General features: G+C 38.9%; 2 protein-coding genes across 3 annotated transcripts; one reads left to right on the plus strand and one right to left on the minus strand.

Annotated features, from left to right (window-relative positions):
- Positions 1-23,843: 23,843 nt before the first annotated feature.
- On the plus strand, positions 23,844-91,833 carry TLK1 (tousled like kinase 1). 2 transcript variants are annotated; one of them, XM_066322830.1, is made up of 21 exons: positions 23,844-23,959; positions 49,760-49,878; positions 53,371-53,442; positions 57,811-57,886; positions 60,433-60,479; positions 60,864-60,950; positions 62,036-62,125; positions 62,998-63,090; positions 64,298-64,408; positions 66,095-66,231; positions 67,516-67,704; positions 74,914-74,980; positions 78,543-78,640; positions 81,775-81,856; positions 82,105-82,196; positions 82,283-82,372; positions 82,981-83,150; positions 84,162-84,297; positions 86,669-86,780; positions 87,083-87,190; positions 90,077-91,833. In XM_066322830.1, the coding sequence occupies exons 2-21, from the start codon at positions 49,765-49,767 to the stop codon at positions 90,251-90,253; spliced, it is 2,148 nt and encodes a 715-aa protein (XP_066178927.1). In that variant the 5' UTR covers positions 23,844-23,959; positions 49,760-49,764; the 3' UTR covers positions 90,254-91,833. The 2 variants fall into 2 exon arrangements, with proteins under 2 accessions (XP_066178927.1, XP_066178926.1); XM_066322829.1 differs by lacking the exon at positions 23,844-23,959 and adding an exon at positions 24,305-24,697.
- A 19,077-nt stretch (positions 91,834-110,910) lies between these two features.
- GORASP2 (golgi reassembly stacking protein 2) lies at positions 110,911-126,362 on the minus strand. The gene is made up of 10 exons (XM_066322835.1): positions 126,230-126,362; positions 117,997-118,077; positions 117,079-117,282; positions 116,586-116,672; positions 116,025-116,155; positions 115,287-115,419; positions 115,039-115,162; positions 114,597-114,683; positions 112,613-112,708; positions 110,911-111,953 (listed from the first exon to the last, which is right to left on the minus strand). The coding sequence occupies exons 1-10, from the start codon at positions 126,290-126,292 to the stop codon at positions 111,634-111,636; spliced, it is 1,326 nt and encodes a 441-aa protein (XP_066178932.1). The 5' UTR covers positions 126,293-126,362; the 3' UTR covers positions 110,911-111,633.
- Positions 126,363-143,056: the final 16,694 nt, after the last annotated feature.

Consider the following 143,056-nt stretch of genomic DNA (forward strand, 5'->3'; position numbering starts at 1 on the left):
GGGGGAAAAGGTAGAAAGACAGAGAACATACTAATTGGCATGACAACATGTAGTCTTGTAGCAATCATACAGCGCTTAGAATTTTGTATGGAATGACAAACTCAGTGCAGTCCTCAAGAGAGAAGGAGAGAGAAAACAGTCTTGCCACACTTCCCTGTCACTCCTGAGTGTAAACTGGCACGTGGACAAGCCAAAAGCCAAAGAATGAAAGTAACTGGTTTGCTGTAAGAGTTAAAATTGATTAACTATACTTGGTTTAGACTGGTGTTTTGGAGGGTTTCACTGCAAAGCCAGCACTATTTTTTTTTCTTTCTATAGTGTCAGACACACTCTAGCCTCCATTTCCTTCTGATATAACAAGTGTTCTTTAAATGGAGGAGTGCATCTTTGAACTTGAATAAAAAGGTTCTTGTGCAGTGTAGGATTTAGCAGATGGGCTTAGAGAATCCAAACCTATCACTAGTCTTTTATTTTACACTAGGAAAGGCTTTGCCATTTTAAATGGCTCTGTTTGCTACATTCCCTACTAAGCATAGCAATCAGATGTTGTTCTGAGGAATCGGGCAGCTTAGCTTCCAATGACATTGATTACATGTCTCAACAGTGAGAGCATGAGAAAGAGTTGTGGGTGGAAAAGTGAAAAGGCAGTGTGAGGCATTTCAAGGAGGAGATTTGCACTCTAGCACTTGCATGTGGGTGACAATCCCTCAGAAAAACAATTTTTACTCTGAAGTGGAGCAGAGTTGAATCTTCTGTGCTTACTTCAGGTTTAATCTCCATCCCCACAAACTACCAGTGCAGCCTGTAGTTAAACATGCTTTTACTTAAAATGAAAAGAAAATAACATGAGTGAGAAGCTGCATCTTTAGCATGGAGCTGTGATTTCACAGAGAGAGACGCTGGCATGTTAATCCCTGGCATAAACGGGTGCAAGTCTCAATGACAATGCTAAGCCTGTTTACACATCGGCTGAGCTAAGCCCAAAGATGACACACAGTGTTGTTCAAAATCATTCATTTAATCCCTTTTGAATTTTTGTGATCTAACAACCAGAGATATTTGTGTTAAAAGATATGAAAAAGCTGTCATTGTCGCTGACCATGACTTTCTCTGACATCCAAATTACTGCAGTCATTATCTTATTTTAGATAAAAATGTCATCATTTTATTCAAGAGTGAATATTAGTGAATTGACTAAATCCTCAGTGATAGTTACCAACCTCTGAAACAAGATCTGCTTTTTAAATCAGAAACAGTCTGAGCTAGCTTATACAAAGAAAGAAAAACAAAGCCATCCTGGCAGTAAGTCTACATTTTATTCTACGAAAGTTTATGAGGAATCAATATAATCAACAAGAACCTTGGGTTTAGATTCTTATTCCTTTTCATGTACTTATTTTCATAGCAAAAAAAAAGCAGATGGAAAAGGAAGCTGCATGGTACACAGTCTACAAAACATGCAAGTATTATTATATCACTTAAGATATTTATCAAGCTACTAAATCACACTCTTATTCTTGCATCAATTGCCTGGAGGCAGAGTATCAGAAGCAGTAAATATTTATTTTACTTAGAAACAATGTTAGTAAAAGGCCTCAGGGTTTAATCTGAAAGAAAAAAAAAATCTTTGAATCTTTGACCCAAATTTCCAATGTTATTTATGTCAGTTTTAGTCCAGAAGACTCTTAAAGTCTATAGAGCTTCTTCAAGATATTGACTAGTTGCTCACAAGTGGAATGCAAATTAACGGTGCTTGCTTTGGTTTTGGTTGGAATAGAGTTAATTTTCTTCACAGTGGCTGGTATGGTGCTATGTTTTAGATTTGTGCTAAAAACAGTTTGGTTATATAGAGATGTTTTTGCTATTGCTGAGCTGCACTTGCACAGTATCAAGGCCTTTTCTCCTTCTTGTACTGTTTCACTAGTGAGAAGGCTGGGGCTGGGGTTGCACAAGGATATGGAAGGGGACAGAGCACAGCCTACATCAACTGGCCAAAGGGATGTCACAAACCAAGTAGTGTCATGCTCAGCCTATAAATCTGGGGAAAACAGGAGGGAGGGGGGGACATTTGGAATTACAGTGTTTGTCTTCCCAAGTCACCATTGCATGTGGTGGAGCCCTGGCTGTCCTGGAGATGGCAGAGCACCTGCTGGCCTGTGGGAGGTGGTGAATGAATTCATTCTTTAGTGTTGCTTGTGTGTACAGCTTTTGCTTTACCTATTGAACTGTCCTTATTTCAACCCCTGTCTTCTCTTGCTTTTACCCTCATGACTCTCGCCCACTCCACCAGACTGAAGTGAGCCAGCAGCTTGGTGGTGCTTGGTTGCTGGCTGGGGTTAATCCATGACAGAGCCTAAATCTACCTGTAAAGATAAAATTACAAATGTTGAAGTACAAAAATACGTAGTTTGCTACTCTTACTTTGTTTAAGGGCTGAAATTTCATTTGCTTACACATGTTTATATTTTTGTGTAGGATATTCAGAATTTTTTATCCTACAAAATTCTGTAGTGGGTAACAAGTTTTATGAAACTTAATAACCAACTAGATAAGCATGCTTGATTAAGATATGTGATTTGTAATAAAATCCTTAAGACATGTTCGTATTTGTTGTTTTTCTCTCAAATACTTGAGAAAGTTCCTGTGAGAAAGTATGCCTATTATCAAACTTCAGTTCAAACTTAACTTCGAAGTCCAAAATAACAAAGTTTGTGAAGATAGAGGAAAAAAAAAAAAAAAAAAAAAAGGAAAAAAATGGCTTTTTTAATGCATTGTCAGAAAGTGAAAATGCATATTTATGTTTTCCTATGTTTTTACTTTTCACAGACATTGTCTTATTTCATTACCAAAAGACATCGCACAATGGTATGTGAGTCTAAGGAAATATCAGTAAGCAATATAATCTAAACTTACGTTATGCTTTGGGCTTTCATTTTTTCCCAATTGTTCATTCTTCTTTTTCTAAATTAGTCAATCAGATTAAAAAAGAAAGCAAACATGACACTCTTTGGAAGTCACAGATAGCTGAAGGTAATGCAGGTAAATATTAGCTAAGTGTTTTTTCCAGTGGACTTTCCTTTCCTATATGAGATCAAGAATACAGCAGTCTTGTCTGGTGTGTTACCAGCAATTTTTTTTAGTAGAGGTATGCTATATATATTAATGTGATACTTTATATCATTTTTATATTCTTGTTTCCAGCTACACTACCCTCTGATTTATCTTAATAAAGCTTTTGGAGACTCTCAAGGGGAGTGTAAGTAAGTATTACTTGGATATTTTAAGTATACATTATGTAAGTATTACTGGTTGTATTCATAAAGTGAATAAATAAGAAGTTTAACATAAACATGCTATCAGTGTGTAACTACATGAACAATGACAATTTCAGGCCCTTTGGTTTTCATGCCCAGCTTGTTTGGTGAGATCAGCAATGAATGTGCAAACTTTCCCCAGGGTAGCCTAGAGCAACCTTTTCTATCTCTCCAAGAGTTTCAGTACTCTCTCTTTTAAAAAGGAAACAAAGCAAACCCACAAAACAGCTATTGCCAAAGATAAGCCTAACAGGCTTAGATTATATATATACATACATGTGCATATGTAAATGTGTATGTATAAAAATAAAATGAGAACATCAGGCTGAGAGGTAGAGAAATGGAAATTGGCTGGCATCCAAGTAAAGAAAGATCCAGGCATGAGAAAAAAGAAATTCTTTAAATAGGCATTTAACACAAGGTAAGAGAGAATAGTTGTTTGCTTAGAAGTTTTTCGTTAAACAAATGGTTGTATGGAATGAGTAGTAAAAGAAGAGTTAATAAAGATCTTTCTATTCTTAATCTGGAAAAGTAAACAAGCCATAACTTTCACGTTTGGATTTTTAAGCACTTTTATGCAAGGGGGCTGCTGGGGATCCACATTCTTCTGCAGTCAGTATGGATGCTGAGTCATCAGGAAAGCTGGCCATTTGGTTTTTGGTTTCTAAATATAGAGGTGAACATTTAAAGCCCTAATCTGCTAACAATGGACACTCATATGCAGCATTGGTGACATGAATGATTTCATTCTTAATAGGCTTGTATCAAAAGCAAAGCTGTGCTTGTATGACATGTACTCCTGGAAAACTATGGTTTCTGTGACACAAAAATTAATTAACATTTTAAAATTATTAAAAGAAGTAAACAAGAGCAACATGTTTAAGTGTTAGATAAGCATCAGAACCCTTTCATGGTAGCTCGTGTATCTTTGCTATATGCAGAGGAGGTGGAACAAGTTGACTTCAGGGGAGGAAACATAAGAGCAATCTAAATTAAGGAAGGTAGTTTAGATTAAGCCTTAGAAGGGGTGAATTTTGTCTCTTCAATTGGGTTTTAGCTATGATATTCACAGAATAAGGAGTGGGGAGTCTGCCTGGAAATTGTCAATTTGATAATAATATCACTGAATAATATTATCAGACATTTATATTAGCATCATCTTTGCAGCTGGCGTACTATACTCACATTCAGTACATAGATTGGTGGTTTGTTTTTTTTTTTATTTCTGACAAAGTTCTTCACATTTGGTTTATTTGGAAACTTTGCTAAAGTAGCACCTTTGACATTCAAAATGCTGTGACAGAATCAGAATTAAAACAAGCATTTTCACTTTCACTTTAGATAAATTTGTAGAATTCAGTATTATGCAGTAGGAGCTCATTCTTCATAAAACATGGTGTTACATTGGTGGGTCAGTGTTTTATTTTGACAGCATTCTGTGCCTTCTGCATAGATCCTAGCTGCAGAGATGCTTGCTGAGTGTTTTGCCACCTGAAAATGTGGGGCAGGGAGGGAGAAATCCTGCCTGGTCAGCAACAATGTCAGTTTGGCTAAGCACATACATTGCCAGTGGTGGTGCTGGCCTCTGGCAGGGCAGACCTCAGTCAGTGACACCCCTGCTCTCTCTGCTCTGCAAATCTGCTGCTGCAGAGCATGTGCAGCACAGGTGCCATCTCCCCATCCAGCCACCAAGGTCTTCCAGCAAAGTGAGTCCTGGAGCAGGCTGTGAGGTCCCATGGGTACTGTTCTGGCCAGGTATGGCCCAGGGGCGCTCCAGTGCCTGGCTCTGCTTTGAGTGAAGCACATGCTTCATTATTTGAATTGCTTACAGTCAAGTGGGCAAAACTCCTTGTAACTTTGAATTAAGGAAAGAATATCTAGTAAGTGGACAGCAGCAGAGGAAAGACTGTTTTGAGGAAAATATAGGTTTTTCATTTAAACTTTGTGTCAAACTTTCATCCTGAGTACGCACAGTATGTTTCAAGAGCTATTTTTTGTAGGTGAAATAGCTGGGAATGGAACTCTTTAACAGGATGTAAAAAACCTGTAGCCATGTTAAGTGACAAAGCTCTGGCCATTGCATCCAACATGCAGTGCTTTTGTACAGTGGCAGTTCATGTGCAGCTGATTCATCAGTCAAAAAAGCAGCCGTTACCTTACTATAGGATGTGAGCTTCAAAATGAGACCGTGCCCTCATTTTCTGTGAGAACTTAAAACAGGCAAAGTTTGAAGTTATAAAAGTTAGTTGGCCATGTGTGGGTTACAATGCCACAACAAATTAGGAACTCATTATATCTTGAAAATACTTGAATTTTGTCAGTTTCCTTCCAGCTGGTGTAAGACTAAGATGATTTTACAACAAAAGGGGGTTTCTTGACAATATTATAGTAGCATGATGAGAAGAATCTTTTTTTGATTGAACTAGGGCAGAGGACTCTTCTGACACTTGTACTAAAAGGTCTGGCCCTAGCCATAAACAACTTGTCTGTTGCTCACATGGAGTTTCTCAGCAGCATGTAGGTGGAGTCAAGGTCTCTGGGCTCCAGAAGATAAATGCCTAATAGGTGACCTACAAGTGTATTTCTGCTGTCAGTAGTAGATATAAAGAAAACAACAAAGTCCGGGTTTATTCCACTAGTAGAAAAATCAGTAAATGTACATTATCCAGAGCATTCCCTAATATTCTTTGGAGAAGACTGAATCTCTCTTTCAATTATGCATGGTATGCTGAGGGTATTCATTTGGGACTTTCTTACTAGTTTCTATTACAATTATCTTTATTTTGGGTGCTGTCTTCACACAAAACTGAAAACCATGATACATCTCTTTTTCTTAATTAAACTTTTTACTGTTATTTGTCTATTTTCTAGCTGCAGCATTCCAAATACTAGTTATTTCATGTGTTCTACCATTAATATATTATGGTCAGGCCTTGATACCATTGAAAAAATACAGAATACAGCTGAGATGAGACAGAGATATGGAATGAATTATTGATTGTCTAAAATATAGCTACAATTTCAGCTTGAACTCTTAACATTGTGTGACCAGTTATTATGTCTTGTTTGAACCTTTTGTGAAAAAATGCCCCATGGAAAATGCAAAATATTTACTGAGTTCACAAAACTGCTAGTGCTTCTTTTCCCAGTTTCACTCATCCCTGTTAATTCTGACAATGCTGCCACATGACTTACGGCGAAATTAAATTCCCATACAGAATGCAAGTCTGGGATGTAATGTATACTTGTGAATTTCTCTACTGAATGTGCCTTGCCACAAAGGGCCCACTGTAGCTTACTGGTCAGTGACCATTATTATGCAAAAATAAAGTCCCTCTTGTGAGGATACCTCTATTATGACACTTATAGTGTAATAGGGCATGTTTTCTTTCATGTGATTCCTAGAATGACCCTGTCTCAAATTTGTTACAACAAATACTGTTCTGACCCTCAGAAACCAAGTATAAGTTTTGCCACAGACTTCACTTAAGACAAGATCTCATCATAGAGAAATTTCATAGTCAGATCTAGAACTACTGTGCATACCTTTTCAGGGATCTGTTGACACTTTAATGAGTGTCATATCATGAGCTTTTGGGATACATTTTCAGGGCTATTCTTAATATTTTTTGTTTTATGCTTCCAGATAGGAAAATGTTGACTCTTTTGACAAAATGAAAAGGAAAGAAAAAATGCTGCAGTTTGAGTGTACCTGTACACTGGTGTGTTGTCAGACTTGCTTTTTAAATTAGTTTATAATTTTTTATAAGAAATGCTTTAATAAAATACTAATATGGAATGTTCTGTTCAGCAGTCACAGAAAAAAACAGTCCAGAGTCTTTATCTGCTCAATACAGAAAAGGCCCGAAACAGAAGCAGCAGAATGACTTAATATGAAGAATTTTGAAAAAGGAAACGAAGCTATTCTGCATTCTCATTTATTATACAGGGAGAGGGAACTGAAGAGTAACCTTTAAGGAACTCAAATTGTACCTGAATAATTTGCATTTAGAAAGGATGTTCCTTTCATGTTCAAATGGTTTATTGAATCCATGCTAGATTCCTGTAAATGCTACACAGGTTTTGCATCTCCAGTATTTTGCCTAAATGAAAGACTAACCTTTGGAATCTGGCTTGGCTATATTACATTATGCTTAGTCTAATAGAGGTGAAGAAAGTCATTGAACTGAATGGCACAAATTCTCTTGGTCCTCTGGAAGCAGCTTTAACAACGATCTCACTTGGATGTTCAAAGTGACAGGAATTAACATCATTTCTATACATAGGAACACCCTTCTACTTGAAACAGCCTTCACAAATTCATGTTTCTGTAATCTACAGGGGCAGAGTGTGGTGCTGAAGGAGAAAAAGCTGAATATATTTTTCATTCCTGTGAGAAATTAAAAAGAAGGCAAGTGCTTTGAGTGGTGAGCAAGTCTGCCTTCATTTTGATTCTAGTCTGCCATAAAGAAACTTCAAACAATGCTTATTTTGCTGAAAAAAGATATTTTGAAAATTATTGTCTTAAGGAGCTGTGGGGTAGTGAATGTGGACAGAGGTAATTTTATTCCTTTCGTGTACATGTACAGTGACAGTAAATTCTTCCTGCAGACAGCAGTTATAAGAAGTTTTGCCTTGGGGGTTACACAAAACACTGATTAGAAGTATAAGAGAAATCTTGCTTTGTGTGAGGGACTTCTTAATAATACACCTATTTCAGTCTCCTTCTGTTTCAGCCTTTGTGTGTAGATCTCTCAGGTATCTTGTACAGTCTTTGTGGACAAGATGGTATTTAACAAGGTGCTCAAGACTTGTAATATTTTGGAATTTGTTTGTGATTTTTATGCAAAAGCAAAACCATATTGAAATCAGACAGGGATCTAATTTGTGAGTTACACCCAGGAAGTGCTTTGTGGAAAAAGTTCCAAATCAGTAATAGGGAATAGATATTTCATATTCTATTTTGTATACTCAGCTTTAGACTTAGACACATCAGATTGTACGTAGAGTTTTTGAGTTTATTGCTAGCAGTAAGTACTTGTTTGTATTAAGGCAGGGTGATAGTTTGGTTCTCATCCTGAAAAGCAGAAAAAAGCTAATGTCTTTGTGGACTCTGCACTCACATTGTCTTTAGGGGGACTTAGCAGTAACAGTGCAATTGCTCTTTCAGCTGGAGTCTGGGATGTCCTGAGCTATTCTGAATATGCGTTAGCCTCAGTTATTGGCACCTTTGTCCCCAGACGGATTTTTTTCTTCTACTCTTCTGCAGCATTCCTTGTCAAAAGAGCTACTCTTATCCTTTACCACATGATGGTAGAAGGGCTAGAGTTGGGAATGATAGTACTGAAAAGTGAAAGCTTCTATAAAAGAGGAATCATAACTTTTTCCCAAAAAATCCCTATGTAATCTTTGCTTTCATTTTGTTGAATCCCATGAAGAAACTATTCAGTAAACAGTTCATTATTGCTAAACTTCAGGACTAGATAACAAGAGCCGTGGATAAGATAACCAACATAGTGAAGGTTGACTAAAGTCATATATGAACAAAGGCTTCTCAGACAACCTGGGTATTTTGTACATGTCCCATCAGCAAAAAAGACATGGCATGGCTGCAATCCTCGAGTTCAGTACAGCTGCTAAACTGTAATTGGTTATGAACCTGTGTAAGAAGTTGTCCCATCCTGGTGAATAATGATCTCATCTCACTCATTGTTAACTCATTGCTTGCTCATGGTTGGGTCAGTGAGGGGGAAATGGTAACATGCACAGCAGTAAGTTTGGCACTGAAGACTTGCAGCTAAGACAGGAGAATGTTGTGTATTCTCAGAGGTGGAGGATACAGCTCATCTGTACTCTGTTTTTTGCTCTACCTTTTCAAATAATAATAAATTGGTGTCAGTATTCTGCTCTATTTTCTCTAGGCACTCCAAGAACGAGATTTGAAGTACTTAAATGAGATCTACTAAAGATCAGAAACAAAACACAGGTCATCTAGACCAATGGATCTTTCTCCAGTAGGAGCAAAGATTCACCATGACAGTGTTTCCTTTGGAAACAGTTCAGCTCTGTCTCAGAAACTACAGATAAGGAACATAAGTATCCATAGCTGTGTGCACGTGTGTGTAAACCAAAATGAAAATTGACTTGCTTCTTCCCAAATCCACATAGAACCACAGAACTACACAGTTGTGTTGCTTTTTGCATGCCTGAGGTGTGGTCTAGAATCAGTACAGAAATACATTAAAAATAGAATGGAACAAAGAAACTAATGTGAAGAAATGTCTTGCTTGTTTGTTTGCCTCTAAATGTTGTTGTAAATAGATGAGTATGTGCAGTAGTTTATACATGAGAATCTAAAAACTCAATTTGAAACAAGTTTTACAGCGTGCTTCATAACTTCTTTGGATTTTTTAAAAACTTTTTAATAACTTGGCATATGAATTTATGAGTGTACTGTGGTACTGTCATCAAAAAGAAGATAAAAATAGTGACTAGAATAAGTGAAAAGGAGATAGAACTGGCACAAAATCTGTATGGAACAAAGAAGTTACCTTTATTATTCAAAGTACAACTCCCGTTGGGAACTTGCGTAGGTATCATACAAATCATGATGGAATAGGTCCTCTAATGAAGGACCATTATGATGGGAAGCAGGTAGTCTCCATTTGAAATAAAAAACTAGGCACAATTATACTGGTTGTTAGCGTGCAAGCAGCTAAAAGAGCCCTGTGTGTTATTAGGCACTTACCCTCACTACTTGAAGTGGAATTGTCTGATAGAAAAATTGGATGGGACTTTCTGGGGAAAATAATGCAAATTGTGTACAAAGTCATCTGTATGAGTCTTATGACTGACTGTACTGCTTTAAGGTTAAGTTTTCTTGGTAGCAAAAGAAGTATTTTGGCTCTTCCTGAGGTCTGTAAGCTTTATTAAGCACATGCATGACAAGTAATCAGATAGCAAACTAGGTATTCTTTGCCTCCCTAGACCCTTAAACGTTGACTGAATCCCTTCATCTGAGACAGACATTGCTTTCACTGCTGTTTCTATGACAGATGAATGTGAATAGTGAATCTGTCTTTGGAAGGCAAAAGATGAGATGCATTGTCTTTTACTGGTCAAGTCTGATAGACATCCTTTTTTATGTGTCAGTATTGACTCTTACAAAAGATTTTTCAAAAGTGAAAATAAGTTTTCCTCAGAGACAAAGATAAGAAATAGAGGATAAATAACTCCTACTGTGAAATTCTACCCCTATTTCTAATGCTAGGTTAATAGTTGGAATTTGTGATCCTAAAGACCTATGATTCTAATAAGGAATTTGCTCCTGACTTCAGGATGATCACAGTTTTACTCCTATGGTGCAGCTGAGCTTTCCTAGGAAAGCTAATGTATAAAATACAGCCTCTGCCAGCATATCATGAATGCAACATGATAGGAAGAGGATAACATTGAATGACATCCATAGCCAATAATAGCTGCTGTGAGCATCCTGTCAATCAGTGTATTAATGTTAGTCACCAGCTTGATTAATGACATAGAAACACTCACTCCTTCTCTGAATAGAGTCTGAGTGCCTCCTGCCAGAGCAATGGAGATCACCTTCTGCTGAGCTGATACATATATGCAGGAATAGAGCCATTATGGGTGCTTCAGTGCATTGTGTAATAGCCTCTTCCAAATGAAGGGGGCTCTGAGACATCATTCAGTTCATACCTGCCTGTGTTTGTTTGCACATGTAAAATCAGCTGACTTCCAGACCAAGGGGGGCCTTGTAGCTTTAAGCTCAACAGTGGCTGTAGTCTGTGTTGAGGATTTTTTTCTGTCACTATAAAAGAGAAAACAAGACTTGTACTAAAGATTCCAGAATTTCTTTGCAATGAAATTGCAATGAAAGTTCCCTAAGAAACTTGAAATTTCTTGATTGCAAATGGAAAAACACTTGAAGAAATGTGTGTACATGGTAGAGAGAAGTCAAGAAGAAGATTTCATTGAACTATTTCCAAAAACTAAAGTGAAAAAGATTTATTTATATCAAACCAGAAGGAAACAGAACAGTAGTGTGAGGGGACAGAGTCCTTTTACTGTCTGACAGTACTGGAAGTTTTACTCAAGACTGGGCAAGTTTCTGCATTGTGGTATTAGATGACAACATCCTGAGATACTCAGCTTGGCACAGTGAGACCACTTCATTGCCTCATTTCATGCTAGTGTGTTTCAGGCTGTGTGCTGAATATGTCCAGAACTTGGCTTTTTATTCTATGTGCAATAGATTAAATTTTCCTATTTTGACAGGGAATATCTTTAGCAGTATGCTCTGAAATGCCTTAGGGATTCAAGCTGTCCCTTAATCAATGCTGCAGACGATGCAGTTTTGATTTTTTTTTTTCTCTAAAATATGAACTATGACACTAGATTCATCCTGGAATACATCTGTCAGACCAGACTGAAAGCATTCAGTTAGAGCCACTTCATTACCAGCACAGGGCCAACAAATAGGGGACAATCTAAAAAAGGGGGATTGAAATATAGCATAGCTGAGAAGTATATCTCAAAATAAGGTCATAATGGAAGATATAAATTGCACAGCAATCCAGACAGCAACAGGACATCCTCAAAACATGCTACAGTATCTGCATACTGATACTGACTCTTACAAATATGCAACAAATATGGATTGTTTGTGAAATGAACAGCTATGGGTCAAGATGTAACATAGCAGAAAAAACAACTTTGCAAATATAAATATTTATTATTAATGGACAGTAACTGCTTCCTACTAAAATTGGCAAGAATTATGAACCCAACCCCCTAAGTACTTACCAGAGAATTAGAGGGCTAATGAGAGAGTGGAGCAAATAAACCTTGTCTGCCTTCTAGAAAAATCAGCAAAGCTACACCATAATGAAGAACACTCCAGTGTATTGAGAGCTAGTGGGCTGCAGATCCACCATTAAAAATCTCCAGTGCTTGATACTGAACCAAGGAAAGAAAAATACAGAATGAAAAATCCTGCATTGGCTGAAGGACATGCAGAGTTATTTCCCATCTGTATTTTTTGTGATTGTTAATATTGTGTGAAACACTGCTGAACTGCCATATAGCAAATTACAAGCAAGAGATGAATGTGTCTGGTTTGATCTTCAAGCTTCTTTGATAAGATGCAGGTAAGAGTTAATGTCATCTTTACATATTTTGACATGTTTAACATCTGCTATTCCTTTCTGGGTTTGTTTGCAGTTTCAGTCCTTAACTTATGACCTTTTCTTTTTTTTAATTTAGCCATTGATTACACCTCAGAACAGATTCATTTGAACTGCAAATTCCCTATTTCTTATCGTACTAATAAGGATTGTGCCTTCTGAAAGCTGTAGCAGAAGAAAAAGGGAGGAGGCCTAACAGGCTTGACAGTGTCTTTTGTCTGTGTTACAGCAAGGGGAGAAGAAAAGATGTATAGGAATTGTCTTATCATCACACACATATATACATGTACATAAGCATTTTTATTTGTTTACCTAATCTCTTGGATGCTTTTTCAACGCCTGTCTTAACCCTTTGTTGTTGAAGTAAGCAAGGAAAAACTGTATGACAGGCATTAAATTTTTTTCTTTCTCAAGAACAGCTAGTGTCCCTTGTGCTGAGGAGAAAATGGGACTATGTGGAAAGCTAAATTTCAATTAACACATCAAAGGGCAGTTTGTGGTGTTTTGCCTATAGCTAGGGTTTAACTGAGTTGCAGGACTCTGGGAATTTTGCGTTTTCCTATAAGCTCACTTACTGCATTCCTACCTATCCTACTTTTCTGCTCTTCCTCTGCTTCTCTGAAGGGGAGGAATGAAAGCAGTATAATCTGCAGCTGAATATGGTTCTTGCTGATGAATTAGATGAACAGCTGCTGGGAACAGTCTAGGAATACAATTTGGTGAAAAAAAGAGATGAGATACAATAGAATTCCCTTATGATGCTATTCATTCTATATGCAGTATTAGACCATATTGGTGGAGAAATGGGAAGGCCTAAAACTCAATTTCACTTCGAGCTGGTTTAAAAAGAAGCAATTCTACATACATTGCAGTCACAAAAACATATATTTATACACACACAGTTTTACTTTGTAGGTAGAAACTGCACAGCTGTATACATTTGATTTTCTTGCATGCATAAGAACTTAGTTTTACAGGCACAACTATTGTACTTTCTTCTCAATATTACCCGAACAGTTATGCTAATTCTTACATTATGTAATTCATCTTTTTTCTTTGTGCTTTAAACCAGGTTGGGAAGGGGGAGAAAACCCTACATTTTGGCATGCAGGACAATCAAAAATCCAATCTAGAAAATGGAAAGGTCATTGGTGTGTCAGTGTTCCTGTAATATCCTCCAGCTTACTTTTTTGCATTGTAAAAACCCAGCATGCAATTGTGTGTTAAGATTGGAAATTAAAGCTAATCTCCTCAGTTGCCTTATGAATGTTATACACCAAGTGAAGCAATAGCATTTTGCTTTCTTGTCTTGCTACTTTAGTGAATTCTTTCACAGTTCTTTGTCACCTAGCAGAGTCTGGGAAACACACAGAGAATTAAACACACCTGTTTACAGAAATGGGAGTGACATTGATCGTGCATCAATTACCATTTAGTGTAGTTCTGGTAATTCACATATTTTGGAAAGGTAGATGGTGATCTTGGTAATGTAGGACCTGCTAAAGCCTTTAGCCACACGTCCCATATTTGGAACCGATGTCTGTGGTTTACTGACTTGTTTCCTTTCATCCCACTGCAGGCCAGTAGCAGGAGTTGAATTCTTTTCTTGATTGGAGAGTTTAAAACAGCTGAAAACCTTCTTATGCTATTTACATTTTGTTAACTACAAGCTTGGTCTGAAAACAACCATTTTAGATTAAATAACTAATAATTTAATAAAATAATTCATTTTAGAGTCTTAGGCAAGTAATTTTAAATACATAATTTAAAATATTATTCTGGAACAGAATTTTTTCCATGATTAGAAAAATGGAAGAGGGCTTCTTGGTAGTTACGAAAAATGGAAAAAAAAGTATTTTTAAAAACTAACTCTTAGAAATAATCTAAAAGTTTAATAGTAGTCATGAAGATTTCAACATAACTGATGTTTTGGTTTCTTTATCAGGGATTGCATGAGTTCTTGGGATGGAAGTGTCACCAGATCAGCTGTAACTATAGCTTGACATTCTGTGTGTCTGTGTGTGTGCATAGCTTGATATTATCTGAGTATCGGTAACAGTGATACCTAAAGCTACTGTGGACAAACACAGGTTTCTGATGACAGCATCTTAAGTACAGGAGAAAAGCTCTTGTGCAGTTTATAACACCATCATATCCCTGAGGTGCTGACAGAGCTTCATTCACAGTTTTTCTCTGAGTTGTTTTCTGTATTTCACATATCACTTCCCTTTCTTGATGAAAAATCATTGATATTACTTCACTTTAAATAATGATATTAAGAATTAACATAATAATAACTTTTTGTACCCTGGTTATTTTAAAAGAATTCAAAATCTCAAATTCACTTCTTAATGGTTGCAAAAGGTATGTTTTGGACAATCAAATTGTATTTTAAGAAATAATGTAATTAATAAAGAATAGTTCTTTTTGACACTTATATGTTTACAAAACACTAAATCTAGTCTTCTTTACTTTTTTATTTTCTGAATTATTTTTTATTTTATGTGGAGGTTTGTTTTATTACACTAAGGCCTTGGCTCCTCAGTTGTATCCTCAGTTGTAACAGTTGTACTGCTTAATCTCTAGCAACAGAGTTAAATGAAACAGGTTCTCCAGTCATGAAATCATTAGTGGGAAGAAAAAAAAAAAAAAAGGTCCCGTCTATCCCTGTTGTGGCAGGAAATGGGTAACTAGGTCATCCCTGACAGATGTTTGTATAGGCTGCTGTTAAAAACCACAAATGAAGGGGATTCCACAACCTCGTAAATCTATTCCATCTAATCTTGACTTTAGGTTGAAAGGATGCTTTTGTTGTTGTTTCATTTTTTGTATCTAGACTACTCTTCTTTGAAGCAAATTAAGCAGTTACTTGTTATAATTCAGGTGTGTACAAAGGTCTGGTGACCATGACTTTCTATATGCAACCTTTTATGCATTTTCCACCCAGGCTTCTTTTTCTGAGGAGGCAAAGCCTCATTTCTTCAATCTTTCCTTGTAAGTCACATTCTCAAAACATCATTCTTGTTGATTTCATTTCAACTCCATCCAAATTGTTGAAATTGTTCTTGGAATGCATTGCCCAAAATTGCACAGAATGCTCCAGCTGAGACCTCAACGGCACTGAAGATTGCAAAATAATTAGGTCCTGCATCTCACATACTGCACACTTCCTAATACATCTTGGAACATGAAATGCCTTTCTGCGACATCATCATGTTGACTCATATTTAGTTAGAAATCCACTTGAACCTTCCTATCCTTCTTTGCAATCCTGTTGCCTTGTTAAAGCATCACAAGGTTATATTAATATACTCTGGTTTATTTTTGTCAATTCAGTCTGTCTAGTATGAGCTTATTGCAGTTGCAGTTTCCTACCTTGTCTAAATATTTTGGATTCCAATCTGCTTACATGTGTTTGTAGCCCCCTTCCAGACTCTTTGTAAATTTTACAAGTTTACTCCCTTTTCTATTTTCCAAACTGTTTAATGAAAAATTGAATAGAATAGGATGGATGAGAAGTCCCTGAAGGATGTTACTGCAGTGCCGTCCCACTCTGTCAGAAAACCACTGAATGCTTTTTGGGAGAAATCCTTAACTACTTGGGTGTCAACTCTTACTTGACTTAGTCTACACCAATTTTCGTATTGCAGGCAAAAGTAGAGAGGACCCAGCTAAAGGCTTTGTTAAGTACAGACACCACATTTACTGCCTCCTTCTTCAGTTGGCCTGCCGCACTTTCTAGGAAGGAAATTGGAGAGGTTTGACACAATAACGATACTAAGATTACATTTTAAAGCCTTACTACCTAATTGTTTTCTATCATAATGTTCTCTTCATGCCTACACACTAACTGCCTAATAACCTATGGTAGTATCTCTCAGAGATGAAGGGTTGTTTTTGAGAGGCCAATGGCATTTTGTTTCCTAAGGCAGTATTTTCATAATGTCTAGTCTTCTTGGACCTCTCTTGCACTTATTGGATTCTCAAAAAACCCAAACCAAAACAAAACCCCCCTCCAGAACACCCCACACCTGCTCCCATCCCAGAGATTATTTTATCCTTTAAGTGCTCCAGGGTAATTTTTAGCACATTTTCCTATGGAAACACAGTTTATATAATCCCACATATGACCAGTCAGGCCACACTAGCCTTCTGAACTTGTTGCATACTCTCCAACTGAACTGGACCAAGTAGTTGTGGTCTCAGAGATACCACATTTCTACAGATTTTGTGAAAATAACCAGGTAAATAGAGAGCCTTCCATGGCAACAAGGAATTCAGAGTAAATGAAACCCTGATATCAGGCATTGGAAAACTCACAGAAGAATGTTATGAATATTTCAGCCATAAATTTCAGTCATCATTTTTGCTCTGGGCTCATGCAATCAGGAGACACAAGGCTACCGGGAGGCCAGCTTTATCCACGGCTTTCTGAACTACGTGTTTAAGTCAGAAGGATTGGAAACTGGCATTTCTTAATATTGCTTAACACATTCCTTCCCTTTTCTGGTCTGTATGTTTTAGACTTCTGTTAAAATTAATTGCTTCCCATGTCTGACACTAAGATACTTTGTAGACACATTAGGCAAATAAGCATTAAATATTTCAGAATTCTTTGTGTCACATTATTTGCTGTCTTTTACTTAGATACTGGATTGGAACTTTTCTTTGTCTCCCTTAGTTTGTGTATATGTGTAACCTTCTATTGGCTTTTAGGTCCTTTCCTAGATAAACTCATATAGTCTCTTAGACTTTGTCCTTTGTTCCTTGTGTGAGTTTACTATTCTTTTAAACTCATTTTTAGTCATCGGTTCTTGTTTTCACTGTTATGTGTGATTCCTTCCTGTTTTTCAGTTAACCAAATAGCTCCTGATGAAGCCTTGCTACTCTCTCAGTGCTTACTTTACATCAGGGTAGTCTGCTGTTGTGCCTTTAATAAACTTCTTTCAGTAATTTTTGGCTCTCCTATGCTCTTATTTCCTTATGAATTTCTTCCAAAAGATCTACCCACCCATTCATTCCGTAAGCCAAGAAAAATCCACTTTTGGAATGCCATACTATTTCTGTCATTTTATGCTTTCTTTGGCATCATTAATTTTATTGTTTTGTGATCGGTTTCATATTTGTATCTTCCACCTTTGTCTCATTAGGAAGCATTAACTGATGAGCTAAATATGCAAAGGAGCCTTTCCTCTCATCTCTTCAACTGTCTGGAATCTCAGTACCCTGAAATAAAGTTTGTTCCAAATCTGCTGACTATGGGGCAGTTACCTTTTTTTCTGGAGGTGTGCTTGGATGGAACAAGGGATAGGACACTGAACTGAGTGGATGTCAGAACAGCTGGAGCAAAGCAGCTGCCCTATTCCCAGCACAGGAGGCATTGCAGAATGATGCAGCAGACCAGCTCATCTGGAGCTGGAAAGGAACAGAGGCAGAGAATTTGTAATTAGAATGCTGTTATATTAGTATCTAGTATTTAGTCATCTGTCAGGCTTATTGTTGGTGTTTTGTGGCCAAAATTTGAAGGCCTTATTCAACAATTACAAAAAAACCCACCCCAGACCACCAACCCTAAACTGGTAAGACTTTTGCTTGAAGAAAGCATAAAGACATGCCCCATTGCTATTGGAAACCACATACAGACATGGCTCTCTGCAAACACTGTCTGTCTCTAATGGCTTAAAATCAAAGGCAACAAAATAAGCTCCAGGCAAGACAGATACTTCAGGAAAGAAGATATAAGGCGTAAAGAGTAAGACAGAACTATGAAAGATGTGTGGAAAAGCATGAGCTTAAAAAAATATGTAGAGGAAGCCTGACAGATAAGAGAGGCCTGTTTACCTGAGAGCAGCATTGTGAAAGGAATAGTCTGAGTGTAGGAAAAATTGCAGGGAAGAGCAGACAAGTAGATTGCAAGGGACATGGGAAGAAAAGTAATATAATAAAATGAAAACAGACAGATGGGGAGAAAGAAAGTGGATGTAGCATCCATCAAGTTTTTAAAATTATTATTTCTTCACCAAGGAACATTTAAAACCAAATTATTTTTAATTAAAATGACATAAACAAGAAGATTGTAAAACTGGTTTTGATTCTGACTGGAATGTAGCTAATAATCAAAGTAGTTAGAGCTGGAGTCAAAAGGAACATTTATATGGCAAAATAATCCCCCAAATTCCATTTAATTTTTGTGTTTGATTTGACAGGGAGCTGTTTGCAGGCTTCTTGGAGACTTAGAACAAAAGTCATTGTAGCAGAGGTGGATCACTGGATCTGACTAATGGTTATGATATCAAAGGTATAATAAATGCAGTTTATGACAATTACATAAATGATAAAAATAGATCTGTGTTTACACAGTGTTTGTGTCTAGTTCTTAAATGTAGGCTTAATGTGATAACATTATTTTCATTTTAGCTTCTCTGCATCTTGATAAGCTGGTAGGGAAGATATTTTTGCTAATATATTATTTATGCATGTTTTTGTTACCTTGCAACTCAGAGCTGCCAGCAAGTGCCATATTAAAAAAAATTGTAAAGCGTGTAGTGCAGTATATGGCTTAGGGAAACAGCTCTAATTCAGTGAGCCAAAAAAATTTGATTTGATCGAGTTCAAAATAACTTCTTTTCTATAAAACTGTTATTGCACTAAAGCAGTTTTAGAAAACTTTAACTAAACTTTAAAATCAATGTTAGTACAATTGCAACATTCCTATTTGCTCATAAATAGAAGTGCTTTGTGAGAAACAGGTGCAGAAGCTGTTCCAATCTGAGATGGTGTTTTATCACAGCAATGCACTTGCTGTCACAGTCACATGGCATTTGACCTTGTAGTTGTGCCAAAACTGCATTCTGAATCTTCTGACCTACAGAACAGTGACTGGAAGATTCTAGTCATTATTCCAACCCAGACTGGCCAGATCCTAGTCTGATACAGGAAGGGTCCATACATGTGATCAGCTGTATTAGAGGAAGGAAGGACAGAGTGTTCAAGCTACAAACTTCCAGCATTCACCAAGACAGAAGATAGTATTTTTTTCTGTTATGTTTTTGCAGCATATTACATTACATCTAACCTAGAAATGTCATAAATACATAATTTCGATGATGAAATAATTTCGGCATTTCCTTCACGAACTGCTATACCAGCATGTCCACTTAGTTGCAAGAATATTTTTCTACTGTACTAGTTAAATCAGATTGGCTGCTGGTGTTGGCATAGTTATAGAATGTGTGTAAGTCTTTCTATATAGGGGGTAGGTGAGTGCATGTGTATACATATTTTTATGTATAAAATTCATAAATATTGGCAAATATACAGTGAGGCATACTTATGAGTAATAGCTTATGCTTTAAGAAAATACTACTATTATCCAGGGCTAGGTTGACAAGGAACTAAAAAAGAATTTGAAACCTCTGTTTCACTGGCATTACAAATAATTTAGGGGATAAATCAAAGGATACTAAGTCTTGGTTGCTCTACTGTCTTGTGCCAAGTCCAAGAAGATGGAAGAAAGCTATATATAAAATAGATGCCAAAAGCATCAAAAATAAAGACCCTAATGATCTCTGACTCCTAGCATTTTCCTGATTTGTAGCTGACAGAGACTGATTTAAGCTTGAAAGCATACAGTTTAGCATCTCATTTAGAGCGTGTATCTACTACTTTCCAAGGATATTGCCATTTCTTCTAACTCTTGACTTTCATTCGTAAAAAAACCAGCCTGCTAAATCAAGCTCATCTTCTACCTCTACTTCTTCCAAACATCTTGTGAATTGGAGGCCTTCCTTCTAATTACTGGCATAATTTAAAAATGGTCTTATTTTGAACCTCTATGTAAACATTTGTTATTCATATAATCAGTTATGTGGCGCGGTCAGCTGCTATGCCTTGGTATTGCAGTACCTGCTGCTTGCGTGAAACCTAAGCCAGCTTAATAGCAAACTGACTTTGTTAGGAAAAAGGGAAATAAGATGTATGCAGTTATTAAGGACATGTGGTATTGGATTTTATTAGATACAAATCTTTCATGAGGACACCAAAATGTATCTGGTGCCTATGAACAATGAAGATGAAGGTGTCAGAATAGGGAAGAAACTGCCATATCTCTGTAACTTGTCCCACAGTCATAGCATATTCTTCCTTAAGAACATGTGGGATAAACTCTGGATTTTATGTGTAATGTTTGAAATTATGTCTTTTTGTTCTCTAAAGGATATGTGTGGAAATTTTGTAATTGACATTTGACCACAGCGCACAGTAATCTTTATAGGTGCAATGTAGATGTCTCCAAACACTCACTCCTGCTGTAAACTTCCTTACTGTCACTATTCAGACCATTAATTATTTTCTTTAAGCACCTTTCTTTTCTATCTGCCAGTTAACTTCTCTTACTTCCTACAGATTGTGAATTTACTGTGATAAAAGTTTATTGCATAGATAATTCCAGTGACAAAATTGAAAGCTCATAAAATTTTAATGCTTTTCAGGATTTTGTTGCTTACCTTTTTTAATCTTTGGAATAAGGAAAATTCCTTATGCTTTTCTGTTTTTCAGCTGTCCTCAATTAGAGTTACTTCCATAAACTTTGCTAACTTTCATTGGATACATTATTATGAGACAAACAGGACACAGGATTTTCACTCCTCTGTTCTGAATTTTGAGGTCCTCTTCCTTAGGAATTAGCAAAACTAAATGAGTTTTCTGGGGCTTCACCTGGAAGCAAGTTTTCCCATGTAAGTAGGTATGTGGCATCTTATTCATTGATATCCAGAGCAGTCCCACAGAAAGTCGATTTCCCTGTATCTACTACTTCAAGTTATGCCTGATGTTGATGTATGCACATAGACCTTGATAACAGAGTATTCTGTTCCTAAAAACTAGAAGACAAAGATTTAACATTTATTATATTTTAAAAACCCAATAGTAGTACTTAGTACTATTTGAGGTGGATGTAGTATTTAACATTTTGAGCAGGTGATGCTGACTGCTCACCACTGTGAGAGAAAGGCCATCTCTCTGGCTACTGGATCATGAAGCTTTATTGCAAAATAAAGACGGAGCATTCAAGGAAAAGCATTATGTACATTTATGATGCTATTTGATAAGTGAAGTCTTTTGAAATCTGAAATTCCTGAAAGGTACTAATGAAGTTGTTCTCTCCTGCCATGATACTATTAAATTGGTAACACTGAAGCAATGTGGCTTTACAAATAAAAGGGGTACATTAAAATCAGTGTCAGCTCTAACTCAGTAAAAAAGTAGGTTTTCTGTGAACTAAAGAGGGGAATATACCCAGCTCCAGGTATTCTTGAAGTTATATATGTTGTCTTATCTGGAGATGATCTATGTAATTCACACTCTGCTTTTGATCTCTACATCAACAACTCATGAAACCAATACATCCAGCTCCACTATGTTACAGAACAGACTCAAGCCATATTTTGCAGCAGGTACTGTGCTCTGCTGGGAACTCCTGCAGTATGTGCCCACTTACTCTGGTCCCTCAATGAGGTGTTGTCTAACACATTATGAAATGGCAAAGATCTGATTATTTTTCGTAGTGTTAATGTTTGCAAATATAAAAGACATTTCAGCATTTTTATAAAATTTAAACTGCATGTCTGATAAAGGAAGTAATGAATGGGATCTTCTTCATGATGTCCTGTTCCCCTAGTCAAAGCAAGTAATGCTTTGTTTAAACAAGAAGTCTCAACTGTGTCAGTGCAATGATTTGTAGACAACAGTTTATAAGCAAAACTGGCAGAAAGAATTGCTTATGTATGGTTTTGTAAGGATAGCAGGGGGTTGTATGAAGTGGATGCAAAGGGCTATAAACACAGAGAATTTCTTTCACTTTTTCACTTACTGCTTTTTACTTTGCAGATTTTAAAAGCAGCATGCTGCAGCAGGTTATATTCACCAGGAAACAAGGTGCATGTTCACTTATGCTATCATATGGATTGTGGGATTATGAGTATGTTTTAGTTTTAACCTAGCAAGAATATTCTATACCAGCTGCTAAGTATTAATATTGCAGACTGAACTAGCACTGTTTTACTTCATTTCCAAGTACTGGAAATTTCCTGATATAATTTGCTTATGTAGAGTCTGAGAAGTCTTTAGGATCAAGTCCTTAAAAGCAAGACTTTGTTGAAATATCAGATCACTTCTCTCAGGAAAAAAAAAGAAAAGAAAAAAAAAGAAAAGAAAAAAAAAAGTATAGCTGTTACTAGATATATATCCTGGAACAGACTTGTTTAGCAAGTAAACATACTAATTTTTACTTAAAGTTTAATTAAAGTTAATACCAAATTGCAAGGAAACTTCTAGCTATGCTGTATACTTGTGGGAGGTGAAGATCTTAGATAATTTGACAGATGTCACTTTAAAAGGAAGAGACAAAATTAGTAATATGTGTGTTGTGCAGAGAGCTGCAATCCAACATTAGTAATCTATTCTTGTCATTCTCAAATAGAGGGGAAAGTAGGTTAGTAGATGGCCAGGATGTCTCCACACAGCAACCGCAAAGTAAGCGCCATGCCTGAATGACAAATATATTCTTCGTCTACACAAAATGCAATATCTCTACAACCCGTGATTTTTGTGTAAGTAATCAAAGTCACTGTTATCCCTGTTATATATAAATATGTATAAAATATATTTACCAGTTGCATTGATAAAAGGCTTTGTTTCAGAAGTGACTTTCCAAATATCTCACATTCTTAGTCGTGACTATGTTAATATTAAGGAAGGAAAAACTAAAAAAATCGGCTAAGTTTGCACTTTAGTCTCTAAACTCAAGGCTGAGAGGAACGTTTTGAAATTTGTCAGGTCGGCGTTGGCGCCCAGTTGGGAGCCCCAGCCCGGTGGCTGAAAGGAGTGAGGTGGTGGGCCTGGTACGTGATTCCTGCCCGCCTTCAAGTTCATCCGATGGGAGCTGCCGCTCCTCAGCGAAGCGGGTCGCGGCTGGCGGCCAAAGCCTTCTCCCTCGGGACATCAGCTTCTCCCGAGTACCCCCGAGTCTCTGCCGCCACTCCGTCCTGTCCGGGAAAAGAGGAACAGTGAGAAGCGGCAGGCGCCCGAGAGCCGCCGAGATGCCGCCTGAGCCCCGTTCCCCCGGCCGGCGCTGGGAAGAGTGCGCCCAGAGCTGCCGCTGGCGCTCCGGGAGCGGCGGGCTGGGCCGGCCCCGCGCGGCCGCACACGGGGAGGTGCCGGGCGGCGCGGCTCCGGCCCCGGCCCCGGCCGCCGCGCGTACCGTCTCCGCCGCCGCTCCCGCCCCCGCCGCCCCGCCCCGCCACCACCATGGCCGTGGCGGCGGGGCGCGGGGGCACGGGCGAGCCGTGCCGCCGAGGAAACCGAGACGGAGGGGAACGCCGCGGCCTCAGGGGAGCTAGCTCCGGCTGGGCCGGGGCGGCCGGAGGGCCGCCCGCGGCGCGGAAGGTGCGCGCTTGGGCACGGCAGGGGAGGTATCGCCGCGGGACGGGCGTGCGCGGGGAGGAGGCTCGGCCGGCGGGCGGCCGCGATCCGGCCCGGGGCAGGCGCCCAGAGGCGGGAGCAGGCGGCGCGCTCGGGCCGCGCGGCGCGGCGGGGCCGGGGGCAGGTGCGTGCGCGGCTGGCGCCGCTCCCGCCGGCCGCCCCTGGGCGGCTCCGGCTCGGCGGGGCTCGGCTGGGCGCCGGCGGAGCGCGGCGCTCGCTCGGCTCGCGATCGTGTTTGCGCATGACCCCTCCCCGCCTGCGCCCTCCCCTCCCCTCCCCGGCGGCAGCGGCGGCGGCGGCGGGGAAGGTTGGCCTCAGACACAGGCGGCTGCTCGGCGGCGGCGACGCAGTGCAGAGGTGCGGGCAGGTTGCGCTGGCCCCGCGCCCCGTCTCTCCCGCGCCCCGCCTGCCTCTGGAGCTCGCTCCCAGCCGGCGGCCTCCCCGCGCCGGTGTCGGGCCGGCCCCCCGGCCATGAGCGCGGCGTTGGGTGTCCCCCCGCCGCGCCGCCTTCCCCGCCGCCCCCGGCGGCTGCCGGGCTCCAGGAAAGTAGCTTGATGAGTGTCCAAAGTAGCAGTGGAAGTTTGGAGGGGCCGCCATCTTGGTCCCGGCTCTCCACGTCCCCACCGAGCCTGCAGGGCTGCTCCGCGGCGGCGGCGGCCTCCCAGCTGCACGGCGCGCCGCCCGGCAAGCCGCCCAAGGAAGGTAACCAGCGCGCCGCGGGGCTGCGCGGGGGGCCCGGCCCTTGGGGAGGGGCCCAGCCGCCGCCGCCGGAGGCCGGTCCCGGACCGCCGGGAAGCAGCGGCGGGAGAGGCCGGTGCCCCCGGCGGCGGCGCGGGGTCAGCGCTGGGCCCGGTGGCGGTGAGCGGAGCCTCGGGCGCCGGGCGAGCGGGGCCCCGCCGCCCCCGCCCGCTCGTCACCGCGGCGGTGCCTCGTTGTTCCCCCCCGCGCCGGGCCGCGGAGGGCGACCCGCCGTGCTCCCTCCGTGCCCGGGGCCGTCCGCCTGCCGCAGCCGCTCGCGTCTCCTCGGGCGGCCGCTCGCCGCGTCCTCCCCGAAATAGGCTCCCCTCCGCCAGCGGCTAAGTAGAAGTGCTGCGCCGGAGGATGCGGCCGCTGTTGCCGGAGGGAGTTGGGCACTTTTGGCATCATGGAGGTGGGAAGGAGAGGGGCCGACACCGGAGGCTCGTCCCCGTGGGGAAAGCGCCCTCGGGGGCGGCCGGTCTTGCGGCCAGAAGTGACAGGGCGCCTTGCGGCCGCCACGGAATGACTGCAACTTTCTCCTGTCCTCCATCACGCCTTCGATGATAATATTTTTCTCCTCCCTCCCCTGCTCCTCCCCTCTTGTGTTACACCGACAGCGACAGCAGGGTGTTGTGGGTGTTTGCAGGGAATATCTGTATGAAGGTTATGAGCAAACAAGTCCCTTCGCTGTTCCCTTTCGGGTATTGTCTGCTTTTCCTCCTTGTGTCGTGTTGCCACAAGATGTAGCAGTTATACAGCTAGTGAGTTGCTCGGCGCTTTTAGCTAAAATAACTACTTGCTGGACGCCAGTTAGTGGCGGAGGAGAACTTTTATGCACAGATACTTGCATACCGAGCAGTTGTATAATTTTAATTGATTTACCCCAGTTTAATGAATACCATTTCTTGTAGCATATGCAAAACGTCATCGCCCAAGCAGGAAACTTGCTAACTTAAAATAGAAATAGTTGCGAAGATGGGGAGTCTTTGTTTTTCAGGTCTTCCTGTAGATGCTTGCTTGCTTTTTGGGTTTTCTTGCGTTTTGTGGGGTTTTTTTTCGGTTGATAAGCAATGTAGGGGCTTGGTAACAGGGATTCGACATCCTGAAAACGTATAATGCAGTCTGGTTTCTCCATTTTCCACACCAGTAGTTGTCAGACTTGTATCACTCTGTGTCACTTTTGCACACGCTCCTGCAGGTAGATTGACATGAAATGCTCTAGAAAATACCTAGGAAGGAATTATGGTATATGTTAGAGATGCTGAGTAAAGTGGCAGGCATTTTGTGCTCATCTTCTCCGGGAGACCAAAGGCGTTAGAAAAACGACCACCACCAGCCAAAATCTTAGTTTTAAGTTTATTGAGAGTAGGTTTCTTCACTGTTGCAACTCTTGTTATGAATATGCATGCAGATAATATGTATATATGTAGGATATTTTTGGATGTATTTCAAATACCTGCCATACAAGCTTGAAATGATTATTGCAGTATAAATTATGTATATATTTATTTTATGGAGGTCTTTGAGTACCTCTGTAAGATAAGAATATATTTTGTGAAACTCATTTTTAATATGATGATTATGCTGTTTACATTTTTCTTTCTCACAGCTCATGCTGTTGGATTTTTCTGGGTACTGTAATTTGCATCCTCTTGTACAGATGATGGAGTTAAAAGTAATCAAAACCTTGGTGTTTTCTTGGTACTGTAATGTGTTGCATTTGCTTGGTGTTCCTGGGTTATGTTTAAATGGTCCTCACTAGGTAGCTCTCTTTGAAAATGAACATAAGCTGCCAGGCTTGGGTTTATGTTTTGCATTCATGCTTGTGGGATGTTATCAATGCATCTTACTTTATGTATATACGTTTTACAAAGAAGTATCTTGATGGAAATCAATAGGCCCTGAAATATAAATACATTAGTATGTTTATAGACATTGGCTTATATATGTGAAAGATTGATGCAAGATCAAACTAACAAGCATGGAATATTTGCAACGCGGTGTGTTTATAGGAGTCTGTGCAGTCATCGATTCTAAACTTGTGATACCTTGTGATGTTAATGGAGCTTGTGAGTTTTGGAGCAGTGCACAAGGCTGCCGGCCCATACTGGATCACAGCTGCATGGCTGCTGGTGCCAGTTTTGAGTGGGTAATATTTACCGATACAGCGCGTTTGGCACTTGTGCAGGGCTTTTTTCCCAGCCTGGCCTTCTTGTTTGTGGATTAAAATCCCTTTGGTTGGCTCCTGTGAGAGTTGTGTCCCTGTTGCCTTTGGAAATGCAGACCTTCACAGAGTGTTCCACATGTGCTGTGGTTGATCTCACCTCACCTGTGGAGGTCTGGTACCAGCTCACATCTCACATGGGCATTTGAAGATTCTGGTTTATTACAAACAGAAACCCTCAACACCTTGATTTAGCAAGTTCTAAAAGTATTTTCGGAATCTCTAGTAGGAAAAAGGCAAAAAAGAAAGGCTCTGGCATATACAACAGTTGCACAAACGCATTTTTTAGAAATTGGCAATACCTTGTCAGTATCAAAAGAAACTACCTGGAAAATATGGGTGAAATTAGAGGAAATAATATTTTTAATAGACTATAATCTTTTAAAATGCACTGCAACATTGCAGCAACATTTTCCATTGGATGTTTTCTTCTATATCTTGGTCTAGAGTAGCTTCATGGCTTTGCTGTATTGATTTGAATTTGTTTTGAGGTTTTGAAATGAAAAGACTGGGATGGATTTGAATATAGTTGCAGCTATACACTTCTACTGTATGAGAACTGTCTCGTTTCCATTTTAGTGTAGCTTGTAAATGTCTGTCGTTCTGTCAGTTGTAATATATACCCATAACTTACGTGTGGTATATGTGGTCACTTAAGAGCCCTGCAGTAGATGTTATCAGGAATTTAGGAGGACTGTTATGTGGTATTATTTTACATACAGTATGTGTGCTTGTGTGACTAAGTCTTGTGCCGTAGCTCACATAATTGCAGTCACACAGTTTCCTGTTGGAAGTTTCTTGATTTTCGTCTGTGTGTAACTAAAAGTATTAAAGCACATACCTGCAAAGTGCTGTTTTGTAAATGGAGAATGTTCAGGCCGATGCTGACAAGGCAGAGTCAGAAGACATTCCATAGATTGTCTTGGGCTGGAAGGGACTGTAAAGGTCTAGTTCCAGCCCCCCGCCATGGGCAAGGACACCTCCCACTAGACCAGGTTGCTCAAAGCCCCATTCAGCTTGGTCTTGAGCACTTCCAGGGAAGCAGCATGCACAACTCCACAACTGCTGGAGGGTCAACCTGTTCCAGAGTCTCACCACCTCCAAAGTAAATAATTTATTCCTAATATCTAATCTAAATCTACTCTGTATCAGTTTAAAGCTGTTGTCCCTTGTCCTGTCCCTTCATGCTCTTGTAAAAAGTCTGTCCTACTTACAAATAGCCTCCCTTTAGGCAGTGGAAGGTCTCCCCAGGGCCTTCTCTTCTCCAGACTGAACAACCCCAACTCTCTCAGCCTGTCTTCGTAGCAGAGATGCTCCAGTCCTCATGATCATCTTCATGGCCTTTGTCTGGGTTTTTCCAGCAGGTCCATGTCCTTCGTTGCTCTCCAGGTGGGGTCTCAGCAGAGTGGAGTAGAGGGAGTAGAACATGCCTTCACGTTCTAGGCATGCTGCTTTTGGTGCAGCCAGGACATGGTTGGCTCACTGGGCAGTGCTGCAGGATCTGGTAATTAAGCATAATGCTTTGTAGGTTATTTTTTGTGTGTGCTGTTGGCTTTCAGTACTCTGCTGAAAATGAAATAGAATGCCAAATAGAAGTTTGAATAGAACACAACAGGAATACAAATTTCAGTTTTCAAATTTGAGCCCAAATTAATATATGATGGTGAATAAACTTATACCATGAATTTGACAGTCTTTGAAGAAGTTATATTGTATGGGTAGCAAATTTAGCAAATTTTGTTGGTAACTTTTTTCTTAAAATGTGATAAATGTGTATTGTTTGTATTTATTGTTACCTAAAATGTGATGGTAGTTGTGCGTCTGAGCACAAAAGTAGTTTATTTCCTTCTTAACTTTCCAGTCTAGAAAATGCTTCTAGATGCCAGGCTGTGTTTATGCTACATACAATATATTAATCCATTAACATGAAAGCAACCTGAATCTTATTAAAACTTCCAGAGTCATTGTTTTCTGTTGTTTGCGTGTAGTGTGAAAACTCAGCTACTTTGTTTATTCTAAGAGGAAGTTCTCAGTAATTTTATTGTCTTTTATTATTCAACTGTAGATCAAAAATTTTATGGATTTGGCCAGTTTATATGGGAGCAGAGAAGAACGGGAACACTTTTTGTATTTAAAAACTATGGCATATTTTTACTCAGAATGAGCACAGCAATCATGAAAGGTTATTTAGGCTGGCTGTCACACGAGCAGGTGTTGTCTGAGATTAATGTTGTGCCAGTGATACACACAAATTCTAGCTTGTGTTATTATTGCTGGTTTTGTTGAGGATGTGATTCTCTCAGTAAGCTGATGCTTGTGCCAGATTCTTTGGAGATTTTGTAGCAGGTCCAAATGAGAAATGGGAAAGGCAACCTTTTTTAATACAGATCCTTGTTTGTATCTGGTTTTCTAAAAGGCACGTGCTGTGCAAATAGAGTAAATTAGTCAACTTGGCCAACTGTTTTGTTTTAATTCTGTTTTATTCTGCCTGGAATGGAAATTTCCATTAACTGGTTCTATTTTAAATGGAGAGGGAATTGATATAGGGTTACGATATTTTTATTTATTACCTCCATTCAAATAAAAAACTTGTTATTTCTCTCATTCTTTTTTCCCCCGCTATGTTTTTTTCTTGTTTGGTTTTGTTTCAGCAAGTAATTTTTTTCTTCACCAAGCTGAAGTAAACTTGCTTGTTAGTAGTAACTGCAGTTATTCTTGACATTTCTTTGGATTTTCTTAGAGCCTGATAATCCTCAAAGATTGCAAAATAGTGTAGTGACTGCTGGGAAACACTACCATATATAGTGCATCATGAGCAAAGTTCTATAGAATTTTGCTACCTTAAGAATTGAGATTATGGAAATATGACAGGCTTAAACAATCCTCTATGCTTTTTGTGTTATTGGTATAAGGTTGTGCTCTGAAGTAGTACTTGCTCACAATCCATTAACTCCCATACAAAAATTTTACTTCCATGCTGAGCTTTTTTACACAAGAAAACATGTTGAAGTTAGTAAATTGTTTTTATGCAATAGAGTAGTTCTGAACTGTAGCTAAAAAACATAAAAGCACACAAGTGGGAGGAAGAAAAGCTTTATGAAGTTCTTTCTGTTTGGCTTGGTGTGTTTCAGTTATAAAAGAGGAAAAGGGAAATTTGGGTTGCCAAATTGCTCTGAGTGGATATGAAGGTGGGTAGAGGAAGAAGAGTGGTCAGGATTTCTGTTGAAAATGCCGGTACTTCAGTTGTGATCGTTGGAGAGCAGTTGAACAGAAGCTGGCCACCATAATATAACCCAGTTTTTCAGATGTTGCAAGTAGAAAACTTCTAATAGTTGCTGAAAATAACGAGGAACAAGTACTGCACTTTCTGTTCAGTACATAAGGACAAGGTTCGCTAGGAGTAGGGAAGCGTTAGTGAGCATCAGAAGGTATTTTGGATCCTACATTTCCCATCATCTTCATTCTATTCTTATTGAGATGTTTTGTTTGGGATAGGAAGTAAGAGCCTACCTCCTTCCTAGGCACCTTCTCTCTGGAGGTCTTACTCCTTTTTTTCATTCCTGACCAGAGCACTGGGGTATACCAGCCGAAGAATCTTGGCACCTAGGCTTTCCCTAGGGAGGGTGTGGTAGGTGGGAGGAGCATGACTGCTTCTAAGCTTTAATCCACCTCAAATTTAGTCCTGGAAGAAGGAAGCAGGAGGTCTTAAGTGAAGCTGGACATGCTGAAGATGCTGGGGGAAGACTGGGACTGTGCGACCCTTTGGGATGGGTCCGTGCTGGAGGGATTGACTGAAGTCAGAGTGACTATATTATTAATTTTAATCATGATTTAAATCAGTGAGCAGGAAACCCTGATTAAATAATTGTTTTTAATTTTATTTTCCATTTGTACTTAATTATTTTTCCTAAAGAAAAGTTGATTCTAATTGGTCTAATTTGATCATACATCTTGCTAGGAAGGAGGGGACACATCTATATGCATTTATTTCAGGTGTTATGCAGCTTACATTCTTAATGTTTAAGAAACATAATTCCCCATGCTTTAGACAGCTTTTAGCTAACTTTGTTAGTTAAATAAAATGAATTCTAATTGTGCTACGTACATAATAAGAAACAAATATATCCAAATGTGCATTGTGTTTAAACCAGATAAAGGAGAATAGTCTGTAGTTTGTGAAATGAGTCAATTACTTCTGGTCACTGTGCCTTGCGAAATGTGGAGTTAATAGATCAACTCCAGTCACCAGTCCTTCGTGCTCTTTGTTTGGAAGAGAAAGCCAGGCTTTCCTGCTTTCCAGCTTGTCGGTTGCTCTTTAGCAGTTCTGAGTAACCCAACTACTGGAGTGGTTGAACAAATGAAAATGGCTGAAGCAGTTGCTGGTGAAAGTTGATCAAGTGCTTCAGAACTCCAATTCAGGCAGCTCACCCACAGCTTCCAGTGATGTGATGGTCTGTCTGCCAGCAGAGCATTACAGTTTATAATGTTTAAATGTATTTTTCTCTTTTATGAATTTAATAGATCATAAACTTTAAACCTCACCATAGATTCTTATTGCTCCAAGCTTTGATTAAACATTTGGTGTTGAAGTGTATTTTTAAAATACACAAATAAGAAAAATTGCCTGCCTTGTGCTCAATAGCTTTATGTGGAAAGGCTCTGAAGCTGACAATTGTCCTCCAAGGATTTAGAGGGACAGCTAGTGATTGTTGAGTGACTACACAACTGTGACAGGAATGTGGTCACTTTGGAGTGGGAAAGTTAATTTACTGGAGCTTTTATGTAAATCTGGATGTCATGGAGAAGCTGGTGTTCCCTAGGACCACCTCTGCTTGCTGAGAGGTGGCAGCAGGAGCATTTAGCAATGTATCCTTATATCTGCAGTTTTATGTGGGTGGAAACTTAAGGCTGCAGTGCTTTCTTTATAATGCCCTTATGAACAAAGCACTCTGAACTTCATGTTTTAAGAGATGGGGATGGTGGTAAGAAACTCGAGTGCCTTTTACAGGAAATGAAGACTGACCGATAGTTCTTTGGGGGATTGAGGAGTACTAGATTCCATTTCTATGGACTTCTAATAGACCTATACCTATAAGAGAAAAAGAACAACTTTTCTTGAGGAATAAAGGAAATCCTGATGCTTTTAGAAAAATTGGTTGTATGATGTCACACACCCCCAGCCTTTTAGCTGTTGAGTTTTGTAACTACCTTGAACTGAAAGCATGTAGATACTTAAAGCATTGTGTCTTGGATCTGTAACTTTAGGTGGATTGCATTTTTTAATAAGCAAACAAAATTCTGAACTATGTGCTGAAGGGCAAGAAATTGGAAAGTAATCTTACAAATAGATGTATGAGTTTCATATGTTCTGCAAGTCTGAAACAGTATAATTTAGATCCTGGTCTTGCCACCGTGGGACTGTGATGTGGTTGGGATCATGTGGATTGAACAGCAGAGGTGTTTCCCATTTCTGTTCTCCACCATGGAACTCTTTGGCCTCTTGGTTCTATGGAGACAAACTCAAATGATGCTACAAGCAAGATTTGTAATACTTCTTTTCACTCCTGTGGCTTAGACTAATCCAGCCTGTACACTGCATAGCTGTGTTTGGTAAATACTGGGGTTTTTCTAGTTAATGCTATGTTCTCATAGGTTCCACAGTTTTGACCTAAATTTTGCAACAGTACTTAAGCCAATTTTGGTGTGAGTCCTAATACCCTCTTGCTAACTACTTTGCCTCTCAAAGATGTTATAGCCTTTGTTATTTCTTAGATTATTCTCAGTAAAAGTGATGAGAAAAGCAGTGTCCTTTAAGAAGTTCATATTTTCATTATAAAGCTATTGAAAATAAAATCCACACATTATTAATAATAATCACCTTAACAACTGTAGAATATTTGAGAGTGGTGGTGGTGGTTTAGGGAGTGTGATTATCTTTGTAAAGTAAGGGTTTTTTTTATTTAAACTGTGATAGTAGTGATTGTAAAGAGTGATTTTATTGGTATTACTAGAGTTTTTCTTTGGTTTTTTTCAGGGGTTTTTCTTGGCAATTCAGTTATTTCTTGAGCTGGTGGCTGTTTGGGAGTGGTTGGTGTGTCTTTGATACATGTTTTAGAAACTTCTTGACTGTTAAATTAATGTAATGGTTTAGTTTCAGTCGTTTTAGTCACAGTATTAAAGTTTGGTAAGAGGCTCTCTTTCTCTTGTAAGGTCTCCACAAGCTTTAGCTCTGAATAAAGTGAAATAATTCTTCTTATAGTACTTGTGTTCTTAGTCTTATGAAGGGTCATTATGAGGAGTGGGATTTTACTGTTTAAAAGTTACAAGTAGGATTCAAATAGAAGTAATTCCTGAAGGTATAGGTTTACAAATTTTAAATGAGATTAAAAAAAAGCTTTCTCTGTGCATGTTATGGCCTCAGTATGTGGTTACTTTTTTGAAGTTCATTGCTTATTTAATTTACTTATACAATCAGATTACATATGGCCTCTTTGTAATTAAATTGTATTACTATATGATTGTGATACAAATAATGCTTAAGAGGAGTTACACCAGTATTCAAACTGAAAAGCAAATGTCATGTTGATCTTCCTTGTTAGGTGGTACTTTCTATTCTGCATCCATACATGATTTTTCTTCAGTTGCTTGCTTGATATGCACTACCATATCCAGAATATGCAAGTGGTTACTGTTGAGGAAGCAGCAGTTTTATATGTTCTGAATGTACACTTTTTTATGTATACACAAACCATTGTCTCAGTGAACTGTTTTATCATTTGTAATACTAATGTTGCTGTTAGGACCCTGCATTTCACAAAGCAATCTCATAAACAAGCTAAACTTACACAAAGATTTCAGTTGCCTTTTAGTAAAAATATTCTAAATTCCTGTTATTATTACGTACCTCTTAAAAACTTGTTTCATTTTTTCAAATATGTAATTTTGTTAAATCTGATGATGATTGCAGATGGTACAAAATTTGGCAGCTGGATTAATCATGCTAGTTTTGCCATATCACGAGTTTTACTTTTTGGTATTGTTTGCTTTTAACTAGAAGGGCAGAAATGTGTAAGGTTCACAACACCCTTGATTATGTATTAGTGTTTTCTCCTTATTTGTTATACTTGCAACATGCATCATACTTTGGGTATGAAATAGTGAAGCTCTGACAATGCAGTAATCTCCAATAGTGACAGGCTTTGGGGTTTTTTCCCCCATGTTGTGCGATTGCTGGTTGAACCCGATTTGTTCTCTTGGCTACATCACAACGTGCTGTTCTCTGAGCCTTTCACTTGTTTTTTCCTTCCAGAGAAGTGCAAACAACAGGCACCAGTCTCTGCCAGTGTCTGACACCACCTTCCTGCTGTTTCCCTTAAATGTTTCTCTTCAAGTTTGTTTGAACCAAAAACCAAAAGAAGGGGGCAGTTTTTACTGCTATTTTTTTTTGTGTGTTCTTCTTGTGGCTTTGAAATCTCATCTTTCTAAGGGAAGCAAGCAGTGAGGCAGCAGTACCAGTGACTGTCAGAAGTTGCAGAATTCAGGAGTGTGCCACTATCCCTGCTGTCCCTGAGTGGGATGTGTGCTCTCTCCTACCCCACCAAGTCACTCAGCCTGCCTTCTCCCACTGCCAGTTTCCCTTCCTGACTGGTGCTGGGCTGCAGGGATGATCTCCAGTGCCATCCTGGTTCTCTGCTTCTCCTGTGCTTCTCTAAGCAGTGGTCCTCCTGCTCAGTTTTCATTTGTGCATGCTGTTGACGTTGCTGGTGTTAGGGCAGCCTTCACATCAGGGAGTGGGTGGGTGCAGTAGGAGCAGGAACCTTCTGGATGTTTGACCTCCCATGCTCAGCTGGAAGTGCACTCAGTGGCACTTGGTGCCAGGATGTACCCAGGAGTCTCCTCCTGTGCCTGCAGCACATCACCATGCAGGAGCTGTCCTGCTGTAGTGCTGGCAGCAAGGGTGAGTGCTCTGTGCACTTAGGATTTCACAGGCACATGTGTCTGGAAGCACTGGAGAGGAGTGCTCGTTTATCTGAGGTATCAAAGGTCTTGCTGACCACCAGTTACCACTGGAAAAAAGGTGACATCCAGTTTTAAGGTTGTTGTGGGTAACAGTTCAAAGGACAGATTTTTGGGAAATAACAGATGTTGTTAGTGTTTTTTCAGTCTTTAATGAAATTGCTCATGCTTTTTTAGATTTAAGTTAAGACAGGTTGTTACAAATGCTTTTTTTTTTTTTTTTCATCCATTGGGTCATGAAATTTATTTGGTTTGTTGTATCAATGATCCGAAGATAGTGAGTGGAGGAGCTTATTTCTGAAAAATAAGCCATTTTTAGTGGAGTTTTCTCATTTGGTAAATAATCTTCTTAGCACATAGTACTCACAGAACAGTATTTTGTTGTGTGAAAACAGTAGATGAAAGCAGGGAATCGGTGTTCCAGTTAACTACCAAAATAGGTAGCTTGACTATTAGGGATGGAAAGGGTTTCATTAGAGACTAGACTGATTTTAAGAGTTAGACCCAAACCTGCCTGGTGTAGTCAGTTGTGTTGCTATTTACTACCTTGTATTTAGAAGATTTCCCGTGGTTAGACTTTATCACCTGTTGATATTTACTGTGGCAGTGCAGGGGCTGAAGGGGACGTGGCTGCCAGCTCTGGGGGCATGTGCTGTGTGTTGGCCCTGCTGGCGGTGGGAGCTCCCACTGGGCACAGGCAGAAGACAGTTTCCAGCTCAGCCTCTTCATTCTTCAGGGAACTGCTGTTGGTGAAACTTTCTCTTGACTGATGTGTTTTTATTCAGTTGCTTTGAATAGTGCTTAAGGTTTTGTCACTGAGGCAGCTCGCTAAAGCAGCACTCTGGGGTGGGGAGTGTGGGGCATGTGGTGGATACCCCCATGCACCTGGAGATTTGTCAGGGCCTTGGCCCTGGCTGACTGTAAGGCAGTGGTCTCATTTGGACTGTTTGTGTTTTCTTACTTATGGGGGTAAGCCTGGTCTGGTTCTGCCTCCTCTCAAGTTCCTCATATGTTTGGTGCTAGATGTATTCAGTTTTAAAGCATTTTCCAGTGGTTAGCTGGTGCTTAGTTACCCCAAAGTGGAGCAGTTGTGTTAAATGTGCACCAGATAGAAGACCTCCCAGTTTGTTACATGTTGGTATAAGGTGTGCTGCCTCCCAGTACTGTGGTCTGTTCTGTCTCTGCTAAGTTGGCTGCAGGAAGTAGGCTCCACAAAGCCCGCTTTAACCATCCAAGGGATTGCATGGTACTCCCCTGCCTCTGGTGTGAAGTATTTTAAGGAGAAATCCTGCTTTATCTCCTGTCAGATGGGGAGGAGAGGTTGAATCACTCTTTTTTTTTTTTTTTTTTTTTTTTTTTTCCCCTGAAATTATGCCTACAGTGGGCCACTGAAGGCAGTGTAACATCCTTATCCCTTAAGAATAAAAGAGCAGTAGTACTGTGAGTGTTCAGGTGCTTCTGCATGGTGGATGATGTTAATTACAGATAAGTATTTTTATTGGTGTCTTGAAGTATGTTATGAACATATACCTGAAAATATTATTTTGTTTCTCAATTTGTGGTATCAAAGACCTATAACTCTGCTCTTTCCTAATTTCTGCTTGCCCCTAGGGCTTTAACTGCTTTTACGTTTTGAAGTTTTATTCATGTGATTGCAGACTGTGTTCCACGAGGTTTGCTTAGCCAGCAAGATAGGCAGTTCTTAGGAAGGGACTGTGTTGAAAGGAATGAAAATCCCTTCTGTTTTTTTTCTTCTAAAACTTGAATGAAAGTGATAGTATAGCAGAAAAGAAAGCTGGTTTAAAATTAGACAGTGAGCTTTGGATAGGAGAAATGGCTGTAATGCAAATTTCTTTAATGATAATGCTGAGCAGAACTAAAACTGAATTTTTGACAGATGATTACATAGGATGTTCCTTTGTGTGTGAGCTGAGTGAGTTTTAAATTTTTAAAAATGTTCAGTACTCAAAGTTGCAACTGAATTCAGTGTGTACTGTTGGTATCAACAGGCTCTGTAGCTGTGCTGTAAGGAGTAAAAAGCTTAAAGTATTTTAAAATCCCCCCATAACCTTAAACTTGATTTTTACTGATCCGTGTGTCATTTCATGTAAGTCTTTTTTTTCCTCTATCTGTAGAATGGAGACAATGCTGAAAGGTCTCAGAAAAATGTAGGTGTAGTCATTAACATGTTAGCTCTGTATGTTTGTGATTTGTCTAGCCATGTTCTGAGAGTCTCCTCTATACAAGGGACTCCGAGGAAATTAGTTTCTTCCCGTGTTCAGTGAAACTTGTTTAAGATGTAAATTAAACAAAAAGAAAAAACACCCAAGGTTTGCTTCCAACCTGAAGAAACAGTAGCTAGTTGGCACCAAGGCAGGGTGCCTCCAAGGGAACCAGTGACCATCTCACAGGTAGCGTGGCCTGCTCAGCATAGGGGACAGGATCCCTGTTGCACAAGCTGTCTGATGTGGTGGTTTGTGGTCAGTCTTGTGATTCTGCAGTCTAAATATCTTAATATATGTTATTTTTGTTTCAGTCTTTTGTGTTTTATGTGCTCTTTTCTTTTTCTGTTCTGAAAAAGGAGGAAATGCATGGTTACTGGAGGTTAATAACCTTTTTCTTAAAATGCTGTAGTGCAAAGCCAAAATATTTAATGTATTTTATAATTACAATTAGTGGGAAATTTACTGTCCTAGTTTAATCTTAGAGATGCAATGAGCTTTTTTTCATGGTGGATGTTAAAATTGTATGGAGGCTGATGTTCTAGTTGATCACAATATAATAAGTGAAATAGATTAATATATTTGGAAAGACTTAGGATTTGCTTTTTTTAGTTTCTTACTTATCACATGTTCCTTGCCATGTAACAGCAAAAACAATATAGATTAAGAGTTAGGTACTGTGGTCAGCAGTTTCTCCTGTGTGCTCCAGGGAACAGAGCACTTGCCTCAAGGGTCAGGGGGCTCTCTGTACTTGTGAGATTTTGAGGATCATGAGGGTAGAAATGGCAGTAGGCGCTACAGAAATAAGGAGATTAGGAAGTTCAGGGAATTAACAACTGAAATACACTTCTCTTGACACAAATGCAGCTTTCAGATACTAAATGACTGGTATTGTAACTCAGAAATTTATTTTTTTTTTTATTAAATTGTTGAGGGGTTTTGGGCTGCCTCTCTACCTTATGGGTAACTTTAAAAAAAAATTGAGGAAAAGCTGCAACTTCTTGTGTTTCTTCCTTGATAGTTTACTTTTTTGTGGAGGGTGAGAACCAAAAGCTGTATGGGAAGAGACATTGCTTGCTTTGTTCCTGCTTGATAGGTGACCTCTGCTTTTAACTTCCTTTCCACTCCTTCTTCAGATAGCAGAAGCTACTGTTTATTTTTGATATGTGCAAAAGGTCTGTGCCATTTTAAGTCCTTGCCGAACAGCCATTTCGTGGACTCGAATGTTTAGAGCTCTCGGTTTGCTTCCTTGTAACTGAATACTGCAAATAAAATTTGCTGTGCTTTCTGATATTTCTCTAGGTAGATGCTTCTTCAGGACTGCTCCTGGCTTTTAGTCCTTTTCAGCATAGAAATAAAATGGAGGGATGGAATGTAGTGAGCCTTTTGTTCAGAGTGAGATGCATTTGAGAGTATCACAAAACTGGTGTTATCTTGTGACCTGTTAGTCTGCATCGCCAACAAGTGACCCATGAACTTGCAGTGTGCTTCTCCCTGCTTGCTTCCTCTTCCCCAAGGGGACAGGGAGCGTCTGGTTTTGCAGCAAATGAAGCTGAAATGGGCAAATTCTGCTGCTCTCTTTCTGTTTACATGCCTTTTACAGAGTTGCCTGGAAGCAAGAGTAATTGCTGCATATTTCTCTACATAGATGAAGAGGGAGATGTAGAGATAGGGAGGCAGCATGTCACCTGCATATGTGCAGCCCAGGCTGTTAGTTTTTATCTCTCTTGACATAATGTTGTGTTTGAGGCAGATGTTTGCTACGTAGACAGGCAGTCTTTCAGTGTTCTGCCACAGATGTTTTGCATAACTTTGGCCAAGACAATAGTACTTTCTGTAAAATACAAGTAGGTTTTTCTTACCTTATAGAGGGATTTGTAAGCATAAACTTGTCTGTGTGTTGTATATCTGTTTATTTTGGTGGGAGTAGTACAGCATAATACATCAGCATTGATACTGCTCTATAGGACACTAGCAAGGACTTGTTTTACTTTTGATTGAGAAGGACAACCCAAAGGGGTGCCATTGTACTTTCTTTTAATTTTTCTTCTAACTTCATAGCATACAGTCATAAAGCAATGTATTTAGTGGCAGTTTTTTCTTAACCAGAACATTGTTTTAACTCTGGAGAAAGAAAAGGTACTGCTTTTGACCTTACAACTGTGTAATAAATCTTCCCTTTCCAGGAAAAAGCTGCGTGGAACCTAGATAGGATTGTTTAAGACTTTTGGGAAGATTTTAGAAAGGTTAGGATCACATTTATACATGCACAGACTATAGTGGTCAGAGATGACAAGGAACATGAGGTGGATGTGTTAGCTGGCTATCCAGTTGCTGCCAAGACTGACAGTTGTCTGGAACAAAACTTTATTAACATCACTTTAAAGGACAGCTTTGTATCTCTGATTATTCCGTCACTGTAGCAGATGCTCAAATCAGACACTGTCATTAAAAATGAATTTTCCTGAAGATGCATTTGTTTCTATGTCTGTATATTCATTCTAAATGGACTAAATCCTTAGAGCAATACTTAGACAGTGAGAGTTAACTAGTCAATAAACCTGGTCTCTGGTATCACTGCCTTTAGCAATGAAGAGTGCAAAATGGTCAGTGAGGGCTGCCTTAACAAACCTGTTATTTCCTTCTGTTTCTTTGTAACATTTAGGCTCTGGCAGCTTCCTATTAGGTGATGGAAGTTGGTCTTGTTGAAAAACACTAAAATCCTTCTGCCAAATCAGAACTTGCTCTTGGTAGTTCAGAATGATATAGAGAGCAGTTGCCGTTGAGGAATCCAGACCTTTTAAAAAAGTAAGTAAATGTGACAATTGAGATGGGTGGCAACAACTTTTGAAGAGAAGGATACCATTCCTTCGAATGAACATGTTTGGGATAGCACCTCTGTAGTTTGTATATGTTCAGTGTTGACTTGTCAGGGTTGTTCTGCATGTGGTGTTGTAGCCAACAACTTGAAACACCTGGGTTTAGCAGTTTTTTAAATTATTTAAACTCCTAATTGTATGAGTTCAGAATAAGCCTTATAAATCAGGGCATTTCCAGAAGGGAAATATTATTCACTGTTGCTACTTTCCTGTGGTGTATTTTTTGTAGTGGCTTTTCTCTTTTATTGATATAGGAGGGCTTTCTGCATAGGGAAAGATATTGCAGACTGGAATTTTGACACAGAAAGTACACTCTGATCTTGGCTAATTCAATACTTTTTATAAGAGCCTAGAAGGGATTACTGGACATGGAGAGCAATTTTAGATGTGGGGAATTATTCTTCCAAGTGGGCCATTCTGCAGTGAGGCACAGCATGTGTTTCTGTTGCAGTCCCTATGGACTGATCTGTTGAATTCAGTGAAGGTGTGCAAAGAAGAGTGCATACAGTGATACCAGTCTTCAAAATGTAGCCTCCTAAGTGCCACTGAGGGGTGGCAATTCCAGATAAACAGCTTTCAATGTATTAGTAATACAGAAACATAGAATCATCAGGGTTGGAAGATACCTTCAAGATCATCCAGTCCAACCATTAACCTAGCACTATCATTGAAACCATTATAGATCACTCAGACACCTCTTAAACATCTCCAGAGCTGGTGAATCCATTACATCCCTGGGCAAGCTATTCCAGGGCCTGACTGCCCTATAGTGAAAAAAATAAAAGTAATGTTTAATCTGAATTTCCCCTGTGTCAGCTTAAGGCCATTTTTTTGGGTCTTCTCACTGAAGGCACCATAGAAGAGACCATCCCCCACCTCTCTACAGCCTTCCTTGAGGGAGTTGTAGAGAGCCATGAGGTCTCTCCTGAGCCTTCTGGAGACTAAACAACTCACTCAAGCCATTCCCCATAGCACAGGTTTGCCAGACCTTTCACGAGCCTTGTTGCCCTTCACTTAACACGATCCAGCACCTCAATGTCCTTTTGAAAGAGAGGGGCCCAGAACTGAGCACAGTATTCAAGGTGTGGCCTCACCAGTGGTGAGTACAAGGAGAAATACACTGCATGTTCTTTCAATTGTTGTTTGTCCTTTCATTCATCACATGAAGCATTATTCAACAGACTCAGGAAGGACCTTGTCGTGGTTCTGTTGCTCATAGCAGTATTTGCTATGCTAACGCTTCCTGTACATGATACACATGGAGTGATATTGAAAGTCTGGGAAATGGATAGATAGATACCATGTTGAATGTTCTGTGTTATATCTTCTCTTTATTAATTATTTCATACTTACCAGCTCCTATCACTAATACAAAAAAAACCTCACACTGCAAAAATAATGGCATAATAATTTCTGGGGCAAGATGAGAAAAGTTTGATTGGTGAAGAATTCCTTCAAGAAAAGCTGCCAGAAAGAAAAATCTGGCTAAAAACAGACCTGTTATATGGTTGTACATGCCAAATAAGACTAAATGTTGATTCGTTTTCTGAATAATGAAAAAAATTGAAATGAGACACAGCATGCCATTGTTTCAATGAGTATTGTGAAAAAAGTAGCTTTCAGACCATTCAGCATCGTTAATTTAGACTTCAGTCTTGAAAGCTCTCATGGACATACAGGTTTTACCCTTTTTTATGCTTGGATGTAATTTTTAAATGTGTTTAGTCAATTGTGGCTTTTTTTTCCTTTTCAGGTCTTTCTTTTACATTACTGTTTGTCTTTGTTAGGTACTGCTCTGCACCTCAAACAGGTTGCATTTACACCTGTGCAGTTGTTGTCTGTGGAATCAAAGGAAAGTTAATTTTTTGTATGCAGTGCATAGGGCAAATACTGTCACTCAGAAATTTCTGAGAATTCTTTATCGATTCAGGAGGCCCAAGCATTACTCTTGAGCCAGGTGTGTCTTTCAGGGAATTCAGTTGTACTTACAGGGGGGTAGGATTGGGAGAGGGACTAGTCAGAAATGAGGCATTGCCTAGGACAGGGTTGCATGCCTGGTTTAGCCCCAGTTACAATAGAACAGACCTCGGGGATCTGTTGTCCTCTCTGTTGTATGAATCACTTGCTCCCTGAACTCTGAATGAGCCATTCTGAGCTGCCATCCTTGTGGCATATACCCACTCACATGCTGTTGGTCTGTGGCCAAATTAAAGCATCGGTAGGCAACTTGTAAATTCATCTCTGCCTCTGCTGCCTACAGCCATCTGAGGAGACACATAATCCTCAAGAGATCCTTAGAATACAGCGCCTAGCTGAAGGCAGGGAGAATTAAACGTTCTGAAATTGTTACCCACAAATGTCTCCTAGCTGGTCTGGAGTTGGCCCAAGTGCTTGATTCATAAGTCTTTCTTCAAGGTGTTGGCAGGGGTTCCCTCAGGAACATATTTCTCCATAATTCTCTTCTCTTCTCCAGCTTGTTGGCCACAAGATCAAAATCCCAAAACTAGCAGCACAGACATGAAGTCTAAAGATCGTTAGAATTTTTTTTAATGATGAAGAATTGATTTCTGTTGTAGAATGATTTGCAGAAAATTACTGATCTATCCAGCAACCAAAGTTTTCTTAATTTTAGATGAAATTTCTGCACTGTTGGGAAAAGTGAAATAAACAGCATTCAAGAACTACAGTCATTTTAAAAAGATTTCCAAAACAAAATAGACTGCTGTATCTTGGAGAGAAGGGACATGGAGTTATTTTCCTGTTCTTTGGACACCAGAAGAATTAATTTTGATTAATGCAGCAATCTATCCAAAATGCATTTCCTTGACAACTTTTTAGTCCATGGGAAATTGGTTAGAAGTTACTGTATAAGAACTTACCCCCCTTTGGGGGTATTTTTTCTCCACATCAGAAAGACCTTTAATTCTCTGCTTAGTATTTTAATACATTTCCATACAGCAATTATAAAACTGCAATTAGCATATATAAATTTATAATATTTGTCAAAAACTGCTGTCTTTTTATGTTCATAGGGAAGATTCTTTTTCCTGTACTTTTAGATTTTCCACAGTTGTGCTTTTTTAGGCCAAAATTTGGCAGTTAGATTATTTTCCTCCCACAGGTTTTATGTAGACCAAAGCCTGATCTATCTGCTAATTATCTCTCTTTTACCTCTCAGTCTCCTTTAGATTAATAAGAAAAGCCTGTTAAGTTCACCTAGGCACCTTACTAGTGGTAGAGGGGTGTCTGCTGTGTAATGTGCTTCAGTGTTCTCAGGTGCTGAGAAATACTGCATTTTCACTGTGCTTTAAAATGACTCTTGATTAATTAAATGGATTCTGTTTTTTCTTTACCCTGGGCTTAGATATGTCTCTCTGTCATTAGGATTTTCTTACCTTTTGTGATCTTTTCAGAAGGCTAGTTTCACTTGAACATCAGGATATGTTTTTTATCCTTTCCTGTTTCATCTGCTGCCACGTTTAGCTTCAGATACAGCTAAGGTTTTCAACTTGAATGTAGTACCCTGAAGTTTTCATGGTACCTGTTGTTTGGAGGTTATAGTAGCTGCATAGTCTTCTGTAAAAGAAGTTAATCCTGTTCCTTGGGAAGTCAGTGATTTTAAGCGTTTCTAAACTCCAAGGTTAAACTTTGTCATGAGTAATCTGTAGCTGTTTGTTAAAAATTTTGGAAGAGCTGTAACCCTGGGGTGTTGGTAAGTAGTGTCCTCTAGTCTTTGGATTGTCTGGACATAAATACAGTTGTGGGATTTTATTTTATTTGCTTTGCTTTAAATCTCAAGAGATTGTCTCTTTCTCTGCCCTGCTGACTGCTGATTTCGATTGACAGCTGACTGCTGAGTGGGACCTTCTTGACTTCAGATGGTGGTGTACTTCAAAGCCTTCTGCAAAGAATGGGCTGTATCTTTGCTGTTACCTTGAAATTGACCTCTTCTCAAATTAAAACTGCTTGGCTTTATGCTGTTTTACTAGCATCTCAACTTGATTTCTTAGCTCATTTGTCATTTTCAAGGCTGTTTCCAGTTCTGTTCTCTGTGATTCCAAAAACACACAGTGGAAGAGAGACTATTCAAGACATGGTTTTGCAACACAGGTCAACATTGTGACTTTCTGGTTTTTGTTTTATTAATTTCTTGACCTCACTGCCCAGATGTTCTATTTTAAATTGAACAGGTGTCGTTTTCCAACGTAGAAACTAAGATTTCCATTCATTCCATACAGTTTGATGTTAGTTGGTTTGCCTTGCTTTTTCACTTGGTCAGACTCGTGTTTTAGTGCTCCCTCTATTCCTTGACTGACAACTTTTTCTGGGTCGCTTTATTCTTTGGTGCCTTTTATAAGGCACTGAAAGTATAATCTGGAAGAGACCAGGATCAGTGTTTACCTAACTAAACAATAGTTTATTACCAAATAGTTTGTTTTCTTGGAGTCAGAAATATTAACTTCATTAGCCTATTTCCCTGGAAGTGAAAAAGTCCTTTCTGGTTGGTTCTGCAATAAGGAAAGCCCAGACTTTCAGAAAGACAGGGAGGAAGAATGAAGTTGAGTGCATAGTTTGAGTGGTTTGGTTTAGCTTTTGGTCTGGGTTGGTTTTTTTACCCTAAATGAAACAAGAGAAGAGTTCAATTAAAAGGAAATACATGTGGATGCAGATACGTATCTTCATGTTGGTGAATAGAGAAAAGTGGCCTCATTTTTAAGAGTCTGCTTAAGGGTTTAAAAATCTGGGTTTTGTAATTTTCTGTAGTCTGTTCTGCATTTGATATTTTAAAGCTTTTCTTTTACCTGCTAGCTGGTAAATGTGTATTCTAGAATGACAAGAGCTATCATACTCAATTGTTATGAAGTTAAATTATTGGAGCATCAGCATAGTGAGATAAATACATATTTAGGATATTCCAAAATGAAATAAATAAATAGTTAAGGACTTCAAGGGTTGCACTGCAGTGCTGTTAAGCAGTGATTTCTATACTTGGAATTGTTACCATGCTTCAAGTCTGGTTTGATACCTTTAATGGAGTCTTGATGAAAAAGCACATTTTTAAGTGATAAGGGAGTGAGGGCAAAACCCCCCCCTGCTTTCCAGGCTGCTTTTTCTGCTGTTGGAAAGGTGTACACTGCCCTCCCTGCCTGCTTTTTTTGCCCCTCGCCCTTTTTAGCTGGATATTAGTTTGAGTTACTGTTCTAAAGGACGCTACTGCCATTGAGGAAGACTACATGGCACCACTATTATCAACATTAATGGGAAGTTTTCCTAAAAATATGCTGCACATAACTCTCATACTGTGTGCATTACCATAAAGTCCAAGTGCCTACTAGGAGCACGTCAGGAAATTCAATTTACGTTTGGGCTATTGTTAAACTGTCTTTTACTATTCAACACATAGGTCTCTGTGTTGAAGTATTTTGCTTTGGCATTAAAAGCTATATGCATATAAATGGATGAGGGAAACCAGACCAAACCAGTTGGGCTTTCACTTAAGTGAAAGGTGGTTTGTGCTGGCCTTGAATTCAGGAGAAGGGGGCCTCAATCGCTGGAGAGTTGTTCTAAGAAGAATCTGGCTTCTGCATAATGAACTTTATCTTCATTGCAGAAAGCTGACAATGGGTGAAGTTGTTCATCTTCCTTCGTTTCAAAGCGGTAATTGATGGACAGATAGTAAGAGTCAATTCAGTTTAATAAGAGAGTCAAAGATAAATAGTGAGTTGTGGAGCTTGATTCCATATTTAGTGGAAAAGAAAAATTGTCTGATCTGCCAGTCCTTTGTGTTTGGATCTGCAAAGCTGCTCTGTGTAGGCTACCAGTGTTCAAGATAGAAGTTGTAGTACAAGAGTATCACAAAAGATGCAGTTTTAGAAGGTGAAGAATAACTGCAGCTTCAACTCTCTGCTAAACTTTTTCTCCTAAAATACCTATGTTATTGAGGCTTGGGCAAGTACTTGGTTAAATAAGTGGGTCATTAGCAAGTGTTCGTGTATTTGAGGGTATAGAGCCTTGGGGTACAGGTGTAGTTGCACTTCACTGTTTTTTGGTCACTGTTTCTGAAGTTTTCTACCATGGAGAATTCTTTGAAACTTTAAATCTCTGTTTTGCTAAGGTAGAGTATGGTGTAATAGATTATACCAAATGCCATGAAAAAGCTTGCAGACTGCTTCTCTGACTTAGAGCTTTGACTTTTGACATACCACATTGCTTAAGAAATTCTCAGAGGAATTTGGAGTTCTTTTAAAAAAAAATCCTGCTAAAAATGTCCTTTTCAGGACAAGATATCTATATTTTATATTAGTGTTTAGAGAAGAGGCTCTCAATTGGTCTGATAAATTATTGTGGAGGATACCACCACTCCCCAAAAATACAAAGGCAAGAAAGTGTTGGTAATTAAAAAAACCAAAAAAACTATCTGAGGAAACATTCAGAATCTTTTGTGGTTACTAGGAATAAAGAAATGTAGTTTTCTAGGACTCTGCCATGAATTTCAGGTAACCTTTCATGTGTTCTTTGGAAGACAGTAGAAGTTTGAATGGCGGTGGGTGGTAGCAATGCCAGTCTTTCCTTTAGCATCATGGTAAATATGCTGTAAGTACTTGTGTAATGTGATTGGATGTCCCTTGAGTTAGTGAGTTGGCCTTGAGGTGCAGGAATGACATTAGTTCAAATAAGAAGTCTGGGTATATTTTCAGGACTGTAAGTTATGTCAGTCCTGTTGGTAGCAAGACGTTCTGTGAGCAGGAGAATTCATAAAGTCTAATGCTTTAAAAAAATCATATGTTCCTTACATTTAATATGTAATTTTTATAATTAAAAAAAAGTTGTCCCTCACATGAGATGCCTTAAAACTGCCAGTACCTTTAAAAGTGGATAACTTGTGCTGAGAACTGAAGGATTGTACAGAGCTGCTTGGTTTTGTTAAAGCAGCTGTGTGTTTGGTGTATTTAAATTACAACAGAAATGAGGAAGACAGTTCTTGGGATCCTTGCTGGGATGTCTCTCTATTGAAATAAGGTTTGGATCCAGCTTTTCTGTCTTGTCCTGTGAATCATGAAGATAGCAGAGTGTGTGTTGCTTTCTGGTTTTGAATATTTAACAATAACAAAACCCAAACCAAAATAAAACCCCCTTAACATAATAGCAAAAAACCATATCAGCAGAAGAGAAGTGTGAAGAGAATGCAGTGCATTCATGGGTGTGTGTAGGCTCCAAAATCTGAGCAGAAGAAGAAGGGGTTATATTTTGTCTGTGCTGTGGATTGCCCCTTTATGTGCTACATCACCACTCTGACCAGTGGGTTAACCCAGGGCTACTGATCTCTTTAGTGCATTAGTACCTAGACACAGTACAGGGGACCTGCAGCTCTTCAGATGAACCTTAGCTATCTACAGAGATTATTGCTTCCCACATTTCATAAAATAAACAGTGTAAGGTATGGTAGTGTCTATTTCTGTAATGTACACATGGTTTTGTAATTGCTGGAGTTACATCAGTAATTTTAAGTGATTGCTGAACTTTTGTGGGCAGTTAGTATCAAATAGACTAGTAAATTAAAATATCGCTAGACCTGCTTCATTAAATGGTTTACTTTGCTAAACTAAGATTTTTTTTTTTTTGGAGTGGCATACACTTAGAAACTTTTACTGTTATAAAGCCAAAATAATAATAATTTAAACTTTCCTGACAAATCTGTTGTGATTCATTTCTTACGCTTTTTCAGAGTAATACTTTCCCTTTAAGTATAGATTACATACATATATACTGGGAAAGATATGCTGAACATGTCCGCTTAAAAAAAAAGTCCTTACTGCACAGTCCATAAATGTAAGAAATATTTTTTATGCATATGAGAAGTGTTCAGTTTGTTATAGAAACCCTTGAAAGCAGTATACAAGCACAATTTAGGCAGCAAGAGTTTAAAGAGGATTCTTGATTGTTCTGCACTCAACATACATGTACATACACAAACAGTTTTTAACCCAGGTAGTTCACAATCTAAAGGATGTAGAAATTTGAGAAGTTTTTACTAGGCAAGTTCAGTGTTACAACTGCAGAGAAGCCAGCTGCAGTTTCAAACTGTGTAATTCCCCAGCATTGTTGGAAAAGAGTCCTCCAGCTTTATATATGGCTGTGTTTGGGTGTAGTAACAAAATGCGGTGTCTTCAACCTGCCACTCGTGGTTTCATTTTTCAAAAGAAGATTCTGCCACAAATACATTTCCTGAATGTTTCCTTACCAGCTGTTTATGTCTTGGTGTGATTTTCTTCCACCAGAGGAGATATGTTACTAATCTCCGTGGTAAAGGAGTGCTGACACCACTTTTACCATCATCTGCCTTCCTACAGGAACAAGGCCCACTTGAATTAGCCAAATAGCAGAACCAGTACTTTCCCTGCCAGAGAGGTTAGCTCTATGGCCAGGAGTGGCCAAAGTGTCAGATCTGTCTAGGGCTTGAATGCTGAAGGTTTTGAGATACCCAAGAGTCCTATAAGAAAGTGTCTTCTGACTTACTAATAGCAAGGGAAAAGCTACTTTGGTGCATTGGTTAGAATGTTTATCTGATTGGTAGAGGTTTATAGCAGCAGTTAAACTTTGAAAACTGATTTTCACAAAAACAGAATTTCAAGCTTTTTTTCATGGCACCATTTCATTTCTGCACTGCTGTGTTGTCCGGTGGGACTGAAAGGCATGAACTTGTTGTGTCTTAGTTGGAAAAAATTGAGGCTACTTTACTATCTGGTACTTGAAGGATGTGCTGTTACAATAGTCAATTAAGACTTCAACAGGAAATATCTTCTTTAAGATAAAGCAACTGAAATATTTCCAATTGAAGATAAATCTGATGTTCAAGCAGTTGAAAAGATAAAAACACAGAATGCAGTTGGTGTAAATATGGAATACTTATTTGTCTACATCATCTTTCAGACTCATTAAACAGCCGTAAGTGATTTAAATACAAATTAGGAAGCTGCACATCATGTTGCAGCCGACTCATGTAGGCTGAGCTCATCAGAAACTCCTTTTGTTCCTCCGTTTCCTTCCACCTTGCTTTCCCTGCAGGTGCCAGCAGCACTGCTTAACACCATTTACAGGGCTCTGTCAAAGCCATCAACTCTACAAGGGTCTCTGTTATTCTTGGTTCTTTTTTTATTGCTGATCTTGCTCCTTTTTTTCTCTGACCTTTCTCTGACTCCATATAACACTGCTATCGACCTTCTGATTTTCCTTTTCTCCCCCTATAATTCCTGCTTGTTGGTCTTTGGCACTGATAGCCTAAAATTTAGATAATACAGAAAACAAGAGCATTGCAGAATGCGTTGCAGAATTGGGTGATTTTATGCTGGAAAATACTTTGTTCCTGTCAGCTAGTTTTTAATCTATAAATAATTGCCTGGTTGGCGTATTGCATACTGCAGACTCTATGTCTCTTACATGCCTCTAACAGGTTCTAGCTTTCAACCAGAATTGACAAGGCTATTCTGATATGCAGAACTTGCCACAGTTTTTGTAATTCCTTGAGTGCTTTGGTTATTAGGTAACAGCTGGTGAGTCATTGTCAAGTTGAGGGTACAAATCCTTCCTTTGCATAGGCCAGCAGTATGTTTGGCTTGTCTGTGAAATATTCCACTGCAAATATTAGGAAATGTAATAAATATATATATATATATAATTTTTTTAGGAGCAATGGATGAACTTCATAGCCTGGACCCAAGAAGACAAGAATTGTTAGAGGCAAGATTCACAGGAGTAGTAAGTGGCAGCACTGGGAGTACTGGAAGTTGCAGTGTTGGAGCTAAAGTAAGTCCGAAGAGCAGTCATTCAGATCTGCCATCTTTGAAATTTATCTCACACCATCTCTTTTCACGTTGTCAATGTGACTTACTTGTAAAAGCATTGAGTTGAAAGAGGCTCAGAAAAATCCTTGTATGTCTGTTATTTTGCTTTGAGATAAGGTTGATTATCCTGTACCTTTCTGTGACATGGACGTTGAATTGTTCTTAAAAACACTGAGGAATAAGCTCTTTCATAGTTTTGCCGTAGTGCACATGTGATCAGAGATGGAGGACTTTCCCAGTAATTAGGTGGGCTTGTCCCTGCTGCAGATGACCACCTACTTATGGTTCCATTTGAAATAAACAGGGGGAGTCTGGTGGGTCATCTGTTTTTAAGATTAAGCTTTTTTGAAGTTTAATACATACAGGTAAACAAATTATTTCAACATTTCCAGACATTTATATAAATTTTGCTTACTTTCATTGTAGACTTTTTGTTCTTTAATATCTAAGCCAGGATGCAACACTTGAGGAAGAACCTTATGAACACTGAATAATTACCTTCCATATGCTGTGTATTTCCCTTCAGTTAATGCATCTGCAAAATATTTTGTCTTAGTTGTGTATTCTGTTCAAGTTATTAGCTGCAGCTTCCAAGACTGATTTCTGCAATACTATTGCTTAGCCAGAAGTACTCCATTTTACATTTGTGCATTTGAATGTTCTCCATCAAGTGTAGTACTTAATAAATTGATATTTAAAAGGTGTCTAATACTAATTTTTTTAGGCATGTTTCCCTCATAACTAAACTGCTTTTGAATTCCGAAGTGTTAGCAGTGTCTTTGCGTTTTGAGTGCTTCACACAAACTTGTAGTATTTTTAGCTTCTGATGCTGTGTTTTAGTTACCAGTATAGATTACAGAACAAAATACTGCCTGGTAGCATTGATGAAATTTCTGAAGACACTTCATATATCGATGACTATGAACAAACTACACAGAATTGAAATTATTACAATAGAAATTATTACATAGTGATCTTGTGTCATATCTTAATTTGCTTTGGAGAGTGACATGAAGGTTACTGTCACAAGCTGTAAAGAGGTGATGTACTTGTTACTACCATTTAAACCAAGGAATGAATTAAATAGTCAGGTGAAGAAATGAGATTGGATTGACACAGTGACATTGATGCACTATTTAATTGTTTTCTTAGTACGATTGCAAAATTGTGTATTTGCCATATTTTATGCTTAAACCTAGAAAGAGACAAACACAATAATTCTGGTCCATTTTTGCCTTATTCGTTGGGTTCTCTAATACTGCTTACTGCCCTAATTAACCTAATAGCTCAGGTAGTTGCTCATAATTCAAATTACTATTTATCCTTTTTAGTACTCTATCTGTACTTCTGCCTTCATTTAACTTCTACTTTTTGATACAGCTGTTTTGGTCCCTTGCTTTATTGCAAATTTTCCCTCATTATCTGTCTACTGCTGTATGTGTAATACATTTTTTAAAGGCCTTATCAAGTTTCTTGGGGTTCATCTTCTTTAAACTTTGATTCCCTGTGAGTCACTGCTTACCATTTCCATAAATCTGTTGAAGTCTTCTTCTTGTTGTCTGTTGTTCAGCTGATTTCAGCTGTTAGCCAAACGACATTCCACTTTCACATTCTCTGTTTGTTCATCCAAGTTAGCCAGAAAAAGAAGCTTAAAATAACTAATTTCCTTTTTCACTCTGCCATGGAAAAAATACATTTCTTGTCCCTGATGCATTCCAAGATGTGTATCTCATCCAGTTGGTTTCCAAATGGATATCTAGATGAAGTGGTGGTTTTAAATGCTATCAAATGCTTTGATAAATGTTTGCAGAATATGCTATTACCACTCTTCTCTTATAGATGCAGGTCCTCATCTAGGACACTGTTGGTCTTACCTTCTAGTCCTGTGATTTGTTACACTATTAGTAAAAACACAATCATATCAGTTTTCTTTTTATTTCTTTTATTTGTGACCATTCAGTGTATCTGTGCAGATAATGTGGAGTGTAGTAGCCGATCTGGGCTGTATTTGGAAAAAAATGCTTTTTAAAAAATATAGTCTGTAGTCTTGGTGAGGGATGTTCAGACAGGCTTATCTGATTCTTATTAAAAAGACTGATAAAACATTTTTGATCTGATGTGCAGAGGTAGCTGGGAAAATGTGAGGTATAAATATAATGTCCATTGGTCTGCCGTCACTTTGAAGCCAAAATGAGAAAACTTCTTTGTGTACAAACCCAAATCTCTGCATACCAGATTCTAATTTTCCTAAGCTAGCAACACAATACACAGCTTGCAACTGCATTTAATGTTTTGGGTTTTTTTAAATATTCTAGGTCTATTATATTCTTCTAGTAATTAAATTCAGATGGACTCTTATTTATTGGGAATACTCTTTTGAAAGGCCTCCCCTACCAACTGTTTTGCTGAAGAGTTTTGGAATTTCTAGTGGGAAAAGGCCCGTCATGTTCAAGCTTTTTCAGTAAGCAAGGTTGAAAATACAAATGTAGGTTACTGATATTATTGTTGTATCTGACTTGGTTGACCAGGTACTGACACAGGGCAAGGAAGAACTACATACAGACATTTCTGTACTGGAGACTGCCCTGGAGCTGAAAACACGCATGGAAATTCTGTGTGTTTATTTAACATTTCTCTGGAAATTTTAATTTTGAGATGATCTAATTATTCAGATATCACAGATGAGTACTGTCCTACAAACTGACACAATGCAGTAATTTCATGCTCAGGAGCAAAGTGCCTTGGAACTAATTTTCCTTCAAATTATTTGTTCTGTTCTCTTATATAGAAAAGACCAGTCCATGAGTGTAAGAGTTTTGGTGGGTTTTTTTAATGAAAAGATACTCGGCTGATGATGACTTGTTAAAATGTCCTCGTGACATGGCTGTGTTCAAAAGATCTCTGAATAAATCAGCCTTAGCAAACTTCTAAATAAATATTGTAATTTGGGACTATATCACTACTTGGGTTTGCCGTGGTGGTTGTTGTTTTCTCCTCTCACTAATGTAAATTTATTGTTTTGTGGGAAAAAATTTGTTTTAAGAATATAGAATAATACTGTCAATAGGTTTTAATTTTCTGCAAGACAGGCTAGACTATTGCAAAGATTATTTTTTAAATCTATTCCATGACAGAAAATGAAAACCTTTTTTTTAGCTAACACCTATTTTTCTTCAAAAGTTGAAAAATTCCAGTAGTCTGTAGGACTTTCTCCAATGGTTTTGAGTATGCTGGGGTTTTACTTGGCTTAAAAGCAATGGAAATTCAGAATTTACTGTGCCCTGTCAAAATATTCACCTGTCAAACTTACCTGCCTTTCAAGTCACAGGTATTGTTAATAAATTTTTCCGTGAGAGCATGAAATGACTGTTACTTGTTGTAACTGTGAGTGACAACAGTGGATTATGTCTTATAATTCTGTGTATAATATGGAGTATTCTATTTGTCTTGGTAGGCCTCAACAAATAACGAGAGTTCAAATCACAGCTTTGGAAGCTTGGGATCTTTAAGTGATAAAGAATCAGAGGTAAGTGTATGGGGCAGATTCATTATTACCTCAGAATTTTAATGCTAAAAAGTAATTTTTTAAAATTCTAGTTTGATGCCTTATTTTGTATAGAAGATTATAAAGTAAAATGCAGACTACTCAGATAGATAGGAAAGGGCATAAATTACTGGAAGAGGCACTATCTCATGGAAGAGGACCTGTGACTGGAAGAGGTCAGTTTCTTTAAATATTGGTCATGAAACTAGCTGTTTCTGCTTCTCTATTACCTATATAGTCTTGGTCTGAGGATGCATATCAGCTATTGGAGCTGAAAATGCTTTCATAGTTTACTGTCTTTTGTTTCATAAGTAAGAAGTGTTTCATCAGCACAGATAACTTAGACTGATCTGTGGATGAATCCTTGAAACTACTCTAGAAACTAGTTTACTATATTTTCTTTTCAAATAAGGATTTATGCCAAGGACAGACATCCTTAGTAGTCGTCATCTTTATTTGTAAAAGCTGCAGTTGTCACTGTGTATTTTCTTACCTAAATCCAGTTTGTAATCCAAGAAAAGGATTAATGCTTTTATTAGGTTTAAATGTGCAGAGCTCAGACTTCCCATGAGTAGAATATTTTCCTCTTAGTGATCAGCATTGATATATTTGCACTAATACTACAGCTCTTAGAATTTACCTGTTTCAGGGTTGGTGAGTCCCTCTGGCAGTTTTGCCTCTGTGTGTCAAAGATTGTGTGGATAAGATGATAGCTATCCTTTGTAACCAAGAGCAGATTTCTAGCCTAGGCTACACCCTGTGTGACAGTGTGTCACGCTGGAGAGATGGTTATTTGGAATGTGCTGTTGGTGGTATTTTCACATGTCAGAGCTTTATTTACTTTGGGGCCTAATTGTTCATTTGTTAGTCACTACAGGACCCTTTTTTTACTGGGCTGCCAGAAGTGAATTTAATTGATTCCTAAAGCCAATACCTTATAAATAAAAGTTCTGTATGTGTGATTTGTTTTTCTTGTTGACAAAAGCTCGCTATGTTTTTTTTCCCCTCACCTTTCCCAGCTGGATTATGCATCCAACTGCATAGATTATTTTCTTAACTGGAAGATTCTGTCTGCCTGTTGTTTTTATTCATGGATTTTCCTAGAAATACTCTGGGCAGTGATGCAGTTCTGATGTAGATGTGGGAATGGAAATGCACTGCAGTAGCCTGAAGGTTATATGATGCATTATTGCAATTCCTTGACAGAAAAACATGTCTATGAGTAGTTGAGTGATCTCAGAACACTGATTATGTGTGTAATAAGTTTTTGGTGTAGGAAAATGTTATCTTACAGTTCTATACATGAGATACAGAGGCAATGCTTTTCGAAGGCATGTGAGTTTGAAAGTCTTTGCACAGTGTTTTAACCTCAAACCATGCTTCTGGGTAAGGATACTGTTTTGTCTTTTAATTATTCTAAAACTTGTGTTCTAAAATAGAAATGGACTTCTTTTTCAAAAATGTGCCTGCACAGAAGTCCACTGTGCTCCACTGCTCAGTTAAAGATGAGTCTTAATGACATTGAGTATCAAAAAACGTTTTCTTGACTCTTTTTCAGAAATCGTTAGTTGTATTCACTTAAATTATAATTGTAATGGCAAGTATGTTAATAAATTTTTACTGTTCTTAAAATTACATCTGGTTACTTATATGCTAAAGTACCCTAAAAAGTAAGCAGTAGATCTCAGTCTTGCAAACAGGTTGTGGAATTGTTTAGTTGTGTTGGTTTTTGTTTTAATAGCGTGACCTTGAAGGTTGCATAGTGATAGTGATGGTAGTGTGGAAATAAGAAGACTTGCTGGTTGGGGAAGCAGTGCCATCATTTGACTTTGAAAGACCACTGTTGTATTACAGCAGATCTTGGGAGGAAAAAAAAGTAGGTGTGCAAATCTCAGAATCATTGAAATTAATTTCTAGCAAGAGTGTCAATTTCTGATCAAACCCTGATGATGCATTCATGTAATTACTTTGTGCTTTCATCATGAAGTGGCACATTAAGTCTATGAATGTGAAGGGAAGACTCAGGGGAAGCACAGTGAAGTTGAGGGGAAAACTAGGATCAAGACCAAGATGTATGAGGCTCTGCTAATATGCCAAGCTCTGTGTGACTAATATAACTACAATCTAGCATTGGGTAACCTTAAAACTATTTTATCTTGCTTATGTAATAGTAAGATTTTAATCTAAATCTTGGTTAAATGTAAATACTTCAGCAGCCACAGAAAGTAGCTTCAGTCTTCATTTATCAGGGAGATGCTCCCCAGCCCCATTAGTCTTCAGTTTCTTGTAATTCATGAGACTCCATTCATTAGGAAGGATTTTGGAGTACATTTTCTAGTGATTGATGTGTGCTGTACATTATCATGCGAATTTTCTGCTTAGAAAAGGGGAACATGACCTTGTTGAGTAACCTCATTAATAACCTCATTAGTGTGCTAGTACTTTCTAGTTTGGAAAGTTAAATTAAACACTGAAAGAAATCAGAAGAGCTTAAGGAAATAGACATTTATGAATTACTTGAGTTTTAAAACTATAAACCTCTTTAAATGGCTGGTTTTTAAATACAAGCCACAGCAGCTGGAAACTAGTTTTGGTGGGGAAAATCTTACATGTTTTGTCATTAATTAGCTCTAAAACTTTCTTTTTCTTGATACGGTAGGTAAAAATGACTACATTAGAATGTAACTGCAAAATTAAATGTTGGAAAACAAGAATAACATGAAAATGCTTGGTAAAGTAGTTTCAATATGTTACCTATTTACCTGGCAATAATTCCAAATTATTAAAGTAAAATTTCTAAGCTATCCTTTCTGCTTTTAGAATCAACAGTCTTGAGATAACTCTATTTCCACGAGTCTGTGTTTTATACTTTGCCAATGTATGATAGCCCTGTAAAACATGCAGATGTCAGTTCAGTGAGTTTATTTAAAAAAATATATTTAATTTAAACTTAATTTATAGCATGATAATACATTTGTGGTTATAAAGCTTCCAAAGGTATCTTTATGAAGCTGCACACAGAGTCAAAACGCATAAATACATGGTATAGGTAAGGAAGACCTTTCTTGTCCTGCTGGTTCTTTTATAGACTAATAATTTTCTTGGGATCACAGGTAGCTTAAAGTGGTTCTTGCCAACATAAATACTGTTGGGTATTTGTAGTAAATTCATATTTGAGGATTTTGGAATTGACATGTCCTTGAAATTATTCTACTCTTTGTTGAAATTTGAATGCTGATTTAATTTGCTGTGTTAAGAAAGCATACTTGGAGCACCAAATGACATATACAATGAAATGATGCTATTATGAGAGAATGAGGCATCTTGTCACTGATCTCGAATTTAGTCTGAGCTATTAAGGACCACTGGTTTACTGTTCAACTAGTAGTGGTAAAACAGTTAATGTAATGTCTGCTGTGCTTTCTCCAGTTCTGTATGAAGCACCATGAAGAATACACACACACAGAGCTGCAATATGCTGAACAAGAGCAGCTTTTATTATTTAACTTAAATTGGAGACACTAACTGGTTTGAATCCTCAGATCAAAGAAGAGCAAATATAATTTAGAGATGCTTCTGATCACAGCCCTTTCTTGTTATCTGTGTTGTACATGGTGATTGTAATTTCTAGGCAACTATAGAAAAATTCAATCCAGATATATTAACAGATGTGTGTTTTTTCACTTGCTTTTCTTGCTTTTCCTTGAGATAAAAGTATCTGGGGAGGACAACACTTTCTAAGTGGATATATACTAACATTCTGAGCAATTTTTGCTCTCTGCTTTTTCCTGTTTTTCTTTCTTCGTAATCCTCAACAGATTCTAGAAATCTATACAGTTTTTGTTAGTCTGGAAATACCTTTTGCACTTAGGAAAAAATGTAAATTATTGTCTTCCTATTGAATCACTAGAACTATGAGTTTTTGCTAAAGCAGTATGTAAAAAAACACCATCAAGAATTAGATTCTATTTCACCTAAGTATTAAGCTTTAAAACACCCTCACTAAAATACAGAGATCTTGGTAAAATGTAGACATAAATGAAACAAAAATGGTGTTCATAAATCCTGGAATGAATGAAAAAGAGTAATTGCTTAACAATTAATATGTGGATCTGCCTTTTGGGAAATAATTTAAGAATTACTTCTTACTTTCCTAATTACCTCTTCTAGTTTGTACCTGATTGACCAAATATCATATTATCTAGTTTAACTGTGCTCTGAAATTGCATCCCTGCTGAATTGTGAAATCATGTTTTATGGATGAGGATTTAAATTTATTTCACAATAATACAGCAATAATACAAATAAATAGAGCTTATGTTGCATCATGTTCTTTTTTGTTGTTTGTAGACTCCAGAGAAGAAACAGTCAGAACCTTCCAGAGGAAGAAAAAGAAAAGCAGACACTCAGAGTGAAAGCAGCCAAGGTAAATTAAAATGTAAATTTACTAGGTAGTGATTTCATGTAACACAATTTGGACTGTTAGCCTTTAAAAATTCTGTCTTTTCGCTTACGTAAGGTTGGTGTTATGGTTTGGATGATAAATTATGTATTCTTCTCACCTTCCCATTTGTCACTGGAAGGGATGGGCACTAAAATGTGAACTGGACTGGTAATTACCCAAAAGAATCATGAGCTGCTGCATGTGTAACTGATACAGCTCTGTAATCTTTTCAAGAATTACAGCAATTCTTCTCATGCAAAATACCTTGTGGTTTGAATTTATTTTCAGTAGATAAGGGGGAAAAGGGATTACTGATTACAGTATCTGATGCTTGTTTCACAGGTACATATAAAAATTGAATTTTATTCTTCCTTTTCTGTGGAAGATTGTAGTAGTCTAGAGGAGTGGGGAAATCATGATGAGACTGATTTCTAATTTAATATTTACAAAGTTTAGTTTTTGTCATTCCTCTCTTTAGTGTGACTTTTGGGCGAGGACTGGTGGAAATTTAACCTCAGGAAAAAAATTCACCAGAAGGGGAATGGAAATAGTTCTGATAACATCTGTAAAAGCTTTATTTTTAATTTCAACAGAGCTAGAAAATGTCACTTCAGATATAAAGCTATATCGTTATAGATAAAGATATATATATGGGCTCCATATCTGGAAGTCTTTGTGATACAGCATGCTATTAGTAGAAGAATCATGTCGTTTGATTAAAATTAATTTCTTCCTAAGTGTTACTTCGTAGACACCTGCTTTGTTTAAAGAACCTGAATGAAATTTCCTATTTTCATTGTTCTGGTAGCTTATCCTTCCTGTTACTAAAGAGTGTTGAAATTAGAGATGATAGAGAATTTTGGGACTTTTTAATATAGAAGACATTATTATAATGTCTTGTAATCACTGTTTTGCTGTCAGGAGCAGTAAAACTGAGCAGTGTGCAGTGCAATATTCTCGAGGAGCAGGCCTCTTGGAGTGGTACAGTAGAGTTAAAGCACAGCAAAAAACTCCTATTGTATTGGAAAAAAGAAACTAGAGAACAATCTCTTGTATAGTGCATACTCAGGATATTGACTTTGTAATATGTAAATTAATCGGTAAATGTTGAAGAAAAGGATTGTTTAGAGCACAGAAGTAATTGGAAAGTGGTATAAATCAGTGTAAATCTATTCATAATTTGCTGTGCCAAAATAATTTGACATATTTCTTCAGTGCAGAGTTCTGTAACATGGCATCAAATAGTTTTTTCTATACTGAAAAGAAATGCAGCCTGTCTCATTTATCTGCACGAAAGCGGATTTGATAAAGTGATGTATGGGAATTAAGCATGAGGACAGAAATCACTGCAGAATTACAGGGTAGATAAAGAATTGGCTGGAGGGAAGGGGCAGCAGTACATACACTGACAGGGTAACTACTGGAGAAGTTGGCTGTGTGCTGTTCTAGGTCTTGAAATTATTTTACCTCAATTTTTTTGTTACAAGTCTTGACACAAAAAGGGCTGCCAAATGTTTCTGGTTTTTTGTGTTGCTTCTTAGTGACACAGCATTATGCAGCAGTGTCAATACAGAGGTACAGTAAACTAGAGAGAATTCATCAGGGCTGAAATAATAGGAAAGCTTGAAAATCTTTACTAAAAAGATTTAGTAAATTGAATTTACTAATTGATTTGGAAATTGAATTTATGGATCTATGGGTAATGATCTCCTAATATATTGCAAAAATTTCTTTCTATAAAGTAAAAAGCTTTGAACAATAGTCCATTTCCAAGATGTCTCCTAACAGGTTGTGTGGCTTGTGCAGGAGAAAAGCCTTCTCTTAAGCTTTATTGGTCATCTTAGAGCCAAAGAGAAGAAAACATTCATGCATTGGATAAGGTATAGGTGCAATCTCCAGAATGCCACATATGGGTCAAGTCCTTCTGTTGAATTAGTTAGTTCTCCTGAAGTCTCAGTCTGTTTAAGATAAATTCTAATCTCATTCTCTGGTGTTTTATTTCCCTAGTTAACACTGTGAGTTACCCAATTTATAATCAGGTTAAGAGGACTGGAAATACTTGTCATTCTCTATGTCCTCACTGTTACTGGCATGTAGGGAAATCCTTGGGCAGAATATTTGGGCATGATAACTCACCTGGAGTATATAATGTCAGTAGACTTGGTTAATTTGATAATTTTGAGATAGTGATTGAAAAGGGACTTAGAGCTAAAGGTTTGATCTGTAGGATGAGAGATGAGTTTCCTGTTACCTACAAGAGGACTAGGGTTTCTGTAAAGTCTACTCTAAACTGGTTAAGGAATTTAGCGTGACTTAATATCTGATTTCTCAATGAATGGAATATACAAATCCCTTTGTTTTGGCAATCCCCTAATTTCCTCTGTAGGGACATCATGTATTACTACATCAAAGAAAACCAATTAACAAGTGGTAAGATTTTGCTACCATTATTTTATAGGTAAAAATGTAAGACACTTCTACAAGTAATTTATTTAAATAATTCTAATGTATTACTTTATTTATTGCAGGAAAGAGTATTGGGGGACGTGGTCACAAGATTAGTGACTATTTTGAGGTAAGAATTTTGTAACATTTACTTAAGTTTTAAAATTTTATTTTAAAATATCCTTATAGCTTTTTTTGGATGCTCCAACATTTTTGGTTGTAATGGACAGGTCTCTTGAGAGGTTACATCTTTTTTCTTTATGTAAGCTTCTGAGTATTAAACCTTGGAGTACAGATGCAGTCATCTCTTGATGGACCCTGAACTAAAATACAAAAGCCATCATTATCTTTCACACTGTTCTTTAAACAGCTCAAGACTGCACTAATAAAAGTAATACAATCTGATTTACCAATCCTGTGTACAGACAAGCTGTGGAATGTACTGTGTCATTCAGTAGGTGTATAATGTATTTTGAGACGGTTGACTGATGGGAGGTCCCTGTCTGCCCTACAGTACCAAGGTGGAAACGGCTCGAGCCCAGTGCGAGGCGTGCCTCCTGCAATCCGCTCTCCTCAGAATTCACATTCCGCTCCTTCTTCTGTAAGTCTGGCAACTTCATAACTGCTGAGATGGCTTTAGAGTCTAAAAGTAGCAAAACTGAAAACAATCTGTATTCAAAGGGACAGTTTTCAAAGGAATGAGTACTGGGAAAAAGAGTGCATTCTTCCAAGAGGGGAAAAAAAATCAAATTAAGTATTAAAACCAAATTTATCTGTTATCACTGGGTCATTTTTTCATAAATGTCCTTTAAAGACAAGGTAGTTATGTAAAAGAATAAATGATAAAATGTTGTAATGACATCTATTCATAGGCCTCAAACAAAAAAGGGGTTTTTTTGTTACTTATAAGGAAACTTGGACCCATAGCCTGGGACTTTAAACGCTCATTTTTTGATAAATTGTTTTTTTTTTCAATAATTGATACCTAATCTGCCTTTAAAATTTTTTATTGGTGGTGCTAATTCACTTTTTTCCTTCTCATAAGTGCAGTTTCAGTGCTCAGCATACCAGCATGTTATTCTAAATGGCCAAACAAATTTTACCAGCTACAGAAAAGATTTGTTCTCTCTAATGGTAGACCTCAGCTTTTATTCCATGTGCTTTCAACTTCAGGCATCCTCTTGGTCTTGCCAACAGTATTGGGTGTAATACAGATTGTGGAGTTTGGCTTGAATAAGGTATCATTCACACAAACTAGGTTCATTAACAGGATTTGTGTTCTGATCTGCACCAGCTTCCCCTCTCTGGTTCTCCCACGAGAACTAAACACTTCAAATATAACTCACATTATTCTTGAGGTGTGAAAGCTCAGAATCAGGAAAGTAAGTCTTTGTAAGACTGACATCACCTTATGTCGGTCTAGTATTGTCTTAGATCTTTCAGTCTGTTTCCCAAAAGTGGCAATCTCAGTTTTCTCAGAGAATATATTGCATCTGTCCTGAACTGCAAGTGGTGTTTTACACCATACTGATAGCTCTCAGCGCAGTGCTCCAAGCAGTAGCTTGTGTAAAAAAATACCTTGTTTCTCTGTTCTTTGAGATATTCCTGCCGAGATTTGTACCAAAGCTATGCTCATAATTAAATATTACAGCAGTATCTAAAATACTTTGCTTTCATGCCTTTCAGGTTCGACAGAATAGTCCTTCTCCTACTTCATTAGCTTTTGGGGACCACCCTCTTACACAACCAAAGCAGTTATCTATTAAAATTACTCAGGTAACTTTTTGAGTAGATCACTTTAGACTGTGGAAAAAAAAGGGGGGAAAAAAAGAGCTGTGTTTGTTTTTTTGTCTTTTACCTTCTTCTAAACTCTTCAAGACTTTCAAAAGCTTTGCTTTTTAAAATCAGCAAAGCATTTTTCTGTTAAATTCAGCAGCTCGTAATTTAAATAATCTCTGATGAGTTTTATATTCTGCACTTGCTTAGCTCCTAGCATTGTACTTCATAATTACATAGATGACCATGCCGTTGGTAGGTTTTTGCTCAAGATTTTAGCTGTTGAGTGATTTTTGAAGTAGAGGCTGCTTTTCCAGGCAGTATTTGAATTGACAGCTGCCATTGTCATACTGCATTTAAAATCCGACATTGAAGAAGAAAAATGAGATGGATGAGATGGCAGTCAAAATGATCAACACACAATTCTGACATGACTTGTAAAAGCTGAAATCAACTGTTTCATTCTCTCTGCCATTTCTGATGTGATCTGTTCTGCCTTTTGCATTAGTCAGAAAAAGGTTGCTTCACCTGTTGACTGATAGAGAGAAATTATTTAGTTGATATTTACATTCTTCCCCTGTTTTTTATGCTTTCTTATGAACAGTAACTTCTCAGTTGGTGATGAAACCTTTTCATACTGTTTATGGTTTGTCCAAACTATTCAGTTACCCTCAGGATGAGGGAAAGTGATTTTGAATAAGAGCCTTTCATGACACTTCCCAACACCTGAAAATATGATTTTCTGTTCTTGTTGAAAGTCTTAAAACAGTTTATTTCAGTTTATTTAGTTTATTTCTCTGCCTAAAAAGCATAAGAAGAGAATTCTGTAGTTGTAAAAGGAAAGTATAAATATTTCAATATGTTCTTTCTAGACTGATCTCACAATGCTGAAATTAGCTGCACTAGAAAGTAATAAAAATCAAGACTTGGAAAAGAAAGAAGGTCGTATAGATGACTTACTCAGGGTAAGTGTTGGACATGGGGTAAAGGTGTTAATGCAGATTAACAGACTGAATATGAGGACAGTTTTTTAGATTTTTAAAAAATACATTAAAAGGTATAACAAGTTTTTAATTTTTGTAAATTTTTTCTTAAATCTAAGAAGTTGTATGATGAAATGTGTAGGATTTTTTTTTCAGCTTCTGTGCTACAACTTGTTAATGATTAAATATATTTGTAGACCTCTGAAGGTGCAAAGAAAGCTGATGCCATCTGCAGTTGATTAATTCCTTAAATTCGTATTATAATTCACCTAAGGGATGGTTTTGGGGTTTCTTTTGGCTCTAATTGTGAATAGCCATTATCTGTGAAACAACTGTTGGCATTTTCAGAATGGAGGTGATTGTGACAAATAATTACAGGCAACGAATAACTACTTTAAGTAAGACAACTATGCTATGCTGTGCACTTAGACCTGCTTTCAGAAAAAAATCTTAATGCTTATGCTTTTGCAGGAAGCACTGGGGGGGGTATACAGAAATATGAAACAAACCTGTGTTCACAAGTTGTAGTCTGTTTAGTTTTTGTACATGTACATACTGTATGTAAAAATATTGATCTGTGCAATCATGTACTAAGAAATTGTATATGTAGATTGTTTTAACACATGTTCAGTGGTAGGGAACAGACAACCCTAAGCTATTTTGTTGATAAAAAATTTGTTTTAATCAAAAGAATATTGTTGTGGGATTTTTAAGGTGCTAAGTTAATATAATTGGAACACAGGCAATTTGTTAAACTTCCTACTCAGATCATTGAAATTGTTACCATTCTGGAATTTTTGCTTTCTTGTAAATGGAAGATGTTAGGATTCACATGACTTAAGAGATCATATAGAAAGATTTGATGCTAAAATTTAAATTTCCATTTTGAATGTAATTGGAGCCCTCAGTGGAGAGCTGAACATGAGATTGGTACAGAGCTTTTATATATTCTCATTATGCTGAATGCTCTGTAATACAGAATGCGGGACAATGTAAAGGGAATAAAAAGGAAGCAAGGCATCCTTCTATAGATAGGGATAGATATGTGAAATGATATTTTTGTTTAGATAAATAGATGTGTTTATCCATGTATGTTCCTTAGTCATGTGAAAGTAGATATATTTATTTTCTGTGACAATTGATTTAAAAACCAGTGTTTCAATATTCGTATTTTGTATATATTTATTAGGCTAATTGTGATCTTAGAAGACAAATAGATGAACAACAAAAACTACTTGAAAAATATAAAGAAAGGTTAAACAAATGTATTTCAATGAGCAAGAAGCTTCTAATTGAAAAGGTAAGTTTACTGCTCTTAAAATCTTTGTGAGAAAAGCTGGGAGGTAGCAGAAAAGCTCCCATTATGATTCCTTCATTTTCACTTCAGCTTTTTCACATTAGTCACTTGAGATTGAAACTTCATATCCATGGTCTCTATCTGGCAGTATTTTTATAAACTTGAATAAGCTAAATAAAATGTTTAGCCTTTTCCAGATGGTGGAAAAGGTACCTTTTCAAGTTAAGGATTTACCCATTGTAATTAATTCAAAATAGCAAAGCATAGAAGTTATGAATTTAGTATATGGCATATTTTCTGGACAAGTTGTAAGATCACAGTGGATAAAAGAACTTTTGAACATAATCTGTTGTAACAAAGAGATGGATCATCTCTGTTTGTGAGACAAGTGGCTAAGGTAATTTTTGATGTGAAATGATAAAAACACCATGTTATCTCAAAATTAATGGAAAAAAGGAAATGAAGATGACTGCCTTCAGAGTACTATTAATGAAAGCATTATGTATTTGAAATTTCACACCAATTATATTTAAACTAGTAGCAATTTATTAGTAGACAAGGATAACCTGTTTCTCTCCCTCTTCTTTAAAATAGCTTCATTTAAAAAGAAGTTAAAAAGTTATTAGCAAGTCGTGTTATTAGGAATTAAGATACAAAAAAGTTTAAGATAAACAGCCCCAATGCCTTTCCTAGTGCTAGCTGCTGGATCCTGCTGTCATACACAAGTGTGTAAAGCAAGCCATTGGAGGATTCAGGAGAGTTTTCTCACTAGCATGTCATAAATAAATTATTGCAGATCTTTTTAAGTTCCAGCATGAGGGGAATGCAGGGAAAAGATGCATCGGATCTGTTTGGCATGACAGTAAGTACATACCTTCAGACTGAGAATACCACAAGGGTTATTTCCTGTGAAAGGCCCTTCTTCAGTCTGGAAGTCTGTTTGTAAAAAAGATCCTTAATTCTGACAACTTGTCACTTTTTGTGTGTGTGATTTTGGGCCACAGACATTTCTTATGAAGCAAGCATTTGTAACAATTAAAGAGGTTTCCTTGTATTAGGTGTTCATCGGGCTCTTCCCTGAGGGAGCCCAGGCAGACTTGGTTGGTTGTCACATCCCACGGATGCTTGTGGTAGCAGTGCTGGTTCTGAGAAGGGAATCTGCTCCTGTCACTGCAAGTAAATATCTGGTTGCAGTTAAGCCTGCCCACAGTGCACTGCCACACAGAGGTCCCTGCCCCAGGTCACCTTGGTACAAGTAGTAACATGGATGCCCTGTCAAGGAAGTTTCCAGGCTAAGTATAAGAAGTGCTTTATGATATCTGAGTTGGCTCACTTGTAGTAGACATGTAGAGATAGGATCTTTATTATATTCTCTATGATGCTGATACTCTAAATGAAGTGGTTTTTTAATGATGAAGAGCAGCAAACTTTATAGGAAAACTGATCCAAACTCAGGGGTTTTTTTGGTGCATAAATTGTTCTCTAGTACTGGTTTTAGCAACTGCAGAGGCTTGAGTTCTGAAGAAATTAGAATAAATGAGGTAAATACTACAACATATTTTTGTTTACTCTCCTCTTGTCCCTGCCTTAAAAGGCTGCTGGAGGAAAAAGACCCCTGAGTGTTTTAATGACTTTTTGAACACTTTAGTGTTACTAAATATGAACTTTTTGTTGTTGTTGTTTTCTTAGAGCACACAGGAGAAGCTGGCAAGCAGAGAGAAGAGCATGCAAGACAGATTACGCCTGGGGCATTTTACAACAGTTCGTCATGGTGCTTCATTTACTGAACAGTGGACAGATGGCTTTGCATTTCAAAATCTTGTGAAGTTAGTCAATGCTATGTTCTTAAAATTCTCACTAATTGTCACTTCCCTCTAGTGGACTTCTTAATTACTAATGTTCTAGGATTGAAGCAGCTTTTTATATATTGTATTTTGCTTTGCTTTTCGAAGACTGAGAATAGAGTACAGAACTCCATTAATCACCTAAGGGAATGCTGAGGTTGTGTGTCTCTAAGAAACAGTTCGGTTTCATTTTGTTTTAACTGTCTTTAGAAAACCATGAATGTAGTAAATAAGCAACACATCGTTACTCAACTCAGCTACTAGAACTATAAATGTAAATCAGTGATTTTTCAGGAAGCTAACCATGTATCACTGGTGGTCATTGGGGCAGACGAGGCCTGTGAAGTTCTCACTGCTCACATAGGTGCTACCTGCACATCCCCATGGCAGCAGCTTTTTCCAGCATCCTGCTCCCTAGTGCTGTGAGGGAGCCATGACAAATTTGGCAGCCTCAGATGGAGTCTGGTGCAAGTGGATGTGGGAGAGCAACCACCGGGAAAAGGGCTGCCATAGCAGGTGTTTCAGCAGAGATGGGACCCAGGCAAAGAGCTCTGCAAGACTTTCAGAGATGATGATAAAATAATTCTACAGAGCTTCCAAAGGAGTTTTTTGGTAATGTATCTGTTTCATTGGAGATACAGACAGATATATAGATAGAAGTATACGTATATTTCAAAAAGTAATTCACCAAGATTTTAGTTCTTGAAGGGCAGTATTTAGTCTTAGCATTATAGGATTGCCTGGGGCACTGCTTTTCTAAACAGTCTTCAAAGCAGTCTGTAGATATGTTGTGCATAAAAGCTGTAATCATTTGCCATACAACCAAACTGATGATTTATTTGGGAATGGCCAGATCAAAATCAGTATTTGGCCTATAAAAATAAGGTACTCTCTATTGATGCTGTCAGAGGCTGTGTTTTATGGCATAAAATAAGGTATCCACCAGTTCAGATAGATCTTTTTTCTTTTTCTAGCGCAGAAATCATGCATAATACTTTCAAAAACAAACCAAAAAAACCCCGAACAACAAAAAAACCTGAACAGTTTCCCCTGAAACCACCATATATTTAACAAGTAGATTGTGCCATAACTTTAGTAAATTTTTTCCACTTCATGAAGAACATTGGTGTTCATTCTCTTAGGAAACACTTTCACATGTACAGTAAGTTTTTTAAAATTTCTAAATGGCTTATCAGTTAAAAAGATAGTTCTTGAAAAAAATGCAAATTGATGAAACTTTAATAAAGCTTTTTTTGGGGTTTACAGGCAGCAAGAGTGGGTGAATCAACAAAGGGAAGACATTGAAAGGCAAAGAAAGCTCCTGGCCAAGCGAAAGCCTCCAACTACAAATAATTCTCAGGCACCATCTGCCAATTCTGAACCCAAGCAGAGGAAAAATAAAGCTGTGAATGGGGCAGAAAACGATCCCTTTGTTAGACCCAATTTACCACAGCTGTAAGTTTAACATTTCAATCAGTCTTTTACATAAATTCTCAGATATTGTCTGTGTATGTTCTATTCAAATAACAGCATAAAAAGACACTCAGTATATTCAGCAGCTATATTCTCACTAAGGACTTGCTGATGTTAGGGAAATTTGCACCACTGTCTATGAAATTATTGTACAATTGCACTATCTGTGAAGTTGTGGACAATTTATTTTTGGTAAAGTCACAGAGAAGGGCCAATTCCGGGCATAGGCAATGTTCCTTCCGTTATCCTGATCTAGAAGTGTCCTTATCCTGGCTTCTTATTCTTGTACTGTCACTGATACCAGTTCAACTTTTCTTTATCCATGTTGGTTTAAGAGCTTCTCTTTTAGTGGGAGATTTTTTCCATATAACAGTATTTATTTGACAAAAACCCCACTTTTTCCAGCCTTTAGTATTTGAAGACGTCTTTAAACAAATGGAAATAATATCTTTTCTCCCCTTCTGAATGCTACACCCTGAGACCAACTGTCAGAAGTTACTGATCCCATTTCACATATTAACAGTGTTGTAATTTTTTGTCATTGAAACATAAAAATTGGAAGTTATTAAAGAATTCTCTTTATTCTGGAGACATTTTTTTCCTGCAGACAGAAAGGGTATAATTCAAGGCACATAAGGATGTGTTCTTGACATTTAATTTGAATATTTTATGAAATTGCTGCTTCAAGATATTACTTACTGCCCTTTATGCTAAGAGGCTGCAGCTGATAGTGTATCTGTTCCTAGTTTATTTTTAAGTAAAGAGTAAATAATTAGGCTTAAAAAGAGTTGCAAATTAATCTATGTAACTTTGCAGAAGTAAGCTACCTGTACTGAGCATGGTCACTTGTCACCTCTGACGTGTGGAGGCAGTAATTTATACCTCTGGAGATGGAGTGTATATAAATTTTTCTGGTTAGATCTGCTAAATAAATACATTTGGACCATCCCTTTGAAGACAGCTGCATGTGTTTTCCATAATGCATCATTCTTAAAATTCACATTGTGAAGCTGTTTTACTGTGACAAAATATCATGAAAATACAGTAGTAAGGCTGGCAATGTAAGCAAATCTTGGTTAGTGTTACTCGTGTTTTGGTAGAGAGCTGAAGAATCATTGCTCAGTGTGACTCTTTGGTGTAATGCTTGGTGCCTGTGTTTCTGCTTAGACCATAATGAATACTTCAGAATAGTACATTAAATATTGCTGTTGTGTTAAAAATAATACTGCTGTGTGATTGAATATAATCCCTCCGGTTATAAAAAGTAACATTTTAGTAACGGAAAATACCTACTAATTTACAGAAATTTTTGTTTGCTAACTTTTGGCTGGTTATATACTCCCCTAATATTATTGCAGCTTTGAGAGATGATAAAATACAAATTGGGGAAAAAAATACAGACAACGTGTTCTAATTTTTAAGTAGGACAAGATGAATTCCTGATAATAAACTTTGGAATATTTTCTGGTGTTACATGGTGTTAAATAATTTCCAGTTTACTAAAGACTACAAATTTTCATTTCATCTGGCTTAACCAGTTACATGTTAAATGACACATGAAAATGCTTGCTTTTTATGGAATCACCAGGAGAACAGTCAAATTTGTCTTTTTGTATCTAATGCTAGCAAAAATGTAAGCAGTTATTAAAACTCTTTTGCATTTAAGTATCATAATTTGATTGTTATATAATCTAGATGTGAGACTACTTGCCTATATCATAAACTTATAAATTTTGTTTCAGATCTTTGAGGAGATCTGTAATGCATCCTGAGATCACAGAATCATCTAGCCACATGATTCTCTTAGGCCTTTACTCAAAAGGGGTTTTTGTATTTAGGATTTCTTAAAACTTTCTACTGTAGTATTATGTATTGGCTCCTTTCTGCTTCTCAGTACAGAATTAATTATTTTGTGTATCTTGGTAAAACATTAATTATGCACTTCCATTTTAGAGTAAATTTGTCATGTGTTCTATGTGGTTCTCTCCTATTACATTGCTTATCACTGTTTCTGCCTTACTTTGACAGTAATGATCTTAATTACTATAGTCAAATGGGAAAGGCTCTGTTTATATGAGGCATGAGGAAATGCAGAGCTGCTTGAGATTAATGAACCAAACCAGTAGTGAATTAGTGCAACATTCATGCAAGTGATCAAGCAGGTTTATTTTAAGCATACAAATGACTTGCTAGGGATTGTTACCAACAGGTGTCTTTACCACTGCTTTATTTGCTTTAAGAAGTATCTCCAGCTTCTGGTATTGACAAGACAAAATGATCTATAGCTTTGTAACAATCTATTGAGTATTGAAGCTTTTCCTACAAACAGGTGTCAGCTATTTTGAAACAGACTGAAGGTGTTGCCTGAGGTGTTTTTAGTAATAAGACCATTGTTTTAGTTTAGCTGAATATACTGTGGTCTCTGATAGGAATGTAAAAGCAGAATTTTTGCTCCGAAGTTATTGGTACAAAAGTGGCCAGCTTGCCAGTGTCTTGTGAGTGAATGGTGGCTTGGCACTTCAAGTAACATGGAACACATGAATCTAAACACTGTCCTGGTTTTCCATCATTCTTCCCCTTTTTGTGGCCTAAGCCAAAACTAAAAAGTAGTTTCCCCTTTGAGAGTTCTTTTTTCTACTGAGAAAAGTAATTTTATTAGTCCTATGTGAAAGGAATAAATTTAAATGTATTTAAAGAAAAAATACTTATTTTAAGTAGAGGTTGCCTTCTTAGCCCTGAAAAAATGTCTCTTTGAAAACTCTCTTCCAAATTCTTTGGAAACATGAGAGAGGATTCTGTAAGATGATAATCCAAGTCCTCACTTTTTGGAAGCAGCTCTTATTTCATGAAACAATTACTTCTAGGAGCAATGTTTTATTTGGTTTAGGTGGTGGAATCTTTCCTCTGCAGCTTCACTTCCCTGTCACCTCTTCAAGTGCTTCCCAGTTCTTCCATGGTAGCCTGTATGCATCCTTATCCCTGCATGCAGTTTGGAGTAGGAGAGCAGAGGGAGCTGGCAGAGTTTGTTACTGTGGCTGAACAAATGCATCATTTAGCAGGAGCATTCTGTTCTGTATGGAACAAATAAAAATATTTTCAGGAACTTTTTCAGGCTGAAGTGCCAACAATGTGTCTGGGCTTTAGTGGACAAGTAAAGACAGCTCCTTTCCTGAGGCAGTCGGTTTCTAAGGCAAACATGGAAACAATGGGTGAAAAGACGTCATCAAAGGTTTTGACTTGGTTGAAGTTTGTTCGTCCTTGTAGAAATTTGGGGAACTGGAGTGAGAATAAGCTTGGAAGAGAAGAGGTTCAGAAATTGTAGCCAGAAAGCTTGTATTGGATGTGTATATGGCTGTTTCAGAGCTTGGCTGCATTCTGCTCTGCTCATGTGTCCAGGATGATTTTCCAGCAGGGCAGAGGTGAGAGGAGAGGTGTTTGTAAATGTACCTGGCTTGATCATGGTGAAAACAAAGACACACGTGGGTAATTTGGGGTTTTTGTCTTGTCTGTATCCACTAGTAAAAGAATTTTGATTGTAGAAGGTTTTGTCTGCACTTGTGAGGAAGAAGTGAGAAGAAGACTGGTTATGTCTACGCTTGTATATTGTGTCAAAACCTGTGAAATTTTATAAGTTTCTGAAAGGCCTATTCTTTCTAATTAAAAAAAAAAAAAAGTTTTAGTTGGTGGTGATCAAGCCTTTGAGGCCAGGAAATCTATCTATACTTTCTTCCAGCAACAAGTAAGAGTGGCACATTGTGGCCCTATATATCACAGGAGAATTATGATACATACACAAAGTATGACCAGTGCATTTTGGGGAATTTCAGGAATTTATTGATTGTGTTTCGGAGTTTATTTGGCTGCAGACAGTTAAAATACAGCATTATTGTACAGTAATTTTGTGCAGAAAAGATCTTGGTCAGGACCAGGCTGTTGCCACATTAATTCATGCAACCTGTTCCCCATTCAGCTGGCCTTCTTCCCCATTGCTCCTCAGATTAGCCCCAGGCCTGACTAGCTTGAGATGGCAGCAATCTTGTTTCTGGTTGATGTTCCTACCCTGTGCTCCTCAGCCTTTCTCCCTCCACTTCTGGAGACCTGTGTCTCAGGTGATAGAGGAACAAACCCTTCTGCAGGAAACTATGTTGTCTTGTAGGTCCCTTGGATGGTGCTCTGAGCAACCAGATCTAGTAGGTAGCATCCCTCCCCATGACAGGAGAGTTGGAACTATATGATCTTAAACCCTTCCAAGCCAGACATTGTGTGATTCTGTAATTCTGTTTTAAAAGGTGCCTCCAGTGTGCCACTGCCCTGCAAAAGGTGTGGTGAGTGGATGCAGGGAGAAAGTGGTGGGCTGATGGGGAGCTCTGTAGGTTGGTAAGACTGGATGTTTTCAGACTGCAGTGGTCTGGTGGCCTACAGGCAGAAAACAGACACTGTTGTTGGCTTACTGCAGTTTGTTGTGTGCTATTTTAATACAAAGTGTATTTTTAGATAAAAACTAATAACCCCCCCCAAAAAAAGTGTTTCCTAGTATGAGAGAATAAAGTTTTATTTTTCAGAAGTAGATGAACAAAATCCAAAGTGACTATATCTGTGTACAGCTCTGTTTTATATGCCTTTCTCCAAAATGTGGTGGTCAGTAATGACAGTTTTAGATTGCTGTGAAACATGCTGTGCTTCTAATAGAGTTAGATTTGTAAGGAAATAGAAAAATGGAAAACAATCATTTATTGAATTATAGCATAGAAACATGGAAAGAGTGGCTTTGAATCTTAATGTTTACAATATGACATCCAAGTTGTGCTCTGTGCTCAGGAGGACTGTTTCAAGACTTTCTGAAAGGCAGTGCTTGCTAGAGCTGTCTAGGCACTTTGTAACTCTGTGTGGACAGCTCAGGTTTTATAAAAAACACCAGATTTTCCATATTATGTTAGTTTTTAAGAGGATCTGTGGTTTTAGAGCTCTCAGTGTTCACGGAAAGTTCTGGTAGGTCATGTCATAAACTTTGTATTTTGAGTATGTTTTACTAGTGGTTCAGCTTTGCAAAGCCACCTGAAATACTCACTTTTTTCCTGAGAAAGACAAACTTTACCATCTGTCTTTCTGGGAATGCACAACCTGTAATTATACTGTAGACAAGAATCTGGAAACGACAATATTCAACCTTGTAAACATTGGCATTTGTCTTTTTCACTGAGAACTTAATCCACATTAGCGTAGTTTACTGTTCTAATAGAAGTATTGAAAAAGTGTCAGGGATATTGTTGTAAGTCATCTAGCATTGTCTGGATTTCTTTGATAGTGCTAGTAGATGTATTACAGCAGGAATTGGAGCATTTGTTTCTTATGTTTCTTGCTGTTGTTTGGACTGTACGAAGTCCAAGTGCATTGCCAGCTTTCCTAGCTGTGGACACAGCCCATTTCACATTTGCTTGAATGCCTCTTCTTTTAAGATGTAGCATACATTGTCTAAACCCGGAGGAGATTCTTCTAGGAAAAGAATATAAATATTCGGTCCCAAAATGTGGTAGTAAGAGACCTTTTGCATTTCTTGGAGAGGTAAACTTCTGCCCATTGCCTTCAGAGTGTTTGGGGATGTCTATTGATTTTAATACAAGACTGCTCTGAATTCCAGTAACAAAAAAAGATGCATGGTAACTTTGTATGACATGTCTTAAAAGAAATGCTTGCTTCTCATATTCTGACAGAGTGTGATGATGGGTGCTTTTGTCGCCTGATCTGAGTGTTTTCTATATGTTACAGACCCAGAAGGCTGATGAAATAACTACAGCCTTGTGAGGCTCTTTCCAATTTCTTGAAAATTAAGATGGTGCGGTCATTTCAGTGAGATTTGGTTGAATCAGTTTTCTCTCCTGGTCAAATCTGAAAATGGACAGCAAAATTCAGTATTTATAATAACAGGAATGGAAAGGGCTTTATGGAAGCTTCTGAACCACCAGATTTTATCTGAAAAAGATGCAATCCTTTATCAACAGCTTTTGAGATGCCATAAAAATACAGGTGTTGGAATTCTGAAATCTGGAGTGAAGTTGAACTTCAAAAGGGAGGAAGAAGTCTTATAGTCTATTAGATTTCTGCAAATTTTGTTGAAGTTGGTTGGGATTTGCTGTAAGAAAAACCTGAATTAGTGTCCCTTATCTGTGGGAAAACTACTGGTGATTCTCAAGACATTCTAGTCCTCAGACAGCATGTACAGCATTGGGTAATGATCTTCCCATCTGATAGCTGAACCTACAGAAATATGGACTTTGTGAGAACATACTACACTATGAGTTTTAGATTTATATCATACAAAAAGTATTAGATCTAGGCAAAGCAATAAAACATGTAATTTTAGTTTCTTCTATAGGGATTTGTGTGAACACTTTCAAGGAGGCCTTACCTCTTTTCTCCTTCCCCATCCCCTTTTCTCTTCCTCATATGTGCATGGTTTCTTATCTGGAACTTAAGCGTCTTGGGTTTATTTTTTGAGTGGTTTGTCTTTTTTATTCATTAGATGGATACAGCATGCAGTCAGTTCTCAGGTTTCTTAGTTACTGATCTGTGCAAACAGTCCAGATTCTCTGCCTGATAACTGACTTTGTCTGAGCTAGGCTATAGACAGTGAGGGACCACTGAATTATTTGTAGCCAGAAATTGCTGAGAAAAGGAAGATGCAAAGAGAACAAGCAAGAGAGTCACATGTGAATTCAAAGCTGAATTTGTGGTTTCATGCAAAATGGAGTGCTAATGAACTTGTAATGTATGGTTTTGCACTGCCGTCTGTAAATCACAGCTCAGAAATCTGGTGTCTAATGTCTTCTTGTCTAATCTCTGCATGCCTTTGAGTTGAGAACCCAGCAGTGGAGTAGCATCATCTAAAATCTGGGGTGGTGATATGATTCAAGATGCACCTAGGTAATTAACAGGCTCTCTGGAAGAATTCAAATGGTTCAGTGGGAGAGGCAGTTAATATTGCAGAATGCCAAATGTAGGCATTCTGTAAGTATGTTTTGACCCTGAAATGACAATTCTGAGATGTTCATTTGGTTCAGAAATGTGCTTCTAGTACTTCTAGTGGCAGTAAATAACAAGATACTGGATATACTGTATTTTTTAAGTAAAAATGATACTGTTTTGCTTGCCATAATATAAAAGCTATAATTACATGATTCTTTCATTTTTCAGTTTGACTCTAGCAGAGTACCATGAACAGGAAGAAATTTTCAAGCTTCGATTAGGACATCTCAAAAAGGTATGTTTTTTAATCATGACCAAACCCATGAAAATCAGAACTCTCAAAATGAAGAGATAAGTTGTTGAGAGCTGTCTGATTAAAAAACCCAATACTAAAATTGCTGTACTAATTTATGCCTAATAGTGGCCTTCATTTTCTTTCTGTTTGTACAACTTTTCATAGAAAACACTGGGATTACAGGGGAGCAAGAATGAGTCCATCCAGTGTAGCACTATACTGGTTCCTTAAATCCTTCTAAGAGTGCTAACAGTGATGATTTCACCAATCCTGCTTTTCCCCTTCCACTTTCTGAACTCTCGTTTCAGAGCTCAGTGAGCCAGCCAAGTTTGGTATATGGGCTTTTTATTTTTGTTTTTTTGGTCTTTAAAGAGGCCCAATTCACAAACATTGTAATTCTGAAACAACATAACATTTTCATCATCTGCAGTATTCACTTCAGTTACCAGTTACTGTATTACTTATTATGAGAGAACAGATTTTTCCTACTTTTATGGAAAATCTGTTCTCTATGTCTTAAATTATTTTTGCAGTCAGGTATTTTACTCTAGTCTTTGACTTTTGAAAAAAAAAAGAATTTCCTTTTTCTTGAACTATCATTCTAATAAATCTGTCCAGTGAGATAATTACTATATGAAGAAACTATTGCTCATTCAAGCAAAGATTTTGAGGAATAACCTGTAAAGTGGAATGGCAGTTGATGCAGATGGAAATACCTCAACAAGAGTGAAAGGACTTACACGTGCTGAGTAGTAGTTCTCGAGTTGTTGGATCATAAGAGGTTGTAGTGTTTTTCCCCCTGAAATCTTGCAAGAGTCTGTTTCAGGCCTGTTCTCTTCAAATGTACAAGCCACCTGTTATAAATTCTACTATAATAGACTGAACTGGGCCCCTTGAGAAAGCTGCAGCTGTTTCTAAAGACTATGACAGGAAAGTACTTGAATCTGTAGTAGGAAATCTGCATATAATTTGCTGGCACTAGTGAAGTAGACTGCCCACATTGTTCTTCATTGTTAATCGTTTAGAGGCTCCAGCTTCACATGTCTGTTAGGAAATTCTATAGGATTTTTTCCATGCTTTAACTTCATGGAAGTCTAATGGGAATTTCAAATTATAGATGAAATAAACAGTTGCAGGGTTATTTTAATACCAGAATTTTGGTTTCACCTTGAGCATCAATGCTGTAGTACTTTCCAAAGGATTGAAATTCGTGGAGTAAATGCCCGGGGGGAAACAAATGTTATTCTTAGCAAATCATACTTGAGTATATCTGAAGAAAATAATAAAAATACATTCTTACATTGTATTTCTTACATGTGATACGGATTTTTTCATTAACTAAGAAAACCAATTTTGTTACCTTCATTTTGCATGGCTGTATTTCTTCCCTGTGCTTCTTTGCCATTTAATTTTTTTTTCCTTCATTCCTTCAGCGTATCCTGTTTTGCTGACTGCTCCTCTTCCTTTTCACTCTTGAGATGCTTTCCTGGTACTCTTATTTTTGGTGCCCTGTACATGCTGCCACCACCAGTTTTTTTTTCCTACTGCTACCCAGGAAATTCTTTTCCAGCTAGTTGCTTTGGTCCTGGAGAGAGGCTCTTGTTTTCTCACTCCCTTTTATGTAGCAGTGACCTGAGGCAGCTAAGCTGGTTCATTCTTGCTTAAAGGTATTCACAGCCTGAGTGTCCTAAATAACAGCTGGAAACAATGCAACCAGCCAGTTCTCTTTGGACTAACATTGGCCTATGAACCACATTTTGAGAACCACTGAATTGCATAATATATGAACAAAAAGGTCCAAAAGAGGCATAACTGATGGATTTTTTTTTGTTAGCCTTTGGGAAGAACATAGACAATTGTGTGTATAAGTGTGTGGCCTTCTGTGAGGGGAAAAGGACTAACATTCTTTGTAAAGGACTTCTGGGTTATGAGGAACTGCCTATCATTTCAGGGTGTTTAACAGAGAACTGCTGGGATGTGTCTAAATATAGAAAAAAGGAGTTTAACATTATATAAACAGGAAAACACCCAACTCTTGACATTGTATCTTAGGAAAAATAAATGGTCCACCCAGATCTGCTGGCAGATTAGTGCTACTTAGTCCAGCTTTTAAATTATTAGGAATTTGGTTTTAATTTCCTCCATGGAGGTTCATTTCATGTCTTGTTTTGGGATGAGAAGTTTTTTCCATTATTTATAGGGATGGTTTCAGGATCTCCACTGAAATATGTAATCCAGACTCCACAATTCATTGGCTATGTGGTCGTTTCATAGGAGTTTTAGATCATACAAATACAGTTGTTGCTTCAGGATAGGGGGTTTATCAAAACGCTGTATCATCATGGCATCTTCTCTCTACCTTGCTGATTCGTACCTCTGTCCCCTTGTGCTATGGCTTGTTGCCCTGCTGCTTTTACCAGCACCACCAGGTTGTACAGGGCTTCTTTCAAAAAACAAATACATATTTTTTTTGTGATGCTAGTTTCTTTTTTATTTTCTTTCTTCTGTTTTTATTTTCTCTTATAGAAAAGATTGATTAGTATTCTAGTTTGATATACTATGTGGCTGTAAAAAAGGCTGTGCCAAAATAACAAGAGGTGATGATGGGTGCTGCTACTAAAAAAATATCAGATACCAGGCCTTTTTCAGCTAAAATAATTCCATAATTTTGAGCTTTCTGATATGGACTAGTTTTGTCTCCCCTTTCTTCAAATTTTAAGTTCTAGAGGCACCAACTCTGAAATCAATATAGTCCTGTCTGCAATATCTTTCAATGAGTATGTTTCTCAATTTGAGTACAGACACATAGGTTTCCACAAATTAGGCATCATGAAATCCTTTTGATTTTAGAGGACCTGAATAAATAATTATTTCGTTGTTTCCTAATGTATAGCGTAAAGATGAGATGAAATTAGGTACTAAAACTGGTTAAGGAGCATGCTCCTACCTGACGTGCTTCTTTTGAAGTTGTGCTTAAAATCTTACGCAATACACATTCTTCATTTGTAATTTTAATAAGATACAAATGGAAAAATCTCTTCAAATTAGATTGGTTTTGGTGTCTTGAATCAGCACCTTAAGAATGTTTCTGCTGCAATGATGTGCTCTTTTATTCTTTTACTTGATTTGCACTTCAGCCTTAAAATATTTTACATGTCTTTTCTTAATCTGTGGGTTTGTACAGAATCTATAATTGCCCATATCTCAGTTTTTTCTTTTTTTGTACATCAATTTCAGACCGCTTCCCAGATAATTTATCTCCTTGGCTGTGGTACAAAACCCAGCTGCCTCTCATTTCAAATAGCATCCCTACAGTGCAGAACAAAACCATGAACATTCCATTACCTGTGGGCTCACGAACAGAAAAATTTCTTGAAACGGGCTTTTGCCTTATCTTTCTGAATTTTTCTGCCTTTAAGAGAAAAGCAATGCTTTCTTCTAGTTCAGCAGGGTTTTGTAATGTAATGTTCCTCCATCACCACTAGTATTGATGCAGGGGTAAAAATACCCTTTTCAAATGGGAAGTAAATGAGCTTTTATATTTCCTTCTTTTCATTTGCAGGAGGAAGCTGAAATACAAGCAGAACTTGAACGTTTGGAAAGAGTTAGGAATCTTCACATAAGAGAACTTAAAAGAATAAATAATGAAGATAATTCACAGTAAGAGTCTTTACTGTCTTAATTTTGCATGTCTGTTTTTAGAGTAATTCTCTAATACCACATTTTACCTATAGAAGAGACTTGTTAATAATTTTGTTTGTTTGTTTTCTATGTTTATAAATGTATTTTAAACACCAATTTCTTTAAAGTAACTAAAATTTCTTACAGTTTGGTAAATTTATTAATGTTTTTATTGAATGTGCAAGAAATAACATACCTGCACAGTTTATAGTCAAGAGCTGAAACTTGCTAGGCCATATTACTAAGCTTAAAAAACCACATGTGAGATAACTTAATGCAGTTCACTTAGTTGATAATAATGCAAGAAAATGGCAGGGAGGTTTGATGCACCAGCAGCAATTTTGTGCTGCACTTAAAATTAGTTCTGTGTTTATGGCGCTGTGATTTCATTCCTTCTAGGTGTAGGTACCTAGCAGAAGAAGCAGTATTATGTTGTTACTGTGTATTTCACCTTGAATGACAGTGTATCACAGTGTTAAATTGCTACATAATATGAGCCCTCACTGGGTAGTTTTGAAAGCAGTAATTACGTAACTTAAAGAATTAAGGCTGTTTTCCATGATGACGAATACAGACACCGCAGTTCCACCAACACTCTCAGCTGGCACTGTTGCTTGAAAGGAACTGGTTCTGCCTCTCCCTGGCTGCTTAGCCCTGTTTTCTTTCACATACTTGCAATGGCATTTCTTTACTGAACCAGTGCTGGAAATTGATCCAAATTAAAACCAGCTCCTGTGGTTTACTTTTCTGGATTAATTTTAATCTACAGTCAAGTTCCTGGTCTAGTTCTTTGCCCAGTTGCAAAAATATTTATGCTGCCATGAGGAGAGAGGGCATTGCAAGGATGGAATGAGCCAGGAGGAAGGACATGATGGGACTGGACTTCTCACTTTCTGCACTAGGCAGTGTTTATGAAGCAGTAGCCTTAAGCCTTCAGGATTTTATTTTTTTTTTTTTTAATTTTTAGACACAATAGAATTATGCATGCACTAAGGCTTCTAAATACTAAAAGAAAAAAGATATTAAATGGTACCTAACTGTTCTGATGGTAACTACCATGCAGTAATACAGAATTATTTTTTTTACCACGCGGCTTTAGTGCTAATTGATAGCTAAATTGTTTTGTGTTTTGGATATGAAGAATAATGGGTGTTGATACTTACATACTGATGGCAGAATATTTTCTTTTTAAAAATACACAATTTATTTTAAAATAAAAATACGCAACATTATTTTGAAATAAATGTCCTACAGCAAATTAACAAAGCAGACAACCTTTTTAAATCTTCAGTGTTTGCATTAAAACAGGTTTAGGGTTTTTTTGAAAAAGGATCCTCCAACAACAAGGAATAAATGGCACAGAAAAATGACAGGCTTTGACTGTGAAAATACGGCATATATGGGGCAAGGAATGTCCAAATTACAGTCATAGTTGAAAACAGTTACAGGGCATGGACAGGCAGAATACTGCAGCTTCACTGCTCATCATCTGCAGTCAAGGCTAACACATTTTATGGTACAAAATAAAAAGCTTTAAACTGTGTTCATGTTTTTGTGGGAGTTTAGACAGGTATTTACGAAATGGCCAAGCCACAGCTTATAGTCATCATGTAGAAGAGAGAAGCAATGAAGAAATAATTTAGGTCTTGTAGTCCCTGCTGTCTTTCCTAACGTGTCTTTGGTGATGTGGCTGTTTGGTAAGGGAGACAGTTCTCAGCCAAAGCAGCTGCTGGACGCTGGCTCAGATCCTGTTGGGATTTCTGCTTCCAGCTGTGGTGTAAAGCTAAGCCTGTTTTCTTGTTCTGGCAACAAGTCCATCTACCCATGGTAAACTTGTATGTCTACAACTGCACTGGAATAATGGGACAAGTTAAGAGTGCAGGTTAGGGCTTCCCTGTCTGGCTTTGAAGCCCACGTGGTGTTGGGGTGCAGGTTCTGAGCCGTGGAGAGCCACACAGAGGAGCAAAGGCAGTGGGGAGAGGGAAGGTGGCAAGGCTCACAAGATTGGCCTACTAGAGGTACACATGTAATAGAAAGACCATAAAAAAGAATTGGGCTACTGGTCACATGACATCAAGTGCCTAATAATGTTGCTTCTAAATTTGTTTTTCTTCCACACTGAATACATTAATTACTGTTTATGGTTTCTTTAGAAAAATATTTGGCATTGAAATATGTATCTTTATAGTGAATGAAAAGGGAAGTTTTATTTCTAAAAGAGGCACAGTAAGCAAGACTATACATCATCTCTCAAATACTTGACTACCTATGACCATACTTACAAAACTGTAGAGAATATGGAAGGATGGGATGAGCTATTGGCAGATGGGCCCTAAACTCTCCTTTAAAGTTTTCTATGGAATATTATGGGCAGCTTGTCTTAGATTCTTGTCTTGTCTCGTTGTTCTACTAAGAATGTGATGAATATTCAGATCCCTCCCTCTGATTGGATGGAAGAATGTATTTTGTCTCCTGTATATTTTAGGAGAAGGAGTATGGTCCTTTTTCTTGATCCAGCAGTATCATTTTGTATTTGGAAGAAATGTTTTCATTTTGCTTTTGCTTAGAGTATGAGCAGATAGTTCTTCCTTGTGTTTTCTCCATGTTGCTGTTTCTGATTTGTTTTAACTTCTTAGTGTTATATAAAATCTTTATTTTTAAAAAAAGAGGCAGTAATATGCAACATATCTGGTCATGTTTTGTGTGAAATTGGAAGAATGTCCTTGTTGTCTGTTCCAGAAAGTTGAAGTGTTGAATCTTCTCTAAAATTTGGCACAACAAAGAGAGATCCATGTATCACATGTTTAAATTTAAGCACACTTTTCTTATCCTCAGAAAAAAAAATATGGAGAAAAGTAACAAAATATTTGCCAGGATTGATGGTTTTGATGACAGTGTTGTGATAGTATGTGTAAACTAAATTGTCAAAGGGTATTGAAATTGGTCATGTTGTACAGTCATGTCATAAGGTTTCTTGTGGTGTAATGTTGCTCAGCATATTATATGTTGTTTCTAAAAAGAAAACTTTATTTGATGAGTAATATTAAAAAATCTACATTTTGGATACTACTTGTGTTCCTTAAACAGAATAAACCAATTTTTTTTCTTTCAAGATTTAAAGATCACCCCACATTGAATGAGCGGTATTTGTTACTCCATTTACTTGGCCGAGGTGGCTTCAGTGAAGTATACAAGGTAAGGTTGTTTGAGTCTGATAAATCTAATTTTTGAGCCATGTCCATTTAATTTGGGGGGGACAAAAGGGGATCTAATTAAGTAGAAGGATTGTAATGGGTTGACCAGTCTTCGATTAACCTGTGGAGGGGAGGTAGTATTGTCAATAAACTTGTGAATTATGTGCCAGCATTTTTCCTCACTTTATTGGGTGTTATTTTTATCACCTTTGGTTGTAACTTTGCTATATTCATGCATTTCTTTTTTAGGCTTTTGATCTTTATGAACAGAGATATGCTGCTGTGAAGATTCACCAGCTTAACAAAAGCTGGAGGGATGAAAAGAAAGAAAACTACCACAAGTAAATATTAATTACTTACGCTTCATATGTTAAGCTTAATAGCATTTCATTGATTGTAGAAGGTTAATGTATCCATCTTCTTTTAGACATGCCTGCAGAGAGTATAGAATACACAAAGAACTGGATCACCCCCGAATAGTTAAACTGTATGACTACTTCTCCCTGGATACAGATACGTAAGTAGAACTTGGCAAGGATTTTAGTGCTGTATATTAGATAAACAGAAATGAGGAGTATTTGAACAAAAATAACTTATGTTCTTACTTTCAGCCAAAACGTCTTAAAAACCCCACACTAGTTGCAGAATTTTGTCTGCTAAATATTACAGGCCTTCTATAAGGAGATGAAGAGAGTGTTTTGCAACACTTGAATGGCGTTGAAATGCTGCCATACCTTAGACAATTTTCCAATCAGGAGTATTACTAGCCTAGGTGTATCCCCTGGTGACTGGACTGCACCTCACTGCATGAAATTGTCACACCTTAAGGGATAGTTAAGATATTTTGATCTTGAGAAATGTGTCTACTGTAAATAAAGAGACTTTTCTTAATTTCTCATCCATATGGATGCATTCTCTCTTTTAATGAGTATGAATGTTCTGATTTGCATCAGTTTTTACAAGCTAATAGTTACACCATGTGTTCTATGAACAATTTCATTCATATATTTTAATATTCAGGCAGCCATTCTTAAACTTGTCAGAATGAAACTAGGTTGTCATGTCTGTTTCTGATTGTGCAGTATGATATATTCTTTCATTTTGTCTCTCTAAATTCTACCCTAGGTTTTGCACAGTTTTAGAATACTGTGAAGGCAATGACTTGGATTTCTATCTCAAGCAACATAAATTGATGTCAGAGAAAGAAGCTAGGTCCATTGTAATGCAAATAGTAAATGCACTACGGTATCTCAATGAGATCAAGCCCCCTATTATACACTATGATCTTAAACCAGGTAAGTGAAAAATGTTATGATTGAAAGTGTAATTTATTTTGTGTCCTTTATTTTGTTTGCAATTCATACCTGAAAATGCCAGAGTTATCTTCTGTGTGTCAGGGTTATTGTAAACAACTGGAGAAAGTATGTACTTCAGGATTTCATTGCCAGAATCGCCTGCTTTTTCTGTGGAGAATGTTTGTTACAACTTTTCTACTTTGCATTCTTTTGACTTGAATTTGTAGGAAAAATTCATACAGCTAATAGCTAAGTGCACTGGTAGTTAGCAATACTAACAGATAAGATCATTAGGAGGCTCAATCCTGTCTGGTAGTTGTGGAATGTTGATGTTAATTAATTTTTTCCATATGTTTTTTTAAACCTGTAAATATATAATCAATCATTTTCAGCATACTAGCATAAGCACTCCAAAACAGGACTTGACAGAGGGTTTTCTTTAAAATTAATAATAAATATTTTTGTAAACAACATTTTTCTTGATTCCATGGTCTTTGTTTTACCATCTTGCATGAATGATGCTTATATTTTTCATGTGCTTTAATCTGCTACACTTCCAAGTGTGGGGTTTATAAAGTAGTTCTTCATTCCAGGCTGTTTGCTTTCTCTTCTGTAATAGAGAAGAGCAGCTTCTGTTCTTTGGTGTTTCTTTGCTGACCAGCCAGCTCCCAGCTGAGAGAGCCATTTTAGATCATGATGGTTAACCTAGAGAGTTGCTGAAACTGCACAGAAGCTTGTCATAGTCACGTTTCTCTAGACTTGAGGATGTAAAATTATGTAAATGTGTCTCAGTTGGTTCAAGCGTGGTGCAAATAACGCCAAGGCTGTGGGTTTGGTCATGGGTCCCTTTTAACCCAGAGTATTTTATGGTTCTGAGTCTTTGTTTCTGTAAAATTGTCACTTACCCTCATGAATTTAGATGTTCTTGAGAATTGAACCTGGTTTTGAAAGTTACTTAAGCATTCTGTTAGCTTTTTTGAAGTAATTTTCCTTTTTCTTTTCCCTGAATAGGTAATATCCTTCTTGTAGATGGAACAGCATGTGGAGAAATAAAAATTACTGATTTTGGTCTGTCCAAAATAATGGATGATGATAGCTATGGGGTGGATGGAATGGATTTAACATCACAGGGAGCAGGAACTTACTGGTAAGGCATGGTTTGATTTTGCTGTTTAGACTTTGGACCGTTGTTCAGATTTTATAAATGCTGTCTTATAAAGCCAATTTGGAGAGACAACTAGGATTGAAAATATTAACATGGATGACAAAGTTGTCAGTTAACATGATGTTGATATTTCCTAATGTTAGAGGAATAACATAACAAGAAAAATAAGAGTGTGTGTGTTCATTATTTTTAAATATTTGCATATAAATAAACGTGGAGATGATCGCTGTGATTCAGAAACATGGTTTTTTCTGAAGAAGCAGGTATTTAATCTTCGGCTGCTGTTGGCTGAAGACATTTGACAGGGCTGATGATTAAGTGTGGGTGCTTAGTACTTAGAAACTGTAGAACAGGGATTACCGACAGGTAATGTCCTTAGGACAAAAGAGTATTCAGTCTTCCTTCCTAAAGGTTAACGACAGCTCAGCAGCTGTGATTTATTTTTTGTGTGCTTGCATGCTTATTCAAAACACTGGAGTTTCAGAGCTGCCAAAGCATAGGAGTGACAATGAGCATTTCATTGCTTACAGAAAATCTGTTTTTAGCATTTAGTCTCTAAAGATGTAGATTCTTCATGGCACAGTAGCTCTTTGAACCTGGGTATGTTCTGGCTGTGTCAGGGTCGGTGGATTAGCAATCCTGTACTGGCCAGGTTGTTACAAGTCATTTGCTCTACAGGGAAGCCAGTGTCATTCCCATTTGATTTGCACCTCTTCCCATATTCAGGAGTTGTATGTAATAACGTTTTTGCCTTTTCCTTCAGAGTTTTTAGAAAAGGAAAAACATACTCTTCCACATATGCCACTATGTACATGTATGAAAAAACGATTACTCAAGTGGAAGCATTTTAGAAGTGTTAGGCTTTTGCTACTCTTTTTAATGCTTTACCTATTTAAACATCAGTTTAAATGTTCTATTTCAGGAATATATATCAGAAAAAATGGAGTTTTGTATTTCATTTAGAATGCTTCAGGCACTAGTGGTGCTGCAAACTTAAAAGTAAAAAAAGATCTGTAATCATTATAGATTCATGATGAATCTCTGCACTTCTGATTCATGCTTTCTCAGAACCCAAAATCTTCATTAGGGAGGGAGATACTTACAGTGAGTTTGAGGTAGGGAATGAGTCTGTTCAGACTGTGTTGCACAAGCTGTAAGCAGCATCGCCCTGGAAAGGATTTCCTCAGTCACTGGGCCCACTTACCTGCCTTCCCAGGCAGTTGGGTTACATAATCTCTTTGGTAAACTTCTAGATGTTTATATTAAATTCAGGTAGTATTTTGGCCCCAGTAACCTGATTTCAAGTGTCCTCTGTAACCTCGGTTCTCTGATCATTAGAAACCTAATCCTCTGCTTTACAGACTGTGTATATTTGTGGCTAGTTTAAACTTGTTTGTTCCTGTGCTAACATTGTCCTCCCTCAGGCAGGTTGTGGTCCCTTCCCAGTACTTGCTCCTTGGTGTTTTTGTAGCCTTCACTTTTTTTCCTCCTGAACTGTAGACTATGTTCTTCAGATCATTTTAGTAACTGTCTTTGCATTTGTATCACTTTGAGATCACTTGTCTTGATTGTTGTAATCAGAATCGTAGACGAGTATTCCAGAAGACAATCTGTGATCCTGTTTAAAATGGTTGCATTTTCACCTCCTCTTTCTGCCTATTTCCATTTCTACAAATATTTCTTCAGTTTCTATTTAAGCCTGAATAGCTTTTTCGCCTTTTTCAATTTTAAATGCTACAGTCAATAATACGGTTTTGTTTGCCTTGTAAAGGAAGTTCCATTTCATTAGTTACTCTGTAATTCAGGAATGGCATGGGAACTTCGTCAACTTCCATTAAGTAAAGTTCTCTTTCTGTGGAATATAGGGACTGAAATAGCAATCACTTTTGTCTGTCATATACACCTCTGGGTGATGTTACCATTTTTACCAAAACTTGGGTGAAAGATCTTTATACCATATTTGCATTTTCTTTGATTCCTAACCAGGTCTTGCTGTAAAATGCCCTTTTTGGATTTCATCTTTTCTTGCTTTGATAGATGGCTTCATATTTAACCATTGGACAACCAATTGGTGTCCCAATTTTTTTAAAAGAAGTGATAATGGGCAGTTTAGGTAAAAAATGTTTGTACTTGTGCTTGTGTGTGTGAAATAGACCCCTCTATTTGACTAACTGTACAAAAACTGTAATATCAGTTTTGGTGGGTTGCAGGGTGTTGGAATGCAGACTGTAGGGCAACTGTGCAGTTGTCAAAAGCTCAGAGATGTGTAGGTGAGGTGTTTGTACAGTTTGATAAATTGAGCATGTTTATGGATGCCAGACTTACAGACTGAAATGCCTGATTTGTTTTCCAGGTACTTGCCTCCAGAGTGTTTTGTAGTTGGCAAAGAGCCACCAAAGATTTCTAATAAGGTTGACGTGTGGTCAGTTGGAGTAATCTTTTTCCAATGCCTTTATGGTAGAAAGGTAAGGAAAGCATTAGAAAATCTAAAGAGTTTTAGTGTAGGTCCCTGTTCTCAGTAAACTGTTAATTCCCTTTGTAAGGATATGAATCCATATGGAAAATTGCTTGTGTTACTTTTTGGTGGTGTACACTGATTTTGCAAAAAAATTAGAAAATCCTGCCTGTTTTTTATTTTTTGCCTTTTTATTTGCGGAATGGTTGGCAGTTTGTATTAACACTGCAGCAACTTACGATAGCATAAATATTTATGAAATCAGAGTAGTTGGATAAATCTCCTGAAAAAAATCATGTGCTTGTTTTGCAGCCATTTGGCCACAATCAATCACAGCAAGATATCTTACAAGAAAATACAATATTAAAAGCCACAGAAGTTCAGTTCCCTGTCAAACCTGTTGTAAGCAATGAAGCCAAGGTAACTTTTGCTATAATCTCTGAGTAAAACATTCATCTTGAAGGATTCAGCTGTAAAATTGTTGTTAACAATTGCTGTGGGATGTAATAGCTAAGTATGTAGAAAAACATAATTGAGAGCTAGTATTTGGATGTTTTTATTTAAGCAACCTTATTCTGGGACTTCTCAAAACCATGTACTTCAAAGCAAAACTATATATATTCTAGAAATTTGCAAGGGGTTTTTAAGTAGGCCGCCTCAAAAATTGTCTGCTTTACTTTTTCCCAGCGGACTTTATGTGTCTCATTCAGGCTGTCTCACTAGAAGCTCTTGTGAAATGCTGCTGTTAACAGTAGCAAACTCTTCCTGAAAATAGTGGATGTTATTCTCTGCAGCCTTATTGGCTAGAAGAGCTAATTGAATACCAGGTACCTGAAGGATATCTAATACTCTTCCCCTTGAAAGCTCATTGTAGTGTGTATTAACTAAAACCTGAGTTTAGAAACATGAATTACTGAGATTAAGAAAGCAGAAGGTATTTTGATGCTGATTCAGGACATAAAACTGCCAAAATGGTTGATCTGCCACAAAGGTGTCAACTCCTCTACACAGACTGGCTATTCAGTTTCCCAAATGATTACTACTGTGAGCACCTGTAACACAAAACCCATTCTGTGAAAGGGGGAGAAAATATTCTATGTTACTTGCTTGTAAAAACTCCCAATTTTCGAAAGATATATTCATGACCAGATGCAATAGATGTAGTCTTTGAAAAAAAAAAAAAAAAAAAGCCAGGGTAGTAGAATGCTTATTCAAGTTTCAGCAACTAATTAAGCATACTTAGATTTGGGACACAAGATGCCAAAAATTTGGGAATGTTAAGATTCAGCTTCTAAAGATTAAAAGGAAAGAAAACATATTTCTAGAGGCAGTAACTTCCCAGAAAGTAAGTCTTTTGGGTACATAAACTTGCTGTTACAAGCGGTGGTATATTTCTGTTCATTATATTTTCCAAAAGTAGTGTTAGTGAGAAGGTTGCAGTTAAGGTTATGAAAAACTGATTGAAGAATTGTAGTTGTAATTGTGTTTTTTTCTGATTGAGGTTTTTGTTTGCTGTTGGTTTTTCACCAGCATTTGAAAAAAACTATCCCTTGAATGTGGTTGACAAATACACATTATGTTACTGATACCTTTTCATAGTAAGAGTTTATATCTATGTCTTTTAACTTTGCATTTCTTTGTCATTTGTAGTTTTTATATAGAGTATGTTAGGAAAGAGTAGACAGTTCAGCATGGAGGATTGGCAACTTCTTGCATTCTCTGTGTATTTGCATGCACTGTTTGTTTGAAAGACTAAAATGAACTTCCATTATTCTCCACTCATATTAACTATTGTCATGATAGCCGTGAGAGAGGGAGAAATTATTCTCTGGTGGAAATGCTATAAAACAATTTCAGACTAACTTCTTAATGCAGACCATTTACAATGACTGTGTGGAATCCAAATTGTTTTTCAGATTTATAGGCCTGGCAGTTGGAAAAGAGCAGCTTGTAAACTGAAATTCTGATTTGGAAAACAGAGAGATTAAATAAATATGGAACCTCAAATGACATTGTTAGTTAGTTTTCAGACTGTAACTGTCCTTTGATCCTCCTCACTATTTCCTGTTTTGTGCAGTGGTCTCCTTTGCTTCACACTAGTGTGGCTACAGTGCCACAAAACTGTGAAGTATTTATAAAACATTTTAGATACAAACTGTTACTCTGAGGATCTTGTGAACAAATGTTTACAGTTCGTTTTGAAGGATTTACTGTGAAGAATTTTGATTAAAATCGGTAATATCCAAGAACATGGGAATATCTACTAACAGATGTGCATGATTTTTATATTTTACCTTGTTCATGCTGGATATGCAAATGATGGAATAAATTTGAGCATGATTCTTTGGAACTTGTATCACAGATTTTCTTCTTTAATCTCTAGTTTTTAATTGGAGCAAAGAACAAACAGCTGAGCAGATTTATCAAAGAAGATATATGTAATTCTTTTAAATTAAGTTCTAAATTAAGTAATGATGTGCTAATCAGCTCTGTAGCAATAATAAGGATTTTCTATCATTAAATGTTGAAGCCCAGGCTCTCAGGAGACCAAATGTTCTGTGTGTGCTAGACATATGACTTGACAGAAACTTTCAGCACAAAATGATTGTGCATACACGTTATGGACCTAAATGTAGGGATGACATAGTGAATTTAGCTACAGAGTTTTTCAGTTGATTAGATAATTTTAAGTAGGTGTGATTGAGTTTTTCATGGGAAGCAAGGTTCAGCAAGGTAGTGGTTTCCTGTTCTTTATATAATGCCCATTGAGCGTGGCAACCATGAGTGTTGATTTCATGTTTTGCTGGGTACCCTGTCATGGCACATGGGGAAATGCCTGTTTTCAAAAGTCAGCTAAAGCATTGAAATCCTGTCTCTGCATCATCTAGCTATTCTTCCCCACTGAGTGGTTTTAGAAGCTCATTGGAGAAAGTGGAAAGGTCTCCTTTTTCAATACTTTGACACTTGTTCCTGGTTGTTATTAGTCTGTTCAGGCATAAAACATGCAAAAATGTAATTGGATGAGGTGCTAATGTTTTACTTACAAATATAGTTCCTAAACATGGCAATATATATTTGAAGTGTGATTATTCAAAGCCAATTAATTTGCAGACTTTTTCTTTCTGATCATATGTTACATTTCTTCAGTGGGCTCAGCAGTAAAATGTTACATTGTCATTTGAATTAAATTATTTAAGAACAAGAATTTGTTTAGAAGCTAGTTTATCCAGGAGGACTTGCCTATTTGCCTGAAAGCAAATGTAAGTGTTCAGAATGTTACTGTAACTTTCAACATTTCTTTTCTAGGCCTTTATCAGACGCTGTTTAGCATACCGAAAAGAGGATAGATTTGATGTCCACCAGCTGGCTAATGATCCTTATCTTCTCCCTCATATGAGAAGATCAAATTCTTCAGGAAACTTGCATATGACTGGCCTAGCAGCATCCCCTACACCACCTACTTCAAGCATTATTTCATACTGAAATTTCTCCAGCTGGGGAATGGGATGATACCTTTGTTTAGTTTTCAGATGCAGACTTGAGCTTGAAAGCATTTGAGTGTTTTTACACAGGACAAGTTTGGTAACTGTGTTTTCAGACTGAAGTCCTCCTACATAGTGTCATTTGTATGATTGGAATGGATCATGGACTGTGAATAAATGTACCCTTCTGAGAAACATCGTTAAACATTGAAGGATGAAGGATGACACTTCCTGTTACAAACTAACAGGTATACTGTGTTTAAGACTGAAAAGGATTTTAGGTTTTTTCTGGGGAACATTGTAAATAATCTTTTTAATAGTTTAAAGTACATTTGGTGGATACTGGAAAGTTCTAACATGAAGGGTAGTTTTTCATTATTTAAATTGAAAAGGGTAGTGAGCAAATTTGAAAACACAGGAAAAATTTTGTGCCTGGTTATAAATGAAATGAACTGCCATCTTTCCAAGACATTGATCCTTTGAAACCAAAGTAAGGAGTGTGAGACAGTGAAAGATAATGTTCAGCATCAGATTTCTCAAGTAAAATTTTAGAGTTTTTTATTTGGCTACTCAGGCTTGTACCTCCGAAAATGTGGTGGTGTTCACTGAATTTAAATTGGAAGGGTCATAGGGAATTCCTGGTACTTATTTCTCAAATAGATTGCTAATTTTGAACTCCATTCAGTTTTTAAAAAATACTATATTTGCTGTGGTATTGAAACTTGTGAAACCTTCCAGGCTTCTAATAAAAGCAAGCAACAGTATGAAACCAAATGCAAACAGGTCATGTATAATGTTCTATGCAGGAATAATGATAAATTCCCTTCTAGCTCTATTGTAAATTGTTGTACAGATGTCACATTTTCAGTTAAATTTCAGCAACTTATTCCTGTACAAATGTTTAAAGTATGGCTTTTTCTAATTGGATATTGTATTTTTTTTAAGTCTCCCTCAAGGCGCTTTTAATTGCTGCTAAATGATGTTGCTTTTACTTTTACAAGAGTCAAATGACCTCCTTAAGGTGCAAGTCAACTGTACGAGAGATTGAGAATAGGCAATCCGTTAACAATCAAGGCATGTCAAGCAGATCTGTGTTGCCAATTTACAGTACAGTTCTTTAAGTCAGTTTATTGCGTTCTCGTCCTGCAGAGCGCATTGATAATAGATGTAGAAGTTGCTCATGGTTATTCTCTATTTCTGGAAGTTCCTATCAACAAGGAAATGTTTCTTGTGGCTTGTACAGGTATTTTAAAATGTGAAACATTTTCTAACTGCCTTGTATGGTAGAAACTTATTTTTCAGAACAGTGTATCTCTCTCCTGTTCACCATTCTTTTTACTATCCCATTCTTGATGCTGAATACCTATATGTAATTTTGTCCATGTTGCAGAAAGAGGAGGCTGTATTACCACAGGTTTTCATTTAGTATTGTACAGTTAAACTGTTGCTCTTGTTTCTGATCTTGCAAGCCATTTTGTTTTCATTGTATATAAAGAAATGTTAACTGTCTCTTTAAGATGCTGCTGAAATTGTAGAGAATGTAGCCAAAACAGTAATAAACAACGGCAGTTGAAATTTCAACTTTTTCATTGTGTGTTTTTACATTTCAGCACAGGGCAAATCACATAACCATATCAGTGAGCAACACGAAAATATTTAAAGCAAACTCTTCTTAATTGCAAACAAAAGGCCAATAATACAGTTATTAATGTAAGTAACATTGGAGGTGAAAGGGGAAGATTCCATGAAACTTAAAACGTAACCAAAACTTCATTTGATTGAATAGACCACACAGTAATAGCTCGTAAGTATTTCAGTGGTCCTTTTTAAAATACTGAGCTGTGGGATAAGATTAGCTCATAGAATTATTAGAAAATTAGGCTCAAACAGAAGACTGGGACTCCATCCTTTCCACTCTTTAGAGCACAAGACTGAGTGCAGTTCAAGGAGAATGTGCTATAGCTGTAAGTTCATATTAGATTTAATTCCTTCTTATTCTGCATGTTGATAACTGAAATTGAATTGACGGTTTTGCCACACGAAAATACGTTGGATAGTGTGAACTGTGTTTTTATTTTGTGGAGGCTGGTCAGTATTTTCTGCTTTTGACGCTCACGGGAAGTCAGAAGATGCGTGGCAGCAGTGCAGGCACCGGAACAGCGCAGCCTGGGCAGCTCTGCGCTGCTGCCACCCCCGGGACAGCCTGAGCAGGTGACCGCGTGTTTGAAAATCAGCAACCTCGAAAAGGAAAGCGTGCTTTGGAATTTAAAGCGTCCTGCGTGTTGCTGCTCCCTCACTGATGCCTTCCTGCCCGTGCGAAAGCCGCAGCTCTGGGGCGGGGCCAGCAGGGCGGCCGGCGTCTTTTCCCGGTGCCGGAGCCCCGCGGCCCGGCGGGACACGGCACATCCCGCCTGGGAGGGGATGCGGCTCCCCGGCAGCGCTGCGGCTCCGGCCGTGCTCTGCACTGCGGCCCCGCAGCCGTGCTGTGTGCGACAGTGCTTCTGCGAGGTGAGAAGGGTCTTTTGGTCTTCTATTATTCTTCAAAGAGCCCTCAGGAGTTGGCGCTCTTCTCCAGAAGTGGGATATTGCTTTGGGAAGGGAGACTGGAGAGTCTGGCCTGCTGGGGTAGGGACCTGGGCAGCATGTCAGGACAGGGGAGCCTCAAAATCTGGAGCCGCTGTGGTTAGAGAGTGTCCTGGTATCAGTGTCTAAAGCACTTGAGTCTCACCGTTGCTATTGCATTTTTAAAGACCTTTTTTTCCCCTCTGTGTCAGCTACACAGGGAGAGGGCTCTGGTTTCACAGCTGCGGGGTGCCAGGCAGCACGGCGCGATGGTGTTTGCCCTGCACACCCCGGCTCCATGAGGCAGCCAGCGCAGCCTGTCCCTCTGCCGCCACATCACAGGGAGCAGGGCGCTGCCGTGGCTTCAGGCTGTAAATGCCCTTCCTTCAGGCCTCCACACCTGCCTCCAGGCAGCCATGGACTGTAGGGTTGAGGACTGTGTAGCCTTTGTAGGAAAGGTAAGACTGCACATTTTTCAGAGAAATAATGGATGATCCAGAAAGCTCATGTCTTCATGATTGGTGAAAGAAGTCTAATGAGATACATAGAACTCCCCACGTCACCATCCTGGGAGTCTCTCTGGAATTACAATCTGCCACCTGAGGCCAGTGTGTGTCCAAGCACCTCTTCCACAAATAAAGCATGTTTTACTCAGTCCTTAATGCTTCCTAGGCAAGGATCCCTGAAAAACTCTGTAACCTCTTCCAATACCTGAGTTTGGCTCAAGTTTACTATATCCTGACAATTTTGTCCACCTTATTCTTAAAGATGGCTATCAGTGGTGGTTGCATTACTTACCCAAGTAATCTATGCTAGTTTTTCCTAGCATCCTGTCTTTCTTACTGCTCTTTAAGCCTATTATTTCCAGTCCTGAGCGCTGTGGCACAAAAACCAGTTTCCTTCCCTGTGTAGTAGGAGCTCATGTACATGAGCTTTGCTTTCCATACAGTCACCATGTATTTAATTTTGAACATCATGGGTATCTTTTGAAATTAAGATTATTATCCTCTGAGTAAGTGAGATTCTTGCAGTAATAATTTCAGATACTCAGCACCTGACAGAATGTTTGAGAAACTCTTGCTGTTGGAGAAATTTGATTTTTCTTTTTTGCTGGAGGTAATTGAGTCACCTTGCAATCTTTTCATTGTGTTTCCCAAGACAGTAAAATTCTATGTATAAATCAAGGAACAATGCTTTCCCTAGAAATCCCATTTTGTATCTAGTTTCTCAAGAGCTAACTGGGATCAAGAAATTACAGGATGTTTAGATTTCAGGATCGCTTTGCACAAATCTATGGGTGGGTATCCTTTTCTCTGTGCCATTAAAACATACCCAGGGACTTTCTCTCTAAGCAGTGGAGGAGATCAAGGCCACATTTGCTGGGTCCTCAGAAGATGTGCAGCCATCAGACCTGCAGGTCAGCCAGCAAAGTGAAATGTTTTCTTGCTCTAGTATGAAAGCTATGCCACGGTATTCAGCAGAGCACAACTCTGCAGAGCAATGGAACAAGTGTTTCCCGGGAAGGGAATGCCATGGCCTCAGCCCCAAGCCGCTGGCCCATTCCTGTTTCTGTAGTTTTGTGGTTGTACTTACAGTGTAAAAACCAAGCAGTCCCTGGATGTCACCCTTGTGTTTGCTGTTACTCTTAGGAAACCTGTTTACCCATAAGCAAAGTCTGACTCATTTTGCAGGTGGCGTGGGGTTGTGGCTTCCTGTTACTTGTAGTACTGATGTCCAGGGCACTTGTGCAATTGCTTCCTTCCCCAAAATGGGAGGACAATCCTTAGCAGAGTTACTGTCTTCAGTAGGGTCTGGGAGCAGCCATAGTTCAAAGAGGTGTAAGCTCTATCCAGAGTTTCAGTACTTAGAAGGGCCTGACAGTACCTTACTGAATAAATAGATTATTTTTGATGTTGGAATACTGAAATATTTATAATTGAGAACAGAAGACATGTTCAAACCAGCTACTTCTAAATGTTGTTTACTAATAGAGAACTTTGATAGTTTAAAATATCAGTGGTTTGTCAAAGGCTATGTATTATGTTAAGGAGATCTGCTGTATGTACAAGCATGGGGGGGTTTTTTATTGTTCTAGTTGAAGGGATGAAAGTGCCACACACATCTCCAAGTTAATGGTTTTTGTATAATATATGCAAATATTGTATTTCACGTTGTAGTATGCTTAGGTAGGATCTGTATTGCTTTTAAGTAGCAATATGTATCTCCTGTTGCTCAAATGAATTTTAACTTAAATTTATATATTGTCTTCACACCTTTCACTGCAGTGGAATAGTTGGAACTGGGGCTTGTAGAGAAACAGGTCCTGTGATACTTTAATATGTATCTTCCACCCCTCACACACTGGCCTTTCAGCTTCTAGAGCAGCTGATGCTGTGTCCAGCAGTGCTCCACCATTGTTACTCTGCAGCCATGGTACATGATGTGGGGAATGAAATGAAAATTTCTCCTGAAATGTGCAGTGGTTAACAATTGGATGGATGGCAGATTCCTGTAAGAATCAGCATAATAGTGAGATGATGTGTGCAGGGCCTTAAGAAACATTATTTTAATACACAGAAATGTATTTCACAGCATGAGCCCTTTCCTAGTCATATCCCACTGATGCTTCCAGAAAAGAGTTATCAAAATGCAAGACAAAGACAGGAGAGATGGTTACTTGTGTTTTGTCTCTAAACTTCTTGGGACACTCATGGGTTTAGCAGGCCTGGAATGAAAGCTGGAAAAGGGAACTGATTGTCTGTTAGCATTGTCAAAAGCTTTGCAGGAAAGAGCACCGAAAACTGCTTTCCTTTTGCATTTGTGAGCAGATCCAGTAGATCTTCACTTGCCTTCACTGGTAGAAGAGCAGTTTCCACTAAAACGGATAGAACTACCAAAGATTTAAAGGACTCAGAGGAGTAGAACATGCCCCGTGCTCCCAGAATTCTGCCATCTGCCTCTGTCTTTGGGCTGAGCATGGCAGAGGAACATGACTTGCCAAACAGTCACCTAAACGGGCTGACCTAGCGAGGTGGTGCAGCTTCTTTCATTGCCCTGGATTTGTCCCTATAAAAAGCCACATGAAGAGTTGTTGCACGGCTTTGTGTATTTGCATGATGTCCTTCATGACAGACATAATCACCCTAACTACCTCACAAATTGTTTGTTTCAGGCTTGCAGCTGTGGCTCATTGGCTGCTGGCAGAGCTCTCATCACTGATTTGAGCACCTTCCCTGCATGCCCTTCTATTGCAAAGACAGGTAAGTAACCTGTGAGCTGGCAAACTGCACTTGCCAACAGTGGATTTGGAGCATCTTGTTCCATTGGTTAAATGTCAATTAATATACATTTATATGATAGTACAAAATCCTCATGCTGCTTGTAGGGTTACATAAGAGTATATCAGGTGCTGAGCTGATCTCATAAATTGTCTTCTTAGAGCTGTCAGGATAGTTTTATTATTGAGCCCAAACACATTCCAGTCTAACAAATTACCATAACCTAAAGCTTATTGTCCTATCACCCAATTAACAAAACCTTTACACATAAAATAGAAGAATTACTTCCCTGTCATCCTTTATCATCTGTCAGGATTCCTGTGTTTTTAATGACCCTCATCCTTTTCCACTTACATTAATATTTCCATATATTGCTAAAATGAAAATCTTAATATGTAGGTAGTACATTCAACAAATCATGCTCCTAACAGTGAAAACTGTGAAGATTGGTGGTTTTTCTCCTTATCTCAGATACTTCTGGAGGAGTTCATCTGAATTATGTTGCAGTAGCTCTTTCTATTTGAGGGCATACTTTGATGGGCTCTGTTAATATGAAGCAGCAATGTGAAGGCCTCTTTTCCTTTTTTTTTTTTTTTTTTTTTTTTTCTTTTTTTTTCTTTTTTTTTTCCTTTTTCTCCTTTCAGGTCTTGCAAAATATTGCTTAGGCTGAAAAAATTTTGCTAGTTTTGTGCTAAGGAGCGACACAGATGAGCACAGAGATCATGGGGGAAAACCAGTATGAGCCATTCCTATTTGAAACTGGGGAAAAGCAACCAGGAGTCAGCTGGGCAAGGCTCCAGATAGATGGTGTAAGTGAAATAACACTTCAGCTGTACTCATTTAGACAACTAGATGTGTGTCCAGAACTCCTTCAGACTCAGCCACTATGCACTGGGGAGATAGAAGGCGAATTGCTATACTGGCTAGTGGCAAAGTTTTATGTTATGTTTCATTTTTAGATAGACAGAAAGCAAACCCAGGACACAAGGGGAAAGGTACTGCCTGAACCATCACAGCTTTATTAGCAGCACTTTGGTGCTTATAAATCAGCCTCTGTCTAAAATCAGGCAGGTACCTAGAACTCAGCTTTCCACTGGAGATGTGCATCAGCTATAATGTCAGCAGCCCAGGAGAGGAGGCACCTGGTCTCCCAGAGCCCGCTGGCAAAGCAAGGAGTTCTGTTCAGATTGCTGAATGTCCTGCTTTACTTGTCTGCACCCCAAACTGCCAGGACACAGAGCATGGGTGTGGCAGTATCAGAGTAGCAGATGCCTGTGACTGAACAGTCAAGGCTGCTTATCCCTCTGGGATATTGGACCAAGGCTTCTCTGTCTTCAGCAGGCAGAGGATTTGAATACCAATGACACTAATTTTCCTAGAGACTGGCACAGGGTATTGGAATTCAGCAGAATTTGGCTGTATTCGGATAATGACTGAACAAATACTAGGAGAAACATGTTTCTCTTATAGGTTATGTAAAACAGGAGGGAATAGCTTGTAACAAACAGTGAAGGAAAACTTACAGCTTTATAGAATCCGCCTCACATGAAGCAAGAGTCTTGAAATAAAAATCAAAGCTTCTGGAGTGAAGCTTTACTTCTGCTTGGAGTTCACAGTAGTATTGAGATGTAGTGTCTAGGAAAAGGATTTGTGAAAGGACTTAATTCCAACAGTGCTAAATTTTGTCTTCTCAATTTTTGTGTTAAGCCCTAGTCCCTTATTGGGACATTTTGGACTTTTAGGGGCTTAAATACTAAAATGATGAATCTATGAAATGCATTGATTGATGTCAATAATTGGAAGCACAACTGATAAAATATATTTATAATTGCTGGAAAGGTTGTAATTCAGCTCTTCTCTCTTCTCCAGACTTTATTCTTACTACCGTCATTCTTGTAATTTGAAATTACATAATCCAAACTCAGAAGCCTTTTAAAGTACTACTTTATAATATTCAAGTCACACATTTCTTTGTGATAGTCACTTCTCAAGATTTCTAACATGTTATTTATAGGACATTGTGCTGATAAGGGTGAATTAAGGACAGGAAGTAGATCTAAATTAATTTCTAATTTGGTGAAAGTAATAGTGATAGCTACTACAATATATAAGCTGCAAGGGCATTTTTCATGTAAGAAATTATAATGTAGTAGTTACTAATCCAAATAGCATGGCTCTTCTGTTTTAGGGCAATTAAATATCCTTTTACCATTAAAGATTTTGTTGTATTTTTGACCTGAGACAAGTATTTAGTGTAAGGTTTATCTTTGTTTTCTTCCACTGCTTTTCCTGGGCAAAGCACAGCTATCACATTCTATTCTGTAACCTGTACTGGAGTTTATCGTGGGAGTGGGGAGTTTCTGGAGCTGTGTTGTGGCTTGGGTGACAGCACCTATGAGTGCTGGTGTGTTGAGGCTTGGGTGACAGCACCTTTGTGGAGTTTGCTGTGGGAGTTGAGAACTTATGGAAGTGTACAAAATGAAGGGCTTGTTAGCCAACATCTTTGCGGAAGCGTGTTGTACAAATTTAAGGGTTTCTTAGCCAATATTTTTTAGTCTAAACAGTGGTCTGGTTGCTACACTTATGGCAACTGTACAATAAAAGCACAAATGTTCCTGACACCTGGTCTGGTGTCTTTGTTCAGCCTGATGAGAATTTGTGAGGAACATCATGATGGGTCACGACAAGCATATGGAAAATATACTGCCTCTGCTTTGTTAAGAATATAGAAACCCATAGCAGGCACTCCTTGTGTACACACAGATCCAGCACAGGAAGCTGAGAAGTCATCTGAGACCTCTGGACTCTCACAGCAGTGCAAATATCAAACATAAACCATTGCTTAACCAACATTTTTCACTTGTAAAGGGTGAAGTGTCAGCATCTTTTCTATTTATGACTCAAGTGGACAGGTCCTTAAAACTGTTGATCTCATAGGAGAGAGGAGTATTAGATGTGAAGAGGATTACAACAGGGGAAGTAAACACTTGCCCTTGTGAATTTGTATGAACTATATTTAGAATTTAAATCCAAGCATAATTAAACAGTGCTAATGAGACAGAGGGACTTATCTTCATTTGGTGTATAATTGGTATCACTGATTTCCTCATTCATTTTTCCTAGTTTTAAAGCTGCCTTGTTCCAGTAAGATTAGATGGTAAAAGCTACCCTGCAGAGAGAAAGTATGTGGCCTGGAGCTAAAATTCAGTCGGAAGCCTTTTAAGGGATGCTGCTTTCATGACAGCATCGATAACTGACAGCAAAGACACCTGTGAATGTGTAGCCAACAGTCAGGCAAGGCAATCTTTGTGCAGTGTACCCTTGAAAATTGCACACAATTTTACAAAGACCGAAATGGGGTAGAAAAGTTCACCCTTTCCAGTGAAGGAAAAAAAATACAGTAAGAGTTTTAATATTTGTAGGTACATAATCCACCACTATTAACTGAAGTTTGAATTCCTTCTCAAGAATATGCTCCAACTCACCCAGGAATGTGAAGCTTGCATAGGAAATTTCAGTGACATTTTGTGGTGGGCACACTGCAGCAGGTCTGGATGGGAGATGGTAATGGTCCTGCCCAACTTAAGTAGCTCTGAGCCCATAACCAGAACAGCAGCCTGTGTTACAGCTCTATCCTAATAGCTGATTATATTTCTGAGCAAAGGACAACAGCTACCTGCAGCTGCAGGGACTCGACAGTTTTTTTTTACCTAGTCAAAGCCAGTGAAGAAGTGGGTGCAATAGGTGAAGTCAGGTTACCAAAGTTCCATTTTTACTTTTCAGATTTGTCTTTGGTTGGATTCGGGCTCCTTTTAATTTTGCCTCAAATGGATACAATTTTTTTTGAGGGTTTATTCCACGTGTGTTTCAAGCTGCAGCAAAATCAGCTGTTTGCTAAGGGGTAGCACAAGAATGACTCCCCCTGTCCATTTCAGTGCTGCCAGGTGCTCACACTTATCGGCTGACAGGGGTGCTCAGGAGCATGAGACTTTGCTGTGCATCACATCCTAGTGGGAATACTTGCAGCCAGCTGGAATCTGTTCTCAGTGACTGCCTGTAAAGATTCTTCAAACCCTCCTCCCTCCAAAGTGACCACCACTAGCCTGTCCACCCACTTAGCCAAACCAGTTCAAAGAGGAGCACTATAGTGTCTGTGAGTAAGCTCTGCTGGATAGGAAGAGGATAGAGTGAGATGAATCCCACAAAAACAACAAATGTTTTTCATCATAGTCCAGTAATTCAGCACAGACTTATCCTTTGGGTTGCTGAACCCAAGACTTTGTTTTTTTTCCTTTTCTGGAAGGGGATTTGAACAGTTCCCTGCTAAGACTGCTGTGCAGATTAATATGAGACATAGGAATTGTTATGAACATTTGGTCTCAATTTCCCTTTGCTCAGTTTCACTGAACTGCTCTGACTATGTCACCCTCTTAAATACCCCACTCTCTTTTGGAGGTTGTCTCTTGACTACCTAGGACCCTGTTTGCTGTTCCATAAGGTGAGATTTGCAGCTGTATTTCCTCCTCATCATTACCTAGTTAGGCTATTCAGTCAGCCCTCTGGCTACTTACTGATAGTCAATAATACTGGGTTTAACTTTCCAGAGGAACAGATTATTTTAGAAGTTGTTCTGCACCCCCAAAATACCTTTGTCTGCTTATATATTTCACAGAATGGCATGTCTGTTCTTGCTGCTTTTTCACAGTAACAGTCCAAGTGTTCAAGCTCTTAATGCTGCCTTGTGGTTGAACAGCATTGAGAAAACACCACTGGTAAGCAGAACTGAGAGCAGCAGCAATTACACTGCTCCACTTGTGGGCAGTCCAGAGCCACAGCCACTTGTCCACAGAGGTCCTGACTGTCTAGAGCCATGAAAAATCCCATGACTCTCACAGTGTCAAAGACTGGATTCTTAAAAAAAAATTGAAAAGTCTTATCACTGCTTTCTGTTGCCTTAAACATAATTTTAAATTATATTTCTTTTGAACCATCTTAGCCTAACTGCTGGGAAGTCCCACTGTCAGGATTAAACAGATGTTTTATTTCCTGCTAAAGGTGGGTGAAATAATAATCACCAGCTCTGCCTCATTGGCTGCCATGTGGTCTGGAAAGGCACCATATGCCCAGCACTCAGACTGCTGCAGATAGGAGGCTGTGGGCATTGTTTATTATTTGCCTTATCAATTTAAATACTGTATTTCTTTCAGAAAGCACATTTCTAGTCTTTATAAGGAGATATGTACAGGACTAATCAAGTAACCTCCTCTAGTGAAGTGCATCTTCCATTTAAACAGCCAATATTCTGCTTGCACAGCATATGGGGCTAGAAGCAAAGACCTGGCACTTGGAGCTCGCTCATGAGTTGCACTCAGCATCACAATCACTTGTAGAGGTTGTTCAAGTTCAACCCCAATAACAACAGTTTTCTTCTAACACTTTTGAAGAGTTCTCCTTGAAGGAAGTGTGGTGCCTCTTCTCCAGCAGGCATACAGTGTGGGTGGAGCAAGCTGCTTCTAGGGGCTGGAAAACTGCTGTGCACCTTCACAGTGACAGCATGTGGCGTCTCAGATGGCAGGGCATGGAGCAGTGTCTCTCTCCCACCAACTGACTTCTGATCCTCTCCCAGGCCAGCCCACATCGTCCACAGAAGCTGCAGGACACTGAGGTGAGCACAGGCTGGGGCTGGATGGGTGGTGACCAGAGTGTGCAGAGCATGCCAGGCACTGGATGTGGGTGGCAACTTCTGCTTGTTTCTTGGGAGGTCCAAAGAGAAGCAGCTGAAAATGCAAGGCACTCCTTGTATGAGGATGGTAAATGAGGAATCACCTGCAAGAGCTGACAGTAGGACCCCTCTGCTCCATGGAGTAGCCAAGCAGAGTGTCAAATGCAGTGATTAGTGAGAAGACAGCCATCTGGCTTCTGTCCTTTAGCAGCTCTCTTTCACCATCTCTCTTCCTACATACCACAAGAAATTTCCCTGTGTTTTTGGCAACCCATTGTAGCCTTTCTGAATTGTACTACAAGGTCCAATCTACAAATGACGTGTAGAGTAAGATGAAGAGAGAAAAGGAGGAGGAAGGTGATAAAATGGACAAGCATCTGAGAGGCCTTCAGACCTTATCTTGAATTATTACCTCGATAGCACTGGTTATGGCAGTAAATCCTTTAGAGCAGGAGCTAGTAATGTACTTACTGAGGGAGGCTGTTGAGTTGTCAGAGGCAGAAGTTTGTAGACTGACACCCAGGCATTGTGAGCACAGGAGTAAAGGCTGACACAAGTACTTTTGCAAATTGCTGAGGGACTGGGGACAGCCTGTACTGAACTCCAGCAGTGTGTATCTGCAGGTAAGGATGCACGAGTGCATTTGTGTGTGAGTGACACATGGCAGCTTCCACAGAGTGTTTGAAAAATATTTGGTTCAGTTCCTTGCAGTCCTTAATATTTTACCCTGAATTCCTCCAAGTCTTTCTATTCCTTTATGATGCATACTTTTAGGCTAAAAATATTCTAAAGCACAATGCAATCCATGAGTTCTTTTTTTTTTTTTTTTTTTTTTTTTTTTTTTTTTTTTTTTTTTTTACTTTTAGTAGTTAAAGATGAAAATAGTCAGGAACTGGGTTAGGAACAGTAAGTTCCTTTTCATTATTAAACAGTTAGTGCCCAGACTACAAGTGTGGTTTTGGGTTGTGGAGCTTTTTTGTCTTCTCTCTGAAGAAGTGTTAATGGTAAGATGGGTAAGAAACTTGTTTCAAATAAAAATGCAGCTTTGAAACAAAGGTAATTGTTTCACAAATTCAGTCATTTCTAGTACATGGCATGTTATTTGGCAATACAAAGACTTCCAGTTGCTTTCTTTTTTACAGAAGTTGTAGTTGCTCTCTTTAAGGATTCACCCAAGTACTGCTTATGTCTACAGAAACATCTACTATTGTCAGATGTCTGAGTATTAGTAAAGCAGTGTCAATGCCTGAGACCAGGCTTTTTCTTCTCCTGTTTCATGTGAACACATATTTACCTGAGGGCATAAGCAGTATTGTGAAATAGCTTTTCATATCTTTTCTTACAGTTCTAGCTTTTAGCATTGTAGTTGATAATACTTGACTGATGACTCAGTTAATGCTGAACTGCTGTTTGCAAAAATCGCAATTTTTGTTTACAAGTTCTGATGTTTCTTAAAGAAGCTGCACTATTCCTCTGAGTCAGCTTCAGTTCCCTGATTCTTTCTTTCATGTGTGTAAGCACTGTTTATGGTATGTGCACAGCTTCAAGCCTGTGCAATGGGTAGGTACTTAGAAATGCCTGGATGGGAGGTTTAAAATCTTCAGTTTGATTTTAAAGACTCTTTTGAAAACTCACTAAACAGAATTTCAGGGGAAATCAGCTTGAAAGATAATGGTGAGATGGCAGCAAAATGGTCACTGCAAAGTCTTAGCTATTGAAGTGTCTGTCTGCTCTCTATGGTACCAAGAACTGGAAGCTATTTCTATTATGCCAACTGAGAATATAGTGAGCTTTGCTGAAGATTGCTGTTTGTCTCCATCATTCATTTAGGAGCACGATCACTGAAATGAACTGTTTGTTCTTGAAAGCAGCCAGCAGAGGATGTTGGCAGATGAACTCTGAGGGCTGGAAAAAGATGTGTTCAGGAAGCAGGACCTGGGCAGTGCTCTAATGTCCTTTCTGCACATCAGACGGTCCACACAAGTCAACCCTCAGTGAGTCCCATTACCTCCAGTGCCCCTCATCAAACACAAAGCTCATAGCTCTGTGTTGCTTTTGCTAATGCTATAATTATCCACTGCAGGCTTTTCTTACATATCTAGCAAGCCTATGTTGAGTGTGGGTTTTGCAGTTTGACTTCACTCATGTTTCCTATGTTTTTAGCTTCTGTTGGAGTTTCATAGCTCACCTAAGCTGCAAGGGCCATGAACAAAGTATGTGAATATGCAACCACTTGCTGGCAGAGCAAACAGCTGTCAGACAAGGGGATTGTTATTAAAATGTTGTTTTGTTGGCAGAATAGGCTTGCCTGGTTGCCCAAGGTGAACTTGACCTCTGTGGTTGTTGAAGCTCTCTCTTGTGGGTGAGCTGAGCAATGCTGGAATGCAGCTTTTAAGATGGATTAACTGTGAACCTAATAAAGGAAACAGTTCAGAGAGAGTAAAAATTTCACATTGCACAACTAAGGATGAAACATAACTTTTGATCCTGTAGGACAAAAGTTTCAAGGCTGTGAATGTGATTATTTGATAGGGTCACAGTCATTTTGTCAGTGCAGAGTAATGTTTGCAGTCTCCTCCTAGGACAGAATTTTTCCTTTCCAGGTGCAAGAAGGGCAGCAGAGGCAGGTGTGTGGCCAGTGGACAGAGACTGCACTCTCCTCCTGTGAGTAAAGTAACAAAACCTCACCCTTCCACCCAGAGCAGGTCTCCATGTGCCGTGTTCTGGCCTTTGAACTCTTAAGTCTTGATGCAGTTTCACGTGCACAAACCCAGAACTTTGTTACTAAACTGAAATGATGTGCACAGGCCATTCGTAAGTATCAGCCATCTACCCAGTAAAATTCTGAATTGCCAACTGCACCCTGGCCTAAGGACAAACATGAATTGAGGCTTCAGGAAAAAGAGTGTTTGTTGCTGGCTCAGCTCAGTAGCTCTCTAGCCACCATCTGCAAATCTCAGATATTCCATAAAATGGCAGATCACTATCCTGTAACTCTTTTGCCAGGGCTGCAGGGCAGGAGTGCTGGAGATTCACGTGAGCTAAATGAAGTCTTCTGTTTGGTTGAGGTCATGGATTTGGTTTTGGTTTATTTTGAGATTAGCTCTTGCACTTTAGGTGTTTAACTTTAAAACTGTGCTATGGCAGGTATTGACTCTGACTGCAGCTAAAAAAAAAAAAAAAAAAACCAAACATTTCTACACAGATATTAGAGGGAAATCAATTTGAAATTTTTAGTTTTCTGACCTACACAGGTTTTTACTAGGAGGCACACCACAGTGTGAGACACTGTGCTAGACTGCACAAATAATATATTAAGCCTTGGTACTACCATGAAGAATGTACAGAGGAGGATTACAGAATGAGTTATGGACTACAGACACTTAAAAATTAAGAAACACGTCTGCAGTCTGATTCTTGCCTGATATTACAGGATTCAGATCTAAAATGAAACAGAGTCTAGGTGTCTGAATTCAAGTGAAGAACCAAAAAATCTGAGCTTAGTGCCAGCTAGACTCCATGTTAGAGAGTGATTGTGAACGCTTGTTTGACTAGTCCAGACAAAGCCTGTGTATAATCAAGGAAGACAGGGTGCCACAATCAAACATCCCTGATCCTTATCTTGCCGCCTTTGACTTAATTGCATAATTAGCACGTAGATCACGGAGAGGTTGGAGCTATTATCCAGGCCTCTCCTTCAGCATTACAGCATCTCAAACAAGTCGCTGCCTATAAGGATTTGCTTTCTTCAGAACTTTCACCCAGTCCCACGGTTAGCTTGACTTGTCAGCAAACTGCCAACAAAACTCTGAGACTTAGAAATAGCTTAAGCTCAGCCCATTTCTGCCTTCAGATCAGTTGGTTTTACAGTTCCCAAGTGCCATCATTCTGCATCCAGCTGGCATCCATTTGACTACAGTTGCTGCTGTGGGGGGACAGAAACCAACCACCCTCGTTGCTGAGTCTCAGCCTGTAAATTCAGCCAAAAGAAATTAGTGCACGCCATCTCGTGGCCCTGCACAGTTATTTCCCGGGAACGAATGGCGTTCCAATTGCAACAAGGAGGTTTGATGTGGACAGGATCTAAAAAATGGCTTTCAAAAGCTCAGATCATCTGACCCCCCACCCCCAGCTATGAAACGTTCACCATTAGTGCTTTGTCCACACTCCTGCCTTGACCTTGCAGCCTAAACAGCTGCTTCCTGGAGCAGCAGCAGAGCATCAAACTGCAAAAGGCACTTCTTCAGCACATGCTGACATGGCTGTTGAGGCAAATCCAGGGTGCCAGTGAACACAGCCCCCAGACCAGCCTTTGGTGGAGTAGGAAATTATCATATTCATTTTAGAGTGGGTCATACACATATAAATCATTTTTAATACATGCAAGGTTAGGATGTTCATGGTCCATCTATCCTCATCTGCTATCTGGACTTGTTTAAAAACTCCATGTGTCAATGCTTTAAATAAAGCTAACATGCCTGTTCATAACTGTTCATTAACAGCTGAATATATGAACTCATGAAAACAAGATTACATCAGATGTCAGTCCTTTGGTGTATCTTAAGTTCTATTCCTCCTTTCTCTTTCTGGTGGGAAAATCGAGTCATTAAGAGACCCTTGCCAGAAGTGACTAAGGTACAGTTTCATCACACTGAGTTGAGAGAATCAAAAAGAGAGGGAGTATACAATAGTATGACTTCAAGGCCTGTGTTTTCATTTTAAGTAGTAAGCCTTCACCTTTATAATGTTTATGACGTTTTAGCTGGGGAGATTACAGCTTAAATCTGCACCACTGAATCATCTCCAAATTTGAAATTGCATTATCTTCAGCAGAATTGCTGATGGTAACACTGCCTTACTTCCACTGCTCTTGTAGTTGTCAAAAGGCTGGCTGTAGTCAGCAACAAGGAACTTAAAATAGCTAACAGAAATGCTAATTTCAGACTAAGCATCTTCTTTTGTCTGTTACTAGAGACAAGTGCCCAAGACTATGAAAGTTTGCAGTTTGCTGTTGGAAAGCATAGAATCATGCCAGAGAACACTGTGCCATACTACAAAAACATCTACCCAAGGACTGTTAGTTTAAAACATCTGATTATGATCAGCAATTGCTCTAAATTTGGGTTGTGACAAACATATTTTTACTCTTCTTGCCTTGGAAGTGTGTTACAAAGTTGCAGGAAAGGCTGTTAGACCTGTGAGGCTCAATGAAGCTTGATGCCAATATACTTTCTCTGATAGAGGAAAGAAAAGAGAGAACATCCTTCTTCTCATGTCAAGGTTTAATTCTGAGGTATAAGACACTGCATTTACAAAGATAAATAAAAATACATTCTGAGAAATACTGTAGTAAGTTAGCCGAGACTCCATTTTCTTCGTGCGGGAGAAGCCAATTCTTTATTCACATCACTTGTTTTATACAGCTTTCACAGACCTCCTGTGCAGCACCTATTGGCTGGTAGTTTTCTTACCACTGAATTTATTGGTCAGAAGGGGATTTGTGTGTACAGGCTAAGATTCAGGTTGTTTACATTTTTCCTTTTTGGGTTCTCATGCAACAGATCTTAAATCTTATTGTTTATAAACAGATGCACTTAGTTTTCAACCCAAGAACAGGTTCTTGTGTCAAGGAACCTTTCATACCAAGATTGTTCTCACATGGGAACTTGCAAATTGCTTAACTACACTTAGAAGAGACCCCAGGCTAGCTATTAATTTAATAGAGCAGGCCTGATTTTATGTGGCCTTTCTTTTATAATTCTTCTACCTGTCACAACATCTCCCACTTTTTTATTAATTTGAAGAAGCTCATATGTTTTGATGTTAAAGCAATTTGCATCTTATTTAGGCTATTACCGGTAATCTATTAAATTTGGGACAAGATAAATAAAAAAACAATTACGATCCACAAAACCTATTAAATCTAATCATGTCACTGACACAGAGGCAGCATGAGAAAAATAAAAATAATGTCCAATATCTCTAGGGGAAATTGAGATAAATCACCATTATTTTAGGGTCCAAATAATTGAGACTCGGGAGAAAGTCCTCAAGGGAAGGAGAAAGAAAACTCCGGCCGCTTCCCCCTTGCAGCCACCGCGTGGCAAAAGAAGAACCAAAGGCCGCCGCGTTGTGCTCGCATCCATCGGGGTTGGATTCCTCACTCTGCAGTGCCCGGGCAGCGGTGGCTGCTGCATCCCTGTCTGCCCCAGGGGGAAGAGCAAAACAGAAAAACCGCTAAAGGCCGTATGTAGCCAAAGGGAGAGGATACCGAGACCAAATACAGAACAGGTTCAAAAGGCACAAAGCGCCGGTGGCTCCCGCCGCCGGAGCCCCGCCGATGCAGGGCGCGCCCGGCAGAGCCGCCGGGGCTGTTGAAAATCCCGCGCCGAGGGCAGGCGGGGATGGGGGAGCGGCATCGGAGCCTTCAGCTCCGGAAAGGAGCGGGGAGCAGGAAACGGTGTCCGCCGCCTGCCGCCTGCAGAGCCGCCGTTCCCTACGGAGCTGCGAAGCGAGCGGGGCCCGGGGCTTTCTGCAGGACGAAACCCACCCGGGCGGAGCCCCGCGGCTTCCCGGGGAGCGGCCGCGGCCGCCCCGCACCGCCCGGGGCCCCCGAGTGCCGCCGGAGCCATTTCACAGCGGCGCCGGGAGCAGAGTCCATTTCCCGGCGCTCTGCTCCCGCCCCCGCGCGTCTTCGCCTGCCTGACGGTGAAACCAGTCTCATAGCGGCTGCCACATTTTTAACAGTCTTTTCAACACGGAGAGCGGAATTAAAAACTAACTTTTCCGTCGTTCGTGGGGAGGGGGAAGAGAAAAGGACCTGCAGACACAGGAGGTACTGACCGAGAGGTCTCTGCAGCCCGCGGGAGGTATTGCCGCAGCAGCTGCGGTCCCTTCAGCAGACTGTAATTTTTTAAACTAATTTCTTATAAAATACCATGTAGGTATTTTATAATGATTTTGTGGCTGCCATATCTTCCTCTCCTATGGCCGCTGCCTACAAAAACTGCTCCAGTCCGTCCCACCTTTCTATGTTTGTTCGTGTACTCTCAGGCTGTTTTCTACGCTATAGCAATACAAGTTCTCAATTTCCTTTTATCCCGTTTTATCCCGTTTGCACAGTGTAAGTGCCCACACACGTATTATCGCTGTTTCGTCAGCTGAAATGCGTGAGCTAAGATGTCTGTATTTTACCTCTTTTTAAAATTCACAATCTCGCTGTTACCGCACGGTCTATGTGCGGAGTTTCGCGCGTGTTACGCTCCGCGGCGCGTATCTTCCACAGCGTATTTTTCACTATTCTTTTTGGCCTATCTCTCCCGCTCGAGGCAGTGGCTCTCCCACGACTCTCGATCGCGTCTCCGCGGCTCGCTTCGTCGTATTTCCACGTCGTATTTCCGCAGTTCTTCAGACGGTGCCCCGCGTCTCCTCGGACGCAGTCTATTTCCCGGCTCTCGGCCGTTCCCCAAGGCTCAAGCCCTGCTCCCCTATCTCCGGTTCTTGACCGTACACTCACCACGGTTTTTGAGACCGCTGTCTCCCCCCGTGTCAGTGGCCGCACTGCATTTTTCGGTCTATGCTCACTCGCAGCCGGGCAGCCCCTTCCCCGGAGCTCTGTTTGTTTCTGTGTTTGTTTCTGTGTTTGTTTCTGTGCGTTCCGCGCCGTCCGCGGCCCCGGGCACTCCCCGTTCGGGTCCCGCTCCGCCTCCACTTCTTGTCTGTGTGTATTTTGTGCCGTCCCGCGGCCGGCTGTAGCCGCAGCTTTTCGCTGCTTTGTATATTCGCGGTTTGAAATTCGCTTCGCTGCAAGGCTGTTTGTTCGCGACTTTGCGTGTTCATCTCTCGAGTCGGGTCATCAGATATTACAATAAGTTAGCCGAGACTCCATTTTCTTCGTGCGGGAGAAGCCAATTCTTTATTCACATCACTTGTTTTATACAGCTTTCACAGACCTCCTGTGCAGCACCTATTGGCTGGTAGTTTTCTTACCACTGCATTTATTGGTCAGAAGGGGATTTGTGTGTACAGGCTAAGATTCAGGTTGTTTACGTTTTTCCTTTTTGGGTTCTCATGGAACAGATCTTAAATCTTATTGTTTATAAACAGATGCACTTAGTTTTCAACCCAAGAACAGGTTGTTGTGTCAAGGAACCTTTCATACCAAGATTGTTCTCACATGGGAACTTGCAAATTGCTTAACTACACTTAGAAGAGACCCCAGGCTCGCTATTAATTTAATAGAGCAGGCCTGATTGTATGAAGCCTTTCTTTTGTAATTCTTCTACCTGTCACAACAGAGAAACAGCAAGTGCCCTACTTAGCAAGGCAGAGGGACACACTCCAAACAGCTGAGGAAAGAAACTGCTCACAGTATGAAAAGGTATTTGGGGTCTGTCTTTGATATGGGCTTTTGCAATAACAGATGATGACAAATGTGCAGCAGTAGGGCAGAGGAAAGAAAAATGCTTGTCTTTGATAAAGCTGATAAAGATAAGACAACAGGTATTAGATAAGGCTTCCACTTAAACTAATTATTTGAGACATTATTATTTTCATCAGAAGTCAGATGCAACTACTGTTCCAAACACTGCTCAGGCAAACTACATTGCCAAAATTAATTACACAGCTGTTGAGACAGACTGCAGCTCCAGCCTGATGATGATATTGGGTACATTTGCATATGCTTGAAGCAACCACATATAAATGAAATCCCAGTTATATGGAAGGACTGGAATGGTACAGAATTTTCCACATCAGATGTACCTGATAACAAAAGCAAACGCTATCACCTGGAGTACAGTGCACATAACAGTTTCTACAAGTGTATCATCTACAGTTAATCTGCAATTTTTATCCTAAATCTGAATTTTAAAAGCCAAGTATGAATCATATGCAGACAGATTTAATGACTCATTGCTGCAATGGATGTAACCATAAGCGCTGATCCTGCCTGCCATTAAGATGTCTGGCATTCCCTCTTGGACCCATTCCTCTGGAAGGGGCCCTTTCACACATCTTTGCTATAGAGCTAAGCAAAAAGTTAAATGAGACTTAAAGAATTTAAAAAAAAAAAGTGCTATTTTGTCACACAAAGAATAAAATTCCAGGAATTTATTGCTCTATGTATGCTTAATCCATTCATTCATCTTACAGTAGTCATGAAGTGCCAAATTGTGTGCTACATTTAACATTCCATGTATTCCCTTCCAAATGCCGTTTTACAGTGGGCATATGAAACAACGCAGCATGGGTCACAAAACATGGCTTGAGCATCTCTCAAGAGCTTAAAGACAAAGATTTGTGTACAAGCTGAATAACAACATGTCAGTTAACAGGCCACTCAGCAATTTTAACAGAAATATCTTTAGGTGGAAGTTTTGCAGCGTTAAAATTCACAACTCAGACTAAACATTCTCATCCCCACTGCAGAAACAAGATACTTGCAAAGAACAAGAATGGTACGTAAATGTCACACGCAAGACCCGCTTCATTTCTATCAGAAGCAAAAACTGCTAATTATAAGCAAGGACAAGCCTAGCAGGGTAAGGCTGTCAGCCTATATTAAAAACAGACACCTCAGAGTTTGGCAGTGGAACTCTATTTACCACCTTGACTTTTTTTGGTAACATACAAGTTCTTCCTCCCCCCCCTCCACCCCCCCTTTATAAATCCCCTTTTATTTTTATTATACCTCCGTATTATTTACAGGACTTCTAAAGATTAAGTACAAACTAGTATGAAATTAATGATAGCTTGCTTTTCAAATATGTATCCCATGGCTAAATAAATACCAAGCCAATCCAACAGAGTGATCTGGAGTTATGATTCAGAAGCTTGTGTATCTGTGATTCCAGTTGTTTTCTCATTAACAGCAGAGGATTCATTTGATCTGTCAACAACAGTTGCCCTGGAAGTTGGAGTAGTGCTATCCACGGTGAGTGCAGAGGTGTCCTCTACATTTTCTGTAGTGCCAGGGTTGACGGAGAAGCTTCCAGCTTGAGGAATAGAGGGAAGCAAATCTGTAGGCACTGTGGACGCCTCTGTGACCAAAGGAAGCATAGGAACACACTTGGGTGGCATTGACAGAGGCGTTATTCCCATCAGGTGCAGAGGCGGCAAGGGGGGAAGGGGTTGCAAACCTAAAGAGAGAAAAGGGGAAAAAAAAAGGCAGTGAGCTGCTGCACACCAGACAGCTCAAATGGTGTGTGTGCAGCACTGACTCAGCAGGCTCATTTTAAGCCTGATACTTTTCAGATTTCAGAGTAAACTCGAGGTTGTTCCCCAGAGGACTAGGTATTTAATGCATTAACACTGATTAGGTTTTTCTGACCTTCATTGAAACTGCCAGAAAAAATAAGTTAACAAAAACCATATTCCATGTAAGCTTCTAATATCTTTTTGCTCGGTCCATCTTCTGTGCATCTTCAGCAGTTTTGCTGAATTCAAAACTGTAAATCTAATATTAGTTCCTAATTCTGGCATTCAGTTCAGAGAGTGCCAATCTCCTCATCTAGCTTACAAGGAAACACTTAATATTTTCTTTTACCCATAAATAATATACTTTCACTTTTGGCACAATCTCTTCTGAATATAAATCAGGTAATAAAAAATAAAGCATCTAAACATAGACACAGATTTAGAATTACCTAAGACATACTCCTTGTCTACCTGATCTGAGCACTAACACCCATTCCCATCTCAAGCAAACATTTAATTTATCCACTTCAGGATTCCCCCAGATGGGTCTGAGTGTCCAGGGTAACTCTAATTACAAGTTTCAGTTTGCAGAAGCACATACCAGGCTGTATGATTTCTGGAACAATCTGTGGTGCAGGTAAGTTAAGTTTGGACAGATCAGTCAGGTTAGGAAGCCCTGCTGGTAATGGCATCAGACCTAAGAGAAGAATGGAACAGTTACAGCTGAAAACTTAAAATTGTCTTTTTCTAACTGTTTCTTAGATCTTGTTGATCATTTAAAATGTGCTTTATATCTTGACTATAATCTTTATATGGATGAATGCAAATTCACCTGAATTTCAGCTTTTAAGTTGCACAGTGAGAACAGACACCTACTGCAGAAAGTCAAGACTAGCAAATACACAATCCCAAAAACCTTTCAGGTTTTTTTCTGAGGAAAGCAGAATCTTATTTCAGAATCGTAAGTTTTGCATTCCAAGTTCAGCTTTCAGCAAGGTAGTTGTTTCACCACAGCACTATACCAGAAGTTCTCCATTCCCAACTTGAGTGGAAAACAATATTAATAAATACACAGTATTCCCTGATCCCTAATATTGATCACTCTATTATTAGCCTTTTCTACTTAGTTCATGACTAGAGTTAATCACAAAAACGTGTATCAAAAGGCAAGACAAAGGAATTTCAAAGTCAGTAAGGACTGAAAGTAGAAGAGAAACATACAATGAATGCAACATATGCTCTTCCATCACTGTGTTTGCAATGGAACATCCTTCTGCTCCCAAATTTTTGACTATCAAAGGGCTTCATTTCTGGGACAAGGGCTCTATTTGTACTCTGTGTTTAGTTCAGAAAAGGTTTATTCAGAAATCAACTGTTGATACTACAGTATGAACATAGAGAGGAGAAAAGTCTTAAAGCAAGGCCACTGTATAGACACTTTGGTTCAAACCCAACCATCTTTACCTACTCATGAAATCATCTGCCATGAAGGCAGACATAATCTGACTCAAAGAACTTTCATGTCAGCTATGTGCAAATTTGGTTTGAATTTTTCTTTTTAAATTTGAATAAAGCTGAACTTCATACAAATTCCCTCAAATTTTAAACCTCCAGTATATTTAGTAAGAACATTTTCACTAGTATATCCATGCAGATTGTAAGAAATATTCTAATTTGCTTTTTAAAAAGCAATGATACTATTCAGAGAAAAAGGTGAATGGAAAACTTGTATTTGCAGAGTTTAGGGAAGGGGTGGATTAGGTGGCTGCGGAAGAAAAGCACAATAATCTTTTTCTGCCTAGAGAAAATAGAAAACTACTGACAAGTTCAGCTTCTGTGAGAGTTCTCTGCCCTTGTTTGCATGCTCTGAGCTCTACTGCACATCTTTTCTGTGTTAGAGGCTGTACCTCCAAGTGTTATGTAACGGACACATCTTGATCTACTTGTCTCATAACATGCAAAACATAAAATACAATTCCTTCAGTGTTCTGGAAGGCACAATTGAGTCCTGTACCAGCACACCAATGCCACAGCAAAATCCTATACAATCCCCATCTTACCCCTTGTGAATACTTCTGGAATAGTAGTGTTTGAAATGTTCATTATTATGAAGAAACAACCACGTTGTAGAAAGACTCTTACTTGTATTACACAGAACAAGTTTAAATATAAGTTTAAAATCCTATCTAATTCAGAAACAGTAATTGCAACATAAATTGTATTTTGTTAGACCTGTATTTATACTAGGAATAGTGATCAAGCTGAGTATTTAAAAATGGCTTTCCAAAAAACATTGCAAATAGCAAAGCAAAACCTTCCTGAGAAATCCTGAATACTGCATCCCCAGTGCAGGGAGCCCTAAAAAGGTAAACTTGTGACTTGCCACATCACTCCTCTGTGCTACAGACATGCTGTGAACATACTCCAAGAAAAATAATTCTTCACATTGTGGAGGTTGTATAGAGAGAGATCTTACATGAAGTGCTTAAGCTGTATGAAGTTAGGCAGTGGAAAAAACAGCTCTCTTCCCCTGCTCCTTTAAGATTTTTGTTTCAGCAATGTTTTAAGAAATTTTAACTACTCACCTGGTAATGTAGTTGCTGGGTTAACTGGTGGCACAGAGGTAAGGGACTGACTGACTTGTGGTGGTAATAGTGGAACTGTTGGAACACCTGGTGGGGTACACAGGGAAACAACATTGATTTTAAGCATACAACACTTCATCTTCTTTCCCTTAGGAGTGCAAATAAATAATTGCTTACAGGAGAATTACTATTTGCCTGAACATTAAAATGCTGATATAAAAACAGTATTCTAATTAATACAGATGGCATTTTTAATAGAAGTTGTTTGCAACTATTTTGTGAGCAAGTAAGGCTCAAAATCCAGTACATTAACCTTTTTTGTTGGGAAAAATTTAAGAGAAAGTTTTATTCTCTCTTCTGTCTTCAATTAATTAGAAACATCTGTGAGAACAAAAAAGTCAGAGAAGCCATGCATTTCAGGTCAGCTCATTCCAATACCAACCTGTGCTGAGAGCATTACTGACAGTAGTTGAAGGTGAGTTAATAGAAAGTCCTGAAAGACTCTGCTCAAGGCCTGCTGTCCCAGGAGGGAGGGTGGCTGAGGGATTAACTGATGATAGCTGAACCTTATTGGAAGAGAAAAGAGAGTTGCATCGTTAGGGTTTGTTTCTACATGAACCAAGAGAAGAGAAAAGCAGTAAACATCATCATCCATTTTTACCAAGCAAACAGAGTGGGACCACAACTTACCTCTGTGAAACCATCTTTGAGGGGACTGAGAGATGCACTGGGCAACTGTCCTGGGAGAGAAATTTTCTTTCCCTCTTCAAACGGGCGAGTAGGTATCCTATGCAAATATCCATAACCAATGCCACATCCTAGGCTTTTAAAAAAATGAAGCTATTTAAGTCAGGTAAGTGACTTTACAACTACAGACTATAGCAAACAATGCATGAACAACTCAAGACATCAACAAGCATCAAGGTAAATGCTGTACAACCTTCCCCTCCTGTCCCCACATTGCCTCACTTTCTGTGGAGAAATAATCAATACAAAACAATTCAAAGGAAATTCTGTAGCTTTAGCAATAAATATTCCGCACAAAATAAAACTCATTATTATTTAAACTAAGCAGCTACTCCAGGTATACAGCTTGAAATTCAACTCCCAGTTGTTATTTGCAGTGCTGTGTTCTGGCTACTCACAATACTTCAAGGATATACCACAAGCTAAAAACTGTTTGTAATTTAATGCAGAAAGCAACCATTGCACTTTATACACTTCTGCACTAGCTAATTTACTGATTTACACCCCTCTCAATAGTAAGTGCATCTGACTTTCAAGTAAGTATGTAACTTATTAGAGCAGAAACACTTTTGATATAACAACACTCTTTCCCTGTCTTTGTAGAAAACTTAAACCCAGCAGTTTTCAGGCTGGTGCTGTAAGGAATTTGCCCCACCCCCCTGTAAGACACTGTCTCCTTACCTGCCCTCTCCACCCCAGGCAGAATTTGGAGTAATCACCACTTCCCGACAATTATCTGTGTCTGTGTTGTACACATAAAGTTTTAATGGCTTTGCTTCATGTGTTTCAATAAGGGAAAAGAGATCTTCAGACTGCAAAAAGATAAAAATGAGTAAGGGCTTTCTTGTCCTTATTTGATCATTTGGCATTAGATTGATCATCCCAGCCCTGACTTTCTGTAATGGATTCTGCTAACAGCCACATGTTGCAGTTGTTGCAGTGCTGCTCTTGTGTTTTGCTTGCACAACTCAGAAGACGTGGCACAACCCAAATTTCAAATCTGCTATTCAAAATACTAATTTTAGAGTACAAAAGTTTGTATCTGACTTCATGGAGACATTTAAAAGCGGTTGTTATTTCCAGGATTGCCTTTAAGAAGAGGCACGACTGCCAGAGCTCCTTCTTCTTTGCATTTCATTTCCATTCACACTGAACAGACAGAACCAGGGATGTTTCAAACTCCCCTGGTACAACTGGGTTTTTAGTTTTTAAAAAATAAAGCCCTTAGTTTTATATACTTACCTCATTCATGACAGTATCTGCTCCAATGATATAGTCACTATGAGGTCTAAGTCCAGCTAATGCAGCAGGAGAATTCGGCTCCACTTCCTGGTTTTAAGATGGAAAGTTACAAAACACCATGTAACTGTCAGAACAGACAGAAATGCACTTCACACAAGCTCCGAGTCAGACAAACTGGTCAAGTTTTCAACACAGTAATGAACTAATGAAACAGTGGCTTTATGGCAGTCCCTTTCCACATGGTTCTGGTGTTTTACCAAATGCATTCATTTAAACACATTCATTTAAATACAAGACTTGACAATATACTCACAAATACACATCTGTAGACTACAAACTACACTTGTAGCCTTCCCAAACCCAAAATCAATCAAAGCCAGTTTGATCAATGAGACCAGTTTGATCTCATGACCTGTTAGCTACATCCTGTGCAAGTTACTTTTCAACAGAAAGACAGAAACAGCAATAAGAATACTTCCAAGTCCATACATACCAAGACGTGCCAGACGTTTTCATTAGCCCCATCAAAGCTGCAGAAGCGAATGCTCACTCCCAGCAGGCCCTGCCCACCCCACATGTTGCTGGGGGTTACTGATGTTTCTCTCAGTTCCAGTGTTTTGCTACTGTATACAAGCATTTTTACAGGTTTTTCAACATTTGCTTTCAGCAGGTCCTTGAGAGTGTCATTGTCTTTATTCTGCAAATGTATAAACAGGAGCTTGGGTCAGTGTTTGACAGAAAAAGCATTCAGTTCCACAGCAACACTTGTATTCCAAAGGTCCTACACTGTGCATTACCAGAACATGAATTAACAGCTGCTTTGTAACAAGTTTCCAGGCCCTTCAAAATTCTACAATATAACTCCGGAAAAACCCTGGGACTTCACAGTAACAGGTCATACTTTCCAAAAATGAAAACACTTCAATTGGTTCAGAGGCTTTTGGAATACAAGTGTACTGGTGCAGAGCATCCCACAGTTGGTTTTTTCCACTGCTACGATGGTCTGTTGTTTGACAACAGCTCTTGAAAGCTCCCCCCACATGCCTCCTGCCCAGCCAACAGCTCTGCCAGCAGCTTTTCACTCAGCCTGCTTGGACTGGGTGAAGTTTGTGAGTTCTCATGGAAGCAGACAGAACTAGGAGGGCACCAGCATAAGCCATGAGGGGTGGATCAGCAGGCAATTCTGTCTTGGTGCTGATGTCTGCAGAGAGCATGTCTGTCTTATTCTCCAGCTAAACTGTTCCTACAGGGTGAAGGAAATCAATTTCTGATGCAGTTTGCCTCCCTCATTTAAAAGTAAGAAGAAATATTTTGTATACATTTAAATAAAGCAAATCCATTGGTATACCTATAAATATCAGATTGCCAAAACACTGTTTATATTAAAAGTTATAAAATAAAACACACTTACCAATCTTGAACCGTTAATGGACACAATAAAATCAAAGAATGGTTCCAATCCAGCTCTATGCCCCGGTGAGTTTTCTTGTACCTAACAAAGTTAAAACAGAATTTAGTAAAAGTGTTCCAATGCTGATTCATACATTAGAATTATATTTCTACTTGTGCCAACTGCATTCTAGAAGTTACGAACGTTTGTATGTATAATTTTATAATGTTCAAATATAATCATATAATCTATAGAACCAAAACATACCTCCGTTACAAAAAATAGATTGCAAAAAATTAGTACTTAATAAATTGTGGAATGACACAGCAGTAGCCACTCCCTGGGAAAAGCAGTGCTTAACAGTTGCATCAGATAAATTGTAAGTATTTGTTTCAAGAAAGGAGATTATAGTGAAAGGACAAGGTTAATGAATTCTGAAAAGATTGGTTAAAAAGTACTGTCTTTGCACAGTAGTACCAATGTCGGACCTTGCTTTCTATCTTATGCTTACTAAAGGAATAGGAGAGTCACATCTGTAAGCACAGGTTGTTATCTCATGATTAAACATCATCTGGTGACATTCCTGAGACACAGAGGGCATCTGTACAACCAGTGATTTTATTAACAGACCTTCAAGTTGCAGGAAAAGAGACGTGCAATTTTGCAGCCATGGCAGCTCAAATAATTCAACCACTCCATTAAGCCAAGGCCTAAGTTCTGGGTACACACTGCTCCCAGAAGCTAAAAGTATGCTTTTAATTCCAAATGGAGTAACTGAGAGACATTTTGCCAATGCTATTTTTTCACTATTGCTCACGTTGCTGACAATGAAAAGTAACTCCAGTATGGCTGTCAGATTTTTCCTGGCTTTTTCTCTTATGTACTACAATCACCTGCCAAAAAGAGTTACCCTTTACAGTGTGGTTCCTTACATTACATGTTATTCTACCTGACAGAAGTGGCAAAAATGTATTTGTTTGTTCAATCCTGGCCTGACTCTGCAGGAACCGAGTTTTCTTAATATAACTTATCTAGAACAAAATATTCTAATATGGAATTTTAAAAGTGCTTGATTACTAATAAAACTATTCTTCTTAGATTTTATTTATCTCTGCCCAACACATTCACAAAATCAGAGCTTGGAAAAAACTCAGATTACATGTGGGTAACAGATGCCCAAAGCTTAGAATATTAGTCACATAACCTAAGTCTGGAATTAGTAATTCCAGAGTCACATCACACACATATTGATTGTTGTCTAAGATCTGTAAAGCAGCAAAAAAGTATGAAACCAACAATATCCCAAAGTAGTAAGAATCACTGAAGCAATAATAACAAAGTCCACATTTATAATTTCTAACTAGAACTTGAAGTGTGTCTGTAAAAGTGTGTCTTCAAGATGTCTGGAGGCTCTTTGGAAATAATTTCCTACAGCTGGAGTACAGGTGTTCTCCCTCCTCCAAGTATTAAGTGTATGGACACACATCTCCCAATCACCAAATATCCTGCAGTCCTTCTAACGAGATCCCAACTACTGCCTCCGTGTAACTTTACTTAACCTGTCTGTTCAAGATGCCTCTCACCAAGAACAACCAGACACCAAGAACAACTGACACCAAACTGTGCACCAGGTAATAAGGTAAAGTACAAGCTGAGCTCCATGGGGCACACACACACCCTGGCTCCAGCTGCACAGAAACTCCCAGCACATTGTGGATGTGGCTTTGCCATTTGTGGACTGTTTCTAGAGCTCATTTAACCGTAGATATTCAAACTTGCAATAATGTAGGGCTACCTGAGAACAGCCTCTACAAACAGAAGTTTAGCTTAGAAAAGTCACAGAGAGGCTAAAATTCACTATACGAATGATTCTTCCCAAATGTTGAAAGCGTTTCCTTACTACATTGGATACTTGAGACCACCCTACCAAAGAGAGGTTAAACAGTTCTGTGAAAGGAGAATTGAAACTGCTTTCCTGTAGACATGATCCATAATGGTATTCTCACACTTGCAGTTTCTCCTGTAGTCAAATAATCCAAAATATCCTCTCCTTTCCTGTGTTTGAGTAGTGAATGTAGGATGAGTTTACACTGTTTGTTGTTCTTCCCTCAGTTTAGAGAAGTGACAGGAAAATGCTCTAAAAGCCTCTCTCTCTCTTATTCCACCACCTATTGCATAGATCATAGAGGAATTTACAGTTTGTGTTTTTAATGAACCTTACATACAGGCTTTATACCAGAATTAAATCAGCAGATGGTTTCAAAACTTTCTGGGAAAACAGTTTTAAAGACACAACATGTGTTAGTTACACCTCAGCATTAAAAATCAGTACACTTAGCACAACATATCAGATTTTTGTCATGGATATATGTCAAGGCCTTGAAATTACGAAAGGCCAGACTTCAACTCATTCAGAGATCTTCCTCCATTTCTAAATTAACTTCTTTGAAATAAAAAACCAAATCATACTAAAATCACAACAAACCCCCTGCATCCTGACAATACCCCTCCCTAATGACCTCCAAGAGATTAAATCCTGAACACTGGGAGCCAAGAGTGGCCAGTATTCCATAAGAAATATTTTTTGAAATAAGATGGAGTACATACAGTAAATAAGAACTATGTATGTTCAGCATCCATCAATGCCAAGCTCACTTGGGATGGATAAATAATTTACTTATAATACCAAATCCGTGTTCTACCCCAAACTGATGACGGGACTGACAGAGTTTCCAAGTTCCAAACAATTAGTTTGCAGAAAGTATCTTCAGATGTTGAACTCCTTGTCCAAACCCATCACAATCCTGAACATCTCTGCATGATTTGTTTCTAATTAGGCATGTAAAAACTACCAGGACACTGTAGCTAAAAGAAACCAAGCCCTTATAGTTGTGTCAATCACACCTCAGAATGTGCATCCCTTCTGCCATCCTGCCATGCCAAGGCTGTCACAAAGTTTTCTACTTCCCTGGCCTTCAATGATAGAAAAGCATGTTTGCACCTGGCAGTCCCAGAAATGCCACCCAGAAATTCTGAGTCCATTCCACACGAAAAGTCTCCTCTCTTAAGAAGTGATGTGCTCAGCCCTGCACAACAATCACACGGACTCCACACAGGTTTTGTCACACCATCCCACTTCCAGTCACTACCTGCCCAATTCCTCACCACCACACAGTACCAAGTGCATGACACAGCTCTCTGCTCCAAGCTCTGTGGCCACAATTCTCTTCCAGGAGCTACAGCAACAAAGGATAACCAGGGACCTTCGAAAATACAATGACACAAATTATTCCACCTCTATTAAGGATGGAAATAACAAAGATTCTGTGGATAGGTACATAACCTTCGTGCCTCCTGAGCAATTTGCCTTTATGCAGCTTTGCTGGGTGCCCCAAGTAGGTGTTTAGTAACTTGCCTCTGTAATTGAATAATTGCTGAGAAATAACCAAGTAATATCATTCACAACAGACGCTAATGCAGGCACGATACCATGCCCAGCAGCTTGGGAAGCCTGATTCTCCCAAAGCCAGCTGTTACTTCAGAAATACAAGTCACAGATCCATGTGGGTAAATGCCACGACTTTCTAGCAACAGAGACAAACAGTGGCACAGAAAATGGAAAGAAGTTGTGGCAATGCAATGCCAGAGCTTTTTAAGAGCAAATGAAGAAAACCTCTATCAAATGCTGAACATCAGAGGGCAGAAAAGGGCCTCACACAGTGCTGCAGGGTTTCAGTTTCTCACCAAGATGACAGCAGGGCTGCTGAGTACACAGATCACACACTGATTTCACTTTAATTCACTGTCAAGAATTAAACAGGAAAAAGGTTTCAAGGTCAATACACCAATTTTAATTTGCAGTACTGAAAAGACTTTCCTGGTAAATGCATTAAGTTTTTCTTTGCTGAACACCATTCCCAACACTATCATTCTATGCCTACACAGTATACATTGCACATTACACATTTTAAGAAGTCTGCTTAGCAGCACAGTGGTCACAAATCAAAGTCCCAAAAGAGCAGTGCAACTGCAAATGAAATTAGGCATTGAAACGTGGATTTTTCAGAGGTAGATGAAGGCTTTGAACACTTCTGGAAGTCAGCTACCTTTACCTTTTAGTTTTTAAACTTTCAGAAGCTTTGCTTCAAGCATTAAATCAACATTAAATACAACTTCCAAGGCTTTCTTTTTTCCCCACATAAAAAACTCTTCCCAGTATTCTACTTTATTTGCAAAGAAATACTGAAAGGTTTTTTTGTCGTTTTTCCACCCACTCCATAACTGGCAGTAAAATTTCATTGAATATCATATATGAGCAATTCCTGTTAGATCTGACAGAATCGCTTTGATTTCTGTCAGTTATTTTAATCCATTATGTTGTATAACTGAATAGAATTTCTTGATGAAACACAGTTTTCAAAAGAAAAGCTTTTTAAGTTTTTGGTAAGAAAATAGATTCTGTGTATGTAGGTAACCTTTTTTTATAGGACAGAGAATTTAACTCAAGCTTTTAAAATGTGATCCTCCTTTAAAAGATAAGTCATCGCTTCATGCAACACGTTTGTATCCCTATTACAACAAACCAAAGCACTCAAACAAGAGTGGGAAATCTAAACTTTGGGCACTGCTGCTCAGTATCTTATAGGGAGAACACCACACAACATGGCAGCATACAAATTTCTCAGATAAGAGTTCTTACACAGAATCTTACAACAACTTAGTTTGGAAAAGACCTCTATAATCATCAAGTCCAACCACTAACACAGCACTGTCAAGTTCACCATTAAATGTAACCCAAAAGCCACATCTACACGAGTTCTGAATGTTTTCAGGCATTAGATTAAACCACTTCCCTGGGCAGCCTATTCCAACACCTGACCATCCTTCTGATGACAAAGTTTTCCTAAAATCCAGCCTCTAAACCTCTCCTGGTGCAACTTGAGGCTCTTTCCTCTTGTTCTTTCACTTGTTACTTTAGAGAAGAGCCAACCCCCACTTTGCTACACCCTCCTCTCAGGGAGCTGTAGAGAGCCATGAGGTCTCCACCGAGCTCCTCTTCCCCAAGCTAAACACCCTCAGCTCCCTCAGTTGCTCCTCACAGGAGCTGTGCTCCAGAGCTTCTCTGGACTGCTCCAGCACCTCAAAGTTTGTCTTGTGCTGAGGGGCCCAGAACTGGACACAGCACTCGAGCTGTGACCTCACCAGTGCCCAGTAAAGATGGAACAATCACTGCCCTGGCCCTGCTGGTCACACTGTTCCTGATACAGGCCAGGATGTCTCTGGCCTTCTTGGCCACCTGGGCACACTCTGCCTCATGTTCAGCTGCTGTTCACCAGCACCCCCAGGTCTTTTCCCACTGGGCCACTTTCCAGCTGCTCTGCCCCCGGCCATGGGGATGTTGTGACATCATCTACTAACTGAAGAAACTGTCAGGCCATTAAATCAGCCGGGACAAACTATAGCGGTTTCACACTGCTGAGCAAGAAAATTACTCAAAATTTTCCTTCATTCTGTTTTGAAGAGCAGAAACAAAGGGATACTGAGCAATATACAGAGTCAGCCAGTTGGTCTAATCAGCCACATACCTTATGTTAAAGGAAACTCAAGAATTGCTTCAAACAAATGACTCATTACTAGGTCTATTTATGAAGAGACTTGGGCAACAAAACACATGGCAACTTCTTCTCTTACAAAAAACAAAACAAAACACCCTACATTTTAATGTCTAGAACACAAACTATACCACCTAGAGCAAGTTCTGCTGTCAAGTATGCATAGGACGAAATTCTTTTCCTCTGACAGCGCTTCAGTCCTGGAGGGTTCCTAATTCCCTTCACAACTGCACTGCTGACAAAACTCACAATGAAAGCAATATTGCACTGAATATCAGCACAAGTAGCCAAAAAGAATTAAGTAATCTGCAAATCTACATTGAAAATTAATGATGGTGGTGTTCACTTGCTGCATATATCTCTGTTCTATTTGAAGTGAGCACAGAGAGAGACTTTCTACTAGTTTTGTGGGGAGGCACTATGTACAGTTTAAAAGTTTCACTGTAAAAACCTGTAACTTGCAACAGTCTCAGTCTACTCATCCTTCTGGCAGCTTGTGCTTGGCTTCTACAGACAAACTGAACAACACAAACTTTTTGTTTCATGGCCATTTAACACATATTTTTCATTTATCTACCTTGCCCAAACAAATGCTTCCAATAACTGAAATTTTTTCTGACATTTGTCTAATTTTCCCACAGCTAATGAAATCTTTTAAACAATCACTTTACATTATTTACAGAAGTTTGGTGTTATCAAAGAAATCTGATCTTACTTGAATTGGATCTGTTACACTGGCAGACTACTGCTGTTTTCCTTCTACCATTCTCATTTACCTCATTAAAGTACTGAGCTCAGAAAGAAAACATACTTGACAGTAAATGAGAACAAAACAGCAGTTTTGCTTGACCCCAAATTCAGTCTTCTAGACTGAAGGCCAATCCATGCAGACAGAGCACTTGTGCAGAGCTCCTCTCACAGTGTGAGCCAAACGCTGTCTGTAACAAAGTCACTACAGAATGGAAACTGGAAAATTAAACTTGGAAAAACTACAGAGGGAAATTCTAGTCGCATTAATGCATGCCACATGCATTTAAATAAAAACCATTCCAAATGATAACTGTTAGGCTGGGATCGTGACGCAGTTTAAGATGCCTGTCCACAGACAAGGAGTAATCACTCACTGTGGTATCTCAAGGTATCAGACAAGGCAGTGAAAAAAAGAGATACACTCTGTTTAAGACAGCAGGCATGTCCTTTCCTGCATTTAATATAAATAAGGATGTCCTCTTGGAAATCAACTACTTTAATGTTCACCTCTCAATTATATTTACAAAGACTGGCGATCAAACGCTGCCATTTTGGTTCATAGCAAAAACATTAAAACAAAAAAGTGCCTAAATGAAAACAAAAGGCTCAAGATCCAAGCAAGACTACTGGAAAAAATGACTAGATTCTACTTCATAAAAGAGATTAATCTCAATTTATCAACATGCTTTAATCAAACAATATGAACTCATAAATCTGATGCAACTGATATTCTAACTGCAACATACATATTGGTATGAACAAAGTAAAAGTCTCCAAAGTGAAAAGTTCATGAAATTTACACTGTTGCTAGGCTAAAAATACCAAAAAAAGTTTGCCAGTTTTACCAACCTGCAGAATAGTTTTTTGTGGGGGAAAAGGAGAAGACAAAGTGGACTGACATGAATTAGTAACACTGGACTATTACATACCATTAATATTAAAAGGGAGAGAAAAAAACCCCAAACAACACACTGTGACTTTAGTCCATATATAGATTTTAACAGAATGTTTGGATTTGACCAGAACATCAGTATTTGCTTCCCAAAAGCAGAGAACATATCCAAAAGGCTCCAATTCCAACAAACACAGCTGCCCAGCACCCCGAGTGAGGGCACTCACACGCCGGTACAGAGGCAAAGGCACCGTGGTGCAGGCAGGGACCGAGTCCAGCAAAGCCCCTGTCCCACACCGCCTCAGATTCCACAGCACCATCTTGGAGCCATTCTGCTCACTGACAGCAAAAGGAAAGGCTTTCAAAAGGCTGCTCGCAAAACCTCAGGAATGCAGCCTAATAAGGTAATTTGTGTTTCGCATACAAAACCAAAGTTTTGTGGCCACAATGTGAACAAAACCAACATAACTATGAAAAAACAGTACTGTCACCAAAGTTGCAGCCCTCAGTGAACACCTTGATCCGACAGCCCTGACCTACTGCGGAGGGGCAGCAGCTGCAGTCAGTCCACGATGCAGGACCAGGAGCAGCCTGACGCGTTACCCGGGGCGCAGCCCAGGCTCGCGGGCAGCGTCTGCTGGAGGAGAGGCCGCCTGGCCCTCAAAGGCTGCCCAAGCCACCATCGCCTCCCACGCGCCGGCCCGGTCACAGGGAGGCACAACTCGGCGGCACGACCCGGCCCCAAAAACTGTTGATTCTGGACCAATTCTTCCTCCAGACTTCCCAAACCCAGGAGCGGCAGCGCGGGCCCGGCGCACCTCACCGCTCCCGCGAGCCGCGGCGGAGCCCCGAGCGCGTCCCCGGGGCCGAGCGGGGAGCGCGGCGGGGCCGCCCCGGGACCCCCGCGCCGCTCCAGCGCGGCCCCACGGCGGGACAGGCCCCGCGCCCACGGGCCGCCGCCGGGCTGAGTGTCCGGGGCGCCCGGCCGCGCCGCCCTTACCCGCAGGACGTGGTAGCCCTCGGTGCCGCCGCCGGGGATGTCGATGCTCTGCGAGGCGCCCATGGCCGCAAACGCGCCGCGACGGGGACGTGGCACCGCGCGCTGCCCCCGCCCGGCGCCGGGCGGAGCCCTACGGCGGCCGCGAGGGGCCACGCCGCTGCGCGCTCGTGTCTGCCTGCAGCCTGTCGCCCCCTGGCGGCCGAGGGCGGCGGCGCCGTGTGCGGGGAGGAGGCGCCCGACGGTGCTGACAGGAAGAGTTAATTGATTTGTAGTGTTAGCTACACGAATAAACTAAATGCGTGCACAGAACACAGATGCGGCAGGTCATAATCTATGCTGCTTTGTCTGCTCCCACAGCTCTCTGGAGCTCGCTCCTCTTGCGAGGCCGAGGCTGTCGGGGCTGCCGGGAGAGCCAGGACCCGTCTGGGAGCTGGAGCCGAAGCGGGAGGAGCAGCGCACCAGGACAGAAAGCGAGAAATGCTGCCCAAGGGCCGAATTTTGGTCTAAGCCGTTCCAGGGTACGCACCGCGGACTTCAGGCAGTAACGGGGCCGATCCTTGCTGCCGACGTTGTCGCGACACGCAGCGACAGAGAGCCGTGTTCGTGCGGGGGAGCCGCCCCACGCCCGGCAGCGAGATCCTGCCCTGAGCCGACGGGAAAGGCGGGTTATCAAGGAGCACTACGAGTCTCAGATTCACATCTGCCCTCTCCGAGAGTTCTTTGTTCCTGGAAGGCTTTTCCACAGCCTGCCCATGCAGACCAGTGTGTCCTGGTTCCGATCCCGCAGACCTCCAGACAGGTGACCTCTTTAAGGAATGCTGCTGTCACCGGTCTTTTAGTGATGCAGAAGCACTATTTATTAGTGAACTGCAACACAGGGCAGGAAAGGATATTCAGATTAGCATGCTTCACTTCTTTTGGACTCATTTCCTTCTGTATTATCATAGAGCTTAACTGCTTAGTATTAAAAGCCTCTGTGCACTGTATTTGGGATTTACCCGGTGCTGCCTGCAGAGATAACCAACCCCTCGCCACCCTTGACCGCCTCGCTGTGCTCAGCTGTTTCCACCGGAGCAGACAGACTCTGTTTCTCCAGGAACTCTCATCAGGCGTGGTCAGTCCTGGACTGCATCTGCATGCCAGTTCAGGCATGTTTACCTCCCTACACAGTGTCTCTCTTCATCACTACAAGAAGAAATCAACTCTAGGATATCCAGAGGTTGCAATGCAAAGAAGACAAAATGAGTAATACAGAAATAAACTATACCTTTCAAGAATATCTGTGCTCTTAATGAGAAATTTGTAATTGTGAGCTGATAAAGTAAGTAAAAAAACTATACCAGCTTAGGCAAATCTCATGCCTCTGTGCATATTTAATTTAGATTCAGGAGGGAAATCCCAGGCATGTTCCTTTCTTTCTTGCTATCAGAGGTTCATAGTATAGCAAAGTGTGATCCAGAGACAGTAGCTGTGATTCACCACACTTTATCCAAAGCTTCCAAAGATCCAAAGCTGATGGCAAACTACTAGCCACTGTCATTCTTTTGCTCTCTTCTGCCAGAGTGGCTCCTATATGATACCTCTTTTATGCTTCCAGGTAGGTGCTGTCAATATTGAGGTTGTTTGTAAGGTTTTGTTGTGTCTACGAGACAAATGCTAGACAGCAAAATAGACACTGCAAAATAGAAGCCCCTTCCCATGTCATTAAAAACTTTAAAGAAAAACCTAAACTTTGACTTCTTTGGAAAAATAGGAAAACTTTTATAGTTCTGCCCACCAATACCAGGACCAAAAAGAATAACAGTGCCATTAAAAAGTTGCCACTTTGATTAATATGCATGCAAATCTGTGTTGTGAATACTAGCCTTTAGAGGCCACTTCCATTTGGCCTCTAAACATGTAAACAGCCTTAAAACTGGGATTGGCCAAATTACACAGTGCTGATTTTATGAACCTAACTTCTAATTACACAGTTCCCAGTAAGCAGCAAAGCCAAACCCAGCACATACAAACTTAAATGTGAAAAACACCTCCGCCTTGGGCAGTAACTCTTCTGTGGCTGAATTCTGCTCCTGTGACCACTGAGAGGTGTGTGAGGGGCTGAGGAAGAGCACTTTGCAGCAATTTGCAGCAGCTATTGCATCCAACTGTTTGTGAAAGGAAATACAAATTATATCTTCTCTGACTGCAATTGCAAGAATGAAGTGTTATCAAAGGAGGAATGCCTTTCACATTTCCTGAAGGTGCTAGTGGGGAAACAAAGCGACAGATTTTGCAGCTCCTTGAGTCTGCTCAGGCATTACACCTCTGAGACCCTGTCAGTACTATTGCACCTGTATGCAATTTGTCTTTTTTTCACAGCAACAAAGAAATTCCGTTTCCCTCTTCCTCAGGAGATCTGTAGAAGTTTCATCCCTGCATGTGATGAACTCAAAAATAGGCAGCTATGTTTTGTTTTAACCATCAACTAAGAAAATAATTAACTCTGTTGCAGCCAAACCAGGACAATCACTCAATCAATTCAAGTTCAATTTTTCAGAGAAATCTGAACCTGGCCCCTCACTGGAGACATAAACTACACACATCACTGCAAGACCTGAAATTCTTTTCCTTAAGAACTTTTGCCTTGCCACACCATCTCAGCTTTCCATCAAAGTGCTGTCACCCTTTCTGGTGTCACCTCAGCAAAGAAAGATGCTACCTGCAGTTGTCCATCAATTCCCATTAAGGGCTGAACTGAAACACATAAGTTTATTTCAAGAAGTATCTTAGAATTTGATCCAATGTTCTATGGCAAAAAACTACTCTGTAAAAAACCAAATTAACTTTAGAGCCCTCTTAGACAAAAAAGACAAATCTTAGCTAAGAAATAGAGAACAAGATTGCCTGAAAGCATCACTTAAGACCTAATAACAACAAGCCCCATTTGCAGAAATTAACTTACGAATATAACCTACCTGTTCTTTTACATTTGTATCTCAGCAGCTGCATTTCAAAAGTAATTAAAGTTAATGAGCTGTGCTTTATGGTAGAATCATGAAAACCTAATTGGAATAATTAGTTGTGAGATAGCAAGTGCATCTTCCTGGCTAACAACGTGTCATCATTTGATAAGAATAATAATGAATTTAATAAATAAAGCAGGGCCCTTCTAATATGTTAATAAAATAACAAAGTAGAAGGCACACATGTGCAAATGATGAATTATTAGTTTGGAGACTGCACACAATTGTCTGAAGAAGATGGATGGGGAAATGGCCTTCTTGAAACTGTCAGCTACAGCTGCTGGCTAAAATCCAGTTTGCAATAGATGAAGCAGCCACGCTGACCTTTGCAGAGGATGTGCTGCAAATGCTTCCAGCCGGGCCAGCATCCCTCTGCAGGATATGCAGGGGATGAAGAAAAGCAACTGTGCTTTCTTCTCCTCTCCTTTAGCCCTTCTGTATTATTGGAGCTGGGCAGACTGGAATGAAAATGGACAGAAACCCGGCATGTGTGGCAGGAAGGGAGCTACAGTGAACAAATCAGTCTATTTGACCCAAATCACTTAGAGGCTAAGACAGGCAGAAAATTATGATTTATTGCAGAAACGGTCTTAAACTCAGACATGCACACCACAACAAAAGCTTCTGAGGCATTATTAAGAATCAGTAAATAGAATAATTTTAATTAATGGATGCCTTTAAAATTAAATTAAGTGAATACTGCCAGAGTTATGGGAAGGCCTACAGTAATAAAAGGGATTGTCCCAGTAAGCAAACACTGAAGGAAGGTTGCAGTTTCAGGTGGAAATAGAGCAGCAGCGTGCAGGCTAAGAAGATGATGGATCATAATATAGCTCTTAGTTTTATCCCCTAATCAATGTATGACCTCATTCATTTCTGCTCTTAATGTATTGCCTGATATGAGGAATTGCAGTTCAGAATATCTGCTTTTTGACTTTAGTCTCAGCAGAGCAGGACTGGGCTTGGTAGGAGCCATAAAGAGTCTGATGTATGTCTGAGATCAACTCAGATGTTAGCAGTGCCCAAGGAGATTTTATCTTCTTTGTAAACACACGGGGAACAACCTACTGCTGCTTGGAAGGCATCCACATGGCTGTGCACCCACAATACCTAGAACTCCACATTAACAGAAGGTCTAATGCACAGGCCCTTCAGCTCTACAAAAACAAAAATGTAGCTCTAGCTCACAGAAACGGCTGGTAAGAGTCTGCTGACACAGAGAAGCCATACACCCATCCACTGGCTGCAGGAGTAATCACAAACACTCCCCATCGTTTTAGACGAGGGAGATGAGGAGCAGTAGGAGCTTTGGAACTGAGGCGATCTTAGAAGAAATAAATAAGGTAGCAATGGTCAGCACACATGCAAATGTCAGGGGGTGTGAGACTGAACGTGTTCTTGACCTGCTGCTGGGAACAGCTGTGAAAAGATCAGAATGAGAAAATAGCAGTGAAGCACTTTGAATGGAAGCCAAGCATTGGTGAGCCTCTGACCAAACAAGCCCCTGAAACTGCAGGCTATGGTTAAACGCCAAGGTCTGGTGCTCTAAAAGTTAATTAAGTACAGAAGTAATGTGGGGTTTTTGTAAAGCTGGTTTCATGACCATTAGTTGCTCTGCAGCTAAACAGGGAATGAAATGCAAGGGAGGAAGGCACTAGCTAGACAAATTGCTCCTGGGCAGTTTTCCTGGTCAGAGTGCTGCAGGGCTGGCTGTCCTCTGGTGCTCCACGAGGTACAAAAGACCATGCCAAACTCGAAGAGCCTAGTCTTGACTACTTGACTTTTTTTACCACTCTAAATATCTATCAGATTCCATTGTATTATGGCTGATTTACACTAGCACATAAGGGAGGGGAAGCAGTTTCTCTGAGACAATTAAGAGTGACTTCCAGCAAGGAAGGAGCTGGAGCTCATAAGCCTTCAGTTGAAAACTCTAAATTGCTGCTATTGCCACATGCTGCAATCCTCTTCTGTGGTGGCAAGGAAGGGCCACAATGTCTCAGGATCAGCCCAAACACACTGCATCTCTGTCAGGGGAGTGTTCTGTGGCAGATAGCTGCCAGAGTTGCCCTCTGCCTTTCCCCCAGAGCTCCCAGCATGGGCACATGTTGGAGCAGTTGTCAGTGTTGTCATGCTCTGGTTATTATCAGGAGCAGTTCCTCTGGCTGCTGTAATTTGCACCGAGGACTGCAGATGCCATCAACGGATCAGAGAATTGTAAAGGTAATCTGCAGTTCTCTTCCCCAAGTCAGCTGAGACCAGAATCGAGGCTTTTGTTTCAGAAACCAGAAACTCGGCAAAACTAATTTGTGGAGGTTCTATTAATAGGACACAGGAAATTACCTAAAGCCTTCATTACTTTAACTAGTGAAAGTGATTGACTTGGCTGTAATACAGTTAAACTCTGTCTTCCCAAATCTGCTGAAGACCTGCTAGCTCTGAGTTAGACACTGATAAGTAGTTTTCACACAGATCTGAGAGCACAGCTTTGACTGTTAAAGATATTATAGTCATAGGTTTCTGACAGAATGGCTTGTTATACAATTTTTACTTGCTATAGGGGTTTTATCTAAGACTTTAAGACTGATTAAGCTCAAAAATAGATGTCTTCTACTCCTATAAAGCTTTGAAAGTGTGTGCCTGAATGTTAGAATGGGCTTAGTAAAATCAGTCTCTCTTCCTAGCCTCCATAATTACTTCAAACTTGCAGTCCTTACTCTAGCTTGTTGCCCCATTTCATATAGACATCAGCCCCCAAATTCTGGCCTGAGGCATAGTGTTAAGAATTTTTACAGAGCGTATTATGAAGAAGAGACATAATAGAGGAGAATAACCTATAAATAGATGTATTCACAGTAAAAGATGCACTGGTGAATGGTTAAGAGAGGGCACAGAGTTTATGACAAATGTCAGAATGTTTCAAATATTTGCTTTATTATTAACCAGGAAATAACACAATGTATGTGAAATCACTGCTAAAAAGAGAAAAGAAGTCTCTTTAAACTATATTGAGCTGAAAACAGGGTTCATTATAGAAACACAGATAGAATCTTAATTATAGAAGAAATTGCATAGACTAAGGTTCTGGCCACCCAATTTAGGAATCACAATACAAGCATTTAAGAGGCTTAATGTGCCTGCTACTATTCAGCTGTAGATAGCAGCTGGCCTTGGGAGTACTGCAACTAGGCATGTTGTGAAGAAGGGTTCATAATGAAGGATTAATTAAGTAATTTCCAACTGATTCATTGCATGATACGTACATGCGTTGTCAGTCATTTTTGGCCCAAGTGGTTAGCCTAAAATCTGGAGTTTTGGGAACTGCTTATACTAAAAGACTTCTTTGATATTCAAGGATTTGCCCCTGCACTCCTTTTTGTTTACCAAGGATGTGTTAAATCCTATTTTATTAAATGCAACAAATGAAATAAGAAAATTTTTTGCTCACAGAATTCATTCTGCAGTGTCCTGGGTGCTCAGTACTTTGAATTGTGATGTGTACTATTTCAGCTTTAGTTCTATACAGCACTTTAAATTCTTTTATTGTGAATTAAGAAGTCAGCTCTACATTTTGCTTTATCTACAGTTTCTCTAGAGCTCTTTATCTGAAGTACAGACAGAAACATTAATGGCAGATGTCGGTCCATGTAAAAAACCCCAAAACAAAAAATTTACTTTGGAGTTTCCCAACTCAAATTTTGCAGTTTAAGATAAAAGAGCAGTAAGACAGGAAAGCAAATGTACACCTTGACAGTACTATCAAGCTGCCAGAGTCTGCTGAGGGATGTTTAGAACAGCTGTTGGTGAAGACTCTTCTAGAGGAAATCAATACTGGAGAAAGTCTTACACTAACCCCCCCATATTTAAAAATGCATCATATATCCTTTAGTGTCCTATTCTGAACAGGGTCCCATTTATTGAACCTGACACAAAAGTCCTTCTTGGAAAAAAGTCCTTTTCTATAGGCTTTTCAGAGTTATTGCAAACACATTGAAAATTAAAAAGAGAAATTACACCTGGCCTGAAAGATTTGACCAGGCAGAAATGTCAAATATAATTCTTGAATATCAGGGAAAAAAGAAATCCCTGTGATGGTTTCGTCCACAGTATTTGATTTTATAGCTTTGGCCTTCATAGATTTGGTTGTCAGAGCACAGGAGCAGTTCCAAAATCTGTAAGAACCAGAAACTGCCTTTATACCAAGGCAGAGTTACCAGAGAGTTGCCTCTCCCAAGAGCCCTGTCATTTTCTTCTACATCCCTAAATCCAGAACAGGGGCCTTCTGAAACCAGGCAGTCTATAGACACTGTCTTGTGCTACACTGGGCTACTACTCCTTTGGCTAACCTGCAACATGTGAATAGGGTGGAAGGCAAAGAAATACAAAGGTCCTAGAAGGTCCTTCTCTACAGAAAGAAGGAATAAAATAAATATTATCCCAGGGAATTTGAGATAAACAGGACAAATACAGCACTCAGACTCTGACACAAGGGTGATCTGACCCCACTGGCTATATGCATTCACAATACTCCTCTTTCCTGCCCACAGAGCTGCAGCTCTCTGACAGCCCTCCTAAGTGCATTCATTAGTCACAGAAGGGCACATTCCTCCATCTTCTGGACAGCTACAAACTAAGCACTATTAGCCTCTTTCTAGCCATGCTTGAAACAATACATTGCTAGCTTAGAGAAAGCTCAATCTGCTTTAGCCTCAGGAAAAGACCCTTTTAGTCTTTGTTATATTTTTGAATTGTTTTCATCCTGACATGTAATGTGAAAGGTTCCACAATTATGCATTTCTCAAGTTATTTTTAGTCCTCCCTTCAGAAAAAAACCTGACAACCCCCCCAACGAAACGAACATTAAACTCCCTGTCCTTTATCTTTTCTTGCCCTGAGAAGTCTTTTGTGATTAATTTTCTCCTGCCTCAATAGCTGATAAGTTCTTTTCCTGCAAGAATTAAGGAGAAGGATTCTATCTTCTACAACAAGGAAATGTATTTTTTGAGCTTCTGCTGGTATTTATCACATCCCGTAGAAAGCAGGAGGCCTCTCCTTATGAACATTATTTATTTTTAGATTAGGTTTGGGCACTTGAATACAATAAAACAAACTGGTAATGTAATATATGCCATGGCAATGGCAATCCTCAAATAATGGCCCTAAAATCCTAGGAAGAATACTACTGGGTAGAATTATTCTGTAGGCAGAGTTTGTTAGAGCCAGATCACTGTTCTCTTGATGAGCTGTTGCTGGAAGGAGCAAATAAAATTGATTAAGAAGAGAGAAAAATCCTAGGATATAATCAGATCCCGTAAGCCTAGCCAGAAAGCAGTGTCAACCCAATCCAGCACCCTACCTTTCTCAAAAAAAAAAAATTAGAATTTCTGCTCTCTCACTTGTTAGTACAATAATAGGGTTAGTACATGAGAGCAGCTAGAAGCTGGAGTTTAATCCTTCCTTTGCTGGCTGTATGAGTGCTCTTGGCACCACATCCTAAGAGGAAGTGCTAAAAGACTTCCTGGGTGAATTAGCAAAACTAATGAGTGATAGCATGAGAAAAAATGCCAGAAGTAATTTTCACAGCTACCTAGATATATTAAACTACGTTAAAGACCAGTTTATGACAAGGATCACTGTCCTTGCATAAGTAGCTCTTTGATGAGGTTTCCATTTCACTGCAGGCAGATGGAGCTCTCCCTGCTTGCTGCAGTGTTCAAAGGCAGCAGCTGAGGATGTCACCCAAGTGTTGAGCTGAAAAATCAAATGAGCAGTTTGTCATCTGAAATTACTGCACTAAAAGCCAAGTGACAGAGAACAACAATGCTTTTCCATACTGCTGACAAGAATGATTCAATGGCCTTTGCTAATGACACCTGATCAGATTCATTTCTCAGCAAGCACAAAGTTTGGGAAACAAGAGCTGGCGGCCCCAGCTGGATGTGCTGGAATGTCTTTTATTTATTTTGAGATGGGATTTTCAGGTGTCATTCCAAGGACTGGTGATACAGTACCACTTGGAAAGACCCAGCCAGTTTCTGGAGCTGCCGCTTTATTCTTGCTGGCACTGACTCCTCTTCTAGCTGTTCTGGGTAGATCACTACTGGAGCCATGGGGTTTGAGTCCTATAACACCTCCTTGAATGTATGGACCAGCTTTTGTGCTGTAACACACTGGGAAGAGTGTGGTGTTACTCACAAAAATGACTGAACCTTAACCATGAGTGCTTCTTTCCTTCTGACTTAGGGGATAGCGTTAGAGTGTGATGTTAGAGAGAAGTGATGTACAAAGCATTAGCTAGGACTTTCAAAGATGTTTCTGGAAGATGCTTTATTTGTTTTCAGGGACAGACATCACCTACTGAGTGTATTTCTTGATATGGTGTCAGATTCAGTGAACTGTGAGATGTTATGTGGGGCTTTTAACTTCCAGCACAAACTTGGATGTTGCCCTAGCCCAGACTCTCCTGGAATAGGGATTTGGGCAAGGAATCTGCTAAGCAAAATGACATCAAGGATAGAAAGAGTTAAATGGCTGAAGAAAATTTAGAGCAGATGATCATTTGAAATTTTTTCCTACTTAAGTCAGCAAGAAGGGGAAAAATTGCTGTCACCATAAAGAGACTCACAAACAGAAGCACAGAGGAAATTGCTGTGGCCAAGGAATGAGCAGAGGAAAGGCAGTTTACCCACTGGTTCTGATGGAAGCCACAGAAGGGCTTAGAAGAGGAACATAAGAGTGCTGCAAGAGCCAGAAATTGCAGGCTAAGGCCCAGATCCAGCAGGAGCTGGAAGAGGGACAGGCTGACAGCCACAGGCTCACATACAGGCAATTCCCTGCTCCAGGTCTTGAGGTGACACCTCACCTGGGTGCTTTGCTCCCCTGGCTGTCTCCCCAGCTGCTTCTTCCTACTGCTTCTCTCCAATGACTACTGAACACCTAGTGGGAAATAAAAAACCTTCTGACTGGGGGATACTGTCACAAGCTTTAGAGTTGTAGTTTTTCATATTAGAATATCAAAGGTCTGTTTCCAGTATGTCTTCATTTTGTATAAGCCTATTTTGTCTTTTAAAATATACAGTGTAAGATTTGTAGGGGGTTTCTAGCTCATGTCCGTTTGACCTTGTTTTATCTCCTTGTACCCTCCCTGATAAAACTGGCAACTCCCTTTTGCTCAATCTTTAAAATGTCCCTTATACAAAGACTTAGCTGGGAAAATGTGAACTGGAAATTACCAATTTTAAAGTCTGATCAGCATAAAATGCAGTCAGAATGCAAAATTACACGTGCATCTTGGAATAGTGATTCTTATTTGTTACAGGATTTTTTGTTTTGGTTTGGTTGGGGGTTTTTTTAATACACAACTCATGACCCAACTCTGTCATAATGAGAAACAGATATTAGAGAGCTTTAGAATTAATTACTGTAATATGGGTAACAGTTTAGATAATCCCACTTACTTAAAAAGCAAACAAAAAAACCCCACAGGTTATTTTCTTGTTGCCTTAAAAAACTATGATTGCAAATTGCTTAGTTCAAAATGTTAGCAAAGCTGTTGAAACAGATCAAAACACAACTACTTTTAAGAATACCAACACAATTTTAGAAAACCGTATACAATTCCTTATTCTCCTGTGAGATATTTCCAGCATGTTTAGTATTATATTTGTTCAGGCCAAATAAATATAAAAGATTAATAGATCTAAATATTGAAATTTGATTCTTCTGATATCTGGAAAGGAGACAAAAATATTTAGTCTCCTTTTACACTGGATCTCTGCTTGTTGGTTAGGGTTGGGGGATGTTTGTTTGCTTGGGGGTTGTTTTGTTTTCTGTAGGTCTCTAGATTTTAAGGTAGTTTAGATTTTATGACTTTATTAGTCAGGTCTCTCTGCTAACTGCAAGTGGAATCATTTACTCTCACTTCCAAGTATCTGTTTAGTCTTCACCATCACATACAGAAGAAAAATAGAAGACTCAAGACATCAGATTGATCCTCATTCTTCATCTTGAGATATATTCAAACGAGACCTGGACATGATCCTGAATAGGGGTCTTGGACAACACAACCTGAGTATTCCCATGTACCAGGGGGATTACAGTGCTCACCATTCTTACACATTACTGCAGCTGTACCACAGCAGCAAACTTTGGCAGGTTAAAACTGTTGGATGTTCAGCCATGAAATATGCCCCTGAAATTGTAGCTGGAAATCAAGGTGCAGGCTGACAAAAAGGATGCAGGGCATCTCTTATGATCACCCTGGCCTTATTTTTCCCTAAACTATTTTTTTCTTCTGCTATAGTCACATCTCTTTTAGAACCAGGGCAGTACACCTGGTTCTAGTTCATTCAGTTTCATCTGAATTTTTCTTTGTGTAACTGCACTGAAATTCAATAGCATTACACCAGGGTGAAGTCACTTTTTTCTTTTAGTATTAGGTTCTAAACTACCTCTTTATTTATGCTGCTAGGTCTAGCTTACATGTGGTCACAGATGATAGCCATCAACAGATTACAACATAACTGCATATATTAGGAATGCAATTTATCAATGGTTTCCTGTTTTGTTGTTGTTGTTTTTAAATAGCAAACCAACTAAATCCCAGGAATTACAGTCAACAGCAAAACAATTGCAACCATTACTGAACCAGCTGAAAGCAGTTCAACAGCTGCATCTTATAAAATGTTACCAAGTCCAGAGATCTACAAATAATATAGGCTCATAGAACTAGCTACAATTACAATGTGACTTATAGAGCATGGATAAATACAAAAGAAATTATAATTATCTTCAATTTATAAGGTAGTTTAAAAGATATTTTTAGGATGTAGTGTATAAGAAAACAATGTAAAATCAAAATACTCTGGGTAAAATATTTTTAACATTTTATATATATTTTTATATGCATGCTTTAAATCTATTTTATTTTGTTTTCTTGATTTCTTTTATAATAACTAATCAAGATATTTGGTCTGATTTAGAGATATACATGCAGTTCTCCATTAGAAGATTCTGCATCACTTACTATGTTGAAGCTTTTTCAAAAATTGATTTATTAAAAAAATAGTCAAAGTCTGAATGTGACTTGGTTTTAGTGGACAAGAAAGTACCAAATCACATCTCTCATTCACAACTAGAGATAAAAGCCTGATTTTACAGTGTAATATGGAAACGGGCTTCAATTTTTCTAAATCCTTGGTATTCTTTGTCGTAACTGCTGAACAGCTGCTCAGATTGCTGAATGTGCATTTCAGAGAGCACATCAGACTCAAATCACATAGACATGGAATAATCTATTAGCTCAAATTATTGCTTCTACGAGTCAGTTTCTGTGCAGTTTATTTTTCACTGTTTAACTGTGCCCTTTGCCAGTTCAAATTATTTTAGTAATTAAACTTGTGTTATTTAGCTTAGGAAACCAACACTAATTTGACAGACATCAACACTATTAGAAAATTAACCTGTCTTAACATAGATAAACATGAGTAAAAAAAGTGGGTTGAACAAACTTTACCTTTCTAAACAATTCCTCTTAGTACCCTTTGCTGAGTGATGGAGATGGTAAAAAAGGTTTCTAGTGCCTATGGATGTAATGAAAAAATATTACCACCAGAAAAACCTTATGCCTTTAAAATTATATAAGTAAGCAGTTAGGACTGGTAGATATTCATCTACTATTCTATTTATTCCTACAAAATAACTTACTCTATGCTGGTGTCTATTTCAAACTATATGCAATGAGCATCACTTAAGTGGTATAAAATTATTTCTTGGCTTCTCCTGATGTTTTACCACTTTGTAAATTATTCAGCCAGAAGTGTGCTGTACATTTCTTTTCTGCCTGCTGGACAACTTTACTGTGTGACTGTTCTTTGGTCTGCCAGTGCCCTTTCCCTTGTAACTTGTACCCTGGTGTTTTTTTCCTCATGTTAGAACCACCTCACAATCTGGTCTTCCATTTGAGGGTGGGCATAAGAGACTGGTTTGGCATCCTGGCACAGAAGCTTTCCTTGTACATTCTCTCTCCCCTGTACACACATTTGAAAGTATCTATTGATCCATTCAGTGGAAGGATGAGAAATACAGAATGCTGGGAAGACAGATAATATATAAGCCATTATTTATGTCTGAAATTTTGTAGATGTCTTGCATTTGCAGAATAATTTGTTGCTACAAGCCTAGAGAGGTACACTTGTATATGAACTGTGCCTTTTTAGCAATTACCTAGATAGATAGATGAATTAGTAGCTCACTACGTAAACCCTAAACTGAGGCCCTGTTCCCAAGTATGGGCCCTATGTTTGTTGAAGCCCTTTTAACTAAATGTATTTGCTAAAAGTTGAGAGGGGAACAGGCATTCCTTTTGTAAATTCAAGCCATGTACATTTTTCTGAGAATCCAACCGAATCTCCAGAGTATAATCCAGTGATTTCAGTTCCTTTTTTTGGCCATTTTGCCAGCTTAATGGAGACAGCTTTAGTCTGAGCTACAGAATAAATGAGAGAGCTTTCAAACTCCCCTGAGAACCTCTATTCCACCTCTGGCCTGCTTCCAGTACAGCAGTAATTGTACAATTATAGCAGCATTATATATAGAAAATTAACATGAGTTCTTAAGTCATTCAACAATAGCTAAGCATAATTATTTACACTGTAGTCACAGAATTGCTGAGAGGAAAAAAAAACTCCTGTCTTTTAGGGAAGGAAAATTGTAGCAATTACTGGCCTAGTGGCTCTTTTTAAAGTAATGTTGATGTATTTGAAAGGAAGAAGTGTTTTTTGTTTTTTTTTTTTTTTTTTAACTTCCTTAATCTGCAACACGAGCTCTAATGCTGGAATCAGTCTGCACACACTCACTTCAGGAAGCAGAGGGAGCTGTCTGGTGGCAATTACAGTTGTTACTGCCAGGGAGCCAGGCCACAATTAACAATCTGGGACTTCACATCACAGCTTGCAAAAAGACAGGCCTTGTATGCTTGGGAAGACAAAAGAAGACACATCACCTTAATACTGTAAGATAAAGCTGGTATTTAATTCATACCTACAGAATAATTACATTTGCTATGACTGAGTAAAAACTATCAAGTACTCACTGATATGAGGTATTTACAGCAGGGAAACTAAACTTGATTCTTTTGTAATGGGAAAATCCCCCCCACCTCTTCTTAAAAAATTGTAGACTAATAGAAGAGCCATGATGATCAAAACAGTATGAAGAAATACGGTACTCCTGAAACATAACTGTGTCAGGTACAAGTAGTACACTTTTAAAATGCAACCAAGATAACCAAGCACAGTGAATTATTGTAGCAGCACACCTACTGGCAAGTTAAAACAATGAGTTATTAAGAGTCATGGTTATAATGCATTAGTAAAAGTCTTTTTTTTTCCCGAATAGGAAATCCTGCTGTAATCAAAATAACTGGTTCTTTGTTCCAGCACTGCTAAACCCAGCATTTGTAGATCTCATCCTGCTGCCCAGTGAACCTGTACTCCTTGAGATAACCAAGAGCTAGTGTGTTTAGTGATAGCCAGTGCTGTCCATGTGGAGGAGAGTGAATCACCTGAGACAGACAGTCAGTAAGGGCATTGTCTTCAGAGGGTGCCCACAGCCAGAAAGTGCAGCAAGGAACCAGAAAAAGCCCCAAACTAATGGAAATGAAGAATTTCACTAGTGGTAAGTCTGGTTGTATACCTACAACAACAAATGTCAGTGTTACCCCCTGGGCAACCTTCCCAAAAGTAAAGGAAGAAGGTTAACTGAGATTAATAGCCTTTTTTGCTGAGGCCCATGGCAAGTCCTAACAAGGCAATGTGTAAACAGTGAATGTAATTTAAAATACATGCAAACTTTAGAAGATACAAATAACATATGACACTGAATGAGAAATGCCGTGTGCCTTTCTCACATTGCTTTTTAGAGACAGTTTCACCTGTTGGATTTAAAGTAGCAATAAAGTTTCTATTTTTTGGAAGGCCAACATGCCTGCTTTGTGCATCAGCATAATTGGAACTCTTAATGATGACACACGGAGCAGACACTGCTTCGAACCAGCTTACATGTGGTCTCAGATGATAGACTTATATAACCTAAGCTGAAGTAATTGTACTTACATGTCTTGATTTTGCTTGTAGTGACATTTTTCTAGGTTTTCTTGAATGTTAAACTTTGTTCTTCTCCATTTTCTATCATCTGCATTGATCTTACATATTTGTGCTCACACAGTTGTGACACAAAACCTTTCCACAAAAACAAGGCCAAAAATTTTTATACAATTATATTATATTTTATATAATTCTTTCATCAAACCAACTATTCTTAGATGAACCAGACTGGTATCCTGCTATAAGGTATGAAGTTTAAGAATTTCATGTGGTAGGGGTTTAATAATTCATATAAATATCCAACACACACATACATTCAAGAGTAAGGGAAAATAATTTACTATTCTCTTCACTAAATACTTGTTTAATATTATACTTCAACTGTCCTGAAAAGTCCTACACAAAACAGTCATCATCGTGCAAAACTTATTTTTTCTGATACAAATTGAGTATGTAAGGCATGTACATGTTCTTCTGATTTATACCAAGACATATAAATACACTCACAAATACACATCTCAAGTATACTTATCCAACCTGAAATAATTACATTCAGATGCTGAACAGAGTGCTTACACATTGCAGAAATAACTCAAGGTCTGTAATATTTCATCTTCAGCTTTTTCTGTTATCATCACTACTAAACAATGTTCCATTTTTCCTCAGTAGATAGATCCATTAAAGCAGAGAATCAGAACTTTTCCCTGTTTTTACCAGTTCTATTTAAAATCATCTTCTTGCATCTTAACTCTTCCTCTAACCAAAATTTTAATTTTGCTTTGTCCAGAAGTCTGATTCTTTCAAATGAATGTGTTCTAATGAAACACAAATCCTGTGTTTTACAGCCATTGTTCCTTTTATTCTGTGCTTTCAGATTGTGGTTTCATCTTCTCGTCTCCTCCTCACTTAGTTGCTTTCTTGAGTGAACAGTACTCCCAATTCATGCATCATCACCCTCAGCATAACTGTCATAACTTGCAAATTATAAAACACTACAGAAGAAATTCAGGCAGGTATAATTCTGTTGATTACAGAGAGCTGCACTAACTACAAACAGTCTTGTTGTGGTCCTAATATTTTACTGAACAGTCTGTGCATAAGCTAAACATTCCTTAATAGTCACACCATAAAATCATCTTCCATAATTTTTAGTGCTTTACATGATGACATTTGTATGCTACACTAATTGACTTAATAAGTTTCTTTGTGTGTATTTTTCTCATTACTAGCTTGCTTCATAAAATATTTAACTTGGAAATAAAACCGTTCTGAAGAAAACTCATCCTACTTAAAGGATGTTCATCCTACCTTAAAGCAATCAAAATGAAATTTCCTATATACTGTTAAAATCTGTGACAGTTCTATGGATATAATACATAGAGCAGCAATTAATCAGAATTTATCTGTACCATGAAAAAAAATTATACTTTTATGAATTCAAAATGTACCCTTATTTTTCAATCTATTTGGTATGAAAAACTCTAGAATTATTTTATCCCCTACCAGGGAATGGTGGGTTGCCCCAAGTAGAATCCAAGACTTCAAAGCACATTTTTCGTATTTTACACAGTAGTAATGTCTCAGGAATCCTGTCCAAACTGACCAAGGTTCTCTGCTTCTGGTTCTTCCTCAGTCTCTGTTGGTACAAGCTCACAGTCAACTCACGATTAAAATTAAATTGTTGCCTTAGCATTTGCCTCACTATTTTTAAGGTGAGG

This window comes from Sylvia atricapilla, chromosome 7 (genome assembly GCF_009819655.1).
Source record: "Sylvia atricapilla isolate bSylAtr1 chromosome 7, bSylAtr1.pri, whole genome shotgun sequence".
Lineage (NCBI taxonomy): Eukaryota > Metazoa > Chordata > Aves > Passeriformes > Sylviidae > Sylvia > Sylvia atricapilla.

Bases quoted from the DNA above. Each gene is read 5' to 3' on its own strand.
- TLK1 (XM_066322829.1), top strand. From the start codon at position 24,550: ATGAGTGTCCAAAGTAGCAGTGGAAGTTTGGAGGGGCCGCCATCTTGG. The intron at 62,126-62,997 runs GTAACTTTTTGA...TGTTCTTTCTAG, and splicing joins TATCTATTAAAATTACTCAG to ACTGATCTCACAATGCTGAA. The intron at 81,857-82,104 runs GTAAGGTTGTTT...TTTCTTTTTTAG, and splicing joins GCTTCAGTGAAGTATACAAG to GCTTTTGATCTTTATGAACA.
- GORASP2 (XM_066322835.1), bottom strand. From the start codon at position 126,292: ATGGGCGCCTCGCAGAGCATCGACATCCCCGGCGGCGGCACCGAGGGC. The intron at 115,420-116,024 runs GTAAGGAGACAG...TTTTTTTAAAAG, and splicing joins GCCTGGGGTGGAGAGGGCAG to CCTAGGATGTGGCATTGGTT. The intron at 112,709-114,596 runs GTGAGTAGTTAA...TTCTTCTCTTAG, and splicing joins CCCAGCAACTACATTACCAG to GTCTGATGCCATTACCAGCA.